Raw genomic sequence first — 144179 nt, forward strand, 5'->3', positions numbered from 1 at the left:
CAATTATAACTCAATGAAACTGTAAAAAATAAGGTACTTCCTTATTTAAAAGTTCAGGAAGATCTCAGACTATATAAAACTTTCTTTCCTTCCATATAAAACAATATGAATTGTATTCTGTTGATTACTGGACATTTTAAATAGTGTGTTTGCCAATTCAAGAAAAATAAAACAAAAATTCGCAACTTTGATTCTCAATGTCTGAGAATATTCCTGATTTTGTGTCATTTCTTATCAATGGTTATATTCCCTGACATGGATAATTAGAATGATCTGTGTATTTAGCTCGTTAACCTGCTTAGATAGAAGTTGTCAAATGTGAAAAAAGAAAAGTTGATATCTCATAACTCATAAATAGAAAATCTTGGTATTGATGCTGCTTCCATAAAAGGAAGCTTTAATCATTTTGATACATAACTGTATTTGAATAAACAATTATCAAACATTTACATTCATTGAGTATTAAGTAAATTCAGAAGAAACATTCATAATGCAAAGCCTCCTACATCACCATAGTAGTCATATTGTAAGCCTGATACTACATAAGGTCATGTCATATCCAGTTTTGAAATAAATGTGTTTCTATTATCTGCATCTTCAACGTGAAAAAAATGGGGCTTTGTCTACATACTAGAGCATAAAATAAGGAATAGGTATTACTTATGTAATTTAACACATCAATGATTATGTTTACTTATTGTTATTATTATTATTATTTATTGCAGGAGGTACTAGAAAAGACACCATGCCACCCTACAGAGGTGAGAATTTATAAAAATCACCCTTCCTATGTCAAAGATTTTGATGTTACCAGTCCTCCTGGCATATCTTTGAGAAACACTTGGAATACTTCAGTGAGCTACTATTGCCAATGGAAATAGATTGGCCCCATTTGGGAAGGGAAAATTAATGAAAGAGAAAGAGTCTGAAGATCTTTCGGTATAGAACTCAGGAGTGCAAACTCCAATTTCTACAATGGTCAGATGGGCAACATAAAAGTGTCACTCTTTCAGGGACAGGAGTATAATACTAAGTAGAAGGCAGAGACTGGAAATCTATAGAGTGCATATCCTATTTAAGAAGATGCAATTGTTTTTGTTTGTTTGTTTTTAAATATGGAGCTAGCCAAATAAAACACATATGAATGGCACTGGATTTTGATCTTTAACAAATAGTCAAAGGGGGAAAAAATGAGAGGGTGCCCATTTTACTTGGAGTGGCTTATAATATTGATCAAAATAACTGAATGTCTCAAAGGTCTGTAGGAGTATTTCTCAACCTCAGCACAATTGAAATTTTGGTCTGGCTAATTATTTGTTGTCTGGAACATTTGTGTGCGTTGCAGGCTATTTAACAGCATCTCTGGCTTCTACAAACTAGATGGCCACAGTAGCCTCTTCCCCTCTGGTGCAAGTCATAATATTTCGATGTGTCTTCAGGCATTGCCAAATGTCCCTTGGAGGGTGAAATTGCCCCCAGTTGAGAACCATGGGTGTCACATACAATTCAGAGTTTATAAATGCTTATGAAGATATTTTCATTAGTAAATAAAGGAGAACAAAGATAAAACATTTACATTAATGTAAATATTTAATAAAATAAATACCCAAACAAACCTAAGATAAAAAGAAAGAAGAAACTAATAAAGAAAAAGATAAAAATACTGATGAAACAAATAGAGTGAATATTGATTCCCCCAGAAAATCTAGAGTTGTTTTTTTATACTTGAAAATTATTGACAAATATAACTTCAAAACTAGAACAAAAAAGCCTAGCAAATACATAAAGAATATGAAATATATAAAAAATAGTGTTAAAAGAAAATATGCATAAATTTATGTCAAAATACTTAAAATTATCAGTGAAAGAAAATTCCTTATAAGAAAATAGATACCAAACTAAGAGAAAGCTAAACATATAAGATTTAAAAATCACTAAAAATAACCTCATAAAAAGAGACTAGGCTACAAAATATTCTAAGTGAATTTTTGAAACTTAAAAAAAAGCTGAGTCATACACCACACAATCTCTTAAAGTAGAGAAGAATATGAAAAATTAATTTATTTTTCAGAGTTCTTAACTATTTGCATTTTAGGAAAACCTCCCTCTCAAAAAAGGAAGAAAATTTATATCTCTATCCCAACCAACAGCCATCATCACTTTTAAAATATTAGAGAAATTCCCAGTGTTACCACTACTAATAATTATTATTTTGTCAGTACAATACTATAAGCAATATAAACCAGAGGTAAAATGACTGAAGAAGGTGAAGATATATACATAGTAGAGTACTTCCATAGCTGGAAAAGTGAGAAACATCTGCTACTAGAGAAATATTGAGGACAGCTTCTAAAATAGGAGAAAAGAAAATAATCCTCCATATCACCATTTTAACACAACATTGTTTTGAGATATGATTAGCCAGCACAATAAGAAAGGATAAAGGGATTAAGATTGGAAAGAAAAACAAGAATCTGATTGTTTTGCAGTTGATATGGTCTATATAGAATCTTAAAATTTCAACAAATTATTAGAAGTAATTTGAATTTAGTAAAATGACTAGATATCCAGAACTAATTTCAATTCTCTTCACTAACAAGTAACTAGAAAGTAGTTTTTAAAAATACAGCATTTGATATAGAAGCCAAAATTATAAAATACCAAGTCATAAATCTAACAAAAATGGGTAAGATTATACAAAGAACATTTTAAAACTTCAGTGAAGAGACGCCTGGGTGGCTCAGCGGTTAAGTGTCTGTCTTCCGCTCAGGGCGTGATTCCTGGAGTCCTGGGATCGCGTCCCACATTGGGTTCCTTGCATGGATATGTCTCTGCCCCTCTCACTGCGTCTCTCATGAATAAATAAATACAATCTTAAAAAAAAATTCAGTGAAATTCATTAAATAAATGGAGAAGTTGCACATATTCATGAAAAGAAAAAATATCTTTCAGAGATCAAATCTCCTCAAATTGATCAATTTTTTTGATGCAACCCCAATCAAATTTCCAATAGACTTCTTCAGGAAATTTGACAAGTTCCTTCAAAATTTTATATGAAAAACAAGGGATTGTTTACCACCAATATTTTCTGAGGGAGAAAAGGTGAGAGAGTTGTCCCCTATCAGATATTAAAACATATGAAAAATATATTCTATAGCTATGTTAGAGCTATAAAACATATTGTAGAGCTATAGCAATTAAGAGAAATTGACCAGTGGAGTAAATATTAAACCAGAATAGCCCATGCATACAAAGAATTTTAATATGTAATAGAAATATATGTCAGATCATTGAGAATAGAGGCTGTTAGTCAAGAAAAATGAAAATAAAAATAGAAGATGCTGGGATCCCTGGGTGGCGCAGCGGTTTGGCGCCTGCCTTTGGCCCAGGGCGTGATCCCGGAGACCCGGGATTGAATCCCACATCGGGCTCCCGGTGCATGGAGTCTGCTTCTCCCTCTGCCTGTGTCTCTGCCTCCCTCTCTCTCTCTCTGTAACTATCATAAATAAATAAAAATTAAAAAAAAAAATAGAAGATGCTTTCAATACTATATTTTAAGAGGTTAAAACTCTTATAAATTGTTAAGAAAAAGGAAGTTCAGTAGAAAAATAGGCAGAAGACATGAGGGACATTTCACAGAAAAGAAAATCTGTATGTCCAGCAAACACATGACAAAACCCTCTACATCACAGCATCAACATCATTAATCAGGGAGGTATAAACACCAATTATGATAGTTGTTGACAATTATTCATATCGTAATAATTAAGAATTCTTAATAATACCAAGAGTTGGAGAGGATGTGACTCAATGTAATCTTGGACTTTGCTCTTGGTAGTGTAAACTGCTATGACAAACTCGGGAAATAATTTGGCATTATCTTATAAAGTTGAATACTTACATACCCCAGATTTTCCTCACTAAGGTACAGACAAAACAGAAACTTTTGCATATATGTACAAGAATGCTTACTGCATCACTTTAGTCATCCAGAAACAATGTAAGGGTTCATCAACAAGCAAATGGATAAAAACATTGAGGTATAGTTACACAAAGAATTGCAGAGAGGATAAATGAAGTGAAATAAAATGCAATGGAACACAGCCACACTTAATATTATGAATGACTCTTGGTATAATTTAAGTGAAAATTCCAGAAGACTACTTACAGACCGATACATTCCTTTTATAAAGTTTAAACCCAGCAAAATCCCACAATATGTTATTCTTTGACATGTACATATGTCAGTGTGTGTGTGGTGGCTGCCTTGCTCTCTCTGGGAAGAGCTGTATCTCTTCAGCAGTGTCTCTCATTTCTTCTGATCAGCAGAGATCACTTTCAGCTCCCCTCGGATGTCACCAGCTTTCAGTGAAGCACCTGTAAGTAGTCAGTGAAGATGCAACAAGAATTGGGGGATGGGGGCAAACCTGTTATGAGGCTAATGCACTGTGGAATTCTAATCTGTCATGCCAGCCCACTTAGAGCCATTAAAAGACCATTAAACTTAAACTGGTTTCTCCTTACTCTTTTCTATGGCCTGTCCTCATTCTCCTGAGCTCCACCAGGGATGACAGCAGCTGTTGGTCTATTGTAATCCATCAAGGGATCTTTGCCTTAGAATTAATTTAACTTTCTTTGTGTTCTTGTTTCTCTGATGTTTTTAAAATAAACTATGATTTTGTAGTCTATCCAGTTTATTTTGCTTATTGTGGTGAGAGTAATGAACTCTTTCAATTCTCTACAACCTCAGCCTTGATGGCACAACATTTTAAAGCTACAAATCATTGAAAACTATCAACTGTTGTCATGTGTTATTCTTATTTTTGTAACTTTGTCATTCATTTTTTATTTTTTTCAATATATATTGATTTATTAATTTATACATCTTTAGAATCATTCCTTGAGGTTTTCTATTATGCTTAGAAAGACCTTTCTTAGTTTGGGATTACTTACAAAAAACATCTTCTCATGTTTTCTAATAGTACTTTAATGCATTTATTTTTAGTGTAAAATCTTTGGTCCATCTGGAGTTTATTTTGGTGTTGGAAATAAAGTAGGAATACAATTTTATTTTTTTTTCCAGATGGCTACTAAGTTGTCCTAACTCCATTTATGGACAAAGAATATGAACAGAGTTTTACATATAAGTAATTTTTAAACATACGAAAAGATATTCAACTACAGTCACAATTTAACAAACTGAAAATAATAACTGTAGTTAAATGTTATTTGGCACTCTACACCTAAATTAAGTGTGCAGATATCTCCCAATCCAACAATATTATTTCTGGGAGATTAGGTTATCACATTTATTTATAAATACTCAACTACATGGATATTCATTGGTACTTTGTAAGAAAATAAGACAAAAAAAGTACAACCATGTAAATGCCCTTTAAGATGAATTGGTATAAAAATTTTTGTACATCCACAGTAAAGACTGTGAAGCATTTACAAAGATATAGATTACACGTTAATGTTAAAGTATGATATTTAAGACATATTATTAAACTTAAATCAAAATGCTTTTATGTATGTACCATACACTATCACTTCACCAAAAAGGAACACATATACACATACACATACACGCAAACATATGAGCACTTGCAAGTTTATATGCATAGACTTCTCAGAAAGGCTTGTCACAAGATTCGGTGTGGAACAAGGTGAGTCTGGAAGTAGGAAGAAATCTCCTCTAGTTATTTGAAAGTAAGGAGTATTTTTCCAAATGTGATTTCAAGAATATTGTTGGGGCACCACCAAATTGAGAAAAGTGACTAGTCAACTTTGTGAATACAAAGGCCCACTTGTAAAGTCTTGTGATACTCACAAGTTCTGCTGGTGGTTTTGTAAACTGAAGCCAAACGAAGAGCAGAACATTGGACTTAAAGCTTAACTTGAAACTGAAATGCATTGTTTACTTAGTACAAATTTGCTGAATGCAAAAAGAGAAAAATTCAGTTTCCAATACTTCTTTCCTCCATCACTGCCATTACAAACAGAACACCCCCACAGGCTCATTTTCTCAGCCACTGATTTTCACACTGGGATTGGTGGAGAGCCAGGCTTTCCTCATACAGGTTTCAGATGCTGCCCTGAGAAGTGTGTGTGTGTCTGGGGGTGGGTAGGGGCCAAGGGTGCTTCCCACTTCCCTCCCCTGCTTAACCAGCACAGTTTCGCTATTGTCTTCTGTTACTAATAGGGATGAGGGGGATTCTAAATAATTTTTCTTTTTAAGAAATAAATCTTAAAAAAAAAAAAAGAAATAAATCTTCAGTCAACTAAAGAAAGGTATCAAAGCATATTCTTCTCTGTTACTGCTTCAATAGACATGATGCAATTAACAATGAAACAGCTTCATAAACTTCATGAACTTAAAACCCTGGAAGTTTAGGGCTAGGAAAGACCATACAGAAAATGTAGTCCTGTCCTCTCATTTCATAAAATAGAAGGACAGTGAAGTCACAGAGATGAAAGGATATGTCCAAGGTCACACTGTAATTACTGGTGGCAGATTCAGGACTAGGGAGCCAGCCTCTCAAATTGGTAAATGATTAACCAGCCTCTCAATATTGACATTTGACAAGGGATTTGGATCAACATTTTGCTGTTGTGGCTGTAAGTTACTCATGTGACCAAGCTCCCCAATTCCTCTCTTTGGTAAATATTTACTTTTCAGTTCAAATTTTTTTAAGATTTCCACCAATCAAATTCTGCCCAAGAAAGACAACTGCTCCCACTGGTTGTCACCTTTGACAGTCATGTATAAACCTAAACCTAGTCAAAGACAAAGCAACTCATCCAAACGGGAAAATGCATCTTTAGAATAGGTCTGAAGGTAAAAGCCTTGTGATCATTGTATCTATCTATGCATTTGTATTATCATTTCATAAGGCAAAACAGAAGGTGGCAAAAGCCTACTGCCATCCCCTAGTTTTTGATGGAACATATTCATCAAAAAAGCATCCAGTCCCCTGAGCTTGCAGCCATATGCTACAGGAAAATGTCACCAGTTAAAGATGTATTCATTTGCTGTTTTGAAAACTCTGTTTGATATTCATGCATTCCAAGTGTTTTGACCTAGATTTCTGTAGAGGCATTAGATCCAGTCTTGTGCAGGCAGCTAGACAGCTGTTGCTTATGTAGTCAAAGGAAGAATCTAAAGTTAAAAAAAGAGAGAGAATGAAAAAATGAAAACATTTATTAATGGGTGCCAACATTTTGCACAGCCAATATGTTTAATACTAGATGAACTAATATAAGCATATGGGGATGCATTTGTTGCAAAGCTTTAAAGAAAAGAACAAAGAAAAAAGTTGGAAGTAGCTAAAGTTCAAGGGGAATGGAATTTGCACTTTCTTCTGTAAATGAAAGCTTGGTGAAATGGCAACATACTTTAATTATAAGCAAGTGGCTAATGTCATAGCATTTAAGATATTTTAAGAGGAGATATATGATGTTTCATGCTCTGTGCACATCTTAGATAAACCTAAATTCTACATATCACAGCATATTCTTGAAATCTTTTTGGATATCAATCTTGTTCTTAGCCAGAGTTGTCTTTTTTTTTTTTTTTTTTGATGCTTATAAGGTCTAGTGAGTTCAGTTGTGAATTCATGTTAAATAATTTAATAATAATGGTAGTAATAAATACGAATACTGATTCATCCTCAGTTCTATATTCTTCCAGCAAGGAGAGCAAAAAGGTTATGTTACTCATCTAAATATTTCCATATCGCATGTCTACAAGTTATACTGAAGTTATTCATCAACATCTTCTCCCCATCTCAGTAGGATAATAGTAGTCAGTTGAGTTATAATGCAGAATCATTTAGTGACACACTCCCAGACTCTGTTCCTCTACCTCTTAGTGACAGTGTTGTCAAATACATATTTATGTAGCAACTAGAAGTGTGAATCCATTTATCTGCCCAACTGCAAATGGCTATTGAAGAGCCAGTAAGAACAGACACTGTGTTAGATTCCAGGACCATAGAGATGAAAGGCAAAGTCTTTGTCTTTTAGCGGGCTAGAGATTAATAGGTAATTACTTCTCAGATGTACAAAATGATTTTGTCCAATCAAGTCCCTAAAAGAGTTTCATTCAGCTGAAGTGTGGATTTATTGGAAGCACAGTGAGAGATCTGGAAAATCAGTACGCCATGCAGAATTACTCTGAGTACCTAGGTTCTAACAGAGGAACACAGCATTTAGACTGACCACAAACCATGTTTTCCTAATCACTATTTATTGCTGGCTTCCCAATTTCCAGTAGGGGAAATGGACTGAAACTCTCCCTTTCACACACAGGTATGTGTTAATTCAGTAAACACTTATGTGAGTGTGTACACTGTAGTAGACATTGGAAAACTAAGATGGTCACCTAAAGTCCTTGCCATTAAGATGCTTGGAGTTCAAAAGTAATGATAAGTACTTACACACCTGATTATAATACAAAGTAATAAACAATGCTTGAGATTTATGCAATGCCATTGAGTTGCAGAGTCGAGAATGATTTACGGCTGGGGAGGTAATTTATGGAATGGGTCATAAAGGATGTTTATAACAACCATTTAGAAACTTGGGAATTGACATTTCAGGCAGGAATAATGAAATGTGTGTGGAGATACAGGCCAGAATATGTTAGGTAAATGCTGGAATTGAGAAACCCGAAAATAATACAACCATGTCTTTGAAGCCTCTGTAGATGTAATAGCTTCCTTACTTCTTCATAGGGGCAATCTTACTTTCCAGAAGAATCTTCTTAGTAACTTAAATAAATACTTTGGTAAACTTATTGGGTAACTGGCAAAATCCTCAGGATATGGATACTTAAGAAAAAACTTGTGCAAATCAGTATCCTAGAATAATGAAAATCAAATGTCTGATTGTGGGGGATGATGAAACAAGAGAATGGAAGGAAGAGAGAGAGAGAGAACCATGAGATAATAAAAAGTGACTGACATTGAGAACTTATTTGAGATTGGGAATGTTCCATATGCCTCATACACAATAATTATAATGAATAATTAATTCATTTTTCACAACAACTCTGAGATGAAAATTACTGTGCTCCCACTTTAAGAAAGAAAACCGAGGCACAGAGAGATTAAGTAATTTGTCCAAGGTCATATAGGAAGTGGGAATGCAAGAATTCTGGCCCCATGGGTGCCTGGGTGGCTCACAGAGCTTAAGTGTCTGACTTTTTCGGCTCAGGTCATGATCTCAGGGTTATGGGATCGAGCCCTGCATCAGGCTCTGTGCACAGCATGGAAACTGCTTGTCTTTCTCCTTCTGTTCCTCTTCCTGTCTCTCTCTCTCATAAATAAATAAATAAATAAATAAATAAATAAATAAATAAATAAATAAAATCTTTTAAAAAAAATTATGAATTCTGGTTCCAGAGTCAGTACTTTTAACGTTTCTGCTCCACTGCCTAAGAAAGCTATGAGGTACATGGTGGACCTCTGCCCAGGTCAAAACTTCAGTAAGTCCTGGTGAAGTAGGTGTTTAGTGGAACAACCTGAGGAGCTAAGGTTATCAGCTAGATTGGCTGAGAGGCAAATAAGTAGAGTCAAACAAGGAAACATAGCAACATGTCCATGGTGGTCTTCATTTGGGATACCCTATACTCATGGGACTGAGAGAAGGAGACAATTTGGACTTTCCATTCTAAACAACTCTATCTCCACTTTGCAAAATACACACTATCAAGCAGAGGTAAAATAGACCATTTTCAAAAGTGGATCCTCCAGATTTTTTAATAATTGGGAAGCCACATAAATCCCTCTGTGAAGTAGTCAATGTTATTTATAAGGTGCAAACTAATCAGTGAATGCATTTCAATTCAACAGACTGATTAGTATATTTGAGATACACAGTATCATAGCTAAGAAGACTCATGGTGCATTGATCAGCCCTGCTGTGTACTGACACATGTTGTATGTACTGTATCTAATGGGACCAGAAAGGGCTCCTGCTATACTAGGCCTCATGGGGATCCACAGGGGAAGTTTTCATCAAATAGAAGCAAAACTGTCATTTGAGCTCTTGCCTGACATAGGTATAAGGACATTTGATGCTGACCCACAGAGATAACATAATGAATGGGTATAACTTCCTTTGAATCTGAAGAAAAGATAAAGAATCTACTTTTTCTTCACCATAACTTGGAGTTCAGCAGTAAGGCAGAGCAGAAACTGAGCCCCAGATTGGGTTGGTTAGCAAAGGACATTGGGAAATGGAATCGTAACCCAGTGATTATCACAGAGTTGATTTGTGGTGAGCCCCTTGCAGATGAGAAGCTAGAATCAGGCAAAGTTCAAGGTTTTAAAATTGGCATATATTGATTACTCTGCCAAAGTGTATTAAAATCCACCAAATAATCGTGACAATCAACTTCCTTCAGTTGGAAGGAGGGGGTTCATATAAAAAAATACACACAAGTAATAAAGTTGAATTTAAAAGACATAAGAATTACATGATTAAAATCATACATAAGACTTGATATAAATTTTGTTTTTATGGTAAGATGCATAAAGGACATCCCCACACCCTCCTTACCTCCCTGCTTCCTAGAGAACAAGGTCGGTTTCCTCTGCTGTTAGAAGAATTAGTAGAAAAGATTTAGATGATCCTGTGAAGAATATTTGCTTTCTGCAAGGACTGAGTATGTAAATACTGAGAGAGGATCTGGGGAAGTAAATGGTAGAAATGATGAGGGAAGAGCTGCTTCTCTAACAGATATTTTAAATTTTATTTTTAATTTTTTAAAAAGACTATTTGAGGAGAGAGAGAGCAAGCATGACAAAGAGGAGGGGTAGAGGGAAAGGGAGAAGCAGATTCCCCGCTGTGCAGGGAGCCTGGCTCTGGCTCAATCCCAGGACCCCAAGATCATTACCTGAGCCTAAGGCAGACACTTAACCAGCTGAGCCATCCAGGTGGCCCTCCATCTGATTTTAAATACTTCCAGAGCTGGTGGCCTTCTTAGTACTTCACCATGTTATGAAGGAGACCTGCTAAGTTTATTATTGCCAGTAAAGGATCAGCTTTTGATTAGAAAATGAAAGGTCCCTGTCCTCCAAATCACAATTTTTCAAGGATATAATTAACAAAGTCCAAATCCTTCTGTAATAAATGTTAAAATCCTTACCTATTACCAATACTATAGATTAAAAGGTTTTCTTCCTTAGTGCGAGTGACTGTGTTAATTTTATTAAAATCCCTCCACCAATTATAATTAGAGTAAAATGAGAATATATTTGTTTTAGCAGGTCAATTATATGTGGTATTATTTTCAGTTCAGCAAGTGTTGATTGATGACTTGCCATCTGCCCACCGTGATTTAGTAGCAGTACCTGTGGTGTGTGTATGTATATGTGCACATGTGTCTGTATGTGTATACACCTGTAACACACACAACACCATATGGATTTTTTAAGGTAAGAATAGAAGAGTATACTTGATTATCATTGGACCAATTTTTAATGAAAACATTCCTTGGTTGTTTTTTCTTCCTTAAGAAGTCAACAGAGTTTTTTGGAGCAATGTATATCCTGAGGTCCCTTGCTTTTGGGTTTCACAGTCTCAATAAATGTGGCCATGAGGAAGCAACATTCAACTAAACTCATGCCACCCCATGTTTTACAAAATATTTTAATGCCATAGATTCATGCTTGTCTCAACACTCATTAGGGACATTCTCAGAATAGACTAGTTTCTACTCTGGCAACAACTACTTAGGCATCCATATGTAGCCTACTGGAAAGTCACAGAGATAAAACCCTGTACACAGTAAGGATGTTTGGAGCCATGCAACAGAGAAGATGAGTTGTCGATGTATATTCACTCTTCACAGTTACATGTGTACACATGGGAGGCAACTTTGCGTAATTAGGATTGCAGATCCGACAGTTTCCCTATGAGCTGCCACATTAGGTTAAGAACTGAGGATTAGGGATCCCTGGGTGGCGCAGTGGTTTGGCGCCTGCCTTTGGCCCAGGGCGCGATCCTGGAGACCCGGGATCGAATCCCACATCAGGCTCCTGGTGCATGGAGCCTGCTTCTCCCTCTGCCTGTGTCTCTGCCTCTCTCTCTCTGTGACTATCATAAATAAATAAATAAATAAAAAAGGAGAATTAAAAAAAAAAAAAAAAAAAAAAAAAAAAAAGAACTGAGGATTACAGAAGACCAAATGTTTCTGTTTCAGCTCCAGAGGATTAATTTATATTTTCCTCTTTTTTAAACTTGGCAAAGGAAGACATATAAATGTGAAAACAGAGAGTAACTAAAGAATTGCAACCAATGCATCTTGGTTAGTCATCATAAAAGTAACAACCTCTATATAGCCTGTTTAAGACATTTGAGAAATGGACCTGGTTGGGTGTTGTTCCATTTCTAACCGGAAGTGATTTCCCAAGGAGCTTTTAGATTGTGACTCTCTTACCCCATGAGCCCAGATTACTGTATCAGAGGGGCTATGGGAAACAGTGAATATATTTTTTCATTAGTATCATCCCTATCTCTAGCCATAAAGCTGCATTTCCTAATGTGCTCCAATTTAAAACTACATGCAGCTAGCTGTATTACAGCCAGTTTGAACAGATGGATTTAAGACAGTCAGAGTCAAATATATTTCTTTTTGGAATTTGGCTGCTTCAGTCACTCATGTTACTGTTACAGAGGGAGTTGCATTACTGAAGCTGTCAGATGTTTACTCTTTTGCAAAGCTTTGTCGTAGGGTTCCCTTATTCCACTTGTAAGTAGAATTATTGAAAGGATGAACCTACAAGAGAATTAAAACATTCTCAGGTATGTATCTTTTTCTCTTGAGTAACTGGTACAGAGGTGTGTCTCTTGGCCAGGCAGGAGGTTGGCATAACCTCAGAGACATTCCAGCAGATCTAATGGGATCAATGGGGAATCCAGAAATAAGAATATGCAGAGTTCTGGAAGGTCTGACAGTTGAGATGGAGGTAAGTCCAGTCAGAGAGGAACTGGGCTACAGAGATAGTAAGTGGAGGGCATGGTCCCTGGACCAGTAAGTAACTGCAATATCAAGACAAGTCTCCAGAAAACTGTAAAGGGTATTAAGATAAAGAATTAAATATGAGGAGAAAAGAAGAGGAAGCCTTTGCTAGAGCTGAGAAGAAAAGGTAAACAGGATTGAGGAATGAGTTAATACCAGATAGAGTCAACTTGGCCGAATGGAAAAAGTTACAGGGACCTAAACTCCAAAAGGACTTATGTTAACTGAATCTGGTGCCAATGAGACTCTTTAACAAATGCTAAATATTTATTCACATAGCATTAGAGCTAATTTACTTGGAATTATTTGCTATCATTATTTGGATGTAATGGTACATCTTATAAAAGCATTAAATTCTGAAATCTATATAAAGGGTGAAAACCATCTCTTATAAGGAACACAGTTCAGAGAGTCTCACAAATCTCCCATAATCAATTTACAGAGGAGTTCTTATGCATATGATGCTTGAGAATACTGGTTAGACTATAGAAAGGAATAAAAGGAAAAGTCTATATGCAATACTAAGATGTTCAAGTCATCCTTCTTATACTAGAAAATACTAGCAAATCTCTCTTGACAATTAGGTGATGCGGGAAGAGTTCCAGTGTGGTGTCTGGCCTGCCTGCAAGATTATGTTATTCATATTTTACTATCAAGTTTCTATGACTTGAACATGTGTACAGAGATTGACATTTTGTTGTACAAGTTAAATAAGAAAATAAAGTAGTGTCTTACAAGGATTCAAAAGACAGAAGTCTACAGGAAACCAAAATACTAGGTTATAGTTCCAATACAATGTAATATATAGTTGTAGCAGTTTCTTTCTTTTAAAAAATAAGGTAGAAATAGTCCAGGAACCTTCAGCTGAATACATTGTGTACATTAGTTAGCTTAATCCTATGTGTAACCCTGAATGTTAGACATTTTTATGTATATTTTAGACATGAAAGAAGCAAAACTCAGAAATATGAAGTAACTTCCAAGTCCATACAAATAAACCCATGATTTTTGAAATGTCCTGTCTGCCTCTGTAGACATTTCACTTAATTTGCAAATGTAATTCGATGTTAATAATTTACATTTTTAGAAGAGCTTCCATAATGACCTCAGAAAATATCCCCCAAACTCTTCTATCCAATTTATGCAGGAAAGGTCAAGTTGGATGAGTAACAACCATACCCTTTTTGGATTTTATCCCCCAACTTGCAAGGTCTAAATCAGCAGAGAAGTCATGAATTGCTGGGGACCCACGAGATCAAATAGTCTAAACATCCATCTGTCTTTCTCAAATAATAATAATGATTAAAAATTAAATGAGGCAAGGTTATTTCTCAAGGACATGACTTACAAACCCTCTTAATTTCATTTAGCTAATTAATGTAAGAAGGAATGAAACTTCCCATTTTTAGCTGCTCACCATGTCAAACTGCTTCCAGACAAAATCATTGAAAACCAAATTCAGTGACCAAAAAAATAATCAATACTGTGGTAAGTGAAATTCTTCTCTTCCTTGTAAAAAACAAACAGGAAATCGGGAACTATTTAGTGATTTTATTTGAATATTGGAGGATTAGATTCAACTTTCTGACTGCTGTTGAGTTCGCAGTGTGTATGGTGTGTGTGTGTGTGTGTGTGTGTGTGTGTGTGTGTGATTTTATTTTGTTTTTTGTTTGCTTGGTTGCTTGTTAAGTTTTTTTGCGTCTACTTTTCAGCTAAGCCCTGCCCATATGGATAAATCTATCTTATTTTCAAGAATATGGTTGTCCAAGTTAGACCCACTGCTGTCTGAATTCATTAATCTAGCAAAGCACATGGCTAACCAATCAGGCTCTGGGGTCTCAGGACCCTCTTTTGTGAGCTTTTCAAGATAAAGGCAGATTTATGAACTCAGCCTCAGTTGGGGAGCAGACATCATGTTACATGTTTCCCATGAACTAGAACAGGGGTATGCTTTTGTGCTGGGTCATCAAGGAAGGTCTCTCCAACCTGTGATCCAAAGGAAATGCTTCACAGCAACTCTGCACTGCATTTTCTCACATTTGATAGACGAACAAGCTGAGGTCCAGAGAGATCAAGCAATTTTCTCAAGGTCTCAGAAGTATGGAGTGAAATAGGTGAAATTCAAATCCAAGTCCATCCAACTTCAAAGCCAATAACCTTGTCACCACATAAAGAAGGTAAGTTTGAACTGATTCTTGGAGAAATAGACATGTAGAGAAGAAGCTCACACATAAACCCAACTTGAGACACTTAGAAAATAGGCCATCTTTTTTTTTTTGTTATTTCTTAATGTGCTGAGGCTGCTTTTCACTCAGAAAAATTTGTCTCATATAAGCCAAGTACAAGAGGGACTATACAGAGAGACCCAAGTCATCAACAGCCAAAGAAAACTGGAAAAGTTGTTCTTCCCTAGCAAATTGGCTCTGCTTCTTCTAATATACACAAAAACAGAATGATAAAAAAGGAAGAATTTAGACAAATATTTATACATATGGTGGGTGAGGACACCTGGCAGAGCAGGTGAATCAGCTACAGAACGATATGCTGCCTGCAGATACAACTATGAAGAGAAGTGACACATTTTACAGTTAAATTTAATGCAAACCAGATCTCCAAATTATCCCCCCAAACTCAATAGAAATGAAGGATCTCTTTGTTTTCTTTTACATCCACAAGATTTTAAAACTAGGTGCTTGTGTGAGCTGACCCTCTATTCTGCACAGACCAACTTATGAGGACAGAATTGAACATCTCTGCATATTACCCAAATTTGGGATGGCACCTACATCATCCCAGAATAAAATCTGGCCTGTGCAAGTATAGTTCTTACCATTAGTGTAATGCACAGACAGGCAACTGTAATGATTATTTAATTGAATATAGATGTTGGCTGAATACCAGTACAAAACACCATGCATTTTAAATCAATTATGTATTAATTCAGCACTCATAATAGACTATTTCCTATAACAAACGTAAAAGGGAAGAATCTCAGCCTTGAGATTTTATAACTTACACAAACACATATTCTACATTTAAATCTTTCATATTTGCTTGGAAAATAAGGGGAGAATTTGACAAAAGTTTTAATTTGGCATCAATGAGCAATTTATTTTTGCATAATGACGGTAATGCTTTTGAGAAAGCAATTTAAGGTTTTGCAGCCTTATTAATTATATAAATAGTCATTTTGCACAAATATTTATCGAGACATCTACTATGTACTAGGCATTATTTTTGATGCTGAGTGTAAAGCAGTGAACAAAAGAAAAAGGAGGGGAGTTGTACTGATAAACATATATGAGAGGGTAAAGATACACAACAAAACAAACAAATAAATGGACACATAAAACTACAGACAATAACCACAGCTATGACGAAGACAAAAAAATAAATTCAAGAAAATAGAAAGTAGAAGTAAGGTAGGGAAATGGTTTTATATAAGATGTTCAGAGAAAACTCTTAAATTACAAATTGTTTATTTAAAAGGGCTCTTTAACTAGTTATGTTAATGTCTACAGATGGAATATTCCAGAAGGAAGAAATGCTAAGGCTGTATTGGCATGTACATGAATGTAGAGTAGGAAAGGCAGTGTCAGGAAAGCAGAATGACCTTGGAGGGCAGTGGTTGAAGGGGAGGACAGAAATTGGGTGTCAACCAAATAAATCACAGAGCCTCTGAGGTCATTGTTATGACCCTCTTTTCCTCCCTGTGATATGGGGTACCCTTTGAGGGTTGTGAGGGTTGTGAATATAGACTGGAATCCCTAGAAAGCAAATGTTCATCATTCAGAACTTGCAGAATCTCCAAATTGATCTTTCTCTCCTAAGAGGCTGATGTTTTAGTCTTAGAAGCAATAAAGTTGAATAAAGCATAACTACTGAACTGATATAGACATTCTTCTTCATTTACATCTTTCTCACCTGAATTTGAATACTCTTATAATTACATGATTGTGTTTTAGTGGATGTGGACTTCTAATGCAGAGTTGGATAGGGAGGAAGGTGTTCAAGAGATTGCAGAACATTCTTGCACACCTTATAGAACTGACTCTCCTCATGTTTTGGTAAGTGTTGAATGCCAGATTGCCCAAGTACTTTATTTACATTATAACATTTAATCTTTCTAACACCTTTTGAAGTAAACATTACACTAATGTGTCCAGATTAGAGGGTGAGGGAACTGAGCCTTAGGGAACTATGTGACTTACCCAAGTTCATGATTAGTAGGAGGTAGTCCTGATGCACGAGTTATGTGTTCTCTCTCCCTGTAATGCTTAGCAAGAGCAATGTTACTTAGGTAAGGAGAAGAGAAGTGGAAAAGAAAATATGAAAGATTAAAAATGAGTAACATGCTGTAGAAAGGAGCTTGGTGATTTCTCAAAAGTTGAACATATAATTACTATATGAACCCACAAATGCACTCTTTAGTATATACCAAAAGGAGCTGAAAGTAGAGATTCAGGGGCTCCTGGTGGCTCAGTCAGTTAATCATCTACCTTCTTCTCAGGTCATGATCCTGGCCGGGGTCCTGGGACCAAGCCAGGGTTGGGATTCCTTGATTAGCAGGGAGTCTCCTTCTTCCTCTCCCTCTCCAACCCTCAGTCTTTCTCTTGCTCACTCTGTCTCTCAAATTAATTAATTAAAAAATAGATATTCAAACAAATACTTGTACATTAATTTTTTATAGGGCACTATTCACAATAGCCAAAAGGTAGAATCAATAAAACAAATTGTGGTATATCCATACAATGAAATATAGCTTCACCATAAAAAGAATGAAGTACTGATACATGTTATAACATACATGAACCTTGGGAACATCATGTTAAGTGAAAGAAGCCAGAGAGACAAAAGGCCACATATAGAGTAATTTGATTTGTAGAAAATTTCTGCAAGAGGGCAATCCATAAAGGCAGGAAGCAGATTGGTGTTTTCCAAGGGCAGAGGAGAAGGAGGAATGGGGTATAACTGTTTATTTGATACAGGGTTTACTTTTAAGGTGATGAAAATATTTTGAAACTTGTAGAGGCGGTGGCAGTTGCACGCCATTGTGAGTGTATTAAATGGCATTGAACTGTTAGTTTTAAAATGATTAATTCTGTTTTGTGGATTCACCATAGTAAATAAAAGGAGTAACAAAGGAAAGAAAGGCAAATAAGGGGCAGCCCGGATGGCTCAGCAGTTTAGCGCCGCCTTCAGCCCAGGGCCTGATCCTAGAAACCCGGGATGGAGTCCCACATGGGGCTCCCTGCATGGAGTCTGCTTCTCCCTCTGCTTGTGTCTCTGTCTGTCTGTCTGTCTCTCTCTCTCTCTGTGTTTATGAATAAATAAATAAAATATTTTTTAAAAAGGCAAATAAATAAAAGGCAGGAAATGAATGGTTCAGAGTTGCTCACAACTTTTCAAAAATGGTGGAATATGATAGAAGCTATATGTAGTGATCCTTTCATTTCCACTGTCACCTGCTCTGGCTTCATGTTTATTGCACAGAATCACCATAAAGCCATATCTGTCCTGAACTATCTTTTCTGTTTTATTTATTTTTAAATATTTTATTTATTTATTTATTTATTTGAGTGTTCTCACAGAGTGAGAACATGCACTAACACGGGGAGGGGCAGAAAAAGGAGCAGGGAGCAGGACCTGGGACTCGATCCCAGGACCCTGAGATCGTGACCTGTGCCCAAGATAGATGTTTAACTGACTGAGCCACCCAGGGACTTTTCTTTTTTATTTTATAACTCAAATGTAGTAAGTTTCATCATTTAAAAGTTCAAATAAGGGATCCCTGGGTGGCGCAGCGGTTTAGCGCCTGCCTTTGGCCCAGGGCGTGATCCTGGAGACCCGGGATCGAATCCCACATCGGGCTCCCGGTGCATGGAGCCTGCTTCTCCCTCTGCCTATGTTTCTGCCTCTCTCTCTCTCTCTCTCTCTGTGACTATCATAAATAAATAAAAATTAAAAAAAGTTTAAAAAAAAATAAAAGTTCAAATAATATAGTAGGGCATAAAATAGTAAAATACAGTATTCTCCCATTTCCCCTCCTCAGTATTAACTGCTGTAACAATTAACCATGATTTTTTTTTCTTTTATCTCATTTAGTGAAAAGTGGTTGCCTGGAGGATCAAAGGTCTTACTTAGGAAAACATCATCATAGTTTAATACTAATGATCCTTCCAAAAACCTACTAAATCATCTGAATCGTACCAAGGATTTATAAAGAATACTTTTTATGAGACATATTTACTCCTTACTAGTTGACCAGTTGTATCTCAGTGAACATTTTTAAAAAACAAACAGAAAAATAAATAAATAAAATTTTTCATAACCAACCATTGACCTAGTTGAATGAAGTGAGGAGTGCAGGTTAAATTAGCTAGGCTGCCATTCCATCGCGCTAAAGATGACAAACCAACTGAAACAGATAGAGGCAATGAAAGTAAATGGGACCAAAGAGCTTGCAAATAAACCTTGCTTCACCTCATCATAGAATACATGGCCTTCCAATATATTGTTGCCTTATTGTGTACGGCTAGTCTTGACCTACTATATCACAAATAAGGACTTACCATTGGAACAACTACTGCTTTTTTAAAAAATAATCTTAAATATAGAAGACTTTTCTGTTCTAAGAAGAAAAGTCAAGTTGTCATAAAGCCAAATATCTCCCATTACTATTACTATTAGCTAAATAAAAAACAAGTGAGATAAATATTCACACACTACTTTAAGTATTACATTGAAGATTTTACAAGCTGTTAAATTTAATATGAAGAGTATTCTTTGCTACATGAGCTCTTATAGTTGTCTAGCTCACAATCTACTAAGATAAAACTTTGGTATATCTCTCCCTACAGACACACACTTTAAAAAAAAATATTCTTGGGGATCCCTGGGTGGCGCTGCGGTTTGGCGCCTGCCTTTGGCCCAGGGCGCGATCCTGGAAACCCGGGATCGAATCCCACATCGGGCTCCTGGTGCATGGAGCCTGCTTCTCCCTCTGCCTATGTCTCTGCCTCTCTCTTTCTCTCTGTGACTATCATAAATAAATAAAAATTAAAAAAAAGAAAAAATAAATAAAAAATAAAAAATAAAAAAAAATATTCTTGAATCTAGCTTTCACTGCAATAGCTGTATTGGCACAACACAGCTAATCATATTATTATTATTAGTTGTTTGTAATGCTTGTTTATTTTTAAGTACATATTTGCTATAAAAGATTTTTCTAGCAATGATTTGCATAGCCAATCTACACTCATTATGAAATGCAACTGCAATTATGATGACACAGATAAGAGTATCATATGGACACATTTATTTTCTTCCTGGGATAAAGCTACTGAGGATTATTTTATGCCATTAATAAAGTGGCACAAATGCCTAAAATTTGTTGTTGTAAAATTTATCTTTGGCTGCACTGAACACTTGGTCAATATCCATGTCTATATATCTTCTGGTAGTCCATGATGCACTATCTGTGAAGAAAACTGTATGACCTTTGTTCCTTAAGAATCCCAAGAAACTGAACATTTATTCTCTCTCGTATATGTTAGAGTGTGAAATTTTTGTATAAATTAGAGAATTTAAGAGGTCAGCTGATTTTTTTTCTTTTTGAGAGAGAGAGAGCACATGAGTGAGGAAGGAGGAGCAAAGGGAGAGGGGGAGAGACAGACTCTTTTTTTAAATTTTAGATTTATTTATTTATTTATTTATTTATTTATGAGAGAGAATGAGCAGAGGGAGGGGCAGAGGGAGAGGGAGATAAATCCTCAAGAAGATTCCCCACTGATCATGGAGCCTGGTGCAAGACTCAATCCCAGGACCCTGAGATCATGACCTGAGCCAAAACCAAAAGTTAGGCACTCAACCACCTGAGCCCCCAGGCACCTTGGGAGACAGAGAATTTTAAGCAGGCTCCATGCCCAGTGTGTAGCCTGACATGGGGCTCAATCTCACAAACCTGAGGTCATGACCTGAGATGCTTAACCAACTGAGCCACCCAGGTACTCTCTCATATATTTTTGATAATGTACTAAAAAGATGAAGTAAAACACTCTCTTAATGACATAAATCTGATATAGTTAAGTGCTTCAGAAAGTTCTGTACTGAAATTTAGTTGATTTGTTAAAAAAATTTTTTCTGCACCCTTGGGAACTACCTCTGAACAGGGAAATAGAGTATATCTCAGAAAACCCAACAAGAATGATAATGTTTGGCAGGTAATTTGCCAACTTAGGCAAGAATGCCTTACATAGAAATTTGAAAAAGTGAATGCCATTATATGAAATCGAAGAATCTAATATTAGCAAAGATAATAAGTAAGACATGAAAAGAACCATAACTGTGGTTCTCAACTGGTCAGAAATTTACCTAGGGAGTTTTTAAGAATCTGCATTATCTAGACAGAATATTTGAGAGTGGGGCTCTGGAAAGTATTGTGGTTTTTTTTTCTTTTAAATATTTTCTGGTTATTATAATGAGAAGCCAGGTTGAGAACCATTGAATTATAGTTAAGGATAAGAACAATCTCAGATGTTTATGTATTGATACTTAGCATATAAGCAATAGCAAAGTAAACAGGTGTTATTGAAAGTTGACAAAATCAGATTTTCCCCGGCAATATTAATATCTTCTTCCATTGTGTTTTCATAGAACTTTGCAAATAACAATAGCAATTGTGTATTTATCTGTCTGTCTTCCAATAGGTGGCAAACTTTCTAGGAGTAAGGAGTGGATCACATCTTCATTATCCCTTTGTCTCCACATCATAAAAGACTGCCCAACACATAAGAATTCTTGATAAAAACCTGTAAATATGGCAACTGATATTTAACCAAATGGCTCTTAAAGTTTTTGGTTCCCTTCTGGAAAATCAATCCAAGGAAGAATGGAGACAAGACAGCACAATGAAAACTATGCAAAAACCACAGGCGAAAGAGAATTCTCTTTAACTTTTCACATATAGAGGATGGCACATGAGGCACATGGAAAGCTGTGGTAGGATAATACAGGAAAAAAAACTTTTTAGAGTCAGCTTCTGCTTCATCCCCACCATTGCTAGAGACAACCAATGCCTGTCCCCCAAACCTGAAAGTATCTTCAAAAGTAAAATCTGACAGCCCATAACGTGGTTAAGAGAGCAACAAAGTAAGAAAGTTCTGGGTTAAATAGCCTTGGAAAGCCTCCCTTACCCTCCCCTACTCTTTCAAAGCCATATAAAATAGATTGACTATAGTATAGGTAGTTTCTACTGTTGGGAAGGGACTGAGAGTAAGACTTCATTTGAGTTGTTCATTGGGGACAGAGGGATTAGCTGCATTTTTCTGTGTAGAGAGCTCTCCATGCTAGGGTTTATTTACTCTAGTGTCTTTGTCCTTGAACTCAAGAGAGCTGACAGTAATTAATATCTCAAGAGTGTTTGAGTTGACTGGATAAAATAAAAGTTGAGTGCAGACAAGTGTGAAAGGGAGAAGCTCCTGGGGTCACAGTCACAGGTAGAACCTCAACCTTTTGTGGATTACCTCTCCAGGGACCCCACCAAGTTTTCATGGTGAACACAAGTAAAAGCTCCTCAAGCTGCCCAGGCAATAAACAGGATGAGAAGTCATAGTGAAAGCCTCCCAGAATTTTCTACCTAAAAAATCCTGGTCTCCATGGATTAGGAATTTTCCAAAGGGCACTTCTGAAACTTTATCCAACTGGGGGAAGAGAGCTCTGTCCTATGCCAGCCCACACGAGCCTTTCTGTCATATCTAAGGAATAATAAATAAATAAGAACGATGGTTAACAGAGGAGAATGCTTTGAGGAAATAGATTAGGGTTGGGGTAGCTAGGGAATGGACAAGAGGCAAAACGTTAAGAAATAGCTATACTCCCAGAGGAGGGACAAAATACCTCTGAAGTCTACACTTCTAAGAAATGAGTCCACTAGGGGTACCTGGGTGGTATAATTGGTTAAGCAGCCAACTCTTGGTTTCAGCTCAGGTCATGAGATCAAGACCAGCATTGGGCTCTGCACACTTAGCCTGGAATCTACTTAAGATCCCCTCTCTCTCTCTCCCTTTCCCCTCCCCCACCTGGGTGTACATCCATGCATACATATTCTCTCTCTAAAGTGAATAAATAAATCATTAACAAAAAGAAAAGAAGTGAGCCCACTAAAAGACTGAGACTTGATAAAAATGTTAACTCCCTCCACTATACCTTATCACCACATTAGTAGACCACCGGTGATAATAGCAGTAGATTATGACAGAAAGTTCTTCAAGACACAGACTGTTTCTGAGAAACATTGTATAGGCAAGCAGAAAGCAAGAGCAGACAAAAACAAAGACACTGAAGGTAGTAGAAGCCTCTGGTGCCTGTAGCTACTACCATTAAATATAATCTACATCCTAGCTAGATTAATATAAATCCTCACCCTAAAAGCTTTTTTTTTCTTTACCGCAGCTCTTGTTACCCCAAATTTCAACAACAGCTGCAAAAAATCACAAAAGGAAAGAAAAAAAAAACAGTCTGAAGAGACAGAGTAATCATCAGAACAAGGCTCAGGTATGACACAGATACTGGCATTGCCTGATAAGGAATTGAAAGTAAGCACAATTAACATATTAAAGGATTTAATGCAAAAAAAAAAGGATTTAATGCAAATTATTAGGCAAAATGTAAGACTAAACTGGTAATGAAAGTAGCGAGATGACAAATCTAAGAAAGAATAAAAAGAAATGCTAGAAACTAAAAAAAAAAAAAAAAGACAAAACACAGCAACAGAAATGGAGATACCTTCAAGAGGCTCATCAATACAATTGACACAGCCACAGAAAGAATCAGCTAACTTGCGATAGGTTGATAGAAACTCCCCAAGTGAGACATAAAAAGAAAATTAAATAATGAAACAAACATTACAGAACATGTAAGAATTATCGAATAATATTAAAAGTATAACATATACACAAAAGAAATGAAACAGTAGGGCAGAAAAAAAAATCTCTAAATAAGCAATAGCCAAGAACTTTAAAAGATAAATGACAAACACCAAACCACAGATCTAAGATGCTCAGAGAATACCAAGAAGGATAACAAAAAATTCACATCTAGACATGTGGTATTAAACTCAGAAAACCAAAGACAAACTGAAAATCTTCAAGGAAGTCAGTGTGCGGGGAAGGAAACCTTACCTACAGAGGAATAAGGATACAAATTAGAGCCAGTGCTCATCAGAACCCATGCCAGCAAGGAAAAAAATGTCAGTAAAATCTATCGAAGGGGGGGGGGGGGGAGAAAAGGAAAGGAAAAACCCTACCAATCTAGAATTCTATACCCAACAAAAGTATACTTCAAAAAAAATAATTAAAGACTTTCTTAGGCAACAAAAACTGAGGGAACTCCTTATCAATAAAGCTGTCCCCTCCAAAAAAAAAAATGTAAAAAAAAAATCCAAAACAAAAAAGAAAGCTTTTTCGGTAGAAAAACCTATTATTCATTTTGTCCTTTTTCTTAACTGATCTAAAAGGTAACTGCTGTTTGAGATGATAGCAGTAACAACATATTTGGGTATTCACATCATATGAAAATGTAAAATAAGTCACAGCAATGTCATATGGGATAGAGGAATTTCAGAGTCCTTCATAAGTTACCTGTACTCCCTGTGGAGTGAAATAGTGTTATTTGAAGGTAGCTTAGATTAATTAAAAGTATATCTTACAACTAGAGGGAAATTCCTTTAAAAATCTGGACACAAAAGATATGTAAAAAAAACAAATGATATGTAAAAGAGAAGATAAACTGGAATAATATAAGCTGCTTAAGTAAAATCAGAATATGCAGGAAAAGACAGAAGCATAGGAGAAAGGAAGACACAAAATTAACAAAGGCAACAGATAGAAAAAGATCATAACAATGGTAAACTTTATCTGACTATATCAATAAGCACTTTAAATTTGAATTGTATAAACACAGCAATTAAAAGAAAAGAGATTGTTCAATTGGATGGGAAAAAAAAATCTGAATAAATGCTATCTACAAGAATTCAACTTTAGGGGCACCTGAGGGGCTCAGTCGTTGAGTGCCTGGGCTCAGGGCATGATCCTGGGGTCCTGGGATTGAGTCCCACATCTTTTAAAAAAATAAAAGAACCCAACTTTAAATATAATGGCACAGATAGGTTAAATGTAAAGGGACAGAAAGAGAAATGTCATGCTAACAGTAATCAAAAGAAAGTAGGAGGAGCTATATTAATTCTAAATAAAGAGGACTCTAACACAAGTATGATGATCAGGAATAAAGGAGGGATATTATGTAATAATAAGGTCATCATTTCTCCAAGAAAAAAGATCTAAAACCAATAATATAAACTTCCTTCTTTTTTTAAAAGATTTTATTTATTCATTCATAAGAGACACAGAGAGAGAGAAGCAGAGACATAGGCAGAGGAGGAAGGCAGGCTCCATGCAGGGAGCCTGATGTGGGACTGGATCCAGGATCTGGGGATCATGCCCTGAGCCAAAGGCAGTTGCTCAACTGCGGAGGCACCCAGGTGTCCCTATAAGCTTCCTTCTTAAGAAATTAGAGAAAGAAGAGCAAACCAAACCTAAAGCAAGAAAAAAGAAAATACTCATTTGGAAATAAATCAAAGAAATAGAAAATAAGAAAACAAAATGGAAATCAACAAAATTCAAAGCTATTTCCTTGAAAGTAGTCATAAATGCATCACTTTCTAGCCAAGCTAACCACACAAAGAGAGAGAAAATATAAATTACTCCATCATCAGAATAAAGAGGGTCATAACTATTGATCCCATGGACATTGGAAAGATAATAAATATGTGGAATATCTTTCCTTATGTTATTGGTATGAATGAAAAATGATATTGTCACTTTGGAAACAAGTTTAGCAGTTTCTTAATCAGTTACACATATATTTACCCTATGATCCATCAACCCCTCTATAGTATTTACCAGAGGGACATGGAAACTTAGGTTCACAAAAACCATGTACACAATGTTTATAGCAGCTTTATCCATAATTGCTAAGACCTAGACATGATTCCATTTGCATAACATTTTGGAAAAGAACAGTTACAGGAAAAATAATACACCAGTGGTTGCTGGAAGATGTGGAGGTAAAGGGTGGAATGTTCACTACCAAGTGGCACAGGGGAATGCTTTTGGTGATAGATGGTTTGGTATCTTCTTGTGTTGATGGTTACTTGACTGTATACATTTATGAAAACTCATGGAACTATGTACCAAAAAGTGATGTTTTCTGTAATTAATTTTTTTAAAGTGAATTTAAAGAAATCCAAGGTCTGTCCGTGTTGTTGCAAAGGGCAAGTTTTCGTTCTTTTTTTCTGTATAAACTTTGGTAAAAACACAAGTTGATGAGCAGAAAGGCAGCTCTGGAAATGTTCTAAATTGCTAGTATAGTGTTTGTATCTATATATCTATAATTCATGTCTATATCTATATCTCCATAAATCTCAGAGAGAGAGAGAGAGAGAGAGAGGATATATGTGGTTGTTTAAATCATGTGGGGAGGGATTTTTGATAAATTCAGTTCTCAAGAAAATTACCTAAAACCAAACTAAATTTAAAAATTACAAAAGAAAAAACCTCGAAGACATTATGCTAAGTGAAATAAATAAGAGAGAAAACAATAAGTACTGTATGATCTCCTGTATATGTGAAATCTGAAACAAACACAACCAGAAATCCCAGGTTCATACAAGGTCATAGATATAGAGAACAGATTGGTAGTTGCCACAGGCTGGGGTGGCAGTGGGTGAAATGGGTGAAGAGGATCAAGAATTATAAACCTCCAGTTATAAGATAATCATGAGATAGAATGCACTGTATGACAACTATAGTTAAAAATAATGTATCGCATATTTAAAAGTTGCTAAGAGAGTAGATCTTAAAAGTTCTCATCACAGAAAAGTCTGTAACTATGTATGATGACAGATGTTAGCCAGAATTATTATAGTGGTCATTTCTCAATATATACAATATATATGTTATACACTATGTTGTATACTTGAAACTATAATATAATGTATATCGATTACACCTCAATAAAAAAAAAAAAAACGAAAACAAATCCAAGACTTTCAGTTGACCAGAAATATGTATGTCTACAGTTTCAACGGAACAGAGCAAAAACAAAGACAAAATAGCAACAGTCAAACAAATTAATCACACATCTTTTGTCTATGTTTTAAAAACTTGAGTATCCAGATTAGCAAATTTAGTAGTAATATTCTAGATTATTTTTTAGCTTAATTTGGTCCCAGTAAATAGTTCATCTAATTCCCAAGGAATGATCTGCACTTGAAAGTAGCTAAGCAATGCTTTCAAAGATGTACAGTTGGTAAGTAGATGAGCCCTGACTCCCCGTTCAGTGTCCTTATTTGTTATTTGTCAGCCACCCCTGATATTGTATCCTTTTTTAATCCTGTGTCTTACATGAATCATCCAGAAAAGGGCAATTTTGATAGTAAGAGATGTTGAAATATTAACACATGTGTAACACAATGAAATTGGTTACCCATGGTCTACAAATAAGTGATATTTTAGGTATGGGTGGATGTCCAAAAACAGTTTTCAGTGATCTGAGGGACATAAAACAAACACACAAACAAAAATTTGGACTTATCTCACATGTTTGAAGGTGTTCAAAGAGAATACATGACAAGTATCAGAGATCTTATGAAAAGTGTAAATAATAATATTGATAACTATCATAATCCCTTCAAATTCCTCACACTCTTGATTTGAATTGGAGTTCTACTGATGAGATGCATGTCCTGAAAAATATTATACCCTTCTTCATATGGATTTTTAAGAACCTCAGTTGGAAGTTTTGCCAGATGACTTTACATTTCCTATCAACCCAGAACTTTATGAGATGTATCTGCCATGTTATAAAAAGGAAACTCTTCACTAGGTGATGAATTAATGTTGGTGACTATGTTTTAACTCTAATACTCTGCAGATCTTAAGAGGTAATTAGAAGTAGATTGCTTCAAAACTAGTGAGTTTGCATTTGGGTTATAAACAGGAAATTATGAATTCTGATTTTTTCCCTCTTTATCTTCCTATTGATATTACTCAGAAAGCATAAAAAGATATACAGAATTCAAAGAATATTGGTTGCCATGTGCCAGTCAATATGTGAGTTCTACTGTTGAGACACAACAGCAATGACACACAGAAATAAAGAGAGGACTCTAATTTTATTTGACCAGTGTATCCTCACCTGAGAGAGGAAATTTCCTAAGTAGAGGTATCATCTCCAACCCCATCATCAAACCACATACACACACACACACACACACACACACACATATCACACATCACACTCATATTGCACAGAAGCAATTTAAAGTGAATTGACTTTCTCTTCTGTATTAGCATTCTGGGTCTGTATTTCTTAACTTCAATGGGCTATTGCAAATATGGGGATGGGTTAGAAAAATTAAAAATGTCATGTCCAATAGTAAAATCAGTGATAGTTATAATGATTACCACACCTTCTCCATCTGTGTTGCTCTCTTTACCTCTGTTTGCTTCTTATCCTTTTATTTATTTTGAAATATATATATAATTTTTTTTTTTTTTGAGAGAGAGAGAGAAAGAGAGAGAGAGCAGGGAGTGGGAGCGGACAGATGGAGAGAAAGAATTTGAAGCAGACTCCATACCCACCACAGAGCCCAACGAGGGGCTGAATGTCACAACCCTGGGATCATGACCTGAGCCGAAATCAAGAGTTGGATGCTTAACCAAATGAGCCACCCAGCCACACTTTGAAATATATTTTAATCTATATTATTCAGCTATCAAGTACCTAAAATATCCACCAGGAATATGAAAGATGTTCCATGAAAAACAACATTTGGCACAGAGTGGTTTCTTTATTACGTTCAGGTTCTTCTGTAACACATAAGAAACAATAATAAAAGATAAACAGCAGCAGTGAGTAGGGAGTGTCCTGCATGTATTCAGAGAAAGGCAAGATTTTTGAGATTCAAAAGATCTGGTGAGGTGGAATTTTAGTTGAACCTTGAAGAACTGGTATACTTGGAGAAGAAGGAAGTCATATTCCAAGCAAAAATAGCCCTGCCACATCTACTTGATATTTTGATGACTCAAAGGCACTTGAAACTCCACATACCTAACACTGAACTTGTTACTATAACTCCCTCAACAAATCTGATTTTTTTCCACATTGTCTATGCTCAGGAATGGTTCCACCCTCCATCTAGTTTCATAAACTGAACATTTGGGGGTCCTCTTTATCACATCTCTTTCCTTTCTATTTCTCATTATGTTCTCATCTTAACTTCCTGAATACATATGGCTCCAAGCTTTCTCTTCCTTCCATTGCCACTTTCAGGGCTCTAACCGAATCAGTTCTCCTCCAGGAGCTGAACTAATACAATAGCTTTCTATCAATAAAGCATCTTGCAAATCTGTTCTGCATATACCAAAATCACCTAATGGGGAGGGGATATATATATATATATATATATATATATATATATTTCAATCCTTTTCTAAATCTTTAAGTGGCATTCATTCATCATGAGATAAAAACTCAAAGGTCTAGGGGCACCTGAGTGCCTCAGTCGGTTAAGCAGCCAACTCTTGATTTTGGCTCAGGTAATGATCTCAGGGTTGTGAGATTGAACCCCCGTTGGGCTCTGTGCTGAGCATGGAGACTGCTTAAGATTTTCTCTCTCCCTCTCCCCTCTGCCAACCTACCACCTCCAGCATGCATATTTTCTCTAGAAAAAAATTCCAAATGTCTAATATGGTCTATAGGGTATCCATAGCATAGCCCTGCCCACATCCCAGCCTCATCTCCAACCACACTGTCCCCCTCAGTCCAGGAGCTGCATCCACACTGACCTCCTTCCATTTTCCCATAAGACGCACCATTCTTGGGCTACCACAGTTGGGGACTTTGCAAAGGCGCTTTCCTCTGCCTAGAATATTCTCCTCTCCTATACTTGCCTGCCCTGATCAGTTCAAATTCTATTTTATACCTGAAAACATCATGTACCTCCTATCATACAACACAGTTACTATACTATTCCTATAGCCATGTCATTATTTAAATCATCTCTCTTCCTCCACTAGATTACAAATTTCATGAAATCACGACCTGTCGGTGTTTTGTTGTTTCATTTAAACACAGTACCGTAAGATTCAATAGAGATTTGTTGAATGAATGATTTTTCAAAGTCATTTATAGAAGATGAGTGTTTTGAAACATTTGAACTCTGCAGCATTCTGACTCCAAGGTAGACGTATTGATCCCTCATCTGTGTTCTTCTTTCCTATAATATAACACTTATCACATCAATTTTTAGTTACTGGTTATTATCTTTTCTGGCAACCCAGTGACTTAGTGCTTTGGATATGAGAGTGTCTTACTCATTTGTGCATCCTCTGTCCCCAAAGAACACTGGCCCTTAGTGAGACCCCAGCACAAGGTAATTGGAGTGACCTCCACAGCCGCCAGAGGCTAGCTCAAACAATGTACAAAACTGGGTTGCCGTTTCTTGGTAACAATACAACTGAGGCCAGCTTTATACAAGACAGGCTCAGTCACTCATTGGAGGGGAATTTAGACCACATTCACCCAACGTGGATAAATCAGAAAACTGAAACTCCAGCCTTATTATTCCAGGTTGATTAATAAATTGTTTCAAATTTATTGGTGCTCACTTTGCTTTGATTTCCGTTTGAACACTTACCCTAGAAATGGCATGTGCTTTTCATAGAAGGGACATAGCCCATTTCAATTGAACAACCCTTCATTAAAACCCGGGGGGAGAGCCTGCGTCCTACAAAGTGTAGGAAATCATTAATAAGGAAGAACTTAATGAAGTTCCTTGTTCCTCTGACCTGTGAATTTTTGCTTTGTTACAAGATTTCCTAGAGAGCCAGCTCCCGGTTGGAGAAGAGCATGGGCTTGAGAAATGTTCTTTATTTCAGGGATCAAAATAAAATCAAAATCAAAACCATGGCAATGCATAGGTGGACCCAAAACAAAACAAAACAAAACAAAACAAAAAAAGTTGCAAGACCTCCTTCCAGAAGTTATTGAGTATTGACTCTGGAGCTAGCCGTCTGGATTGTGATCCCAGCCACCCCAGCCAGTCGTTCCGTGTCCCCTTGGATTCTCTGTGTCTTCCTCTCCTCATCTAGACTAAGAAGGTAAAAATGCCACAGCACACACCGAGCTTGGGATGCAGAGTAAAGAATTAGTACATCCGAAGTGCTTAGAATAGCGTCTGGCGCTTTTTAAAACCAAATGAATGTCAGGGTCAAAATCGTCGTCGTGGGCATCGCCGAAGGACTCCGCGGACCCTCGGGGGCTGCCTCTTAACGGAATTTGGAGGCCCTTCTCTCCGAGGCCGAGAGGACGTTTTTAAAAAGCTCGGTCGTGGCGTGAGAGCGAGCAGCGCCATCAAAGGCTCCGCCGACACAAAGGCGCTGCTCCTGGGACGCGAGCGAAGGCCGGGCCGGGCCGTCCCGCAGCCCCTCCCCGCAGGAGCGCGCGCCGCGAGCTGTTGGCCGGGGAGCGGCTGCAGGAGGTGCGGCGGCCCCGGGGCGCGTGCGGCTGCGCGCTCGGCGAACAATGGGCTGCCCGAGCGAGCCCCGCGCCCGCCCGCCCCCCCCGGCGCCCCGGTTCCGGACTTTCGGCCGCACACATCCCCCCTTTGTTTGCCCGGCCCGGCCGCGCGTGTCGCCGCCGCGGCCACCCCACCAAGCTTTTCCGCCCGCCGCGCCGCGCCCCGGGGCCGCGGGGTCGCGGGGAGGAAGCGCCGGAGGAAGCGGAGGGCGGCGGCGGCGGCGGGCGGCGGGCGGCCGGGGGCGGCGGGCGGGCGGCCGGGGGCCCGCGGAAGTGCGGCCGCCGCCCGCCGCGCTCGGGGAAGGCCTGCGCGCCGCGATAAGGCCCTGCCCGGCCCATTGTCTGCGCGCCGCGGCCGCCGGTGAAAGTTCCCGGCCCCGCGGGATGCGCCGCGCAGCGCCGCCTGCACCTGCACCTGCGCGCCGCGCCCTGCGGGGAGGGGGAGGGGGCGGGGGCGGGGGGCGCGGCCCAGGGGGACCCCGCACCCTGCCGAGGCGAAGCCCCGCGTCCGGGTGTCGCAGGCCCGGTGCGCCCCGGCGCACTTTTATTTTTTATTTTTTATTTTTATTATTTTTATAATAAATTCATTTTTTATTGGTGTTCGATTTGCCAACATACAGCATAACACCCAGTGCTCATCCCGTCAAGTGCCCCCCCCAGTGCCCGTCACCCAGTCACCCCCACCCCCCGCCCTCCTCCCTCCCACCACCCCTAGTTCGTTTCCCAGAGTTAGGAGTCTTTACGTTCCGTCTCCCTTTCTGATACATTCCTACCCCGCGCACTTTTAAAGGATCCTTTAGACTCCTTGCCTGGCCCGCAGTTTGCCAAAAGAAAATGCCCTTGGCCTGGGGCCAGCGTAGGACCTACCAGTTCTCAATTCTGGGAGAGCTGAGGCCACTTCTTGCTCACTAAAAAAAGAAAAAAAAAAAAAAAATGGGGGGGGGGGAGGAAAAAGGAAAAATATAACGCTGAAAGGAAAAGTGTTAATTTCTATAAATTAACGTGTTTAATATACAGACACACATCCGCAAAGGGGCACACATCGATATAAGGTTGTTATTTACAAGATTATTACAGCATTTCCAAAAAAAAATATATATATATATATATATAATCTCATTCTCAATATATAATATATATTCCCAATTATATATATAATATATATGCAATATATATTCTCATTCTCAATATATAATATATATTCTCATATATATATTATATATATATATATATATATATTTTTTTTTTTACTCTCAGAGATTGTGGTTGGAAATGATACAGTTGTATGATGAAATGTTTCTTTCTTCAGTCTGGTGTATAGCTGTGACTGCCAACCTCGCTTGGAGACAACTTGGATTTCAAAAATGTAAATAGGAGACTCTTCATAGAAGGCAGGACGAAGCCCTCCTACTCTGCGCTCTCTCCCCGGCCAAAGAACAGGCAACTTGAACTAGTGGATCTAGGAGCCAGGATGGTGTGATACCCTTGTTTGAAAGCATTTCAAACCCACTTGCTCTACTTGGTAGGCTCTGTCTTTGCCTTCTTGCCAAACCTATGGGGATGTTAATTACAGATGCCACCGCCCAGAATCAGAGAATACCATAGAAAAGAACATGCCAGGGCAGCCCGGGTGGCTCAGCAGTTTAACGCCGCCTTCAGCCCAGGGTGTGATCCTGGAGACCCCGGATCGAGTCCCACATCGGGCCCCCTGCATGAGCCTGCTTCTCCCTCTGCCTGTGTCTCTGCCTCTCTCTCTCTGTCTCTCTGTGTCTCTCATGAATAAATAAATAAAATCTTAAAAAAAAAAAAAGAAAATAACATGCCATCCATTCTTAAACTATTGTATATGAGACTATCGCATTGTTTCTTTCAAACTGCCTGCTTATCTTTGGTTGCATATAATGCTCTAATTGAGCTAGTCAGTACTACACCAAGGGCCTGTTGAAAAACAAAATGTATTTTAATATGCATCATGTATGTATAGCCCACTCTTCCAGCCCTGTTCGTTTCCTTTGAGCTATCTGGCAACTCTTTGTGAATTGTGGGTTATGGATAGTAATGTAAATTCTGTCCTATCCAATAAAGAAAGATTTTCATTGGACAGTACCACCTCCTTTGTGGAAACACCATTTTTGTTTCTTTTTGCGACCCAACTCAACATTCTTTTAGGTATCTGTGAATTGTGTGTATAATATGCCATATACATTTGTGGTCTTTTGACTTTTCCTTTGAACCAGTTATAAAATCTGCCTGGTTCCTTCATATCATAGAAAAATAAATTCTTTCATGTTTTCCTATTTGTATCTGTATGAGGATCACGATCTTAGCTATTTTCAAAAACGACCTTTCATCAAGCCTCCCAATGAAGAGTAACACAACTCAAAAGGAATGCATGAAGGACAAACAGCCAGAATAAATAAATAAATAAATAAATAAATAAATAAATAAATAAATAATAAACAGTGATAGCTAGTTCCCCATTCGATGCAGAAGCTAAATTCATTAACTTGTTCACCTTATATATGGAGCACTTTGTGAGAACCTTTTGCAGTGGGAGGCAAGTGTGAAGCAATTATTATCTCTTTGAATTGCTTTTATTAATCAGTGAAAAAACTGAGCGGACGTAGAAAGGGTGCAAGAATTGAGGCCAAAACATCTGTATTCAAATTGTGGATGCTGCCACTTAAAGCTTGTGGCCCAAGCAAGTTACTTAAACCTTTGGACCTCAGTTTTCTATTCTATAGAAATTTATTTACCACCCCAGGGTTGTTGAAGAAATAAATGAAGTAGTCTTTCGTGACAGTGCTGCTACTGTGTCTGATGCTCTTGAAATGTTGGTTGACTCCATACTGTGTTGCATTCTGCTAGTTATTTTGGGTACAGATACAGGAAGGAGCAACATAGTACAAGATCCTGAAATTGAGGAGCTATCAACATAAGGTAGAAATAAGATTTCAAGGCAGAAGTACTTTTTTAAAGACTTTTATTTTTACATTTTATTTGTTTATTTATTTAGGTATTTAGTTAGTTAGTTAGAGAGGGTGGTGAGGAGGGGCAGAGGGAGAGGGAGAGAGAAAATCTCAAGCACACTCCCTGCTGGGTGCAGAGCCCAAAGCAGGGGCTCAGGAGTTCAATCCCGACCCTGGGATCATGACCTGAGTCAAAATCAAGAATCAGACGCTCAACAGACTGAGCCACCCAAGTGCCCCAGATTCAAAGCTAAAATTCACATTGAGATCCTGTGTTTAGCAGTGGACCTTGAATGAGTAAAATAATCTCTCTGAGCTACCACTTCTTCATCTGAACAGAGATTAAAATGTCTAACTGGGATAGTTGTTGGAAGTGAGACAAGGAGTGCAAAATTTGGGTTGGGACAGTGCCGGGCAGAAAGAACACTCAGTGATAGATACCTCTCAATAAGGCATATCTAAATAATTAAACTCAACATCTCTCTAATTATGACCATAATTCTTGATTTGCAGCAACATATTTCATAAACAAGCCAAACACTGTGATTCCTTCTTTTCAGAGAGACCACTAATGAATCAAAATTTTTCGTTCCAACTTGTGCATATTCTATTCCCTGAAGCGACTGCCAACTGAAGAAGGGAAGTATACTTTGAAAAGTTAAAATAGCAAATCCGTTTCTACACAGAGAAAGGGATGTTTATTTGTCATCTGTAACCAGGACCGCCACTGGAGTATAAGGAAGCAGGAGCTTCAGGAACCAACCAGATCTTTAGGATAAAGGAGGAACTCTTCTCTCTTTCTTCTATTATACTGGCTAGATGCAGAAGACCTCAAAGTCTGAAGGTAGTGAAGATACACAAGACAGAAGGAGCCTGGATCCCTAAATCCTGTTGAGAAGACAGCTGCTCACTGGCCTGAATTCCTGCATGGGACTTGTGTGGGTTTCTTGTGCGAGTTAGCACACCTCTGCTGCCTTAAGTCACCTTCGAGTACACGGCCGTGAGGGTTCACTGCCACAAATTCTAGGCCATGTGTATCCCTAAAACACATCTTCACTTATTTTTTTAAAATATTTTATTTATCCATTCATGAGAGACACACACAGACATACACACACACACACACACACACACACACACACACAGAGGCACAGAGACACAGGCAGAGGGAGAAGCAGGCTCCATGCAGGGAGCCTGATGTGGGACTCAACCCCGGGTCTCCAGGACCACGCCCTGGGCTGAAGGTGGCACTAAACTGCTGAGCCACCCAGGCTGCCCACATCTTCAATTATTTGAGGTAACTTGAGCCAAACATCTCTGAGCCTTATATTTATAGATAGATAGATGAATGGATAGATAGTCCTATCAGTACACACACACACACACACACACACACACATGCAGTTAGAAGAGACTTATAATTTTTGTTTTTTTACATACATTTCAAATTTTCTAACATGAGCATATGTTTTCTGTAAAACAAATATGGGCATGCACCCATACATACAAATACAAACAGTCACTCTATATCTGGCATAATGAATATTTTCCTACTCATTGAGGTCCTAAAATTTCTGATAAATAACATACAATATCTTGATCCTCCTTGATAAAATATTTGCTATATGAAAAGTGAAGCAAATAAGCAATAGAAGAATCCCTGAACTTGCTGAAACAAAATATTTTTTCCTATAAAATAAATAACTAGGATTAGGGTTCTTGTTTTCCCTGGAGGTAGTCATGTCACTGATATGCTGAGAAGCTAATTACTGTTACTTATTATTGAAACCTGACTGGAAATGAGTCTTTTGTTGAGCTAGCATTATTCCTTAATGATCTCAACAGGTCACTTTTACACTGAAATGATTCTAGAATAAACCTGATATTAAAAGATGGGGGCATTGCCAATTGAAACTTCCAAACCCAGGAAAGAGAAAATATTCTCTCCAAGTTAGGTTCTCCAGTAACTAATTAAGTGTGAGGAGGTATCTGGATCTCTCCTATGACTAAAGAATATTTCTAGAAACTTAAAAAGAGAGAAAGAGAAAGAGAAGAAGGGGGGGGGGGCAAAAGAAAAGAGAAAGAAGAGGGAAATTAAAGGAACAAAAAATGCAGAGCTATATTTTCCCTTGACATGCAAGGCCACAGTGTACGGAAATGGGATAAGTGTGTGTCAATTTCTGTTGCAGATACAAGATATAATAGTGTGACAACCCTAATGCAAATAAATGAACATCACAGCCAACTTTGAACGTCCTTTGAAAGTTAGTGGGAAAATGTGGCATTATATAATTTTTTGTGTGTGCAAAGAAAAGCAATAGGCAACATATATTTCAATAAACATATTTGTTGTAGCCAATATTCATTGGCTCTCGATTCTAAATATTCATTCAAACTTCTGGCACAAAGACACGAAACATATGAATTATAGAATCCTGACTGATTATTCTATCTTTATGTTTTGCCTTTGAAATGTGAATTTCTGCCTACCAGAATTAACAAACTCAATCCTAATCACATGCCCCTTAGGGAAGCCCTGTACTTATGGTCTTTTCGGAGGTACTGAATCATCTCTTTTGTAAAACTATGCTCCTGGAACTTTTTGAGACTTCCCAAATATCGACTGGGAAGAAGCATATCTGTATAACATAGAAAGCATAAGGTACTTAATTTTAATGGAAAACTCTTTTTTCTTTCTTTCTTTTCTTTTGACAGAGGCAGATCCTGCTGTGTTTGACAAATATGTTCTAGAAGAAAGCTCAATCTAGATGTTATGTGTAACTTTATCTTATTCCCCTTTGAGCACTACTGTTCTTACAAAATGATCTCTCCACTGCCCAAAGTCATTACATTCTTTCCCTTTCACATTGTCCCTCTGTAAATGTCAGGCATAACTACATTTTTATTTGCAGAGATACCACTGCTATGAATGAGTAAAAATTTTCTGCTCCCCCGCCTCTCTCTCTTTACCCTCTGCGCATTCTACTAATATGATTTGTTGGACAAATTGTTCCATTAATCTGGGGCTGTTTGACAGAGTGAGAAAATAAGTGCCAAAGTGAGAAGATTCACAAGAATCGGAAATCTCCGTGCCTCTTTCTCAAGGTAAATAGTTATTATATCAGGGTGTCAGACTGGTGAAATGGATGTGCTTTCATTCTCAGTTTGTAAATGTCACTTTTCCTCAGCCCATCAGGGTGACAAATGAGGTGTGGGTTACAGTAAGAGTTCATTCTTTGACAAAGTTCTTAACAGTCTATTTCAACAGAAAGCATCCAGCCTTCCTCACTTTTATAATCTAAACCCTGCACCACTGCCAGAAACTTCCCAGGGCTTGTCTTACTGCTGCATCACTGTCCTCAAAGAGAAACATGTCTATAACACAATTTAAAATCTCAAGTGAAAGTAAAAGTAAATAGATTAGAAGCTAGTTTATAAGCCGTAACCCTGATTTCCCAGGGAAATTCCATTAACTGGTTCTCAAGATTTTATGATCCCAGGGAAATTTATTATATTTTGGTTTTCTTTAAATGTTCTTTCACATTTTTTTACATCTAATCTTGAAAGAGATTTTTTACACCTTTTCTTTATGACTTAATTAATGATTATATTATATATAAATAATCCAGGTAAACCCGTTGCTACAACAACAAATGAATGAAGGTCTGAGTGGAAGATAATACTGCATCTGACTTAAATCCTTGCCCATAAAACATGCTCCCTTGATTACCATGAGAATATAATATTTGAACAGGAATGAGATAGGTTGGTTTTATATGTAAAAGAAGCTTAAGATAATACGTGCAAGTATACAGAAAACAACGTCATCAATGGCCACAAATACTATGATGGAAAGATCAATGCTAAAATATGGTGTGTAAATTGATGCCATTGCTCCAGGAATCACATTCATTTTTCTCTTGTGTGCAACTAGACATAGTTTGTTGGTGAGGCTCATCATCACTGTGATCTATCATATGCCAATTTGCCACATCAATACTTCTGCAATTAGCAATGGAACCACAGGTTCGATTATTGATGCATCATGGTCTACCTTGAACCATACCATTTGCCAACTCAGTTTTCATCTCTGTGACATTTAAGGTCCCTGAGCCTTGATCACATCTATAGAATGAATATGATGTAGTGTTTAAAAAGACGATTGTGAGGATCAGTGAAATAATGGAAGCATACCCTATATAAAGTGTATTTATTGGCACATATGTGTTTTTCTTGAGATGTAGATCAGTAGATTTCTAAAATCCAGGAATCCCCAAATGGTAAAGTACCACTGATTTTAAAATTGTTAGATATAGAGGAAAAAAGGGAAAGAATGAAAAGGAAGAGAGGAGAGAAACCTGGCATACTATAAGCCAAGAGAGAAGAAAAATGTATATTGCTCAACAATGTCATCCTCAAAGAGAGACAAGTCCTTGGGGTTGAAGAACCAGGATGTAAAAAAGGAAAGAGAAGATGAAAACTTCCTGCCAGTCCAAAGGCTGCAAGTGAAAATCTTTAAGGTATGACATGATGACTAGAAGATCACTATGAGCAAGCTCTAAGATGGAAGAAAGATAGAAGCAAAGCACCTCAAGAGGCCTTAGCTGAGGAGGGTGATGATTCTGCCATGGATCATCAGGCCTTGGACTCCATGAATGTTACTATGGTGAACAAGAGGTAAGTTCATGGCTACAAAGACACTGAGGATGAAAACACAGAGAAGGTAGCTTTCCTGCTTCTTTTACGTGGGGCATGTAACCAATCTTCTTAACTGTACATACTTTCAAAACTCATCTTTCCTTAATTTAAAAAAATACAGAGAATGGTAGCAGTAACCATAAAAGGAAACTTTACTAAATTCAACCAAAGTGTAATTGAAAACTCTGTATATCAAGATTCCATAAACAGAAAAACAAGCCACAAGCAGGCAGAAGTCGTTGCCAATGCATAAAACCAGAAAGTCTATTCTCTAGAATATGTATTTTGAAAACCTTACAAATCAATAAGTAAGTGGCAGTCAGTCCAAGAAAAAGACTTCAATGGGTACATTCCAAAATAGGAGACGTAAATGGCCAATGAACATAGAAAAAATATATTCAATCTCATTAGCATTCAGGGAAATTAAAAGAAAACTTCAATTGGCGATATTTGAAAACCAACTGAGGCAGTGTGGCCAAGGGTAAGGACTTTATTGTAGGCAAAGAGCAAAAGAAAAGTACTTAATCAAGAATGAAAGCTGAGATAAGACCATAAATGAGATGATAAATAGTGATGCTAGGAGCTCTTATTTATTTGGTTAGACTCGATGCCCAGGGTGGGGTTTGAACTCAGCACCCTGAGATCAAGAGTCCCATGCCTACTGACTGAGCCAGCCAGGTGCCATAAGGAACACTTTAGAATGTAGCTCCCAAAGTCGTTTGGGTCCTGCTGTTAAGGACTAAGCCCTGAATGGTGAGAGTATTTTAGAAACCAGTTAGCGTGCCATAGCTTTGAGAATGAGCCAACCAGGCAAGATAGGCAAGGCATAGATTCCGAATATCAATATGGTAAGTAACATGTGAAGATTTGAGTTCTGTTTCTATACCAATGAGTTTCTTTAAATAATAGGAGAATGATCTCTATCCAACCGACCTATGTGGCTACTTGTACAGTGGTACTTCCAAGTAGTCAATAGACCTCTGGAATAATTCCATGTCAGAGGTCTTCTATCTTGCCCAGTGCTCATAATTATTATCTGGGAAAGCAAAAGAAGTCTAATAAGATAGCTTCCCACTGTGCTAGAGAACTGGGCTGAGTAAGAAACTCCCATCAAAAGGGACAGGTGGAAATTGTGCCTGCAGACTTAATCAACAAGAAGTCAGAGTTTGCTATGGTGAAATAATGTTCATTAGAAAGTTAGTAATAACTGACTTATTTAACCAAGATTTTAAGGCCATCAAAAATTAGTAGTATAAATCTGAGTGACCCTAAATCCTGTTACCTGATTTTGGCTTTGTATATATTTTCCAATTCTTAGGCCATTAAGGAAGTATGTTGATGGATTGAGAGATGTGATTACAATCCCTTTGTATATGTCTTTATATTATTCATATTACATTATTTTATGTTCCCAAAAAAGTTGTAACATTGGCAAGACAGGTGTCACGTTCCTCACTTTACAAATAAGAAAACTGGGACCCAGAGTTTCTAAATCTTTTTTTTTTTTTTTTTTAATTTTTATTTATTATTTATGATAGTAACAGAGAGACAGAGAGAGAGAGAGAGAGAGAGAGAGAGGCAGAGGGAGAAGCAGGCTCCATGCACCAGGAGCCCGATGTGGGACTCGATCCCGGGTCTCCGGGATCGCGCCCTGGGCCAAAGGCAGGCGCCAAACCGCTGCGCCACCCAGGGTTCCCGACCCAGAGTTTCTAAATTATTTATCTAAGATCTCAAGAGCAAGGGAGGAGCCATGATTGTGAAATTCAGACTTTCTGGTGGTGCTAAGTCCAGCTCTTTCAGCGATACCATACTGCTCCTGAGAAATTTTGCTGGAGCAACCGTGAAAGTATGGACGCTACCTAAAAGGAAACTTTTGTTTAGCATGTTCACCTGGAGTCTCTTACTGTGCATAGTCCTTGGTCAAGACAGCAGTCATGGAATGACAAAGTAGGAGAGTGGTGACTTGGAGGTGCTTTTCCATAAAAGACAGGTATGGAGGGTTATGGCTGAGGTGGATGGTGGTACTGACAGAAGAAATTGATAAAAAGGGACTGGGAAGAATAAGTTTGGGCTGGGGTGAGGCTGTCAAAGATAAACCTTATCTCCTTATATTACCTGAGGCCAAGTTCTATCATGGGTCTTTATATCTCTTTTCAAAAATGCATATTCATTAATTTATTTTCACAAAGAAAAGTTAACCTATGCATCCAGGGATGCAATTGTTGAAACTAAGATTCTAATTGAAAGGGTCCCTGTATATAGAGACCCTTTATTGCCATGTTAGATAGTTTTAGATTACTTCTATCTGTGTTCTTAATGTTTTTAGTTGAGAAAAATAACAAGCTGGGAAAATATTTTCTACATATTAAAGATATGTTTAATCTATAAGTGGCTCTTCTAAATCAGAAAAAAAGGGAGAATACACATGAGAAGTATAAAGAATGTGTACACTCAATTCTCAATAAGATGCAAATGATCACAATAAATATATAAAATAATATTCTCCTTCACTAGTGACCAAAGAAATTTATTTATTTTTTTTAATTTATTTTTTATTGGTGTTCAATTTACCAACATACAGAATAACCCCCAGTGCCCGTCACCCATTCACTCCCACCCCCCGCCCTCCTCCCCTTCCACCACCCCTAGTTCGTTTCCCAGAGTTAGCAGTCTTTACATTCTGTCTCCCTTTCTGATATTTCCCACACATTTCTTCTCCCTTCCCTTATATTCCCTTTCACTATTATTTATATTCCCCAAATGAATGAGAGCATATAATGTTTGTCCTTCTCCGATTGACTTACTTCACTCAGCAGAAATTTAAATTAATATGAGATCATTTTCATCTTTCATTTAAAAAATTAATGATATTTCATGGTGTTATGGAAGATATAGGAAAAGAGATGTTATATATTGCTGTGGGAAGGTAATTGGTATGTTTTTCTGGAGGGCAATTTGGTATAATATATATCAAAAACCTTAAAAATGTCCACACTTTTGATTCCTTAATTTCCACTTCGAAGAGGAAAAAGTAAAATCTCAGTGATTACCTCCTTGTATGAAGCCAGAACTATCCTGATTTTGCAACAAGACAATGACATTACCAGACAAAACAATTAGAGATCAATATACCTCATCAATACGTGTTTAAAATCTTTAAGAAAATATTTGCAAATCCAATCCAGCAATATATAAAAAGTACCATCCATATCAATTACAGTTTATTCCAGGGCCATAAGGTTGTCTTATCTTCTGGAATAAATCAGTGTAATTCTCCATTTTATTTATTTATTTATTATTATTTTTTAGAGAGAATGTTCAGAGTGGGGAGGGGAGGGACAAAAGGAGAGGGAGAGAGTATCTTAATAATCTTAAGCAGGCTCCACAGTGGGTGTGGACCCTGATTCAGGGTTCCATCTCACAACCCTGAGATCATGATCTGAGCTGAAATCAAGAGTTGAACACTTAACCAGCTGAACCACCCAGGTGCCCCTAGCTCTCCATTTTATTTCATTTTTTTAAAGATTTCATTTATTTATTCATGAAAGACACACACACAGAGAGAGAGAGAGAGATAGGCAGAAACACAGGCAAGGGGAGAAGCAGGCTCCATGCAGGGAGCCCGACATGGGACTCGATCCCCCATCTCCAGGATCCACCCCTGGGCCAAAGGCTGCTGAGCCACCAGGGCAGCCCTAGCTCTCCATTTTAATAAAATAAATAAAAACATATATTATTTCAGTAGGCATAGGAAAAGACACCTAACCAATTTTGATGCTCATTCATTCATGATAAAGAGCTTCTACATACTAGGGATAGTAAGAAACTTCCTCAACCTAATAAAGCATATACATAATAAATCTATAGGCGTCATCATAACTTATGCTAAAACAGAGAACATTTTCCTTTAAATTGAAAACAAAGCAAGGATGTCGATTCTTATCATTTATGATCAGCAGTTTACTGGAGGTTCTAACCAATGCCATAAGGTAATAAAGAGAAATAAAATACATCTATATTAAAATTAAACTATCTTTTTAAATGGTGACATTATTCCATACTTTTAAATTCTAAATAATTTAAAAGAATGAGAGAAAGGAAAAAAGAGGCAAAGAGGGAGGAAAGAAATCTTCTGTTCTTCAAAAGGCACCAATAAGAACATGTAAAGTCAAGCCTTAGGTCGAGAGAAAATATTTGCATTCTGCATCAAGAATGTTTAAGGTGCTCTTGAAACTCAATGATAAACAATCCAATAAAATGCAGGGCATACAGTTGAACAGATATCAGAAACAAACAAACAAAAAAGAAGAATGGTCAAAAAGCAAAAGGAAAATTCTCAACATCATTAGTCACAAGGAAATTCAAATTTGAAATCACAATGAAGTACCATTATTCATCTTCTAGAATGGTGAAAATTAAAAATATGGTTAGTACCAGGTTTTGATGAGGATGTGAAACAACTGAAATTCTCATTTGCTGGTAGGAGTGTAAATCATACATCCATTCTGGAACACATGTTGATAGTTTCTTACAAAGCTAAATATATGTTTAACATGTTACCCCCTAAATGAAAATATATGCTTACAAAAATCTGGATGAAAATTTTTGCAATAGTTTTATTTATATTATCAATACTAGAAACACTCAAATTATCCATCAACGTTGCAAGGAATGTATAAACTGTTGTTACATTATTATAGAATGGTACACCACCCAGCATTTAAAAAAAAAAAATGAACTACTGATATACACGATAACATGGAAGAATTTAAAAAACACTCATCTGAGCTAAACCTCACATACACATAAAAGATTATGTGTCCTATATGATTGTATATATATATGTTATATGTATACACACACATATATATATGTATACATATATAATGAGAAAAAAACTAATCAATAGTGATAGAAAGGAGATCGGTAGTGCCTGATACTGAAGAAAGGGGTAAATTGACTACAATGGGTTAAAAGGAGATGGAATGATGGAAATGTTTTATTATCTTAACTAGGGACATAATTACCTGGGTGCACATGTTCATCAAAACTAATTAAGCCATACATTTAAAATGGGTGTGAATTTTTGCATATAAAGTATATTTCAAAAAACCTTGACTTTAGGGGTGGGTAGGTGGCACAGTCAATTAGGCTTCTAACTCTTGCTTTTGGCTGGGGTCATGGTCACAGGGTCATGGGATCAAGCCCTACCTTAGGTTCTGCACTCCACTTGGAATTTGCTTGAGATGCTCTCTCCCTCTCCTTCCCCCAGCCTCCCCCCACACACAAATAAATAAAACCCACAAACTTGTCTTTAAAAATAAGATTTAACTTTATGGAATGATAAGACAAATAACCCAATAAAATGGTTGGGTGACTCAGTTGACTGGGTCACTCATTGGCTAAGCATCTGCCTTTGGCTCAGGTCATTATCTCAGGGTTCTGGGATCCAGCCTTGAATCAGGCTCCCTGCTCAATGGGGAGTTTGCTTCTCCTTCTCCCTCTGACATTCTTCCCTGCTTGAAATCTCTCTCTCTCTCTCTCTCAAATAAATAAAGATTCTTAAAAAAATAAGATTCAATGAGTGATTGGATGTGGAGGGTGAGGGAGAAGAGATTTCCTATTTCGGCAACTGATGTTATCATCCATTGAAACAAGAATCCAGAAGAAGCAAATTGGAGAATAAAGGCAAGAGGATGAATATAGTTTGAGAACTGGAGAGTTCAAAGTGCCAGAATATCCAAAAAGAGATGTAGAGTACACAGGAGAATATACGTCTCTGCTGTTCAAAATGTGAGAAAGATATATAAATGTAGGAATCATCTGCATATCATTGATACTGGAACTTGCCATAAAAGGTATGTAGAATACCAAGAGGTTGTTAGGAAGTTTATAATTTTAAGAAGAGTCAGCAAAAAGAGAAAAACAACACTTGAGTTGAATGTCATGTTTCATTTCAGAATCTCCAGTTTCTTGGAGATTGGGTACTTAGCTATAAATAAATAATAAACAGATGGAGTTGAGTCCTGTGACATTTCACATGAGGAGAAATGGTTATTCTGAAAAAGACAGTTAAAGTTGACCTATTCAATGGCAACATGTTATGATTTTGTGAATGATCCATGCATGGTTAACTGGTTTGCAGTGATTATTCCTGCTTGCTGTAAAAAATAATCAAAGATGCCTGTTTATATTTTACAGTTAACTATGGTTTACAAAGGACCTTTGCACAAAGTACTTTATTTTTCTATGTAAGGAAAATAAGGCAGGTATTATTATGCACATTGCAAAGATTAAAAAAATCAAGTTCACAGATTGGAATAAATTGGATTAACAACAGGCCTACCAAAGCTACAAGGTAGGTCTCTTGGCATAGTCTCTCCAGGCCCTGGAAAGAGCAAAGAACCATATCCAAAACGGCAATACACTCGACAGACAGGATTGTGATGGGATAGACCTCTAGAGCCGTAGTCCAAAGGATCCTGAAGACAGAGAAAGGCAAACATCATCTTTCAAAAAGTCAAGGTCTTTTTGTTTAAAATGTTGTTCTGGAATTAGAGGTCAAGAAGATAAAAGGGCAGCCAGGTGTATAACAAAGGATAGTTTGTCTTTTATGCTACAGTGATGGGAGAGATGAAGAAAACAAAGGGAAAGCACACTCAGAATTCATTGTCTGGAGCCCAGAAGTATGTGAGGGTCTGGAGAAGTTGAAGTCCTTGATTGAACTCCACAGCCCTGTGGCATTTGACTGCCATGGTGGAATTAAAGCTGAATGCTTGTTACTTTTCATTTTTCACTTCAGACCCACCTTCCACCTCTTGTAAATCTTTTGGGATTGAGACGCTGGCTCCTGTGTAATAAATCAATGAGGCTCCCTGGTTTTCTGGTTTCCAGCTGGGTTCAGATGATAGGAGGCAGTACTGAACGATTGGAGGAAAGGAGGAGTATGGTTTATGTCTACAATGGAATATTACTCAGCCATTAGAAATGACAAATACCCACCATTTGCTTCAACGTGGATGGAACCGGAGGGTATTATGCTGAGTGAAATAAGTCAATCAGAGAAGGACAAACATTATATGGTCTCATTCATTTGGGGAATATAAATAATAGTGAAAGGGAATAGAAGGGAAGGGAGAAGAAATGTGTGGGAAATATAAGAAAGGGAGACAGAACATAAAGACTCCTAACTCTGGGAAACGAACTAGCGGTAGTGGAAGGGGAAGAGGGCAGGGGTTGGGGGTGACTGGGTGGCAGGCACTGAGGGGGGCACTTGATGGGATGAGCACTGGGTGTTATTCTGTATGTTGGCAAATTGAACACCAATAAAAATAAATTTATTATTAATAAAATAAAATAAAATGATATTCAATCGCAAAAAGAAAAAGAAAAAGAAATCAGAGTATTTATGTTCCTGTCCCCATGACACCACTGCTCCCTGAACAAAAAGCCCTCTTCACACAGCTTCCTTGCCTTTACTCAAGTTCCCTCCTTTCACCCTTCAGACCTATGGATGGCAATGGCTAAATGTTACTAGTTCCAGAACAATTTATTATTCGTTGTAGGTTCACTAAGTTCTATTCATACCTCAGTAAATACCACCTGTGTAAACTCTCCACAAGTTATCCTATCTGAATCTCTGCTGTCCTTTACTGTGACAGTGGTTACCTCTAAATTGGGGAGATTTTGCCCCACTATCAGAGTTAAATTGCTTAAGTAAATGATAACCCCATCTTTTTTATTTTAATTTCAGGAAACAATTTTATTTATATCAATTTTTTTAAACATGTGCACCTAGAATATCTTGTTTGAGACTAAATTTCATTTTGTCAATCATACTCAGTACTAATCAACTTCATTTTACTTCGGTTAATAAAGGACATCTTATTTAAATGCTATACCTATGATAAAGATTAGCTTGCTCCTCTTACTTAAGCAGAGCCTCTGCTCCCATTCACTTGGGACAAATATAATAGGAAAATTATTTTCCCCATCCCATTAAAATGTCAAAGTCTCCCTGGCCAACCAAACAACAAAATGTTGTTCCTGGAAGGAAGAAATAACCCCTTTAGCTGCTAGATTCTTAGTGTCCCATAGTCCCTCTTTCATTGGGTATCAGTTGCCTCTGATGTTTAATTCCCTAAGAATATAGACCCAGGAGGTAACTGTAGTTCAGTTCCCATTATAAGGGGGCTCTGTAATCTATGATCCTCATGTATATCTTTGGAAAGACTAATTACTTATGAGTGACGTAGTTTACCAGAATATGTATTATTTCTGGAAGAGGTTCAACGTTCCTTCCCATTCTTTCCTATAGCAATGATTAGTTCAGGACTCCTGCATGTAATTTCCCCTGTCTGATCATCAACATGGATTAGATAAATAGGAACTCACACCCAACAATGTATGAGTCAAGATTTTAAAGTATCTGCCTTTGAGGAGAGGCAGAGGGCCTCTTCAAAACCCCAAGTCATGTAATAAACACGTATTTTATTTTAGGAGTTCAATGTCCATTTTATATCACTGAGTAATAGTAAAAAATAGTAAAAGGTTATAAAGGGGAAAGGAGAGAAAATGAGTGAAAATATCAGTGAGGATGACTGAACATGAGAGAATGACTCCTAACTCTGAGAAACGAACAAGGGGTAGTGGAAAGGGAAGTGGGCAGGTGGTTGGGGTGACTGGGTGACGGGCACTGAGGGGGAGCACTTGACAGGATGAGCACTGGGTGATATGCTATATGTTGGCAAATTGAACTCCAATTAAAAAATTTTTCATTCTTTAAAAAAAAATCTTCTTTTTTTCCTTAATGTATTATCATTTGTTAGTTTGTTATCTATCCTTTTCACTCAGGTAATTGAGAAACAAACTATTTTTTGATTTTCCAAGCATTGTAATTATAAATATTTTATAATTATAAGTTTTCTAGTTTAGGGTGAAAATGTCATGACACCTTACAGCATCTTGAATAAGCACATGGAAGGTGTCAGGTAAATATTTTCTGTCGTATCAATAATTGAAAAAATAAAAACCACTTCAGAATGGTAGTAGTACATATGTAAGATGAAGTTGTGCTAAATACCCCAGAAGGTTGACATTAAGGCCCATTCTTGTTAGACTATTTACACTTTGAAGTCATGCTTTCTATTAACATACATTGGTTCTATCTGCGGGATCATATTTGCATATGATATTCTGCTTTTTTTCCTCCCTCCTCAAAGCCTGTTGCCCAAAGAGGATGGCCAAATCAGTGAATAAAAGAAGGATATCAAGAACAAAATCTGTCATGCAACAGCACCTCTTTATTTGTAAACACCATGCTTTACACATCATTATCAGTGATTTATGTGCTCACCAAGCATATAGCTTTATTACTATAATGTGAGCAAATTGCCTGTAATTCATGGTCCTGGGAACACATATCTATAATTTGGGTCAAAATATGTCTGCTCACTCTAATTTACAATAAACCCTTAATGTAGTTCCATTCACAGTGGAAATTTCTGAGTTTTCATCTTCACTGTTACTCCTAGAACTACAAAATGAAAATTAACCAGAGAGTAGTTCCCAGTTTTGAGTGAGATGAATACAACTAGGATTGGGCTCCCCTGGGACATATTAAAAAAAAAAAAAGAATCTTTGCCTTTATCTACTATTAGAAGAATATTGTACTCACTGTAGGAAAGGTGTGGAATTTGAAGTCAGTAAGACCTAGGTGTAAATCCTTGCTCAGTTTAGTATTTCCTGAAGGGCTACACTGAGGGCTAGCTTCAGTATTCTCATTGTAGTATTAATAATGCCAACTTTATGATAATCACTTGAATGCATGTCATTTAGTACCTAGCAAAGTACATTTCACATTGTGTTTATAAATTGTGATTTTTTCCTCCTTTTTTGTTTGGACTATCTTTTCAAGGAAAAAAGTAGAAAGCAATTGTCAATTATAGATTACAAAAATGGGTCCAAATGCTTACCTTCTTATGATCTATACCATTGAGATGTGATGCTGTGAATCTCCTCATCAAGAGGTGGAATCTGTTTTCCTACCCCTTGATTTTGCATTGGTTGGTTGACTTTCTTTGGCCAATGGGTATTAGAAAACATGACACAAGTTTAAAAAGAGCTTGCACTTCAGGACTTGTGTTCTTGTACTTAGAACTGTGAGACCACTATGTGAATGACTCCACGCTAGCCTGTTGGAGGATGGGAGGGCATGTGGAAGAGGTGGAGGCACTCCATCCTCCAGTCAATTCAACAACTGATAAGCACCCATCTGCCAGAGCACCATAGCCTTGACCCAGACCAGAGGAAACATCCAACTGACCTACAGAATTATGAGCTAAAGAAAATGATTATTGTAAAAGCTACAAAGTTTTGTGGTGCACAGCAAAATCTAACTAATATACAAATCAGATTTCTTATACTTAAAGTTCTGATATGCAAGAATAGTTTTTCAAATGTATACTGTGTGTGTGTGTGTGTGTGTGTGCTGTAAATTTGGAAGAACCAAAATTATGGTGGTCCTTTTAGGTCTGTCCAACAAAGTTATAAATGTGGTGTTCCCTTAAGACCAAAGGGAAGGAAACTCTGGCTGGTCCTCTGAAAAGAAATAGTCATTGAAGAGAAGAGAGAAGTAAAAAGCAAGGAAAGAAAGAGAAGAGAGAAGTAATGTCTAGCAGTTTTAATTTACAGGAGGAACCAAGCCAAACATTCATGATGTTCAAACAATGTGTAATGCCACCAGCAATGGGCTCTACAATCAGAACAATGGATGTGTGCTACCAACATAATAGGATGCTAACTGATTAAGGCAAAGGCAGTAGACTGTCTCAGTATAAATGTTATACAAATATCCCTACAAACACAGCACCTATGAAAGGGTACAGAAATAAAGAGATATATGGATAATATGAGGTTTTCAGCGACCTACCTGTGCCCAAAGATCTCACTCTCCAGGAATCAAACCTTGAACCTGGTGCTTATGAGGAAGATGTTGAGAAATATGACTGAAGCTGTGACTTTAAAAATCTAGTCATGTTGGCTGTAAAACTTTCTATACATTTCCTGCTTATAGAATGATGAACACAGGACTGATGGGGATTGAGTGAATTTGCTGTTGGAAGACATTAGTGGATTCAACTCTGAGAAGGTGGCACAGAATTAGACTGTGGGATCAAGGAAGAGGGCTATTAGTGAAAATTTTGTAATAGAAAAATTAATATAAAAGGGACATAAAAGGTGTCTATGTGTAGTAGATTATCTCTCAAGGACACAAGGACCTAGGCTGATTTATTAACAACCATGTCACCCTCTACTACATGCAACATGCAGAGATGGGGAGAAAATATCCTGATCACTTTCATCTCTTCTTTAAACTGTCCTAAGTTTAAAGTTTAAGTGTCCTAACTTAATCCTCAGTACTTACAGTCCTTAATGAAGGGAAGGAGCCCCCATTCAAGCAGTGTGTAGTGGCCACCTGAATGCATTTGAATGAACTAGTCTAGCGCTCATTCATCTTTTTAAACCACAGAATATTTTTTTGTTATAATGCATTGGTGGAGCATCATATATATTTATGAGATTTAATTTTTATTTTTCATTTATGTTTCCTTATTGTACCATTCAACATTACTTTGAAGTTTTTGAACATTGCAATAAGAAAAAAATGAGGTATATATTGGACAGGAACAAAGTGATTAGAAATTAATGATATTATATTCACATACCTAAAATTTCCAAGAGGATTAATTGAAAAATTACTAAAACTATTACTCTCAAAAGAGTATTATAGGTAGCCAGATATAAGTTAGCTTTGCTTTTTTATACAACAAATAACCAGTTTTATCATCTTAAAAGCGTATTTAGAATAGCACTCAAAGTTATGAAATACATAGAAAAAACTTAAAAAAGGAATATATAAGGCTCATAAAAAATAACATTTTCCTGAAAGACATAAAATAGGACCTGAATTGTTGACAAGATATTGCCTTCCTGGATGGGATAACTAAAAATTGTAAAGATGTCAATTTTCCCCAAATCATCTTATAAACATAGTGCTACTCACTTCAAAAACCTAGTGTATTTTTTTAAACCTTGACAACTTGATAATAACTTTTAACTGAAAGAATAAATACACTAAGGTAGGCAAGAAAATTGTGAATAAGAATAATGAGAGAGGACTTGCTCTGTCAGGTATCAAAATTTACTGTAAAGCTACAGTAATTAAAGTAGCATGTTGCAGATAAAAAATCAGCAGATAGATCATTAGAAGATTAGAAATTCCCAAGATTTATCCATGCTTGTGTGCATTGTATATTTCATAAAGATTGAATTTCCATCCCGAGAGGGAAAGATGGATTATTCAACAATTGGCTTGGCATTTGGAAATAAAATTAGGAATAACTCACAATCTCTTAAGTAACATCAAACACAAAAATACACCTACTAGATTCGTGTGTAAATTGGAGGAGAAGACCAATAACAAAAGCCTTTGGAGAAGATCTTTTATAATTTAGATACAGAAAAGACTTGTTAAAGCATGATAAGAAGGTAGGAAGCAACAGCAAAAAGTACAGTAGACTTGGGCCAAATAAAAAATGTTTAACTTCTATTTTAAGATCAACGATAAACTAGGAAAACATTTGCAAAGAAAATTACAAACAAGAAGTTGATGCATGATATAGAAAGAATCCCTACCAATCAACTTTTAAAGATCTGTCCAAAAAAAAAAAAGAAAGAAAGAAAGAAAAAGAAAAAGCGGCACAGAGCACGAACAAGCACTCCACAGAGAAAGTAATGCAATTATAAATATAAAATATCCTATTGTTAGCAAAGAAATGAAATTTTTTGAAATCTCATATAAGATTTTCCATCATATTACGAAGCAACTTTCAAAGCATGAGTCTGTAAAAGGCTAAAATAAAACAAAACAAAAACAAACGAAAACCCCAGGTACATCACTCAATCTGTATACCTAAAAATCATTACATGATTTTCCTCTGCTATAATTACTCAATAGCTATTTGCTTTTGAGTAACTCACACACCCACTCAAAAAATGAGTTAATGTACATGTGTAGAGTAATGTAACCATGATAAAAGTCTATTTGTACTTAGACACATACAAGTTATTTTGAAGTTTATAACTTTCAATGAGCCAGTCCCTGAACTGTTTGCAACGAGATAAATACTGAAATTGAGAGAAAGCAGCTAGAAGTATTTATAGCAATTTAGCAGGTTAATTTTATGTCTGTTAAACCTAGTAATAAAAAAATCACAGATTTTATATTTTATTCACTTTTTTAGTAATACATTTTTACAATATTTTATAAAGGTATTGGACCCCTTTCTTTCTGTTTTCTCTTCCTTCTTCCTTTGCCGTACATCTTCCCTTCACATTTTCTCTTTCATGAACTTCCAATCTTTCCATCCCTCCTCTTGCCTTTTGTGAATGCAGGAAATAGCAGGGTGGATGCATATAAGGAAAAGTGAGGGGGGATACAGGTATGCAGGGGCAATAAAAAAGTGGGAGGGGGTAGGGATGCTGCTTGTGAGTGGAGAAAATGGCCAGAATATTTGTGAGCATGGTTTCATTAAACAAGTAAGTACAATGATTAAGCAAAGAAGTAGATATATTGAAGATCATGGAAGCATGTTTTTCATTGACAGAAGATATTTACAACCATAGCAAAGAGGGATAGATAAAGAAACAGTGATACATACATAGAGAGATCATTGTGTGTGTGTGTGTGTGTATGCCTATCCTATGTTTACATATATGTGTGGGGATACATAAAAAATATTTCCTAATACTGTCCACTGTACCGATAACAGTGAACTGACCAGCTCCATCTTTTCAGTCTGAAAAATAACGCTAAAAGATCTTCTTAACTGAAGGAGATTCTCATACTGATCGGCTGAGAACAAGATACCGCTATAGGGTCTCTGGAGCCCTGTGGATACTCATTCACTTTCTGCTTGGAGGCCTTGTATGATTAGGAAATTTGTGGAAGGGAAGGGTAGGGAAATTTACCAAGAAGAGTCTGGAAAGATTCAGAACTAGAGAACCAGAACCTACAGGCAGAAGCAAGAAGAGCAGGAGACAATGACAACACTCAGTAGGCCAAAATTCACTGTATCTGACTTTCTTAAAATACAGCCACTATCAGTAAGAAGGTTGAGGTATGCTCTGGATGACAGATCCATTCCTCACTCATCAGGGCCCACCATTGGGCTGTAGAGAAGAACCTCCTGCATTTGGAGATTTAAGATTTTTGGTTTTAAACTTTTGCTGTGTATCTTACATCCCTCATTTAATGTGTATCTAATCCTTCTCAACTCTCATGCTGGCTGCCAGTACTGTTTCTGCTTGCTCTGTACTAAATGGGTCAACCTTGCATCAACATGGCCTCCGAAGAGAAACAAGATATTGTGTCAGATAGACTCAAGGAAGCAATTTCACAACAGAAGAAAATCATCAGATAGCATTAGGTTAGGATGCTTCAAAGCAGATGAGACAAAAATGAACTGTGGCAGAGAGCAAAGAGCTTCAGAAAGCTTGATTCGATGAGAAGAGTTGAAAATCTTTAAAGATACTTATTCTTCTTACTAGAGTTTACTGTTAGGTTCTATTCCTGGGAAAGGTCTTCTGAAAGTATTCAAGAGTCTTATTTTTCCAGACCTTGCTCAACACCAAAGGTTAGATATCTCTGATATATCCGCAAGATTTTGCCTCTGAACAGGCTTTTGACCAATCTGTGGGTTCTGCTAGCATGGGATTTCTGGATGAGAAATACAATATTCTGCATCCTGAAAAACTTTTTTTTCCTTCTGGACCTCTCACTTCTAGAGAAAGAGAAACAGCCCAGCCAAAACACAGGCCACCAATTGACAAATACTAGATAAAAAATGGTCTATTTTAATGAGTGGCCAAATATGCCACTCCAAAATATGCCAATTTGGCATATGGATTATTTTGAGCCAAAGGCAATTGAGAAAAAGCAGTTACAAGAAAAGATTTGGCTTTTTCCTTCTTTTCCCCAAAAGAGAACATACATTTATAATGGTGTCCCTCCTCTTTGCAACCAGGAAGGATAAAATTTAACCTAGAGACAACTTTAGGCTCTTATCAATGGAGAACATGCTCACTTAAACACCCATAAAATACTCTTGTTTACCTTGGTTTTCGAGGTATCCTCCCCAGTACTGGTCTCCCCATACCTTTTTCTTTTGTCTTTAGTGAGATGATATTCAAGTTGGAGTTCTAAGCTATCTCTGAGAGTTATTAATTTTTCTCTAATTATGTCTCCTGTATACACAAGGTCTATTAATAAACTACTTAATTTTTCTCTTGTTAATCTGCCTTTAATTACGGGGGTCTCAGCTAAGAACTCAGAAGGGTAGAGGGAAAATTATTTTTCCTCTTCTATTCTAATGAACTGTATTTTTGTCTTTAAGTTGGATTTTAAGAAGCCTATTATATTAGGAAATCGTATTTGCAAATTTTCTCTTCACAGAATATTTTAGAACTTATATTTCTGCAAAAAGGAAGTATCCAGTATTCTGTGATTTGTCAAATTTTTGGATGAGGCCTCAAGTCACACAAAAGACTACTCCCTAAAATGTCATTGGTATCTTCATGACATAGGTATGTCTGATGCATTGTTGGGTTTGGTTTGATAGCGATGGATACTTTTTTTTAGTATAGCTTATTTTTATTTTTTTAAGATTTTATTTATTTATTAATGCCAGACATAGAGAGAGAAAGAGAGGGGCAGAGGAAGAAGCAGGCTCCATGCCAGGAGCCCGACACGGGACTCGATCCTGGGACTCCAGGATCACGCCCTGGGCCAAAGGCAGGCGCTAAACCGCTGAGCCACCCAGGGATCCCTAGCTTATTTTTCTTGAATGGATCTTCAACTAACAGAAGTTGAATAAAATTTTCATAGTTAATTGCTATTGTAAAATATAAATTTGGAATAATCTAGTGTACACATTAAATCTACTTTCCAAGTTTGGCATATAGGTTCAAGGTTCAAAGAAAAGAGAGGTCTGAGGAACCTTGACTTTTATCTAACACATGCATATATAATAGTGGAAAAATGCCAAGCCTTTTCAAAGCACTTTATAAACTCTTCTCTATTTGAAGATTCACAATGTTTCACCCAAATTGATTTTCTCATTTTTTTTTCTTGAAAACTTACATAACATTTAATGAAGAAAGGCAATGAGTTGAAAAGACGGCCACAGGTAGAAAAACATGGTTCTTGTTGATATTGCTTTTCTTTGAACTCTGGATAGAAACTTAGCTTGATAAATTAGCTGCTTCACATTTTTTGACCACTAAAGTGTACTGTAATTTCTTTGCATCATATTATATTTGTGTTTTTAGACCCACAACAGATTTGCCTGTATTTTGAATTCAGGCATTCTGACTACTGTCTTCTGAATAAATTATCAATTTAAACCAAAAAAAAAAGGGGGGGAACAAATGTCCATTTTTGAATAACTGCAGAACAATTAGTTCTCCCATGAGATAATGAAATTTGAAACATGTTGATGTAAACTGTAAACAATGTCACCCTTGCCCATAATCCTTTCACAACAGCCTTAGAGGAAGAGAATACAGCATGAAATATCTATGCTCAACAGCTTGGTAGCTAATTTCATCTTTTTTTGTGTGTCTGTGTGTGTGTGTATGTGTGTGTGTGTGTGAAAAGAGAGTGGAAGAAAACAGAAGCATTCACTCATGTCAAATATCCGTGGAAATCTTGACAGGTGGTTGAAGAAGAAAAGTCCCTTCTTTACAATTAACCAAAAATCAGAGATTATGGGAAGATTTACAAAACAGCACATAAAGACAGGCTCTTGAAGATAATCATAACCAATAAATGGCATTTAAAAATCTCTCTAAAGTGTCTGAATAATCTGAAATTGGTAGGCTGGTGAACATGGTATGTTAAAGGAGTCACAGGAGAACTTCCTTCTTTGATGTAGAAGAGATCATCTTGTTGTGTTATTGAATCACACAGGGCAGATATCACAGATTCATACCATTGCACCCAATAAAGTTTTTAATTAAAATTAGTAAACTGAGGATCCCTGGGTGTCTCAGCTGTTTAGCACCTGCCTTTGGCTCAGATCATGATCCTCGAGTCCCGGGATTGAGTCCCGCATCCGGCTCCCTGAATGGAGCTTGCTTCTCCCTCTGCCTTTGTCTCTGCCTCTCTCTCTCTCTCTCTCTGTATCTCTCACTAATAGATAAATAAAATCTTTTAAAAATTGGTAAACTGGAAGCCCTCTGAAACATTATTTTCTATTCCATATAACCTACGAAGATCTAGAAATAAGAAATAAGAGAAGATAGAAGGCCAAGGTTGCCTACCTTCACCCAATGGTCACATTTAATGGTTTCATTCACTTGTTTGCTCAGTACATGATGATTAAGGATCAACTATGTGCAGGTCCTTGTTTTTTGGTAGATGTGAACCTTGGAAAAATAGAATATAAGATAAAAATGATTAAATAGGTCATCATGCAAGCTTCTTAATTACTTGTTGGGTCTCCCTAAAGGAAAGAAAACACGTTGGATTTGGTTATTTTCAGTAACATTGCTTAATGAGAGTAAATGTTCTATTATTTGTCCTCTTGGGGGGAAAAAGAAAATATCCTTTTCACTAATCAAATCATCTAGTTCATAGAGAGATTCCTTTTAAAGAAAATATTGCTTTATTTGGACAATATTTTTATTCAAAAATAGTTCTCATTCAGCACTTCTATCTTAATGAATACTGTAGGTCATTATATATTTTGTAAATATATATATATATATATATATATATATATATATATATATATATATATGAAAAAATATATATATACAGAAAATTGGCCTGGAATCCAAAGCAGTCTGTTGTAGATCTGGCTCTGCTTAACTTGCTCAATGAGCATGACCTTTCTCACAAAGTACATAATTTTTCCTGGGCTTGTCTTTTTTTTTTTTTCTAAAATAACTGCAAAAATTGTAATATCTGTATCTTTAGAATTTTACTACAAGCATGGAAAAGAACTAATACTCTTAGATTATTTGAAATCCTATGTCTTTAAACTGAAATACCCACAGAATATAAATCTTGCCTTCTGTGATGGACTGAATATTTGTGTCCTCCCCAAATCCATATGTTGAAACTCTAATCCTCAATGTGATGGTATTAGGATATGGGGCCTTTGAGAGATAATTATGTCATGAGAGTGGAGCCGTCAAGAATGAGATTAGTTCCCTTATAAAAGAGACCTCATAGAGCTTGCTCTCCAGTTCTACTATGTGAGGACACAGCAAGAGGGCAAGTCTATGAACCAGGGAGTGGTTCTCACCAGACACTGAATCTTCTAGAGCATTAATCTTGGGACTTCTCAGCCTCTGGAACTGTAAGAAATAAATGTTGATTACATAAGCCACCTAGTCTTTGATATTTGTTCTAGCAACCAAACAAACTAAGACAGTCTCTAAATTCATTCATGAGTTTGAGTTTCATCTTTACAGACTTACTTCACATTGCTACACCTTGGACTGCTCCCTCTTGAGCTTATTTTTAAGCTCTGGGGACCCTTCCATATACATTCAAAAACAACATCAATTTAAGAGAGAGAAAAAAAAAAAACTAACTTGAAATTAAACCAAGAAGAACCTCATTTTTTTCTATTCTAGAAATAAAATGGACCTGAGATCTGAATGTACATGTACTTTTAAGTGTTCTCTGACAGAGAAATAAAAAAGATAGTCAGAAACAGAAAACAAAATCCCACAGATCACTGGGGTCATGTCAAACAAACCCTACACTGAAATGCCACCTGCTATCATTGATCTGGAGATGTTTTGTGCCTTGTGAAGAAGAGAAGAAGGCTGCCCTAAATGAGGGCTCTTACCTTCAGCATCTTGAAATCTTTTACCCTTTCATGTATTCAAATATTTAATCAAAATCAAATGCTGCTGCCCCTATTTATACACGTGCTTTATTATACTGTACATTATACCACAACCTGTCTGGTTCTTAATGTGACCTAAAGAGCTAGTCGGCATTTATTACAAATGCGAGGCAGTAAGCTTCTGGCTGAGCAATTAATCACTGACACCAAGGAATTTCTTCTCTTCAGGTGGGGAACCCATCCAAAAACTAAGAAAAATAATCGGGCTAATTAATTCTTATCTGCAAAGAGCAATTAGATAAATGACCTCAAAGAAAGACTTGTCACCCCTAGTGAGACACTCACTTTCTAAATAGAATGTGTCTGAGTCTCTTTTCACTGGGCTGGTGATACTGTGAAATGGAAATGACAGAAATGAAAAGGAGGGAAATGATAGGGGAGCAGGTTAATTAGAATGAAGGTCAATGAGAGAGACAGAGACAGAGACAGAGAGATGTTGAGAGATTTGGCATAATCTCATCACCCCGCTCTCCTTTCTCTGTATGCAAATAGATAACAAAAAAGGACATTTTTAGTATTCCCAAACACGTGGAATTTATGAAACTCGACTGCAGTCTGCTTTATTCTCTGTGACACTTTGCTTTCTACTAGTGAGCTGCATTTCCCCTGCCAGGCTTTCCATGCCATGCTATTGCTCATGGGAGGTACAAAATACTATTAAAAACCAACAATGCTATCTTTTGTTTCTTCCTTTCTAAGCTCTTCTTTGATTATGGTTCTCAGGTCATATCCACACCTGACGACAGAATCAGATAACGGAATGGTTCAGCCTTAAAAACTGGCTACTAAAGCTAATGTTTTTAAAGTCCAAAATGCAACTTTCATGTGATTTTTTATAAATACAGATTTGGCTCTTTCTTTCTTACTCCCATCCTTCCTTCCTTTCTTTCTCCCTCCCTTTCTTCCTTCCCTCCCTCCCTTCCTCCCTCCCTTCCTTCCTTCCTTCTTTCTTTTTTTTTTTCTTCAAGAAAATGAGATTACATACCTCTCAATGGTGGATCAATTTATTCTTTTTTTTCTCTTCCTCCTCTTTGTCTTCTTCTTCTCTTTTCTTTTCCTTTATGCAAATTAATGTGAACCACAAACAACCTTTACAGAGGATCCTTCCACAATCATCATCTGCTACCAGTCATCTTAGAATGTAAGCCCACTAAGGGTTTCAACATTGTGAGGTCTAGCCAATCTGAAGAGTCTAGCTAGAGACATTAGCTCTGAGGGATGCAGGATAACCATAAATACATCTCTAATCCTCACTTTGTCTGTTTCTTGGTTCTACTGTACTCAATGTGGACATATCAGCCCGTTGTCTTTAAGGAACTCTATATAGCTACACTTTTCTATTTTCTTTCCTATAAAGTCATTAAGATCTTCTGTTATAGAAATAGAGTGGATGTGGGATGCCCGGGTGGCTCCGTTAGTTAAGTGTCTGCCTGTGATCTCAGGGTCCTAGGATTGCTCAGCAGAGAGTCTGCTTCTCTCTTTTCTCCTGCCTCCTCACCCCTGCTCATGCTCTGTCTCTGTCTCTCTCAACTAAATAAATAAAATATATATTTAAAAAAGGAAAGAAATAAAGTAGATGTAAAATCAAGGCTAATTTGAGGCTGAGTAGGGCACCATTCATTCACATCATTGGGAAATTATGTCACTGTATACTACTAATGCATTCTCTGTCTCCAAAAACTCCTTCCAAAATAATATCTCCACCACTGGCTCTGGAAAGTGCCTTAAATCATTCCTTTATCCAAGGAAATTTTTTTTCTTTGTTATCTCTTCCATTTTTATGTATAATAAAATTTATTTTATGATATTTTTATATCTACAGAAAAAATATAAAGATGGTATATAGTGTTACCATACATCTCACACTTAGTTTGCCCCAATTATTAACATTTTAATATTCATATGGTATATGTGTTACAATTAATGACCTAATAGTGACATATTATTATTAAAGTCCACACTTAATTCACATTTTCTTAGTTTTTACCCAATGCCCATTTTCTGTTCCAGGATGCCATTTATGATGTTACATTATATATAGTTACAATATATCCTTAGGCTCCTCTTGGTTATGACAGTTTCTCAGACTTTCCATGTTTTTGATGACCTAGATAATTAGAAGATAACAGGCATGTAGCTGCATCCCAGTAATTCTAAATCTAGGGTGGTGATGGCTCAGTGTAGCCAACAGACAGTGATTGAGACACAGGTTTATTGGGGGAACTTGCATATGGGGAGTCCAGGAGCAAACTGGACAAAGAATCTGCTTCTGGGATCTACATAAAGCAATTTTTTATATCATAGCAACTTATCCTAGCAACTATCATTGGCCCTTCCCTTCCTTGTACAGCCAGTGTTTCCAAGGAGATTAAGACTTGTCTCTTGGACATTTCATTACAAAAGAGAAGTTGGCCATTGGCTATTTTTGGACCCCCTGAATGTTGAATAACACATTCTTCTCACATTCTGCTTAATGGGAATATAGAAGTAAAAGATCTATACTTTTGAGATAGTGATTAACAGAGACATTCTCTTTATGCTTGCACAAACTAGCTATCCAGCATGTACCATACAACCGGTCAGCTACTTTTTTTTTTTTAATTTATTTATTCATGAGCCACACAGAGAGAGAGAGAGAGGAAGAGACACAGGCAGAGGGAGAAGTAGGCTCTATGCCGGAGCCCGACATGGGACTTGATCCCGGGACTCCAGGATCATGCCCTGGGCTGAAGGCAGGCGCTAAACCACTGAGCCACCCAGGGATCCCCCAGGTCAGCTACTTTGTAAGGATGCCCCTTAACTGGACCTTGTCTTATTTTTCTTTCATGATTATATGGAGTTTATGGATTTTGGAAAAGAAAACCATAGAGGTAAAGTAGCTTTCTCATCATATAACATCAAGGACACATACTATCCACATGACTAATCACTATTGTTGTTGACCTTGATCACTGGGCTAAAAATAGCACTGGTCAGGTGTCTCCACTGTAAAGTTATTCCCTCATAGTTGCCACATTTCCATACTGTACTCTTTGGAGGGAATACACTATGTGATGACCATACATAAGGGATGAAGAGTTATACTTCCTTGAAGATAGAGCATCTACATAAATTATTTAGAATTCTTTTGCATGGGAGAGCTTCTGTTCCCTCACATTTATTTAATCAAATATTTACTTATATCCATATGGATTTATGATTATTCATTTTATACTTTAGTCTATAATCCAACACTATTTTGTCACTCAAATTATTCCAGCTCTAGTTACTGGGAGCTTTTTCATTTGGTATCATGTCTCTTAGACATATCTATATCATTGCAGATTTTTAATTTTTTGAAGAACTTCCTTACTTTATGGCAGTAAAAGTTGCTCCAGACCCCAAGAATAACTTTAGTTCAAAATTAAAACTAAATGTTAAATTAACATCAAGGCAACACAAACACTGGATTAAATTCAGACTAAAGAATGTGTGTGCACGTGTGTGTGCGTGTGTGTGTGCGTGTGTGTGTGGTTTGAAGTTATACAAGGCTGTTTAACATAATCACTCAGAAAAGAAGGCAGAAAACATTGTTTGAAATCTTCCACCAAATATTAGTGACATAAATAGAAAAAAGTTATGGGAGTTAAGAGGAGAAAGAGAAGAAAAACAGTAAAGTTCAGAAGAAAATGTAGAATTAGAGCCTAAAGGAGGAGTGCCTGAGTGACTCAATTGGTTAAGCATCTGCCTTTGGCTCAGGTCATGATCTCAGGGTCCTGTGATCAGGCCCTGCATCAGGTACCCTGCTCAGTAGGAGGTCTGCTTCTTCCTCTCCTCCTTGCTCATACTCTCACTATTTCTGTCATTCTCTCCAAATAAATAAATACATTAAAAAAAGAAAAGAAAAGATAAAGAGCCTAAAGAAAAAATAGAAGGCACAGGAATTAGGCTTGGTCTGAATTTCAGGTTTTCTCAAATCTACTCCCAGGTACTGCTCTAAATTTGATTTTCCTATGTAATTAATAGGTTATTTTATTCTCCATTTTTATTTCCCAAACAAATCCCTGTCCTTAGAAAAATATGATATCATGATTGCAAGGGAGAGACAATGAATGTGCTGATGTAGAAAAGTGTTATCTTTAGAATATGACAAAAAAAATTTAAATTTCTGGTTCTTCTACTTATTGGCTATGTGATCTAATGTAATTTCCAACATCTCTGAAGTTCAGCTGACTCAAAAGGGACATAAATTCAAATAGACAAATGATAGGCAGGTAGATGATAGATAGGCAGATAGGTCAATAGATTGATTGATAGACGAAGGAGAAATAGAGAATGGGATCCATCTAATAGGTTGCCATAGTAAGTTCTAAACATAAAGACTAACGTATTGGAGGTAGTTATCAGTCAATGTTAGCTCCACTCTACAAATCGAGCTGCCTGGAGTACTGACTTGTCCACAAAAGTATCTGCTTCACCAATTTTGGAGGACACAGAACTCAAAGCATTATGTGTGCAAGTAAATTGTGTTGAAAGCAGATGAGGTCTTTGAAATATTAGATCATGTCCAAAGCTCTTGAGTTTTCATATCATTCTTTGAGTATTTTTACTCCCATAAAGATTACAAGGGAGAAGAGAGAAGAGATATATATTCACAAAAGCCAATGACACTTAAAAACGTCTAAAATTCACTATTTTTAAAGACATCTTCTCTGGCAACAATTCTAATACTGAAGATTAATATTTGACACTTCTATAAAACGGATGCATTTTGTAATTCAACCCACCAATTGACCGTGACATTTTGATGCTAGAAATAAATAATAAATAATTTGAAATAAAGGATTAGATGAGAGCATTGTACAGAAGCCCGAGTATAATTTTAAGAATAATATTCTTTCTAAATGAGGGACACTTAACAATTGCTATATTGGATTTAAAGGAAAATAAGGAAAAATGGAAAGTTTCTCCATATACAATAGCCAATCATGTACACATTATTTAATTTTAAGCAATTAAAACTTAGTAATATCAACAATTTAGTAATTGGTATAATTTCAAAAGTTGAGATGTTGTCTAATAGTATATCATCTTTTAAATCACTAAACTAGACCCCAAAGACCCAGGGTTAGCCTTTTTTTTAATTGACTTTGATTCCACTCACATTAAATATTCAGTAAGTATTTTAGCTTTTATAATCCTTGTGAGACAAGGCTGAGGATAAAAAGTAAAAACGAGTGATATGTGCCTCAATTTCTTTTCCAAGGTTTATTTCAGGCCAAAGACAAAATAAAAGGTTAACTTAGAGGTTATTTCCAGCACTACTCCAATATGTATATATTAGAAAAATAAGTAAAGCCTCCAAATGATGCAATTTATACATTAGCTCAAAGAACTAAACAAGCTTCTGCAAGTGGTAGAAGTCTCTTATCTGGCTTGCTATAACATGGCAATGTGTAGTAAGAGGGTTGCAATGGATGCAATTCGTTTCCATTAAGATAAGTTGCTAACAGAGGACTGCACCTCCACAGGACTCCAATCAGACTATTATATAACTAAAGCTGCTATTCAGTGGGTGGGAAGTGTACCTGCAAATGAGCTTCTTATTAAACTGCAATTCTACTCCATAAAACTCCACTGGAGAATAGTACATGTTGACAGCAAAACATAGGACATACTTAGTGCTAACCCAAGGTCTCTTGATCCCATTAGAGACATTTCTTTTTTTCCCAGTAGATATAGTACCAGTGTATGAGGTGCATTCTCTTGTTTAGCAAAAAAATAAAATGTCTCTTCAAATGTCTCTTAGATGCACAATAGATATTGAAACTTTCTCATACAGACAATTTCTTTCTTGAGCTCAAAAAATAAGCTGGGACATCAGGAGAGAAGGCAATGAAATGTAGATGATGATGATGATGATGATGATAGCTATTATTTTATGTAGTAAGCCATTATAAATATCAGCTTATTTATGTATTCTATTTTTTTAAATTAACCATTGTTAGAATTGCCTCACTTTTATGAGCGCTATTTGGAATACTTAATCAGACATTTCTCTCCTCTTCACTTTTTAGAAACCAGAACTTTATAAGGGATTGAAATCTCATTGAGAGAGATTTTTGGCAATATTGAAGAAAACTAAAATTATTTGATTTTAAATCTTATATAATACATAAAACATGGTTTTGCTATTCTAACACATAGAAGGTGTAAAGTGTATATGCAATATTGCACACACAGAAATAATTAATTTAATCCTTTTAATTGATTTATGAACTGAAAATAAAATAAAGACTATTCAGAAACTAAAATCTAACTTAAGTCCAAAGAAGTAAAGTTCGGTCTGGCCTAAAACAGAGTGTGTGCAAAACCAGGTAAATTTGAATTAAAGATTACAGGGATTTATTGGGTCTGGGAAACAAAAGACAGATCCTAGAGTCCAACCAAGGAGAAGCATCTAATAGGAAACCCACATATAAAGCTGGCACTCTAGTGTCCTACATTTCAGTACTAGACTAAATAAAAAATAAAATTGCAATAAAGATATCTCACTAAGTCGTTAGCATGGAAACTTGCTTGCATTTCTTTCTCCTGAAAGCAGGGAAATAATTCTAAAATTTGACAGCAGCAACCAAAATAAAAAACTAGATGAATTAAATGATCTTTTGATATTTTTTTATTTGCTCTTTCTCTGAGTACACTAGACCTAATTCCAAAAACACCACTCATTTGTGCTTATTAGATCAAATACCATGTGTCTTATGGAGAAAATCTTCAACTGATATTGGCAGACCCTACCATGAACCTCCCATTAGATCTCAAATAGATTCCTCAAAATCTCTCCTCAGAATTAGTCAATACCTTATAAATAAAAAGGAAGTGACGGAATTAAGCTAATAATAGAAGACTATAATGCCCAAAGCCTCATTTTCCCTTGTACCAATCCTGCAACATTCCTATTTTACCTGTGAAGGAGTCAAATGCTTATGGATGGAGGCATGTTGAGGACTTCTGATCCATAAATAATATTGTCATTCTTTGTCATTCTGTTGTCCCCAACTCTCACATGTTATTAGCTTCCATCCCTACTAAGAGCAATTTTTTTTCCATGATTGATTTATGTAGTGGTTTCTTTAGCATGCCAGTGTTTAAGGCTGGTCAATACCTCTTTACCTTTACTTGGGAAGGACAGGAATACACCTGGAATGTAATGCCCCAGAGATTAACTGAAACCCCTTTTTTATTTCTCACAAAATTTTAAGGCTGACCTAGCTGATATCTTGTTCCTATAGGCTCCACTTTATTTTTTTTTAGGCTCCACTTTAATAAAATATATGGGTGACTTACCTCTCCATTCCCTTTCCCAAGCCTCCTCCCAAGAAGATACCATCAATTTGCCACTACTCCCAGCCAAAAAGGGATGTAAAGTCTCTAAGGAAAAATTACAATTTGTTCAATCTCAAGTTCAATATTCAGGACAGATCCAGATAGACTCTGTGGCATCCTGAACTTCCCAAAGTCCAAAACCAAACATCAACTGTGAAGTTTTCTCAGATTGGCACACTGTTGCCATAGTGAGATTCCAAAGTTTTTCTTATGGCTCAACTTTTAAATGATCTGTTAAAAACTACTAGACTTAACTCTATCATCTGGAACTATTTAGATGATGTGACTTTTCAAATATTAGAGGAAAGCTTAATCCTCCCCCTGGGACACCCCAATTATCAACTCTCTTTCTTCCTTTTTAAACATGAACAAAAAGGGAATGCCCTTAGAATATTCACCTGAAAGCATAAAGATCACCAATCCATAGGCTGTAATAGCCAACAACTAGATTCTGTGGCCCAGGAATACAGACCATGCTTCAGAGCTATCCCTGCTGCTTCCTTTCTTATAAGGGCCACTGAAGAAATAGTCATGGAATCTGTTTGACCATCTTTGTGCCATATGGCTGTCAAAGCTCTTCTTAACTCTTATCATACTCAGTATCATTCAGCAAGCTGTTCTGCTTCCTATGAAATTGTCCTGTTAACTGCCCCTATATCATTCTTGCTTACTGTAATAACCTTAACCTTGTTACTCTTCCTCACTCTTGTACCTACAACCCCCTTTATAACTGCTTAATACTGACAGATCACCTCTGACCCCCTGTGATGACTTACAGAAAACTCCTTTGGATAATGCTGACTTTTCATGGTTCACTGATGGTTCTTATTTGAAAGATGAAAATGGTAAATATTGCCTGGATTTGCAACATCAAGTCCTTTTAAAGTAATTGAAGTGGCACCTTTGCCTTTGGCTACCTCAGCCCAACAAGCTAAACTATTTGCACTCACATGGGACTGTATCCTAACCAAGGGCAAAACTGCCAACATTTACACTGACAGCATATATGTCTTTGGAGTGGCTCATGATTTGGGAATGTTATGGAAACAAGATGGCTTCCTTACTTCCAGCAGAGATAAAATTAAAAATGGCCCTGACATTCAAGAATTATTGGATGCCATATTCTTACCTGCTGCTTTGGCTATTATTAAAGGCCTAGGGCATTCTAAGCTTGACTCTCTAGAAGCTAAAGGAAATTACCTCACTGATATTTCTGCAAAAACTGCTGTCCTCAAAGGGTTCAAAAGTCAAATTTCTGTCATGGTCCAAAGGAACTCACCTCCACATGATAATTCAGAGAAATTGACTAGAGACACTCAACATTCAGCACCAGAAAAGGAAAGACAACATCAACACTCAAATGGGTGTTCATAAGATGAGATATCTCTCTTTGACCATGTTGGAAAAGCCCTTATCAAGTGTTACTGGCCAATCCTTGTGCCACCAAACTCCAAGGTGTTGATTTCTGGATCCACGTGTCTTATCTAATCAAAGTTCCTGACTGGACCTGGACACCAACTGGTGATCTCAAATTCATATTTCCAAGGAATTGATGCAGAGAACCACTGAAGCAGACAGCTTTCCCAAAATGACAGGCTTGGGTTGTATATTCTTTTCTTTCTGCTGTTTCTCACCTCGTTTTCTCATTCTCTATCCTGGAGAGGAAAGGCTCTTGTTCAAATTTCCCAAACCCTTGCACAACGAGGGAACCTTTCAGACTGTTGGATATGTTCTTAAAAACTGTGACCCTTTAGCCTTCCCCATAGCAAGCTTTTCCTTCATCTTCAATGCAACTGTTAATTATTCCTGAACCTCTATAGATATTTCTTTACGGAGTCAAACTTTTACAATCAGAGGTCCCTGTGTCTCTCTTTGACCTCTCCTCTGTCATAACTCTCACTGCAACTAATCATACCTATTCCATCTATGTGGTTCCCCATTCTCACCACTACCTTAGGTCTATTTGCTGTAGCAAAATACTTCCCCTCTGTTCTGCTTTCAAGAAAAAAGTCCACACAACAGGATGGCTTCTCCCCAATAGTTTCCCAAACACCACTGACCCTTGGCTTGAAAGGGTTAATCAAATAATCTCAACTAATGGCACTATTAATAATCAAACTCTGATAAGAGTCTTATGTGCACCACTTAGTTTTATCTTTGTCTGTGGTGAATGAGCCTTAGTGAGTCTATGAGTGTTTAGACAGCTGGCAGTGGATTGGAGGCCAATGCTTACTAGGATTTCTAACTGTCTCTTTGGACATTCAAACTAAATCTGAGGTTTTCCATTGGTCCTGTCATTGATCTTCCCCATTACTCCTCATCATCACTTAAACAGGAACTTTCAGGAGGTATATGTGGCTCTGGATTTGCCTCCATCAGAAAGGCCCTTATCCCTTTTGTGGGAATTCATTTTAATGAAGAAATGAATAGGAATCTCTTTCTAGAACTGGGAAACTTGATGATCCCACCACTGAGTGTCTAGCAGTCCAACAATGTCATGGGACTTGTTGGCCTAAGTAATTTTAGGCAATCACATAGCCCTCTATTACCAATTTGCTGAACAAGGAGGCATTTGTGTGATAGCAAATGCCATCTGTTGCATATGGATAAATTCCTCCAGAGAAATAGAAACCTGATTACATAAAATTAGAAACAAAGCACATTGGCTACAAACTCCACCTGATGATCAATGGTCTGTTGATCTCTTTAGCTGGTTGTCTTCAAGTTTGGGCTCCTGGTTTAGAACAATTTACAAACTAGGGTCATATGTCTTATCCTTATTTTGTATATCCTTTTTATTTTTTCAAGATTTATTTATTTATTTTAGAAAGAGAGAGAGAGAGCACAAGTAGAGGGAAGAGCATGGGGAAAGGGAGAGAAAGAATCCTTAAGCAGACTTCCTGCAGAGTGCTGAGGAGCCCAATACAGGGCTTTATCACAGGATCCCAAGACCAAGACCTGAGCCAAAATCAAGTCTGTCACTTAACTGACTGAGCCACCAGCTGTCCCTGTATAATCATTTTTAAGATGTGTACCTATTACCTCTTAAACTTTTGTAGAAAAGATATACCCAATAGGGTAATACAGGCTCAAGATTTTAAGATGATTTCCAATGTTTACACTCTTTTTTTTCAAGATTTATTTATTTATTTATTTATTTATTTATTTATTTATTTATTTAAGAGAGAGTGAGTGGGAAAGAAAGGGAGAGAGAATCTGAAGCAGACTCCACACTGAGCACAGAGCCCCATGTAGAGCTTGATCCCACAGCTACTATATCATGACCTGAGCTGGAAACCACGAGTTGGTCACTTAAGAGACTGAGCCACCCAGGTAATCCCTCCAATGTTTACAATCTTGATAAAATACAGAGTTTAGATGGGAAACGTCTGAAATTACCCCCCTTCTGCCCTTCCTTTATACTCAAATGTGGCCTCCACAGTTTCTAATCTGTGCACTTCCCTCCAATATGGGATGTGACACCCAAGCCTGGCACTGAGGGACAAAAATGCTTCTAAAAAGAAACAGATGAGCCAACTCCTGATCAAAGAAAGACCCTGATCAGAACAGGGAAGTGTGAAAATGAGTTGAGGAAACCTTAATGAGTGGAAAAATCGTAAGTGAGGGCTCTCATGCATCTACCACTTGTTGAAGCTTACACAATCCAGCAGAAGGGAGAAGAGTCTTCCTTGTAACTCAGCTACAACAAGCTGGAGGCACCTGACAACAGCATGCTGCCCTCACCTGTAGCTGATGAGAGGCTGCCACCACTTCAAACTCTCATTTTCTTCCAATGCGCTTTTGTTCAAAGCAATCCCTCCCCACTTCCTTCTTTCCCCTGTAAAAGTATGCTCTCCTCCTTTATTTTCCAGACTTTTCTATAATTCACCATCATTTGCTTGTCCCAGATTACAATTTCTCTGTTATTCCCACATAAACTACATATTACATATATTACATATAATTTGTGGAGTTAAAAGACAAGATTAAAAATATTACTGGTTCAAAATAGAACTTGAAAGTGATCTAAGTTAAACTATTTAAACATTTTTTACTTGTTTGTGAAAACGTTAAATATATTGATGAATTTATACTTTGATGATTTGTATATGGATTGTAAAACTTCTAAGACAATCAATTACAAATATATATTGATATGTATTTTTTTTGTCTGATAGTGAAAAAAACTGAATCAAGACAAAAGAGGGCAAAAAATGACAGGACAGGATAAGAAATAGACTCAAAATATGAAAGTAGAAATAGAAATAATAGAAAATAAATAATATTTAGAAATAAATCCAAATATATTAGCAATCAGAAAATTTGCAAATGGATTTAATGCTTTATTTAAAATGCAAACACTGCCGAAGTGTTTTTTAATACAAACTTCATGCTGTTAATAAAGGAAATATTTAAACATCAGAATATGGAAAGGATAGAAGTAAAATAATAAAAACCAAGCAGGTATATAATATATATATAATAACTATATATATTATATATGTAACTATTATGTAACTTGGTATATAACTATACCAATAAAATTCAATATTCAGAATAGCATTTACTTCTGAAGGGAATGCAAAAGGATGCAATTAAGTAGAGGCAATTAAAAGGCTCCAAGGGTAATGACAATGTTCTAATGTTTGATTTCTTGCACTGTTCTAATGTTTGATTTCTTGCAAGATATCATTATATCTTATATCATGTACCTATTTTTTTAAGTAGGAGCCCACATGGAGCCCCATGGGGCTCAGACTCACAACCCTGAGATCCAGACCTGAGATCAATAGTCAGAGGTTCAACCAACTGAGCCACTCAGGGACTCCTGTCATGAACCTATTTTGAAAAAAAACGTTCAATGTTTTTAAAAAATTAATTGTCCTAATTCTTAGCACCAAAGTGTAGGCCAATCGATATATTAAATCAAAACAGATCTTGTATAATGAGCCTATGATGTAATTATTACCAAGTCACATGATTAGTTCCTTGCATAATTCAGTTCCTTGTATAAGTAATGGAAACTTTTCCCACAGACTTTTTATTTTAGAAAACTCCAAGCATCGAGAAAAGTTGAAAGAATAATAGAGCAAGCATGTTTAACTGCCACATAAATAACATTTGTTGATAATCTTTCTCTTGCTTCCTCTCTCATCTCACTTTAGGTTTTTATAATAGTATATTAAGTTTAATATTTTTTAATCCATTATCATCTCAAATTGGGCCAGTTGAAGCCATTCCAAAGCTAGCTTTTGGGTTCTTTTAGCCTGCGACCATTAGTATTTGAGCCCAGTGGGACAAATTTTGACTGTTAATTTTTCATTGACAGAAAGCATACATCTTTGATGTTATTATCAGTGTTTGCTCATTTATTGTTATCCTTCTGAAATTGTCTTCAGATTCAGTAGATACAAATCAAGCCTCAATGTATCTATCCCAAATAGTTTTTTTTTTTTTCTGGAGAAATTTGTTTATAAATAAAATCTGTGTGTGTTTGTTTTAACGAATTTGAACTCAAACTTGACTTTTTAATCTTCCTGAGTGTGTGAACTGTGTCTTCCTCTCTTCTTCCTCCTCTTGAATCGGGCAAATATAGATGTTTAATTAATATTTGTTGCATTGCATTAAATACCAGGCAGCTGTGTGTGATGTGTGTGTGTGAGCGCACATGAACTAAATTGAAATAACCTGGAAGGAGACCGGGCCGCAGTCTGTAAGTTAACAGAAACCACATTTCATCTTTATCTCTCTACTTAAAAGCTGATTGGCCTCTGTTTTTCAAGGTTATCACCCTTGCCTGAGAACTGAAGAGGTTTGAAATGCTCCTCATAAATGCGGTTGTTGACTTTCAAGCCAGAACCTTCTCCCTGGCCCCCCGCTCCCATTATCCACCTCTCCCAGAAACCAGTGGGCTTTTGAGTGACTTCTGCTTCGGTGGCTGAAGTGATTGGAGCTGACTGGAACACTACAGGCAGTCCTCAGAGCCACACGCTCGGCCTAACTTATGTAAACACTGTCCTGTTGACAGAATTCTCCTACCCCATCTGCAGCTGCAAGGGAATCCATTATTTTTCTGGTCCCTGGGGAGAGAAAAGGTCTCAGGCATCATTACTCCTAGGCAAATGTAACTGACTCTACTGCATACCCTAATTTGCTTGCCATAATTATAGGTCACTCACCCGCTTTGTTATTTCCAACACCCCCCACCACCACCACCCCTGTTTTTTTGTTCTTATCAATAATAAATGGAGCCCGTGAATCACACCGCTGTAATATTTAGGTATTATTAAAATGCTAATAATAATAAGGTAGCGTCAGCAACACCCTGGTTTTATCAGCTGATCAGATGCTCTATTAGGCAGCCAGTGAGGAGTTGGAGCAAATTGGTTATGTTAATGTCCTGTAGTACTTGGAAAAGATGAGGCATTGGCAATTAATTTTTTCCAAGCTGCAGGCCGACAGGCGAATTTATATTCCTCCCTCTCCATGGGATCAAGCTAAGAGAAGGTGAGGTAGAAAAGTGAGCTTCAAGTAGCTTTCCAGGATCTAATTGAACGGTGCTAAATAAAGCCTGGAGAGGAGAGGGGAGAGGGGAAAAAGTGCACCTAACAATGGGCCGAGGATGCTCTTCTCCATTCATTCCGCTGACAGGGCTTTTGCAACTTAAACCTGTTTTATTAATTATGTTTGACATTTCCTTAATTAGTTTCATTTACATCCCATCAGCCCCTACTAGACAATTGCTCCATACATCATTTTACTAGAGGAGCGTGATGCCTACAGAATTATAACAACAACAGACAATTTTATGTAACTTACAGAAAATTAGTGGACAGCCCTTTTCATTTTAAGTGGTTTTATAGAAAAGGGAGAAATTCATTCCATCTTTTTTTCTCTTCTGAATTTCTAAAATACCTAATCTGTTTACTCTGACGTTAAAGATAATTCAAATTGTATACTGATCTACTCAAGTTCATTGTCCAGATGTGGGATTCACAACATCTTAAGAAAATTACTCTTTAGGAAAAAAAAAAAAAAGAATAAATGAAGTAGGGTTAGAAACATACCAGGGATGGCCTTATACCTAGCAACCTAATGTTGCCTGCTCTCACCAGCCAAGTGTACTCAGGTGCTCCTTACCTAAGAACTCAGCCAGTACTCATACAGCAACCCAGCCTCACCAAGCCCTTAGATACTAGGTTGGACACAATTAAGTTGATTGGATCAATGAATTAATGAATGAATAAATTAGGAGCCCCAGATCCTGATTTTATCTGCCCAAATTCTGTGTCAGTGAGTTATCTAACACTCTGGCTTTGGTATGAGAGTTATCAAAGGATCCAACATAAATGACAGACATTCACATAAGATATTATTTTTTTGGCATTATTGTTGTTCAGGTCTGTGCTTCTTATAGAGGTGTTTGCAGGGCTCCTGATGCCTGTTACTGTGGGTTCGTGCTTTAAAAGTCTGACTTCTAACAGTCCTGAGTGGTTCAGTTGGTTAACTGGCTCTGGGTCCTGGGATGAAGCCCCCCGTAGGGCTCTGTGCTCAGCAGAGAGTCTGAGGATTCTCTCCCTCTGTCTCTCCCCTCTGCTGTTCACACACTCACACTGGGGCTCCCACTCTATCTCTAAAATAAATAAATAAATAAATAAATAAATAAATAAATAAATAAATAAATCTAAAAGTCTGACTGTTAGTCCACAGATCTTTTTTTTCAGAGACCCCCAAGCCTTTTTCTCAGGTTCCCAACCTGAGGTCCTGATTTCAAGAGGTCTTATAAAATGGCACCTCCCCTGTCCACTGACCTGACTTTCTTCGGTTTAATTCTGGCCTTATTACCTTTCCTTAGCCTATCTCTGCTGCCATCTTGGAGTGTGACCATATGGAACCAGCCTGGGAACTATTCTACCCAGGTTCTGGAGTGATGGTTTGCATAAAATACATATTCAGAGTCAATATGAAATGAATAGCCTCTGGCAAATTGTATTTTGCCAAACAACTAGGGGCTATGAGTCTTGGTTATTTTTACCACCATTTAACCAAAACCATCCTGAATAGTGTCTTCCTTATTACTCCTACTACTGACCTAGCTCACATTGCCTTTCATTCCTCAAAGTTACTGCTACTTCTATTGAAATCATAGTCCAGAGTCATGACCCTTATTGGCTTGATAATGTTTTGCTGAGCAATGGTCAGTCAAGGTAAATGCATGGAGCTGGTCTTCTTGATGCATGCTGCATGTTTTAGGCTGAGCTTCAGAGACCTGTGTTGGCACTGCTTTCAAGTAATAGCCACAGCATGGACCTCCGTTAATTGGTAGCTTCTACTTAGGTTAATCCAAAACACTTTAATGAGTTTCAAAGAACCATCATCATCACATAATTCATTATTAACTGTATTAGAGATTACATTTAATGAATCTCCCCTTTCTGTAAACACCACCTCTCCAGATCTATCCTTTATTCATTCTTTTCTGTCATACAGAAATTGGTGATTCTCCTCTTTTCTAAAACTATCTGTGGCATGGAATTGCCTACTCACACTTTCTTTCCGAAGCATCTTTTTTTTCTTTTGCCCCCAGATTTTTGTCATTAATCACAGCCACTTTTCCCTTTTTACTGAGGAAAAAAGAAAGGAGAAGAAAATTGCAGTTTTCCCCTATGAGTTCTTCTCATTGCCATTTCACTTTTCTTGTTTTCAGTGGTAGAATTCTTAAGTCATCTGGACCTCTACACCCTGTTTTTCTCTCTGACCTATCACAGACTCCCTCTGCAATGTCTCTCAAATATCTCACCATTGACATAGGATTACGGAAAGTCATTATTTCCATCATAATCATCCTAGTCCTGCAATCCCAATTCTTAAGCCTAGTTTTTTTGGGGGGAACTTTCATGGAAAACTCACCTTTCTTTGTTGAAACTCAAGTTTTTCCTCCTTCCTTTCTACCAATCCATTAAAAAAAAATAATCCCTATTCTGCACAAGAAATAATGCTTGTGGATTCACACAGGGGAAAAATTCTGTTCCTCCAAGAATTTGAATCAGGAAAGGAAAATATAAACATGAGGAGAGTGAAAAAGGTCTCTAAGCAACAAACATTCCTTCCTTCTGAACCAGCCAGCCTTCCAATGCTCTATTCCTATATTAGGGCTGGTTTTACTCTCCAACTTACCCAGCTTTTCCTGCTTTTCCTGCAGGAAAAGAAAAGCAGCTTTTCCTGCTTTTCCATTGCTCTTTCTTTCTCTCCAGCTACTCCTTTATCCACTAAATTCCTAATTACTGATTATTTTATTGTCATTTGCTAAAACTCCGAATCCCTCAATCCACGAATTGAGACTTCATGCTTAGCGCTCAGTTCAGTATCCTCCCAGTGTGTTCTTGTCCAGCTCACTCAGGGGCCTCTCCTCACCCAAATTCTCACTCCTTCCTCAGCACTTCTGACTTCTGCTTCTGCCCTGACCTTGGACTGTTCTTGTGCTGTTGTTTTTGAGTGAATATTTTTTTCTCCTCATGTATCATTCAACCTTTTACCTATTTGTGCCATATTTCTCCAATAAGATTGTAAGTCCTTATGTTTCCATGTATTTATTTTTCTCATAGCATGGAAATGTTGCTCATTAAATGCTGATGAAGCACAGAACAGCATGCTATGCTTGTCTGTGCCAAAACAAATTAATCTGGAGTATCATCATATGATGCTCAGGAAATAGGTGATGAGTGAGGATTAATACCTTCAGAAAAAAGAAATTTAAAAATCAGTAGACTCTGATAAGATCTATACTGTTATAAAGAATTATTTCTAAAACTATCAGGATACCATTTACCACATTTTGTCTAAGTAGGTACTCAAGAGGGAAGTATAATTCTGTTCATATATTGCCACTTAGAGAATAATAACATCAATAGTGTGTTTATCCAGGTATCAAACATCACACTAGGTACTACACACGCATTGTTTCAAATGTACACAGTACAAAGTGACCTTTATTATGAATGCTTTACAGGTAGAAAACGCTGAGACTTAGAAAACAAAAACTTTCGGAATGCCTGGGTGGCTCAGTGATTGAACATCTGCCTTCAGCTCAGGGCATAATCCTGCGGTTCCAGGATCAAGTCCCACATGGGGCTCCCTGCATGGAGCCTGCTTCTCCCTCTGCCGGTGTCTCTGCCTCTCTCTGTGTGTCTCTCATGAATAAATAAATAAATAAAAGGAAACAAAACTTTCATGAGTTCAACAAGCCACCTTAAACACTCGTGCTGAGCTGAGATTTGAATGTGTATCAGCTTAACTGGAGGCTAATGTTCTTTCTAGTTTGATATGGGTTATTCATCATATTAGAAACCTACACCAATTATATTAACATATAGTCATGTTGCTCAGATTGGTGCAGATGGAGAACTAGATCAAGTACTGCTTTGATTTTGACTTACCTCAAGAAGTATAATAATAATAGCCAATATTTATTGAATACTTACTACATGCCAGGCCTGTTCTGGGAGCTTTACTGTGGTTAAATCTTCTAATCATGTCTACTTCATAAGATAGGCACTATGATTCTTGCTTCATAGAATAAGAAATCAAAGCACAGAGAGTTTTGATTCCTGCTCAATGTCCTATAATCAAGAAGTTGCAGAACCATGATCTCACTCATACAAGATGACTCCAAGGCATTTAACAGCCATGTCAGTTCAAAAACTGTATTAATCCATTGGAAGCCTTTTTAGGTAAGCCCTTACACAACAAATTGACTGTTTTGGACTTTTTTTTAACACTCATACCTGCTGACACCTCTGAGTGGTAAGAAGTGTATCATGCTAAAACACCCTCATATCATTTCTTTCACCAGACTAGCACTACTCTTCTCCTATTATGGAGGAAAGCATGAGACAAAAAAAGAGAAGAAACGATCTTCTCTATCCCTGAAACAGGAGCTCTTGAATTGGTCCTTGTATAACACGACCTGAACTTTGCAGTGTGCACATACCAATCTTACCAATTTCTATTTTCTTCGGCCAAATGCCCTATGTGTTCCAAATATCAGGCCATAAAAGTCATTTTCTGTTCTATTGCTACTATTTCAATAATTCTATTTTACATTTTTATGGAGCTTCAGAGAGAGTACTTTTGAAAAAGCTGCTTGCATCCAGGGAGGTAGGACAAAGGCCAATTAGGAGACCACATGGGATGTGAAAAATACAACCAAGGTCATGATACCCAGGACCATTAAGTCCTCTTCATAGGGGTCATGGCAATAGATTTAAATAGTCTATTTCTAAACTCGATAATTATATTCTGCTCTTTTTCTTTCCTCTTGAATTCTTAGTGATGTAAATTCATCACACAAAGTCCAAAATTATCACCTATTGTCTAGTCTATAGTACTTGGAAGTAGCTTTATTTTAGTATGTGAATGAAACGAGATCTGATATCTATCTTCTGATGCTTCAGGAATCTGGCTGAAAATAGCACCAAGTATGAATTTAGCAATAAGCTACATGGTTATGTCCACCTAAAACTGCACCTAAAACTGTTTACCTAAAAGCTGCATCTGTAGCTGGTGATCATATCAGTCTGGGTCAGTACACATCACATCCTCCCATTTTGTCTCATTTGTACAATACATTCTTGGGTCTTTCTTTGATGATGAATCTTTCAGTGTTGACTCCAATGAAGAGGAACTACTGAACACTTACTATGCCTAGACAGTGCTGTTAGAGGAGTGAAGAAGGCCGGTGGTAAGGCCCTTGATGCCAGAGAGTTGACATCCTACTGGTAGAGCAGGTAACATCCAGAAGAATAACATGAGACAGTGAAAAGATACGATATAAGTTCTTTCCCTTCCTAAGGGAAGCCAAAGAACTTTAGTCAGGGTGATCAGGAGGACAGAGTAGATGCAAAGAGGCAAGGTGTGCCAAGATACGGGTTGAGAGGAGTCATTCAAGGCAGAAGAAAAGGCACATACAGAGCCCTTCAGCGAAAAGGAGTTTGATGTATTCAAGGCAAAGAAGGCAGCATGGCTGGACCTGAGTGAGCAGGAAGAGAAGCACAAGACATCCGAGGTGGACTTTTGGACATCATTCTGAGCTTGATGGGAAGCCACAGAGGATACATCTATTTTACTTCACAACAATTAAAAAATCAGCATCAAAAGAACATGAATTTAAATTAGAAAATAATTTCCATGATAATGAAAGTTTAATGCAATTTTAATTTTGTTTTGTTTAGGTTTCAAATCTTGTGAATAGCTGATGGGAAAGGACTGGGTTGAGATGTGGAGGGGCTTATGGTGAGCTTAGTAAAAATAGTTTTCCAGTGGATTTTTCTCCTCCCTACACCAAATCATTGTTAGTTGTGCCCCCCAAGGATTTGTGAAGAGACTAATAAAATAAAATGAATTTTTAAATGTATTTTACGTTTTAAGTAAAAGATTAGTAGTCACACCCTTTATTTTTCTTTCATACCCAAGAAGTCACTTTTAATTGTTCAGAAGAAGCTCAGAAAAATGAAAAGATGTTTACGTTTCCTTGGAGCCTCTGACAACTCTGGGTTTCGGGCTATGAGTTCATATGTTTGTTTTTTGTTTTGTTTTTCAGGGTTTTTTTTGTTTGTTTGTTTGTTTGTTTTCTTTCTCTCTCTCTTCTAAGCAAAGTCCTTGAAGTCACTGATGGTCTACACGGCCTGTTACTCTCAAAATGTAAGACTCATTTTCTAATAGGATTCAGCTAAAAACCAAAAGAGACAGAGCTTCCAAGACAATTAACTGCCTGTATCATTCTTCTATAAAACAGTGTGCTAGTTTATGAAGGACTTCAAGAGATCTGAAATATCATCAAATGATGAAAAATCAAAATATTTTACTGTCATATGCTGTCACATACTGTCAGAAAGCCTTGTGCTGTGGCCACAGTCGAGTTGAATCCGATTAAAAGATCAGCAAACAAGGCAGGTTTAGGGGTATTTGACCTCATCAGGGCTGTGCCTGCAAGTACCTGTCAGCGTTTCAGTTGTCCTATGCTGTGACACTATTGCTTATGCAGCTTGCCAATGGACATGCCTGATGACATCCTGGAGAGGAAACAACAGATTCATGTGTTCAGTTTTCTATTTTCAAATACTATTCAGTGCTGCTAAGATGGAGCTTAAATTTAATTCCAATTACCAGTTCCACAAACAATGAATTATTCAAGATAAACTGCCCAGTTTTACTGAAGCATGTGTGTAATATGCATATATTTGCTTCTGTCTACACATATGTGGACAGAGATGGAGAAATTAAATTAGCCTATCTTCCGTTTATTAGAATTCCATAATGCTATGTATTTCAAAGAAGCTAATCAATATTTGCTGAGTTGGAGTTGCATAACTCACGAAAACTCCACAGTCCCAAATATCCGTGTATCCACTTAAAAATTAGAGATAAGCCAAATGAGGGACCATGTATTTTTATATTATAAGCAAGAAAAAGAAGCTGTGTATAATATATGTATTTGTGTATCTGTGTGTCTATGTATTTTTCAGGAATGAGGTGGAGGGAATAGGATCGTTGAGACAGGTCTTTTATTTCTTGAAACAATTCTGATATTGCATTGCGTGAGTAGTCATATCATAGAGTTGTTGTCATTGTGTTAATAAAAATAAAATTTTAGCCATCTTAGAGAAGAAATAAAGCCCTTCTTTCCATTGTGATTTTTATGGTGAAACTATATACTTCACTTTCAGCAATTCTGCCCCAAGAATTTTCGTATATTTGCCTGAGGCAAACTAATTTGTTTTTATCTTCACTTAAATTTTTCACATTTCACAGGGAAAGAAAAAAATCGTGCATAGCTAGAGCACAACAGTTTCCCCATCTGTGAGAAATTGCTCTGAAAACATGCATGTAAGTCTAAAAACAATTTCTATTTTTTAAAGCCCTTAATTTTTAATCTTTTTTACCAAATTATAAAAATAGAGAAAATGCACAAATCATTAGGGTAAAGTTGGATTAATGTTTGTAGTCAACACACTTGTAGAAACACTACACTGATGAAGATCCAGAATATTGCCCCATCAGAGTCCCTATCATCCCCTCTTCCTAATCAGTAGCCTCACATCTATGGCTATCAGGTAGTGTTCCTACTTCAAACTATGTGTGTATATATATATATATACACACATATATAATATGTATATATTACATATATAATATATAATTATATATAATACATATATATGTATATGTATATATTATATATAGGATCCCACAGTCTGTCCTTTCTTTGTGTTTGGTTTCTTTCATTCAGTATTATGTTTGTGAAATATATCCATGCAGCTGTATTTAGCATAGGTTCATTCTTGTTGCTGTATAGTATTCCATTGATTGGTTAGACCACCATTTATTTAAATGATCTATAGTTGATGGAATGTTTTAAAAAATTTACTTGTAAATAGTAATGTTTTAATCATACTTGCCCATTTTTTTAGTGCACATTAGTACTTGTTAGGAATATACCTAGAGTGGAATCCCTGTGACACAGAGCATAAATACGTTCAACTTAATAGGTTGTGTTTAATAGGTTACTGAAATGCTCTCATAAATTTGCACTCCCAGTTCATAAGCATGCCTGTTATTCCACATCCTTGCCAGCACCTGGCATGATCAACCTTTTTAATTTAACCATTTCAATGGATGTCCATTGGTATCTCAATATGGTTCTTTTTATACTTAGTATTTGTTTTTTTAAAAATTTTATTTATTTATACTTACTATTTGACTGATGTGTTGTGACTCCTTGGTTTTGTTTATGGACACTTCTCTAGGCTTCTTTGTCAAGTGTCTACTTAAATATTTTTCCATTTTCCTGTTGCATTGTGTGTTGTAGTTTATTTTTTTTTTCAATAGTCTTCTATTTGTTTAGTGTGTCTTCTGTCCTGCTTAAGGAATCCTTGCCTACTTCAAGATTTGATGATATTCCACCATGTTATCTTCTAGAAACTTCATTATTTTAGTTTTTACCTTTAGATCTTCAGTTTATCAAGAATTGTGAAATACGGGTTAGGTTCGTTTTTCTCTAAGAATAGCCATTTGAGCCAGCACTATTTGTTAAAAAGGCCATCTTGCCTCCCATTATATTGCAGTGTTAGACTTGGTATAACTCAAGTCAGCATATATGTATTGATCTCCTTTTGGTTCTTTATTTTGTTTCATTAGTTATTTGTCCATCCTCAGGAAAATACATTTTCTTTATAAGCTATTGGAAGTCTATAATACTGTAATGTTAAATAGTGTTAATATCTCAACTTAATCCATTTTTTGATTGCCATTGCAATTCTCCACCTTATCATATATATTTGTGGAAGAAAAAAAAACTTCTCAATTTTCAAAAGAGTCTTCTTGAATCTATAGATCAGTTTGGGAAAAATTGACATTATTATAGTATAGAGATTTCCATCTATTAGCTTGATATATAACTCCAATGTTAGTGCTTTTTTAATGTCTTTTGATTTTGGTAAAACATTTTAGAAATTTTACATATCTTTTGTTACATTTATTCCTGGGTATTTGATTTTTTTATGTTGTTATTGTAAATAATATTTTTAAATTTCATTTTCAAATTATTTTTGCTAAGAAAGAAATACAATTAATTTTTGCATATTGACTCATTTACTAATGACATTGCTGATTTGACTTAGTAGTTTTATTTTGTATACATATTATGGGTTTTCTATATACATTATACACATGTCTTTTGTTATAAATCTTTGTACCTTCTATCCTTGCCTATTGCACTGGTTGTACTTTCCAGTACTGAAAAAAAACAGTGTTGAATACAAATATCCATAATAGACATAACTTTTGCAACCTTAGGACCTCAGGGGAACTGCTTTCAATGTTTCACTATAAAGTATGAAATTTGCTATAGATTTCTATGGACACTCTTTTTCAAATAGACCAAGTTTTCTTATAACCCTAGGCCTTATGTCTAATTAACATTTTTAATTATGAATGTGTTGGGGCCAGGCGGGAAGGGAAACTCCTCAAGATGGCGGATACGCCAAAATGGCTGAGGTTCCTGTCACCACCTCCACTTGGGACGACAGCTTGAGCAGACCTTTACACCTCTCCTTTGGACTTCCCCAACCGAACCCAATGCCCTTCAAACCCCAGAGGAGGAAGTCACCTTTGACTGGTCGAATTGCAATCCTTCCTTTGCATAGTGAGGGTCACTCTGACTGGTTGGATTGCAATCCTTCCTTTGCATATGAGCCAACCAATAGGAAACCGTTCTGCCTTACAACGTTATGTAAACCCCCTACCACCTTGTCTTGGCGCGACTTCTTCGACTCACTTTCTTTCCCCCGTGAGTCGTGGAACCTCGCCCGAGGGTGCCTGCAATAAAATCTGTTCTTGGACCCTCCCTTGCCTTGGCGGTCTCATTTCCATCTAGTTACTAAAAATACAGAATGGGTATTGAGTTTTTTCAAATGCAGAATTAAATCAAATATGAGATGTTCATATTACCATTTTATTTATATTACTGTGGAGAATTCCATTGATTGACACCTTACTTAAAGTAACTTGCATTTTTGCAATAAAACCAACATGCTGTGATATATCATCTTTTTTATGTATGGATGGGTTTAATTTGATAATATTTCATTTAGAATTTTGCATCTATTTTTAGGTAGGTAATGCATCTGTCATTTTTCTTTCTTGTAATGCCTGTGTCATGTTTGGTTACCAAAACTATGCTGCCCTAATAAAACAAATTTAGAAATTCTCCTTTTTTTTCTTTTATCTTTAAGAATTTTTATAAGAATTATGCTATTTATACCTCTCTAGAGAATTCACTAGAAAAAGCACCTGGCCCTGGATTATTCTTTTTGAAAGATCTTTAATTATAATTTTAATTTAGATAAAGATATAGGACCATTGAAATTTTCTATTTTGTTTTTGTGTTAGTTTAAGGCAGTTGTGTTTTCTAGCAATTTATATATTTTATCTAAATTCCCAAATAAACTGACATGTAGTTGGATGGAATATTGTTTTATTATCTTAATTATGTCTGTAAGATCTGTAGTGTTTTCCATTTCATCTTTTCTGAAATTGGTAAATGGTATTCTGTCTCTTTCATTTTTAATGTCTTTCTAATGGTTCTTTGTTTTTTGAAATATTTTCAAAGAACTAGCATTTGACTTAGAGATACTGTTTTCTTTTACAAATTTTATTATGTTTTTTTCCTTTACTTGTTTGGGCATAATTTACTAGCATTTGACTTAGAGATACTGTTTTCTTTTAAAAATTTTATTATTTTTTTTTTTCTTTTACTTGTTTGGGTATAATTTCCTTTACTTGTTTGGGTTTGATTTCTGAATTTTTAAGATACATACTTAAATCATTGATTTTTAGCCTTAGGTTTTTTGAAAACACACACACACACCACACACACACACACAGGCCCTGGATGGTGCTTTTTTTATTAGAGACTTTAATATTTTTCCCTTTTAGTCAGAGAGGATAAGTACTTCATCATTGATCACTTTAGTTAAAATAGACTGGATTGGGTTGATATTAGGTTGGAATTTTGTTAATATTTAGTCTACTTTTGATTCATTTCTGTTCCTAGGTCATGATCTTCCAGAGATTGGCAATCTCTGTTCTCATATTTATGGCTAGATGTCCTTCATCATTTTTGGGGTATCCATTGCAATTATTGTTCAGATATTGCTTCTTCCCCACTTTTTTTCTCTTTTCCTTATGGAAATTTTAATTATAAATAGTTTGCAACTTTTGCAATATCAAGTTATCTCTTAAACTTAGGCCCTAATTCCTATCCCTTTCCATTCTTTTTTCTCTCTAGGGCTCAGTATGGACATGTTCTACAAATGTGAATACTTATTCTCTTTTTATAGGTATCCAATCTGCTGTTAAACCCATCTAAGTTCTTACATTCAGAAAATCCATATTTCTTAAGTCCAAAATTTCCATTTATTTTTTAAATAGATTTTTAATTTTTCAGTTTCTCAGTTTATTATCCATCTTGCTGAGCACATTATTTTCAGTTATTTTACAGTCTATAATTGCTATTCTGATATGTGTATCATTTATATCTATTCATATTGTCAGTTTTTATTCTTGGTTCTATTTCTTGGTATGCCGGGTAAATAATTTTTTAAAGATTTTATTTATTTATTTATTTATTTATTTATTTATTTATTTGAGACAGAGACAGAGACAGAGACAGAAAGAGGCAGAGACACAGGCAGAGGGAGAAACAGGCTCCATGCAGGGAGCCTGACATGGGACTCGATTCCGGGTCTCCAGGATCACGCCCTGGGCTGCAGGCGGCGCTAAACTGCTGAGCCACCTAGGCTGCCCTGGTAAATATTTATTACATTCTAGTCCTCTACACACAAAACTTAAGAAATTATCGATTTTTTTTCTATTTTTCTATTGATAGTTCATTCTATTTCCTAGAAGGCATATCAGAGGAGCATGTCATATTCTAATAAGCTGTGTTAAGTCAAGTTTGAAGACTTCGTAAGACTTGACCCACTCCTGGTAAATTGCTACTGCATAGTCCTCAGATGCTTTGATTAAGAGCCTGAAACTGTTTTTCAGAGACTTGCTGGGTCCTGAACTTCATTTTTTATCTCCTTAGTACTGTGAAAGTTCTAGGCAGATTTTTAAACACTTGTTGCAGAGATTCTTAGCATCTTGCCTTGCATAATTTTAGAATTTGAAATTTTTCATGGGGAAAATTGACACAAAATTTAAACTCACTTCACTGTTTCTCACTTTCTTCTGAAATAACAGGCCCTTAAGTCCTGGCTGCCCTGGCAAGCACAAATTTGACTTTTTGTCTTCAACTCTGTGAGATTGTTGCAAGTTCTACTGGTTCACTTTAGCAGTGGCCTACTACTTGACCTCTCAACTGCTTTTGCATGGCTTACAAGTCAACAAATGCCCTGAGCAAAAATTATGTTGTATAACATTGGGCTCATTATAATGCATTTCTCCAAATCTCAGCTTAGCTGGTTTGGAACTCTTTGATTCCTTAAACACAATATTTTTAGTATTTTATATAGATGTACTAGTTGTTATTAATGGGAGTTATGGTCTGCCTCAAGCTACAGCACCATAGCTAGAAGCAGAAACTGTCAAAGATTTCACTTTTAAATTATGAAATATTTCATTTTAAAATTTTACCAACTTTCTCCCCACCAAAAATACTTTTGAACTGTGATGTCTTTGTTTCTTAAATTATGCAAGAAACAGATATCTAATGGAACATAACATATCAGTGAGGATACAAAAGTGAATAATAGGAATTTTGCACATATACAAAAATTTTTAAAAATCTTAGGTAAACACATACCAGTATTTTGAGTTCTGAGCTGACCACTTTTCACAGATTTAATAAAACTGCACACATATTATACTATTACCAAGATAATTCAATAAACAAAAAGTAAAGTCATGAAAAATAAGTAGAATTTCCCTTTGGGTTTTGGAAGACCTCTCATTACATATAATGTCATGACATACTGACTGGCTGACTACATGATGGATTGTCATTTATGACAGAATGACTTCAATTAGGTTGATAGAGGGATGACATGTTCTATAGTTGGTATCATACTTAGTCTTTCCATTTTTTTCTAATAGCAACTGTGACTTTAAAGGGTCACAGTCTTGGTTACTTAATGAGAATTTATTTCTTTTACTTATTTTGAGAGTCAAAACAAATATTCATTAAACATATTTCCAAATGGAGCGTTGGGAAATCCTTTTCATAAAGAGGATTTTTCTGCAGCCTGGATGCCTTAAGCATCATATTTGCCTAACAGCTTCCATTTTCCACACACACACACACACACACACACGCACATGTACTTTCACTTCTTCTCGCTCTTCCTCTTCTTTTCCCTCTCCTGAGTGAGTTAAGGTGAAAGAATGATTGAATTTCTTTTTAAAAAAAATATAGCTGAATAGTATGTTGGTACTCAAAATCTTTCCTACTTAATTTCTAATAATAAAACTTGCCTTTGATTAAGCCTACCCTAGACTGACAGTTTCCTTATCTCGAAGTCCATTATAACCTTCTTGAATTCTGTTTTGGCTTTATATTGCAGACAGCGTCCTTGGAGCTATCTTTCTCTTATGATTTGTTTTCCCCACATGAGTTAACTTAGGTCAGGCTCCCTAGACTCAGAGCCTGAGGTAGGGATTTAGATGCACATAATTGGCTGAGGGAATACTCTTTAGATAAAAGAAAAAACTACAAAGTAGAGAATGAAGCAAGATGGAGAAAGGCAAAGAACTAAGCAAGAACATGGTCTTGAATAATGTCTTGCCTTGGTTTAATTCCCTGGGTTCTCTGGAATATAAACTCCACTATAGAGTTGTATCCCTTAAGGCAAGAAGGCTGGGCTTTTGTGTCTATTACCACTCAGTCACTGTCTTTGGGACACTCTGGAGAGGGTTGTAAAACTTCCCAAGGAGGCCGCTCCAGTCAACTGAGAGAAATTCTGTGGAGAGGCAGATAACTATGGGCCTTTGGTAGCCAACAGTCATGGCAGGTGGCAGGACACCCAGAGTCTAACCTGTGAACCTATAAAAATATAAATTACACTGAGGGGGGCACTTGACGGGATGAGCACTGGGTGTTATTCTGTATGTTGGCAAATTGAACACCAATAAAAAATAAATTTATTATTAAAAATATATATATAAATTAAACTATGTCCGTCCTCTGCCTAAAGCCTTCCTATTTAGAATAAAACAAAATTCTTACACGGTTTCTCCCCACAATGCCTTATGTGATCTGGCTCCCATCTACCTCTCAAATGTCATCTAGTACCATTTTTCCTTCATTTATTTTCTTAGCAAAAAATCTTCATTGAGGATGTGCTTTGTACATGCACTTTTCTGGCATGAGGAATGCAGCTGTGAACAAAGCAAAATTCCCACAGTCAGAAAGCTGCTTCTCCAGTCTTTTCACTCACCTCATTTGAGCATACCTCCTTTTTTTTTTTTTTCTCAAAAAACATGATAAATTGAAAATCAACTCCCTGGTTTGTCATAGTAGACTCACTCCTATTCTCATCTCAATGATTATCTCCTCAAAGAAGACGTCCCATTGACCTGTTCTAATCCAGCAACCCCACCTGCCTTACTCCACTCTGGATGCTATTGCAAGATACCACAGGCTGGGTGGCTTAAAAAACAGACATTTATTTCTCAAAATTCTGGAGGCTGGGAAGTTCTAAGATTGAGGTTTAGACTCTCGAATTCAATTCTAACAAGAACATTCTTCCTGATTTGCAGACCATCATCTTCTTCCTGGGTTCTCACATGGCCTTGCTTGGCTTCCTATTTTTTCCTGTTCTAAGGACACTAATCTCATCATGAAGGTACCACTCTCGTGACTTCATCTAAACCCAAGTACCTTTCAAAGACCTGACTTCAAGTACCATTACTCTGGAGATTAAGGCTTCAAATGAATTTTGGAGGGACACAAATATTTAGTTCATAACACCACTTTGGTTTTTTTTATTTGTTTTGTTTGTTTGTTTTAGATACTTTGTATTAGTTGATTACCGTTGTCATGAGAATCTCAGTGTATAATTTTTATTTAATTATAGTTTTACTTATTAATGACTGTCTCCATGCTGCTCCATGTTAGCTCTGAAAGAACAAGCACCTTGGCTCTCTTTCCCTAGAATAATCTGTAGCTACTGGGAAATTTCTAGGTGCTTAGAAAAGCATTTCTAGGTGATTGAGAAATGTTTGAAAATAAGCATCTAAGTTAAAGAATGTAGTCTAATGTGTAGTTTGGATGTGTTTGTTTTTTTTTCCCTTTTTATTTTGATAAGCTTAAATTTTGATGTGTCAATATTAATGGTACAAGCATGCATCTCTAATCATTTTATATCCTTCAAGGCATTGCACACACAATTGACCATAATAGGTACAAATTTTTATTAATAGCATTCACTTTCCTTAGTTGGGTAGTCCACATTTCAGCTACTAGTAACAGAAGTCCAGAAGTGTTTTGATATACTATGATGCAAACCTCAAGTAGAAGGAGTGAGTCATATAAACCTTATTCAAGACAGCTTCTGTTTGTCAAAATTAAAAAGGAGAAGTTTTCTAGCTTGGGTACGCAAAGGGTCCCAAGAAAAATAATGCCTGGAATGAGTTGCCAATGCTACTCCAAGGGATGAGCACACAATTAGGATATTTTGTGGCCATTTATAAAGAAGTGTGTTTCCATTATGGCAGGTTGGGGCAGAATCAGCTGCTCACAAGTTAGAGGGTCATGTGTTAGGGACAAGGACTCTGGATGCATAGACTCTTTGATCGACACAGGTTGAGGAGGAGGAAGACTCATAGGGCAGGTAGATACTGGGAAGCAAGGCATGGTTTTATCATCCTATATCTTGCTGGCTCCCTCTACCTCCAAAGCAGCTTCTTTTGGAAAGGAGCATTTCCTTGATATATGTATGAACATACCATTAAGGATGAAATGCTACTTATCCTTACCAATAGATAAGTTCTTAATGATATGAAAATAATTCCAGATACTGCATCTTATAGTTGTTTAATACAGAGGGTACATACAGCCTATGTTCAGTGTCCCAGGGTGGGGTTGGGGGGGAGGAAGGGTTCCAGAGGAAGGAAGCTGGGGGTAGTGAGAAATCATGGAAAGAGAGAGAGAAGAGAAAACCCTGCTGAGTTTAATCTGAACAGTGTATCCATCACCCAAAATGATACAAATCAGCCATTACTGGATCATGCAAAAGCAACTCTCCTACCTGCGATCCCTTCTTTGCTTTCTAAACCTCTTTGCAGCTCAGCCTAATGAATTGTCAGAACTGTCAGACAGCTCTAAGGAATGACAAATGTCTATGATTTGCTGCTGCTGCTGCTATTTTGCTAGAAACACCTGATGTATGTAGTCTTGCATTCTTCAGTTTCGAATTAGAGACTTGGAAAACAAAATCAACCTTGATAAATATAGCAATTTTTCCCCTGTTCTGTAAGCTGAACTGAATGGATATTTTTAAAGATAAAGAACTCTCTTTTGTTCTTATAATATGTGCATGGCACAGGGTAAATCTCAAACAAAGAGCTAATACCCTAGTGTTGGTGGTGGTGGTGGGGAGGGGGTAATCGCCAATTCATGAGTTAGAGTTCAGTTTATATTACTATTGTCAAGATTAATCATATGTCCCTTTTAAGTAAGTTGTGTTGCCTTGATTAATGCTATTAGGGACCATTAGAAATTGAAAACCTTGGATTTCCATAGCAGACATCCAGGTTCAGCCATCATTTCATAGACCATTGGTGATATTTTCTAATAAAAGAAATAGGATCGATTTCCAAAGGTTATTTGATATTTTAAGAAATATCCTTACCAATAGATAAGTTCTTAATGATATGAAAATAATTCCAGATACTGCATCTTATAGTTGTTTAATACAGAGCAGCTGAGGCTTCAATAGGATGAAATATATAAATAAATAAATAAATAAATAAATAAATAAATAAATTTAAGATCTTCTTCAAATAATTAGAAATTTAGTGCAAATTTCAACATGTTGGAATAAGTAAAATATCCTACTCGTGGACATTCTTCTCTAGATTCTCCATTACATGTTTATGAATATGTACATATTCTAATGATATGGCTTTAAAGCTGAAACTTCTAAATAGCTTTCTTTCTTCTAGTATCTAAACATTCTTTTTCCCCATACAATGAATTCACATTAGCTGTAACAAGCAGAAAGGTTTACAAAGGTTTATAATGCTTTTAAAGATCACCATATCCTTCAACAAATATCTCTTTTAGCTTATCAGTCCCACCAGGGCCCTCAGCCAAACTCATCCCAATTATAAAAATATTATGATTCTATCTAGTAAAATTGGTTCTTGTCTTTCTGTATCAAAACAAGAGGAGTTATGTCAATTCCTTGATGAACATGCTTCCATCTATAGTCCTCTCTTTTTGGTCATCTTCTGTTTTTGTTTTTTGTTTTTTAGAGATTTTATTTATTTATTCATGAGAGACACACAGAGACATAGGCAGAGGAGAAGCAGGCTCCCTTTGGGGTACTCTATCCTCAGGGCCCTGGGATCACAACCTGAGCCAAAGGCAGATGCTTAGCCACTGAGCCACCCACGTGCCCCTCTTTTTGGTCATCTTTCACAGAGCCAACAATTACTACTGCTGAGGGGGCTTTGAGGTCATACTTTGAATGATTATCAAATGTAGTGAGAATATCTACCTTCAGTGCTATGTGTCCTTATACAAAGACTGGTTATCTGAGCAGGGGTCGACAAGTCAGTGAGTGGACACATGCCCCCATAGTGCAAAATAGAAACTCGAAAACCATATAGATGGTTAGGGTCATACTAGTTTGTCTGTATTACTCAGTAGTGAGGAGATAACAGAAAAAAAGTGTGTGTGGAAAATAGAACACAGGCTTTTCATTCAGAAATATTAGCATTTTCTTCCCTTCACTGTGGGATTTTGGGGAGGTTCATCATCTATGAAATGAGAGACCTCAATGTTGTTGCCAAGAATGATTAAAAAAACATGCATATTGCATGTGGCATATCATAGGTCCTTGAGAACCAGTTGGTATGGATAAGTAAATATTTATATCTTGGCCTTATATGGCAACAATAACAGACTCTCCTTATCAGATGCTTTTGTTTCTGAAAAGTATACTTTTTTGGGTCTTTTAAAAATCTAACTTCTTACTTCAATATCCTATATCTCTAGAAGCCATTCGGATTCACATGTTGCTGACAATTCTTTAGTTGAAAACTTTTGCACTTGAATTAACAAGTAATCTAAGAATTTCTTCTCTTGCCCTGAAGACTCTCAAACCCTTTAGTTATGAAGAAAGGAGCACAATTGTATTTCTCTACATAATAACATAAAAGGAAAAAGTAGAAAAGGAAAAATAAAAAGATAAATGCCCAGAGAAATAAAAAGGCCAAATGATTAAACTTGGTAACAGTATAAAACTTTATGCTTTCACGAATTATTTAGACTGTATAAAGCACTTCATATTTGTAAAATGCTTTATAATGGCTAACCAGATAGTTTTTCTCAATAACCCTTTGAAATATGCTAGTAGTATGACCTCCATCTCACAAGAGAGGATGCTGTGGTACAAGGAGATTAAGTGATCTATTTAGGGGAAAATGCTTTTGAGCTTCCATGGAGGGCATAGAGGAAATACTGAGCTTGGTTCTTTCCCCAGGGCCCAGTTCACTCCCTGAAAGTAAGTTAAGTGCTAGAATGCTGTATAGACATGGTGGTGGAGGATTAAACTTTTTAAGTCAACAGCTAGACTTGTCAAAGCAAATAACCGCAATAACTCCATGATTCTTCGCCTCTTTTCCCCCACTTTTCCTGTCTGGGTCTTTCAGTTAATGGGAGAGCACCAATGAGGTCAAATGGTTACAGGTACTTCCTTATCTCAGACACACATCAACACATGACCTCATTCACAATGGGAAGCAGGGCTCTGGGATACATCCATAGCATCACAGTTGGAAAAAAAACATGTCAAATAAATTTCTTTTTTTTTTTTGTATTATTTTCATAGATGAAAGAAAGCCTGATTCCTGAATTTGAGGTATTTTAGGTCTCATTTTTTAGGCTGATAATAGTGTTCTTTTTATTTTCTATAAAATTTTCAACTATTCATTCAAACTGTGGAGAACCGTAGGGGAATTAACCTTTTATTTCATATCCATTTTAACTCTAACCTCTCTCTAACCTTGCTACAGAGTTCCTTCCTCTCCTTAGGTTGATGATTAAAATAATGGATAACTAAGCTGAAAAGAGGAGAAAAATGTTGATGGGATTAGAAAACTTGGCTTTAAAAAAATTAGCTTTACTCTCTGCTGCAGCAAGAATAAAAGAGCAAAGCTCAGAATTTGGGCAGTGGATTTGGAAGTATTGAACAAGAAGGAACCAAATGGATTTGTTCTTCTAGGGCACAGAATATGAGACAGGCCATGTTTTAAATGCTGGGCCAGGGCCAGGCCACTTCATAATACAGCTGCATTATACAGGAATGAGAAAGATAGAACTGAACGCAAACAGAATGATAGAGGGACTTGGAGAGCAGAGATTCTCAGGAGGGATGGGCAAATGGTGTGGATAAAATAAGAACCAAACTGAACTCTCACCCCAGCTGAAGCAAAATCAAACTCTTTTAAGAAAAAAAAAATCTGAACGTTATATCATTTCTTTTCTCATCACATTATGTTTTATTTTTGCCCCCTTTGACATCTAGAAAATCCTAGCAATATGAGAAGATGAGAGGATGAAGGAATGGCAAGACCTCTTCTGGTGTTATTTCCAGACAAGAAAAAAGAAACCCAGTGCTGCAAGAAATATCACCAAAGCCCAAATATATATGCATAGACGATAGAGATATGGGTATGTATATATGGGATATATGGATGGGTAGAGAGACTGTAGATATAGCTATATTTATGCAAATTCCAGCAGCCAGGAGGTTAAATGCACTCAATCACACCCATGCTCAAACTCTCATCTTCCCATCTTCTGAGCTCTCAATCATCTCTACACACAAACTTTGGCAGATAATACACTCCAGCACCTCACTCTCCTATCTGTGGTGCCAGAGCCCTTGGTTTATGAGACTATCCTAAAGTAATATGTGTCAGAGGGCTGGTGAATAGGCACTGCTTTTGATCTATAGCCATTGAAGAGCCCAGCTACCACATGTCAGCTAACAATGGGCTTTCCCCTCCTTTATCATGGCATGGCTGGGGTGGTACAACCGTGTGTGTGTGTGTGTGTGTGTGTGTGTGTGTGTGGTGATTAGGCACTGACATTTCAGAAGTGGTGGCCTCTGCCCAGGCAGTTCCTGTCCCTAGTCCTACTAGCTAGCCCAAACTATGAAACTTCAGAAGCTCCAACTTCCCCCTTGAGACTGGCAGCCACAACCCAAGAACTTCAGGTGTGGAACAGGCAAAGCTGTAGGGAGGCATGTTTGACCCTCAAACTCATCTTTCTGCACTTGCCCCACAAGCAAACACCACTACAGATGCTGTCAAAGACACAATTCCAAGAAGCCTGGTAGTCATGCCATGTTACAGTCTATTTGTGGCTGCTGCCACTCAGCTCTCCCCTGATTAAAATCTAAAGTTTGAGATGAGACGAGAAGGAGGGCTGAAGGAACATCAGTTCCTGTAAGCCCCTCATCTCTTCAGCTGTGAATATGAAAATAATCCCCCCACCATCATAACTCCAAGAACTGCGATATGTGAAGGACTTCCCATATTGTATCTTCATAAGAACCACCTACAGATGAAGACACTGATGTCAGAGGAAAGAGTGCTCGAGCTGTTGATTATCCTTGAAAAGGGACAGCTGGGAAATGCACACTTAGACACATCACTGCTCCCCAAGCTTCATCTGACACCATTGCACAATGATGGGAAAAGAAGAGCTTCATGCAGCCATTTTAACATTATTGCTAAAATTGGTAAATAGCAGCATGCTGAGGAAGAGCCAGTGCTCTGGAATTTAAATTCAAATAGCCCTATCATTAGGGAGTTTTTTGGGTTTTGAAAAGATGCATTTGAAGTCTATTTTAAAATCAGCACAACAAGAGCTCTGATTTTCTTCTACATGCTTCTTTTATTTGGTCATCATTATAATCATCCAGGCGATGATCGTTTTCACTGGGGACTCCCACAGATGAACTGGAAGCAAACACTGGTGGAAGGTATTGGATTGCCCAGCACCTGGAGGCATCAGCCTGTAATCACCTCATACACCTGGGTTTGGTTCCTGTCAATTTGCAACGAGAAAAAAAAATCACAATATTCTTGTCATATTGCCAGAGGAAGTGGGTGACCTTAAGCAATGCAGAAAGTTTGAGCATCTTATCTCGATTGCAAAATGAGGCTGGGGACGTGGAACATGGTGACTTGAGAACATATATTTGAAAGCACACTATCATCATAACATCATTGTAATTACATTCTTCTATATTCATTGATTCTTATTGCTGCTCGTCAAAACTTGTGTCCCCACCCAAATGTGTATATTGAAATCCTAGGGCATCCCCGGTGGCTCAGCGGTTTAGCGCCTGTCTTCAGCCTGGGGCATGATCCTGGAGACCCAGGATTGAGTCCCACATCGGGTTCCCTGCATGGAGCCTGCTTCTCCCTCTGCCTCTGTCTCTGCTTTTCTCTCTCTCTCTCTCTCTCTCTCTCTCTCTCATGAATAAATAAATAAAATCTTAAAAAAAAAAAAAAAAGAAAGAAATCCTAACTCCCAGTACCTCAGAATCTGACCTTATTTGGAGATTGGATCTTCACAGAGATAATCAAGTTAAAACGACATCATTCAGACAGATCCTAATCCAAAATGACTGACATCTTTACAAAAAAGGAAATTTGGACGTTAGAGATATACCTACAAGGAAAATGATGGGAAGAGACACCAATCATCGATGGCGTCTCCCAAGATGATGGGAGAAGCCAATCATCTCCAAGCCAAGAGAAAGACCTAGAACAGATTCTCCCCCAATGGCCTCTGAAGAAATAAACCCTACGGACACTTCCATGTTGGACTCCTAGCTTCCAGGACTTGAGATAATACATTTCTATTAGCTCACCTAGTCTGTAGTACTATATTATGGCAGTCCTAATAAACTGATAGCCAATTATTAGCATTCCACTTGTGTACCAAGGACCTTACATTAAATGATATTTAATCTTACCAAATAACTCTATAAGCTTTTTATTCTCCACATGAGGAACTGAGAATTGCCCATTAAATAGCTTGTTCAAATCACCATCTGGTGAGCATTCTGGCTGGGGTGCCACCTTGGACCTGCCTGACTTCAGAGTTTGTGTGCAGCTATAGGTGACAAGAAAAACAGTATTTTAGGCTATACATTCACATTCTTAGGGCTTGGGTTATGCCCATAAGACTATAAATGTGTATTATCTGTATGTGTATATATAAATGAGTGTGTAAGAATATTGGCACAGGAACAAGTTTGCCAGTAGTCTTCCTGTATCCTTTGGGGTTATAATTCATAATCCGTGGAGATCAACAGATCCATTAGATCTACAACACTGAGGACAATGTGGGAGGACTTATTGGAAGAAGTGCAGTGAGGATGATTGTTATTCCATTGGATCTGCTTCTCCAAAGGCTTTTGGGCCACTTGTAAAATCCTAGACAGGGACCTTAGGAGCAATCAGAATTGCTTCCCAGTAATCACTGACTCCTTGTATTGCATTAGCAGGTAGATCATAGCCAAGTCTGCTGGGATTGAACCATAAGACACCCCCTTAAGTGGCCTGAACTTCGCGCTATATCATCACTTGCTATTGTCACAGAAATAATCATGCAGATTCGGCAGCAGAGGAGCGTCTCTGGTAGAACAGAGTTCATGCATGACATATGATGTATCTGTTCAAAGGGACAGATACATCTTTCTTACTGCCGCCACGCAGCAGCTCTCATCCGCCGGCCCTCCCGTGCAAATCACCTCAAATAAATGTGAGTACTGCGGTGCTCACAGTAATTCCTTCATTTTTAAACACATAATGGAAATGTATAACTAGTCCTCATAAAAATTTATATCTCAATCCTTCCCTTTAATTTATAACAGGCCCTCTAGGCGGTTATTATTCAAACATTAATAAAATGCCTATGGATCACCACAAGCGAGCGTTTCTAAGTTCCCTTCTCTTCATATTTGTACATATATAAAACTAGACTAGCATTAACGCCACTTCTGGTTCTACCAACAATTATGCCTTTAATAAGAGAGGGCCTTGTGATGTATTATCTTAATCATGTTAGGAATCCAGGCTCCTATCATGAAACCAAAGTTGAATTTTTCATGCCCTTTGCAACAATTGTTACTCTTACTGCCCTATATGTTTGGATTCTGCAGTTTATGCAAATACTCCCTTTCTATAAATTTTAGATTTATCTCCATTTGTCATTGTATGTATTCTAATATAAGGTGATTGTTATTTTTCCCCTAAAATATGATTAAAACCCATTTCAATTATTTATACCAGGCAGGGAAATAAAATAAAAGTAGATGGGATTTTCTTCTACGGCAGGGTTAATTATGTGACTTTTAAAATGTTAATAAATTTAACACAGGTCCAAACCTCTCCTGAATTTTTAAAAATAGTTGTCTTGAAAAAGGACTTCATTGAACTAAGAAAAGAGAAGTAATGAGCATGCAGCTCTTATTTTCATTACACAGTTGAAATGTTTGATTCAGAATGTTTGGGAGGAGAGCGTTTTTTTCACTCTCGTGATAATGCGGTTCAGTTTCTGTGTTTGCCCAGAAGCCTTACAACCTTGTAGCATGTGTTTTCCTGAATTAAAGAATAAATAAATAAATAGCTGACCTGTGTTTCTCCTCTAAACTTGAGTGATGCATTTCAAACTGTGCTTGATGCTTTCCAGCAAAGTGGTTTTGCACAAGGCCGAGTCAGCCCCCTAGAACAACACGGCTGTGGCTGGAAGTCTTGCTCTAACATCTTATTTTTATAACAGATCTTTTTCTGATATTAGCAGCGGGTCTTCATCAATGCTCAACAACCACTGGGTTGGAGAGATAACCTTTCATACCGTGAGAAATCCAAAGTGTCTGTGTGATATGTGTTCATAAGAGAAGTTTATTTTGTAATAAGTTACATCTCTTCTCATCCATCTCTCTCTGCAGCCATTTAAGAGTACCAGGGGGGAAAAATAGATGAGAGGTTTCCAGTGAACCAGGAAAAATCTTTAATAAGGCCCGTGAGTTCAATATATTAGCCAATTTCCCACAGATTTTATCATGACTTTTGATTTTTCACCTGTGATCCCCTTTCAATAGATTTACAGCAACCAAGCTAAAAAAATCATAGGTTGATTCTGGTTAAATGTTAGTCGTTATTGCTAATGAGATCCTGTACCTTTAAAAAGCTAACTCTGCTTTAGTTCCTTTATATCCTGCTACACTAATGGTCTTTCCACTAATTGGTTCTGTGTAAATGAAACAAGCTGAAAAACACTGTGGCACCAATAAATATTAATAAGTTATTGTTTGTTTTCTTTACCTTGCTTATGAATTCATACAAAGACAGTGCTAAGACATTAACTCCAGTCTATTAATTGCCACCTGATAATTGCCACCTGATACTTTTCTCCTGGATAATTAGGTACCCATTAGTTCTAATCAAGTAGTTACTTAATTATTGCAGTAATTAGTCTAATGGACTAGCAAATTGAAGCTTTATCACTTTTGGATAGTTAATGTTCCTGACAGAGTACTTCACAAGTGTCAGGGTTCCGGATTCAGCAACCTGTCATCCAAGAACCCCCTCCTCCACTCCCACCCTCATCCCATTATCACTGCATCCACTTTCCCTTGGCATTGTTGTGGAGCCTTCCATGAGGCAACCTAAACCCCAATGCCCCACCCCGCCCCACCCCGGCCGGGGCCCTTCCTGGTGAAGCCCTATGGCAATGTGCTGCTACATCTTCCCAGGGCAAATGCATGTTGATTGGTCCAGAGTTTGGGCCACTGTGAACCAGCAGCCCATACTCAGAGACCATTCCAGGGAGATGCAGAGAGTCTGCAGACCAAGTATACAGATGAAAGGAAGACTTGTTAAAAAAAAAAAAAAAAAAGAAAGGAAGACTTGTTTAGGAACACTAGGGATCTAATTAATAATGATATGTCATATCTTCCCCCATTGAACCAAGAGATGATGCATAACAACCAGAGCAATGCAAAAGCTTAACAATCTGTTTATATAGGAACTGAATAAGCCATGAGTCCAAATAAAATTCACATTTTGATGGACTGTAAGAGGCCCTGAAAAATGATAAAATTGCTTTTCAGGACAATCTTGTGTCCTCTGTTACAGAATTTTCACAGACATTGAATTTACTGATTACCTTCTTCCCCGTAAAGTGCAGTCTTACGTTGCTCAGACTTCTAGAAAATTCCTTCACAGAGTATGCCTCTTCATTTCTGATCATGGCTTATCTTCTCCAATGTCCTCTCCAAGAAAGTCACTAGGCTCTATTCAGGGTCCTCTTTCTTCATTGGCCAACATTTCCCCCTTTTATTGTTTACATTACTATCTCTGCAAATGTCTATATTTTGGTGGGCCCCTAGAGCTGTGTCCTGGGATTGTCTTCTCCATAGGTGATCACAACTCTGTCAATAACCTACAGATGTGATCCTATCATTTTCTTGCTTAAAATCTTTCAAAGGTTTTCATTACAGTCAGAATATACTCTGGACTCCTGACCCAGGAGGGCCTACTCCCCCTCCAGTTCTCTGTGTATTTCATGCTTCCTCTCTTGGGTCATGTCAAACACTTGGATTTTTATAGTCTTGGATCATACCCGTCATTTCTGCCTCAGGACCTTTTCACTGTTTTCCCTATATTTGGAAAGCTTTTCTCAGCTCTTCTCATGCCTGGTCCTTTGTTACTTTGGCCTCAACTCTGGAGTCACCTCAAAGAAGTCTTCCTTGAATATTCTATCTAGAAACACCTCCCCAAGTAAATCTCTCTTTCAAAGCTCTGATTATTTCCTTTATAGCACTTTATAACACACCAAATGCTATCTTCCCCACTCACATTTAACAACATAAAAACAGAGACCTTGCCTGTCTCGTTTGTTACTGTTATGCTCAGACACTTGAGCAGATTTGGTACAGAGAAGGCACCAAATACTTCATTCTAAATTCATCAGTAAATTAAAGATCAGAACTACTCTTCAAGCCTAAGACATGTAGATCAAATATATTTCCCTGGAATTTCTCCCTGCTGAGAATGACCTTGTGGTCTTGTTAAATTCTGGTGACAGATGAAACTTTTGAATATCATTAATTGGTACCCAATCACATCCTCTGTATTTCACTGTGTAAAGTACTGTAGAATGTATACCAGTTGATTAAAAGAGAGGGTGCCATAGTTAGAAGTGTGGACTCAGATGGCCCTGCTTTCACACCACAGCTTTCCAAGTCATGTGGCCTCAGGCTTCGCTTTCTTAATTTTTAAGGAGGAAATAATAACACCTAAAAGGAGAGAGCCTTATGTGAACATTCTTTGAGATAATGAATACAGATATGGTTAAGCGTGTGACAGCAAACACTCCCTGAAGATAGTTATCATCACTTTGAAAATATGGCCCTGTGTTGCAGAGGCTCCCACCATTTTAGCAAGCTCCTCTTTCATGACCTAAAATATCACATACAAAGGTGATTTCAGTGGATTAGGGGCTCACCAGAATTGCTTCTCTTCATCTGCCTTTGGACTTGTTTTGCTCATAAATGCACTAGAGATTTGTTTCTGTAGGTTACTCACTGCGAGGTCTCCACTGGCATCTGATATCCCTTTGTGTGAAAAATTGCATCATAAGGCAAAAGTCACAGAAATGTAAAGGAAGCAGATTATGTTAGCTATTTCCTCTTCCTTTTGCTCTGCCCCACTGCCTAATTGAAAGCCTAATGAACATAGTGCTAGGAAGACAGACATGATCCAACTGCAGGCTTCCTAAGAAGTGATGAGACCCCAGAGGATGTCCTGAGGCATTATCCCATGAAAGGTGCTGCTAACCATGTCACCATACTAAAACTGGACTTTATCTCATACATTGATTTGATTCGGATTCTTTTCAGTCCTCAAGTCAGTATCTGAATTGATCACTGAGCCTTTGACAAGTGTCATCTGCCATATATATTGCAATTTATGACATTTAAGGGCCTATTGACCTAGAAATTCTGCTCCCATGTGGGAAACAAGATACCAAGTCATTTGAAAATGTGGTGCAATTGACAAATGCTCATATTAACTCAACTATATACCAAGAGGCAAAAGATTAAGTGTTCTGAAATCTATTTAATGACTCTATTTAGATTTTACCACATCTTTATTCTTTCACTCAGCAAGTATATGTTTATTTAATGCCAAGTGAATATCAGAAAATACAACTATATTCCCTTACTGCTGTGGAAGTGTTTCAATTTTAGAAATCATAAGAATTTTAAGAAGGGAGTATTGGATGTATTAGATACTTTTTTTAAAAAGCAGATAAATATTTAATACATTTTGTAATTATTTTAATGAAAAAAACATATTTTTAATACCAGTATTTGTCAAGATATGTTAAGAATTGCATAATATACAGGCACCTGGGTGGCTTAGTCAGTTAAGTGTCTGATTCTTGATTTTGACTCATGTCATGATCTCAGAGTCCTAAGATGGAGCCCTGTGTTTGGCTCTGTGCTCAGTGGGGAGTCTGCTGAGTATTCTTTCTCTCCGTCTCCCACTGCCCCTCCCCACCCTCACGATCTCTCTTTCTCTCTCTAAAATAAGTAAATAAATCTTTTTAAAAAAGAATTGCATAAAGTAACAATAACATGTAGACCCGGTTTGCTGGAGGAAATATGTCAATCTAATCATGAAACATAAATGATGCTACAGATTCAACCTCAAAATATATGGTTGAACCCATACTTGGCCTAATCTCAGTTTTATAATCTGTGAAATGGAAACATGAATATCTATCTGCCATGCTTACTTCACAAAGATGCTATGAGGGTCAACTGAGTAAATGTAGAGAAAAAATTATTCGGAAAATTAAAAATTTGCTTCATAGGAAAGCAAGAGATCATGAAGAAGATAGCCTATATTTTATTTTTTTCAAAAGAGAAATCGTCCAATCTCATTTGTCTTTGATTCTGAAAAACTCAACATGCTATCTTTCCTGCATATTTTTATTTTTATTTTTTTATTTTATTTTTTTTTTTTAAGATTTTATTTATTTATGATAGTCACAGAGAGAGAGAGAGAGAGGCAGAGACACAGGCAGAGGGAGAAGCAGGCTCCATGCAGGGAACCCGATGTGGGATTCGATCCCGGGTCTCCAAGATCGCGCCCTGGGCCAAAGGCAGGCGCCAAACCGCTGCGCCACCCAGGGATCCCTCCTGCATATTTTTAGATGTGAGAGGTTAGGAGACCCAAGGCCATAGCTTCTTCAAACCCAGCTCTTAGTGCATGGCCTCTTGGCTGACACAGGAAGGCTGACTCCAGGACTACAGATCTGGCCCAGCAAAAGAATGGAATTTCAGTGAAGAGAGTGCCTGGACAAACTGATGGTTTGTTTTTTATCTTTGCTTCTAGTTTGATGGAGCTCCATCAGTGCTTCCCCACCATGACCATTCCTGAATGATGATGATAACAAAAAGATTACCATTAGTTGAATTGCTGCCATGTGGCAGACACATACTATGCATCTTCAAAGTAGACAACACAGTTGAGTGGTTAGAGTTCAAGGAATGTCGAATGGTTTCTCCAGGATCGCAAGGTGGTGATTTGTAGGGCTAGAATTCAGAGTCTACCCAAACAGTGAACTCTTCTGTTAGTATCTGCCCAGAGCCTAAAAAACCTAGTACACTGCTGAATTTTCTAGACCTTTTTCTTTGAGGGAGAAAAAAAATCAAGACTTCTACATTTTTCACCTCCCACATAGTTCCTAGCTAGCTGAATGCTTACCATGTAGTGAACAAATATCTAAAACATGTTGGCTGCCCTTAAGTGATTGACTACTTCTAGCCACACCTACTTTGTGTCATGTAATTTGAGAACAATCTCATTTGTGATATGAAGTATCTCTGCTTACACTCTATGTTCACTCAAACTTCAGCCTGCTCAGTTGAGACAGCCCACACCACCAAATTAAAAGCCTGTATGAAAGTACCAGTTTCTCACAATGTCCATTTGAACTCTAACTGTCATCACTTCACCAATAGGTGCATGAGAAGTTGATTGTTCACTGGCTTCCAGCCTTGTGCTAAGTTGTTTTAATGGCATCATTTTTTAATGACTGTGGGGTATTCCTTTTTTCCCCTAAGGATGAGCACCACTTGTGTATGATGAGTATAGGCTTTGGAATATGGAAATGATGGTAGTTACTCATCCATGGATGTCTCTGGCAGGTACCACTGCTGGGTTCATCCTGTAATGTTCACCATCTTTTGCCCTCATCCTTATAACCGAAGGCATATGCTAGTCTTTGAGGTGCATGTATTGACTGTGGATGGTGAATAACAGAAATTGGAAGAAGACTGTAGCACTGGTCTCATTATTATGCTCCAATCAAGTGAATTTAAATAGACACAAGATAGGCTCTCATGAAATAGTAAACTATCTCTCTTTTTGAGCCACTGTAGTATAGTCAAGGACTTTGTTAACTGAAGTATTAATTGACATGCAATGTTATAATAATTTCAGTTGTACAACATAGTGTTTCACAAATCTATGTGTTATCCAATGTTTACCATTATGTTAAGGGTATGCTACACTAAGCATGGTTAGCATCGATCACCATACAGTTATTACAATATTATTGACTGTATTCCCAATGTTGTGCTTTTCATCTCTGTGACATCAGTAAATCATAACTGAAAGTTTGTACCTCCTAATTTCCATCACCGATTTTGCCCATCCCCTCACCTACCTCCCCTCTGGCAACCACCAGATGTCCTCTGTATTTACAAGTCTGCTTCTATTTTTATTTGACTGTTCATTTGTTTTGTTTTTTTTAGATGCCACATGTAGGTGAAATCATGCAGTATTTACCTTTTCCTGTCCGACTTATTTCACTTAGCCCAATACCTTCTGAGTCCACCTGTGCTGTCACAAAGGGCATGGTTTTTGGACTGTGGTTCCACCATATACTATTGGATGAGATATTCATTCTCCGTGTGGCTTAGTTACCTCATCTTCAAAATGTCTTTTTCATGGGTTCTGAGGCTTACAAAAGATAAATGGGCAGAGAAAAGTATCTTGTTAATCATAATGCAGTCTGCAAATGTTAGATATTATTGTCCCTGTGAGAGTCAGCTTTTTAGTTATCAGAAGAATCTTTCTATCATTTGACTTCCTACTCTACCAGCTAGCATACTGGAGGCTGGCTTAGCTGGGTCAGGAGACCATCTGCATTTCTTCCCTGCGTTTGGTAATTCAAAGTAGGTCACTCATATAAGGCTTTATTGGGAGTATTCATACACAGAAATTGTCAAGTGCTACAAATCAAGACTTCTCTGCATCCCACCAAGGGTTTGTTGAGAAACATTTACCAGCATGCTTCTGATCCCTTCCCTAATTTCTAATCCCTCCCACCTTCTATATCCATGGAAGCCACAAATTCCCAGGATGTTGGATTTGTAAACCCTAGAGGGGAGAGACCTTTTTGGTGTGAAGTTTTGTTCACTGTCTAGCACAGAGCCTGACACATACTAACTGTTCAATAAAAATGTATTGAATGACGGGCTCCTGGGTGACTCAGTAGGTGAAGCATCTGACTCTTGATTTCTGCTCAGGTAATGATCTCAGAGTCATGAGCTTGAATTGAACCCATGTTGGGCTCCATACTGAGTGTGGAGCCTGCTTAAGATTCTCTTTCTATCTCTCTCTCTCTCTGTGTCCCTCCCCTGCTCATGCTCTTCTTTCTCAAAATAAATGAATAAATAGAATTTTCTTTAAAAAGAGTCAAAAGCATCATTTTTAAAATGTGTTGAATGAATGGGTGAATTGATGAATGAATCGCTTGAAGGACACAGGGCAAAGATATATTGGGGTGTGAATATTGACTCTAACTCATAAAAACTTTATCCTTCCAATTAACCTCCCTAAATTAGGTTTCTACATCTGTAGAATGGGTAAGTTGATGTGTACGTCACATAAGATCGATGTGAAGATTTATTAAGGTGGCATGAACAGCACATGTTGGGCAATGAATAAATGTGAGATGTTTTCCTCTTTCCCAAAGCTGATGGGTAATTCTATTCCATCTCCTATTCATCCTCCTGCTTGACTACACCCCACCACCTCCCACTGTGTTTATATACATATTTATGTTTACACACAAACATATGTTTAACAACTAGCTGCGTGACTATCATTTCACACCAGGATGCCGAGCTCAGCCAACACATTCAGATGCTAACACCTGTGACAGAGGCAGAAAGAATGAGTTCCATAAACCAACGTTTAACTTTTGAAATTGGAGTGGGTAATTCAGAAGGGTAATTCATGAATTCCCTAGTTGTTTCTTCTTCCCTTTCTAGCTCAAACCTGGTGGGGATCCTGTATTAATTTTTGCTTTACCTGTTACAGTAGCTGTAAAGTTTAAGTGGGACAATGTATATGAAACACTCTGCATACACCAATTATTGCCACTCTGAGAACAGGAAAGTTCTAGGAATGAATCCTAGAACCACAGAGCTGGCAGGCAGCTGAGATTATAATTTAGTCCAACCCCATTCATTCTTAGATGAGCAACTTTAGGCAAAAATAAAGTGACTCTTCTTAGGTTACTCAGTTTAATTCGTGGCAAAAATTAATCTAGCATCTACTGACTCCAAACCCAGCACCTTTCGTTGTGCTAGTGCACACCCACATCCTTGAGCTGACGATGATTAAAAGGGCAACCACTGGGAGCAACATGCAACCTGAGGCACACACATGATGATTAAAAGAACAAGAAGAGGAGGCTAGCATATATTGAGAAAAGATTCATATATTCTGAGTCAAATTAGTTCATTTCTGTCACATCATTTCAAATGCATTGTTTTATCACCAGGAAAATACAATTGCAGTTAGTGGAAAGGAAAACAAATGCTTCTTAGAGAGCTTTATAAAATGGCCAAGAAAAAAAAAAAGTCTTTAATGGCCTAAAAGAGGAAGAAAAATAAGTAATAACTGGGGCCTGCATTACTTTGGATGCAACGAATGGTGTTGGAGAAAAGGGAACAAAGCAGGACTCACAAGGCAACAGAGCAAACAGAAGCCCTGCACGTGTTGAACACAACAGTCTCTAGCCATGTTCAAGCACCATCTTCTCCCATCCTGAAATTCTCCAGCTCAGATGTAATCAATTTGAGCTTGTAATGATCCAGCCGCTTAAGATCTTCATAATAGTCTAGCCCACTGCTGTTCAACTGCCTGTAACTTCTGGAAAGGAAGATGTCCTAGGAAAGCACACGGTGGGAGGGAGTGTGTGGCAAGAGACTCTCAGAGATAGGAGAAAAGATGCAGGCAGAAGCATTTAGACCTCCTCAATATTTCAGATAACAGGTGACTTTGTCAGCTTCTCCCAGGGGTGACACTCGAAAGATTTAGGAACTAGTAAGGTACAGCCTCCAAATAATCTGAACTGATGCTGGCTAAGATTTAGAGCAGAGTTCTGCTGTGTCCCCAGGGGTGGCGCCAGGGCTGCCAGGGTGGGTAGAAGTGGGTAGGGATTCCCAGGGTTCAAAGCAGCAACTATTTGCCAGTAGTGGGGGGCAGGCGTAGTGCTGGAAGGAGGGAAGTTTTGGAACCACAGAAGCAATTCTCATGCCTACCCACTGAGTTATTTGTGTGCCCTTCATACTTTTCTCCTTCTTCCTTTGCCCTACCTGTCCATTCTTTCATGGTTGCTAAAAAGACATCCTGACAGGGCAGAGTTCAAAGCTCTAGGAGAAGAATTCTCAGAGAGCAGAGGGTGAGGCCATGCACATGAGCAAGTCCTGTCTGAGGTTGATTCCCATTATTTCTGAGGTGACACCATCAGGCCATGGCTGTCCAGGGATGAGGCAGCTCAGATAGGAACTGTGGAGAGCTGAAAAGCACATTCCTCCCAGAGACCCTAGCTTCACCTCAGCCCCAGGCTCACGGACATGCAGGTTCAGGTTGCCTTCAAGTCAGAAACTGAAGAGTTACTAGTTTTGAACCCTATGCAGGCCAATGCTGGAAGGATGCATTTGCAACTTCATGCTTGCCAAAAACCTGCATGGGAGTACAAAGTCTGACGTCCTCCCAGGATGAGCCGAGATTGGATTTTCTCCAGGTGGATTATTCTTTCTCTCTATGCAAGGACCAACAATCCATGTGGACTTCGAAGTTCATGGGTAATCTGGCCTCCCTGGGGAGGACCCCTCCACTCTCAATGGTAAAGGCAAATTGATGGCCTTGACAGCAGGAGCCGGGCTTGCACTGCCCTGGCCCCTTCTCTAGACCAATTTAAGAAGCAGCTGCCTTTGAGAAAGGCCCCTTGTCCATTCTTCCCTGCTTGCGGTAGCTAGACGCTTCTCAGCTGCCTACGTGGTGGAGCTTGATGTACCCAACATCTTGCAGATATAAAATGGAAAATGGGCTTCTACTCAGAACAGCAGCAGCTGTTTAACACCATCAGAAAACGAAATCATCATACTTTAAAACCATATCTAGCAGTTTAAAAGAGCTGCGAAGACAAAATGAAGTGGACACAAGAGTATGGTTTTGCAATTGCCTTTACCAAACTCTCTACTTCATGGAAGCACAACTTCAAAACATGAAAGTTCTGAAGTCTTGGGTTTTTTTTGTTGTTGTTGTTGTTGTTGCTGTTGTTTGTTTTTTGGTGGTTTTTTGTTTTTGTTTTTGTTTTTTTGAGTGGACGAGGATTGTCTCTCTATGTGTTCTTAAAAAGAAAGCATTGATCTATCCCATTCCTCCTTTTTAGGAGCCAGCATCCCTGACTTAAATCCTAGGGATGATACACTTTTACCTTGACCCCATAGCCACAAAGGTGGCTGGGCCATTCCTTTGACAGTCGTTCTCTACTCTGTCGAAACTGGTGCCAGGCAAGATGCTCAGTTTTATTCCCTCATGAGTTATACAGCTTTAACCTGAGATATCTCCTATTATTAATATTCTAAGGTCATTTTTCCTCTTTTGAGTCAGCAACTGGTAATTTCAGAAAATCTACCAGACAAATGACTAGTACTAAAGATTGTTATTCCACATAGCAAATTGTTTTAGAGGTCTTCCTGTGACTTGTTTTGGTTTTTGTGATGTTTTTGTTTTGCTTTGTTTTAGATCTAAGACATACCTGGAAGGTACACTTGTAAAGGATCCTCCCCAAATTCCAATAATTAGAGAATCACCTGTTTCCCAGAGATGTCTAGTCTGATGCTGAAGAAATTTCGGTGGGTGTATTATAAAATGTTTAAATATTGTAATTAGGCTCTTTTTTTCTTTATATATCAAATGAAATAATTGCATTTTGCTGGATTTTTTTTTATCTCCAACTGTTTTGTTTTTAAATTGTTTTGTTCTTTCTTTTTCTTTTTCCTTCACTCTGTGTTTTGTTTTGTTTTGTTTTTCAGAACTAGGTAATGAGTGCCCCTGTATAAGTTGCCTGGTTTTTTATTCCAAGATACCTTATCATAGATTGTTTGGCCTATTAATCATAGTTAAGGCGAGGACCAGCTTATTTGCCAATTTTTATTTTGGTTAATTAAAAGTAAGTGTATCAAGATCAAAATCTGGAAATGCTAGAAAGCTGGGAAGCGGGGATCCCTGGGTGGCGCAGCGGTTTGGAGCCTGCCTTTGGCCCAGGGCGTGATCCTGGAGACCCGGGATCGAGTCCCACATCAGGCTCCCGGTGCATGGAGCCTGCTTCTCCCTCTGCCTGTGTCTCTGTCTCTGTCTCTCTCTCGCTCTCTCTCTCTCTCCGTGACTATCATAAATAAAAAATAAAAAAATAAAAAAAAAGAAAGCTGGGAAGGGTGCATAGGAAGAAGAACATGCTGGAAATGCTGGAGGTGGGGAAGACTGGTGTGATTTAGGACCCCTAGAAATGAGAGGGTTCGACAAGGATATTCAGGAAGCAGGCTGAGCATGTTGCTGTTCTAGAAGCCTGTCTCTCAAGGGAATAGTAAGAACTGAGTATGTAATGGAAATCGGAAATGATCCTCTCTTCTTTGCATGATTCTGCCAAGAGAGGGAAGAGCACATGAGAATAAAGCTTAGGAAACCAAGCCAGAAGGCCAAGGCTGACCCACGTGAAGTCAGTAAGACCAGCAGTGGGCCTGGGATCCCAGTGGTTTCAGAAAGGCTGTCTGCAAGAGGGGCCCTGGATGTCCTCTGAAGGCATTTGGGACAAGCCCATCAGCTGAGGAGGTCAGCGCCTGCCTTGACCCACACCAGCGGGTAGCCAGTCAATCATCCTGTCCAATATAAAGCCTCATTTTCTTTAAAAGGACGTTTGTGTGCTTTGTTCCAGGCAAGGAACTCAAGTGACCCCAGACTAACTGCAAGCCGTCCCCTGACCCAAATCAAAGGAGCCCTCCAACACCTGCCATTCATCAGGTTCCTTTCAGCAGAGTAGCATGAAAGAGAAATAATTTTACTCGCGCCTAAAATGTAGTTCTTTGGGAAAGCAGATGTTGAACAGCAGCCCAGCAACCTGGTACAACAGTTTAGGACAGGAAGTCGAGAAAAAAAAAAATAGATTCAACAGGAATTGCAGAGGGAATTGAGAAAGGCAGAGCATAATTACCTGCATTGGAATAGAGCCTAAGCACTGACGCTAACATCATTACTCTTACATTAAGAGGAGAGGATTTTACCCTAAATACAATCAGAGCTTTGCCCTTAGATACCAGCAATCCTATGGAGGGCAATGGAGGCAGGGAGCCTTTCGAGAAGGTGAGAAGATAGAAAGAGGAAATCAGACAGACAGACATAAGGGCACCTTTCTATATCAATACTCTTGGCCTCACTGTCTGCTTCTCTAATCCACTTACTTTTTGGCAGGCACCGTATCACATTAAAAATGCATCCTGTGATTCTAATATATTATCTCTGCATTTGCGCTAGATGGCAAGGTGGTGCTGATAGACACTCAAAGGACAGGCTTACGTATTTCTTAGAGTGGCAATCACTTTTCAGCAACGATTTGGTATACAATCGTGATAATATTTCAGCTCATATAGTATTGATGATTGCTTTTAATTGGGAGAGATCTGTACTGGGGTGTGAATGAGGGTGGGTCAAGCACCTGGGTCCAGTTCCTAACTGGTGGTGCTGGGCAGGTCACTTAAACACTCTATTACTTCATCTGTAAAATGGGCAATGATAGAACTAAACTTGGTGCGTGCATTCAGCAGTGCAACAGTTGTAAAGCAGTATGTGATAACTGTTAGCTCATACTATCATTATTCATTACACTCCAAAATAAAAATCAAATTCAATGTAAACGACAAAGCCTATTTCAACTTCCCAAATGCCCCTAAAGCCAACAGGCATGGGATGAGAGCTCTCTAAAACCACGTCCCCAATAAGACCATAAAACTTCCCAAACCAAGACGAGTTACATTGTCCATATCAACTGACAGCCAGGTCCATTTTTTAGATTTGCTATGTCATGCATGCAGGGCTGGTTAAAAGGCTTTTTAAACAAGAGCCCAGTGAAACCACAGAAGAGAAAAAGACAGAAAGGGGGAAAAAAATTCCTCCCAGGCAAGTGACAGAATTCAGAACCCAAGCATGCAGTGATGCCCTAAACCCAAAGTCTTTACAAGCTAAGTGGTCGATGTAGCTGCCTAAGATCATCCCCCAATATGGCCCTGAGAGAACTAATAAAGGACCTGGCACTAAGGGGAGAGAGAGGAAAGCGCTCGGCTGAAAGATTGACTGATCTTGCTACAGATCAGATGGATGGTTCTAAATGACCTGTAAAGACATTCCCGGAGCCCTGGGCCACAGCATTAAGAGCCCAGACACCACTAGCACTTCTGAAGTAGTTATTAGTGACTGAAGTCACAGTTGTCAACTGTGACTTCAGTTTCAAGTAATGGTTTAACAGCATCAACTCGAGGAAAGGTTATATCTCGGTGTGTCTGCCGTACTGCTGACACTCAAAGGAAATAATTGGTAGATTTAGAGCAGAGAGAGACGCCAGTGGGTAGAACAGGAGGGGCGGTCAAAACTTCGGGTAGAACTTGAGTGTGATTGCGTGAATCAGAACCAGGAATCTTTGGTGAGCTGCCGTGCATGCAAGCAGGGACCTCATCCACCTGCTTGAGGATGCCTCCTGCTGTCTCCAATCCCTTCTTCTGGACAGCAGCCAAAGAGGTCTCGAGTTCCTCCCTCCCTTGATCAACCCACCAAGCCACGAGAACTTTCCACGTGCCTAAGCTAGCTAGTTGGAATGCATTGCGATTTTAGAAGGACCGAATCAAACAATGAGAGAAGTGTGCTTTCCCAGTACCTTTGGGGTGTGCAAGGTCTGTGAATAGGACGCTTAGACCTTTCTGTTCTTCCTGCTGCTTGGCAGCTCGACATAAACCATCAATAACATGCATGGCTCCCACCCCACCACCTGACTGTCATCATGTTCAATCACCAGGATTTGATTTCGGGGAGGTGTTGAAGGTTCATGTTGGCAGGAGGGAGACTGGTGATGCATTGCAGGCAAGGGGAGAAAAATCTATTTGTGTGGGTGTGGGTGTGCACTTGGGTGCAAGTGTGCACATGCGAGCATGCATGTGTGCATGTTTATCCCCAGGTGCAGACTTTGCCTTCAGGGAAGTCATACAGGTAAGTGATAAGTTCGTTGTCAAACTTACCCAGATTTTGATCCCAAGCACCTCTGACTTTAACCATGTTAATATCACAGAGATTTTTTTTCTCCAGAAGACATTTCTGATGTTTTTATTAAAAGGTAACAACCGACCTAATTTCAAATCTCAGCAGGAATACTGCCACAATTTGCATATTGTAGGATTTCTATTGTTGTTATTTGGCTTTCTCGTCTTCCTTGTATTTGTCCTTCCTTCTTTTTCCCCTTGAATGATATTCCATCTGCTTTTCTCGCTCCTGTATGTGTCTATCAGTAGGAAGATGCAGAGTAAGACACGTTTAAATGACACCATTCATAACATAGGAACTTAAAGCACATAATGGGTTGACCTGGAAGGCCTGGAGAACTGCCCTAACTTCCCACAGAATGGCTCAACCTTTGGGCCGGATGAAAGCAGTTGTATTCTAAATACAAGCAATATGGCAGGTTGGAAGGATGCTCTCCTAAATCACTCCTAGTTGCCATTGATTGAAAATATTTAGATGGGGATCTGACAGGCCAAGTTGTGTGTATTCCCTGACTCCGGTGAAGAGTGTCTGGGGAATCATTGTAATTCACCACTGAGACGGACAGACTCAGGCACTTATTTTTTCTGGGAAACCACCAAGATAAGGTTAAAGGCATAAAATAAAAAAAATAAAAGAAGAAGAAACAATAAAACAAGTGAAAAATGAAAAGAAAAATCAGCCAAAGTTTGGCCTGCCCTGCAATTTGGCTCCTCTCCAGTGAAAGATAACCCATGGCTGACAAGGGCATTCCCTGAGCCCAGCTGACTTAACCAGGTTTACCGTGTGGACCATTGTTATGTAGAACAGGCTCCTGCTGTATTGAGCCAACAGAACTGCTTCTTCCCTCTAATGGCAGGGAATTCACCTGGGAGGTGTTAAATCTTCAGTCTTTTCCTAAAGGGACTTCATGTTCCCCATAATTAATTCCTTCACTGGATGTCTATATAACGCCATACTCTAGTGGTCATTACGAACTGGTGTGATGGCTCCTGGAGACAGCTCCAGGGCTTCTGGCTTGGTGTTTGGGGAGGCCCATGGAGACTTGCTCATCGTGGCTGTAAGGAGAATGTGACGTGAGTTCCAGCAGCACACGTGCACACACACGCAGGGAGACTTGCTCAAAACTGCTGAGATAGCTTTTATTTTGGCATAGGAAATGCTTGTCAGACACATCAGCTGATAGCATCCACAGAGCTGGAAGAAGGAAAATGAACTGCATTACAACGAACTCAGAGTCCCAAGTGAAAGCTGCACACTGACATTTATATTAGCTTAGTTTGACATGACCTAGCTGTTCGGATTGGATGAAGAGGAGCTGTCTTCCCCGTTCGCCCGCCCCATCCCATAAAGTGAGTCTTGCCGGGTCTGCAGGGGTAAAAGATCATGCAGAATGTTGCAATTTCCTGCTGGCTGTTCCCTCGGAATGCAGAAACCCTTGATAACTCAAAAGCATTAGTTTTCTATGGAATTGCTAAATGTAAGAGAAAGTTACCCATGCATCAAAAGCATGGAGAAGCATTCTAACTAAAACAGTGGTCCTCAAACTTCATGAATGCAGAGGAACAGGTAGGGGGCTAGTTCAAAAAGCAGATTCCTGAGCCTACACTCCACATAAGCCAAGTCATCTGGCCCGAAATAGGGCTTGGCTCTCTGCACATCTGATAAGCAAATTCTCACACCATTACAGCTATGATTATGGGTATTGATAGGGTATTACCGACATCAACATTTATTTGTTATTTGATCCATTATTCAATAATATCATTAGGTTAATAATCATATAGCTATACGTATATTTTAGTCATTGACTACTTTTACCACAAAGTGAACTTGTACTATGAATCAGGCTTTGATGTGGTCCAATGGCTCAGGAAAAATTGACTCATGAAGCAGAGCAGACTTGGGCTCAGCATGTGTCAGGTCACTTGGCAGATAGTTCACAGACTTGAGAATTTTTGCCAGAGAGTCAAACATCTCTGAGTTTCAAAGGGGACTCAGAGAAGTAAAGTCAGTTTAGGAAGAAGCTGTGATTAAACTTTTGCTCTTCTGACTTTCCTTCCTGATGCGAGTTTCAGGCTAGTGAAATAATCACTCTACCTATTGTCATTACAGATCTTTAGCAAGGATTATCTAACATATTCCTCAAGCTCAGTCTATGAAGCAGGCAGTGTATTTTTCTTTAGTCATTTTGGCAACAGAGAATTTGAAGTTGAAGGACTTGGTAACTTGACCTGTGGTCACTTTCCTGGGGGAGCAGCATTCAAAGTCAAGGTCTTCAGCTCTAGAACCTACGGTCTTAATCATCATGTGGTACATTCATCTCTTCATTTATTTTATGAGGAGGCACTGAAGGTCCATGATCTCCCAGGCCTTTAGAAGATGGGAACACAGTGATGTTCATGACACGGTCCCTGTCTCTGAAGCCTAAAGGCTAGCAGGATACCATCCCGGGTAATAGAACATGGTCCAGCTAGTGCCATAATGGAAGAAGAACATTGATTTGCTTCTTCTGGTGCAGTTAGAGAAGGCTTCCAGAGGACAAGAACTTGGACTGAGTGGTGACAAGATGGGGACAGAGGAATGTGAACCAAGGGATGGAAAAAGCATGTGCAAAGGCCCGGAAGTGAGATCACATTTGGAGAAGGGGTCAGACAAATACACTTTAAGACTAGGCACTTAGCTTCCACCAGCCAAGTCAATGAAATTGCTATCTACAACTCATTTAATCACTGAAGCTTAAACCATTCATACCAGCTAAGTAACATCAACCTAGAGGATTTGCTTAGCTTTGTGGTACAGTGAGGAGGAGGATGTCCTCCAGAGAAATGGTATGATATGGCTGGAAGAATGTTGGCTTTCAAGTCACGGAAATCTCTACTCAGTTCTCTCCAGCCCCTACATACTAGCTAATGAGGTAGGATTGAGAAAGTCTTTAACCTTTTCTGATCTGCAGTTACCCCAGCCATCCAAAAGAATGATAAAACCTACCCGCAGGGTTCTTGGGGATTAGTAATAATGTGTTTAAAACTCTGACACATAACACAAGAGCAAAAGCAAAGCCAAATTACACACTGGGAAAAAGCATTTGAAACACATTTGGCAAAGCAATAACTTCATTAATATAGAAAATATTCCTACAGAACCATAAGGAAAAAATACATGAAACCTGTAGAAGAATGGAAAAAGGTGTAGTCAGAGTTCACAGAAAAGGAAACACAAAAGGTTCTTAAATACCCAGTATTTCAGAAGGAAATATGCTTGATCTCACTCACGTTAAAATAAGTACAAATTAAAACTGCAATGAGTTACTATGTTCTACCGTTTAGATTATCAAAGTCAAAAGAGTCAAAGTTAAAACCACTCCATGTTGGAGAGGGGGCAGGCGGAGGGATAGTTTTAGCAATATTTGTTAAAAATTTAAACTTGCAGCCTCCATGACCCAACAATTCCACTTTTGGCAATCCATCATACAGATGTTGTGACACTTGTGTGCAAAGAAGTATGTATGAGAATGTTCACTGCAGCAGATTGTGATAGAGCAAATTATTGGAAACAACTTAAATGCCTATCAAAATGGATCTAGTTCAATAAGTCGCAGTAGAGGGAAGCAGTGTAATATAAAGCAGCTGCTAAAATGAATGAGGCAGCTCATTCATGAATTGTCGCAGGACGATCTCCAAGTAGACAATCATCAGTATGAAATGCTGTATTTATTTCTGTATGCCCAGATATGCATGGGATATCTCTGGAATACCACACCATAAACTGACGGCACTGCTTCCCTCTGGAGAGGGTTTGAGAGTGGTGGGAGACTTCATGTTTTGAATTCTGTACTTAAATACATAAATATTTAAAGGAGCAGAAAATGTAAAAATATAAGAGATGAAATATAAAGAACTAACACATGATTGTCTGTGATGCACACAGCCTAATCTTGGATGTATTATTCAGAAAGGAAGAACGAACTTGAACATCCATACCCTCTCCCTGTGTCCTTGGTGACAGATGTCCCTTTTCATGCTTTGGGACAGCCTATCATCGATAAAGAGGTGCCATAAGCAACACTGGACCAGAACGAAATGGGCAGGTTAGTTCATCACTTGTGCTGTTGAACTGAGTTTAAAGCTGTGTTTGTTCAGTATAGCAGCAGAGGAAACAAAGGAGATTAAATATTTTGTTCTAACTGCAAAGTCCAGCTCCATCCACCAGCTCACTAGCTATGTGATCTTCAGTTACTTACTTAACCTCTGAGACTTAATGCATTGATAAACTAAAGGAAAATATTCCCTTTGCTTATGATGAGAGCATTAGATGAGATGGTGCAGTTACAGTACAGCAGTAGACATACAACTGTTTGATTTTGCTGCTACACTCAAGAAGAAAAGGTCTTTAATTTAGTTTAATTTATTCATTTTAAAGAGGGGGGGCAGGGGCAGAGGAAGAAGGAGACAGAGAATCTCAAGCAGACCCCCAGCTGAGTGTGGCCCTTGACAGGAGGCTCGATCTCACAACTCTGAAACCATGACCTGAGCTGAAACTAAAAGTCAGATACTTAACTGTGCCACCCAGGCAACCCTAATTTTATTTTTTAAAGTTCTTTTTTTCTCCAAATTTTTATTTAAATTCCAGTAGTTAACATTGTGTAATATTAGTCTCAGGTGTAGAATTTAGTGATTCATCACTAACACACAAGACCCAGTGCTCATCACAAGTGCCCTCCTTTAACCATCCCCACCCACCTCCCCTCTAGCAAACTTCAGTCTGTTCTGTATAATTAAGAGTCTGATTTTTGCTTTGCCTCTCTTTTTGTCCGCCCTTTGTTCATTTATTTTTAATTAATTTATTTTTTATCTCTACTCCCAATGTGGGGCTTGAACTTACAACCCTGAGATCAAGAGTCTGATGCTCCACCAACTGAGCCAGCCAGCTGCCCCCCAAAAGGACTTTGTTATTTACTTTTTTATGCTTTCTATTTACCATGGTTAATGTTTAGATATTGCCAAGCTGCCCTGGTAATTTAGATTATTTAAAAAAAAAAAAAACATAAATTTTTGTTCTTGGGCTCCACCTCAAACTTAAGCACTAACTTTCAACACATTTTTTGAAAAGTGGGTCATTTTGTCTGCTTCAGTTATTTTTTTTAATCAGCAAAACAGTAATAATAATTGCATCATCTCCTAGAGTTGTAAATCTCAAGTGCATGTGAGAAGTGTATTCACACATAGCAACTTAAAGTTAAAGGCTTTTTAATAAATAAGCGAAAGTAATTAATTTACATCATATGAAATGCTCATTCTTATGATGAGTAACAGGCTGGGTAGACAGTGTAGGGAAGGCCAAGCCATACATACTCCCTCATCTCCATCCCTTCAGTAAACCCTCTTGCAGCAAACAGGTTACTCTTGTGAAGTCTTCTTTAGAAACCAATATAAATTCATACTTTAATGGGTAATTGGCAAGTAATTATGAGAGAGAGACGACAGAGATGTCTTGTGAGAATATGAACAAAGGTTGAAAGAGGTAATGATTGGCTCTGGAGATAATCAGAAGCAGTGAAAAGATAGGAAAAAAAGGAACAAAATCACAATTACTGTGTAGGATTTATAGATCGAACATTTACAAAGAACACTGGGGACTGGGAGTCCAGGACCCTCCTGCTTCAAGGTAATCAGGCTAGTGTAGGGAACTTGAACAAAGGTGACATTGGTCCAACTAAGCAGAACAGGGGCTCACATTCTTCACAGCTACAAAGGGGTCACTGAAGCCAAGAGTCTGGTTGGTCTCAGATCACTGAGCAGAGCGTTATGGAACTAAGTAAAATCCTTTGTTAGCTCTAATTTCTTAGCTGACCAAACTAGACCCTGTACTTAGTCTATAGGCATATAATTTTTCTGCGTAATGCAATTAGTTATCGGCTAAATGTCCACATGTTTGTCACTCTGGGCTCAAAAACACTGAGCTGAGCGTGTTTTCACTAATACTTTGCCATTAAGAGTAACTATGTTACATGGACTTTTTTTTTTAGAATAATGCCAATTTCACATGCAGTATTATTTTGGCCCCATGAACCATCAAGGTAACTGGGGAATTCCCAAACTCATGTACATTCTGATTAGATTAGTCATTCCAGAAGGCATTACAGTAAAAAGTATACGTATGTTACAAAAGATTCTCATGAAAGAATTAATGTTTGAAAACATATCTAGTTACTCAAAAGACCACCAACATTTGCACTTGAAATGTAAGTGTTAATGGATATGCCATGTCCTCTGGTGCTATTCACTTAGGAGTGGAATTATTTGGACCATCTGCCAATATAGAAATTCACATGACAGGCTACAAGGCAAAGACAGTTGAGTACAATTTAAAGAGAAAGTTAAGTTTTCCAAGTTGCTTCTGTAAAGTCATTGTGCCTGCCAATCAAACCATTAGAAGTGTTCCAGTCCATTTAATTATTATGTTTTATTTTAATGTCAAAGAGAGTACAAGGAGCAGGGAAAGGAACACATGTGACTCTTTGGGAAAAATATGCATTAGGAAAGAAAATGCTATTTGGGGAATATAAATAATAGTGAAAGGGAATAGAGGGGAAGGGAGAAGAAATGGGTAGGAAATATGAGAAAGGGAGACAGAACATGGAAGACTCCTAATTCTGGGAAACAAACTAGGGGTGGTGGAAGGGGAGGAGTGAGGGGGTTGGGGGTGACTGGGTGGCAGGCACTGAGGGGAGCACTTGACAGGATGAGCACTGGGTGTTATTCTATATGTTGGCAAACTGAACACCAATAAAAAATAAATTTATTATTACAAAAAAAAAAGGAAAGGAAATGCTCATGGACCTATATTCTTAGTTCAGAAAATAATATTCTCCAGACTTTAGCTCAGATGAAAGTGCCTCAAGTTCACAAGTTATGGCAGCAGATGTGGAGGCCAGAGCAGCAGGCTGAGAATGTCAACATGGCCTGGAAAGACTGTGAAGCCCAGGATAAGCAGCAGGCCCTTTTGGATGACAGCTTAATGTGAAACAAGAAACTAGCTTCTATCCTACTCCCACCGCATGGGTGTCAACATCAGAAAATGCTCCATCACACAGCTAGTAGAAGCACTGCCTGATGGACACAGAGCCTGACCTTGCTTCCCCAGGAGACAATCCCTCCAGGTCGTGGGTGAGGGATACTGGCAAGGGTCACGGAGGGGGGCGTGCAAGTACAGCTGCTTGCTCAAAATCCATCCTCTAATCAACAGGACTCAGCCTCAAGGGGTTGTCATGCCAGCCCTTTCTCCCGTACTCACTGAACAGGCAAAAAGACAGGAAAATACTCTTTTATAGAGACCTAATGCTGCACAGAAAAGAGAGCACTGAAACAACATTAAAGCAAGCATCCAACTTGGGTGGGTGGGCCAAACTAGCTGGTTGTGTTCAGCCACGCCTGAGTCCTTTATTGCAGAAACTAAAAAAAAAAAAAAGCTCTACTTAAAAGTGGTGCAAAGAAAAGGGAAGATAGATGATGGATGAATGGATGGATGGATGGATGGATGGATGGATAAATGGAGAGTGGGTGGATGGGTGGAGTGAGGTATGGATGGAGGGAGGGAAGGAAGGATGGATGTATGGATAGATGGATGTATAAATAAAGGGGTGGGTGGATGGATGCACGGATGCATGAACAGATTGAAAAAAGATAGATAAATATTTGGTCTACAATTACACTTGTATAATTATATCCGTACCTGTAACTTTCTCTCTTCTTGCAGATGTAGCCATGCTTGAGGTACACTGACTCAAGCAGTGAGCACATAGACCCCACTTTTACATAATCAGGGATATTTAAGTTCCCCAGTTGATTCTTTCAGAATGAAATCCTGCCTTGTGGCCTTCTGTGATATGAAGAATTCTGCAGAGCCCTGAAGGTACACATCAGAGTCCGTGGTTTATTGGGTAGCTGGAAGCTGCTTAGATTCAGGGCAAGGAGAATGACATGTCCTGCCTCTGGAAAAGGGGTCATCACTCCCCTGCACTGTGCCTTTAGCAGGCACTTCAATGTCAAGGGTATTAAGGCTCATTATTTTCTTTGCTTCCTCTGGTCCAATCTCTTCTTCGACATTGCCCATACTGGCCTCTTTCCTCCACATTCCACCTCTTCCTCTCATTAGGTTTATCTTCAGTGACTACTAGCTGGCCTGGAAGTAGAGATGTCAAGCTGAGCTTACAAAGCTAGCAGTTCATGAGCCCTTCCAGCTGGAAAGAAGTAAGACCTGGTGGTGGTCCTTCCATGTGGAAAAAAGAGATAGGTTTCTCATACGTTTGTCCAACTCAATTACACCCACGGAGGTAAATTATTTCTGACACTTACTACATTTGTCCTGATTTGTAACCCATCAAGAAAAACAAAAGAAGAGGAAAAAAAGAAAGAAAGAAAGAAATAAGAATGAATAGGTCACAGTCACAAGATATTCTACTTGTTTGCAAAGGACTTAAAAAATTAGAAGTTGAATTAATGAATCCATTTATTGAGTTAATTGACATTTAGGTTAGAGAAAAAAATTATCTGTACATCTGTTCTCTAACAATAACAACAACAGCATGAATGGTTTAATGTTTGAGGAGGCTATGAACATATTTCTACATATTTGGATTTCATAAGTTTCTGTTAGAAAAAAATAGTAGGTGAAACTTACAAGCAAAAGTAGTCCTAATATTAACTAATATCATTGAGTGATTTAAGTGTCCCTAACTGCTTTACATGGATTATCTTTAAACCTTACAATCACTTTAGGAGCTAGGAATTATGACTTTAACTTCATCATATAAAAAGGAAACTGAGGCACAGAGAGATTCATGGGCATATGCACAATCTCATGGGGGCTAAAAATCAACCCCGGAAATTAGGCTCCAGTGCCTATTCCGCTTAAATCTCACACTATTCTGTGCCCCATCATGTTTACTGATAACTGATCTAGGTAAATTCTCATTTGAAGCCTCCATTGGTTTTGCAGACTATTAAAAGACAAGTCTAAATGGAAGCACACATTTTGTTCATTTTTATGGTTCATTTTATCCAGGCTGTAGGTAAGAGGCATGGACACCATTTTACAAATAAAAAAACTTTCATGACAAACCAGACAGACTATTATGCAGTCAAGACAGGGGCATTCTGGGGGCACCTGGGTGGCTAAGTGGTTGAGTGTCTGCCTTTGGCTCAGATCATAATCCCAGGGTCCTGGGTTCGAGTCCCGCATCAGGTTCCCCAGGGAGCTGCTTCTCCCTCGCCTATATCTCTGCTTCTCTCTCTGTGTCTCTCATGGATAAATAAATTTTTAAAATCTTAAATAAAATAAAAGGGCATTCTGGATTAGGGATCAATCACATTCTAGGAAGTTTCAATCGTTGGGCGGTAAAAACGTCTCTGGCTCTACAAGTGAACAGGAAAGAGAAATATTCCAGAATGACTCTAAGTAGATCAATACATCTGCTTTCACTCTGAGACATGGTTCTCTCACTGCCCTGCTTTTTCCTGACACTGTAAACCTGCCTGCATGTCACAGAGAGACAATGAATCGAAAAGTTAAATGGCCTACAACCTGCTGACAGTAATGCAAAATTAGTTAAGAAGGAAAAAGTAAAATAAAACAGCACTATTTCATTTACTATATACAAAACAAGTTACCTACATCAATGTCACTGGTTACCAAAACCAATGTGAGTGAACTATATCCTCTTCCATTGAAATGTTCCAGAATAGATGTGTTCTATGTTGAAGCCCATTTAGGAAATACCACCTTCTTGGAATCCATTGTGAATTACTTTTCCAAGTTCAAACAGCTTGTTTAACATCCACTTAATGATTATTAAAATAGCATTAAATAACTATTAAAGGCTCTGAGGAGTCCTGCTGTAAAGAAACTTCCTAACTTTCCTGAAAGTAGTGTTTCCCAAAATTATTTGTCTTTTGTAGTTTATGTCCATAGACATCACATCCACTCTGGGAAAGTCTTCACTTGGGTTTGGGCAACATTGAGGTAAAAGAGTATGTATTTGCTATTTCCCCTTCCATAGCTGTTTACTGTGAGAAACCCATCAAGCTCATAAAAGACTCCTGTCTTTATAGAAGAACCCATGGAAAAGCATGGTTTGTATTGCTGCTCATTTATCTTCAGATCAGCCTGGGCCACTTATTCAATATACAGACCACCATATCCCAACCTCAATATTTGAGGATCTCAGGGATTTATCAAATTCTGGACACTCTTCCTTTGATCCTACAATACTCTCTGCCTCTCTTTCCAGAAATGTCTTTTCCCAGATCCTGGTCTTTTGGCTTGATTTGCCATCCTTAATACACGTTCCCCCTTGAACTTAGCTTTATTCATGATGCTTTTGTTTTGGACCTAGAATTTGTGCTTACCATCAGAACTAGCCATGTCAGGTCACACCAGGTAATTTCCTGGATGGCTTAGTCAGTTAAACATCCAACTCTTGGTTTCAGCTCAGGTCATGATCTCAGGGTCGTGATATTGAGCCCCCATTAGGCTCTGTGCATAGCTCAGAAATTGCCTGAGATTCTCTCTGCCATTCTCTTCTGACAACTTCTCTCTCTTTCTCTCTCTCAAATCAATAAATAAAATCTCCTGAAAACAAAACAGAACAAAACAAAACAAAAAAAACAATTCAGATCCAAAACTCAATCACAGCATGGCTTTCGCAACCCGTTTCCCCTAAAGATTGCTCTTCTTGAAGGAGAATCAGAAATCACTGCCCCAATCTGGAAACAAAATCCTGGCACTGATCATCTACAGATCTGGAGCCTACTCTGGATGCATAGATAGATGGCATTATCTATAACACTCAGCATGACATAGTTTCTCTAGTCCTTACTTTATTGGTCTATAAGATGGTGACTTTCTTACAGCACAGAGGGGGACAACAAATTGCTACACAAAAACATAGTCTTTCAATTTTTAATTTGTTCTTGTCCTTTTCTTCTGTATCAGGTTGTTCAAAATATTTGTATGGCTCTCAATAGTTTACAAAATGTTGTTAACACACCTGTTTTCATTTAATTCTAATAACTAGGTGAGGTAGGGAGTATGATGGTGATTCTGATGAGACAGCTGTGCTTCCAAGAAACAGTTACTCAAAGTTGCCCAGCTGGTAAGAAAGATGGTGATCTGTGACATCATGGAGTGAAGCCAGGGGCAGAAGAGCCACCCTTGTGGTCTCTTGACCTGCAAGTGTCTTCTTCTTTGACATCAGGCCACTGGGAACCAAGACTGGTGACCTAGTCACCTGGCCTGCATATCATGCCCTACTTACAATTTCCCAAGAATGCATTCTCTCTAAAGAACAGAAAGTTGACCACATGATTGACTGTTTCTACCTTCAAGTCAAAAGTAAATCTCAAACAAATGCCCCCTCTAGACTTTCACACCTAAAGTTACATTACCTCTAGATAACCATATGGTTGAGGGGTAGCAGGTAGCTAAGTCATTGTTAATGAATGCCTTGTTCTGTGAGGTAGAGATAAAAACCAAAATGTTCATCCAACCATATATCCACCCATTCATCCAATCATTGATTTCTTCACTACAAATTGAAAACTACCCTGTGCCAGATGTCCTTCCAAGAACTGGTGATACAGAGAGAATCAAAACAGAAAGTTTCCTCTTCCACCACTGGGGAGCCAGATAATACATCAATAATCACAAATTAGATTATTTTTGATATTAAGAAGTCTAAGAAGCAAATTTGACAATAATGGGGAAGAGTTTCTGTTGAAGGTCAAAGGAACAACAAGCATCATTGATGAGGATGATTATGGAAGTCCTCTCTGGGGAGGACCATGCAAAAGATACAGCCTAGGACCTTCAAAACAAAAGAGTAGGCCAGTAGCAAAGATAAGCTGGACCTTTTATTAGTTTGTCTGGGCTCAAGCCCATCGATTTGGATTCCTACAATTCTGGGTCATACATGATTCTTTAGTTTCTTCTGGAAAAACTCCATGCAAATTTGTTTGAAATCAACATTTATTAGATGCCAAGGGGCTGAGGAAAATGGAGTTTTGGAAGAGAGTGAAAAAATTAAGGCTGACCTTGTATCAATTAGAAGTCTTCCACTTTGATTGTTAAAAGGAAACAAGCAAAAGGAAATGAAAAATTATCTTCATGAGAAGGGGTCAGATGTGGTCTGCTCACCAAGCAAAGCCAAGGTCAGTGGTGGCTGTCTTTTGGCACCATTAACCACACTCTAGTTTATGCGGTTTGAATTCTGACTGCTGAGAAGTTTTAAGCTATTCAGTGAACGTCTTCTGTCATGTTCATTTTCAAAAGGATATAATTTCCTATCCAAACTGTAACATACCAACTTTCAAAGGAAGCTGCTGTGGGTAGGTGGTGATGGCACTGTGTTTCCTAACTGGTGATTAGCAAATTTATTGCATGATAAACCATTTTCAGTGCAGTTTTGAAAAATAAAAACATGCTTCTTCCTGAGTAATTAGTTGCTCTTTACCGCCAACAAACTGTAATTTTTATTCCTTTTATACAAGCCCATTTATTAGGAGAGAGAGCTAGCACGCATTTGTGCTTTTGTGTTTATACTGCAAAGAAGACATGGCATCGAAAACCCTGCTATGAGAATTCTGAATGCCGTTATATTTTAAAATCCACATTAATTATAGATCCACTTATTCTTAGAAAAGACAGGAATTGCAGCAGGGTGGTGGTCCGGGCGGGGGCTGGGGTGGGGAGGGACTCATGTATAAATTGCCTCCCAAGGACCCCACTGAAATTTCCATAACATTCACCACATGACACTGATGTGTGAAAATTGACATGAAGATTTGAAAATTGGGACCGAGGGAGCCCAAGCATAAAATAACTTCAATTTTGCGCTCTCTCTGTCTCTCAGAGGAATAGCACGTAGGACTGACCAACACAACACAAACAAGCGAAGGGGAAAAAAAAAATCCAGGGAGAAGGATAGGAGTTATTAAGGAGAAAACACACTTCTCACTCACAGAGAGAAAGGATGATCAATGGATTTAGTCACAGAGAAATTCAAGCAGAAAATTGCTGCTGTTTTTTATCTGAACGGCAGAAAGTTTAACCAAACCAGAATTCTCAAATCTGCAGAAGGCATCTACAGCTACCTGTGGACAAAGGGATGAGACTTGGGTCTCTGATCCAGACAAAAATGCTTAAGTCCTCTTACTCTTTAGTTATCTAACGAGTAGATTTTTGTTAGAGGAGACTTGCACCTGAAATGGCCTATGCCAAGGTTACCATCCACTGCAGCCCCAAAGAGCTTCAGTGTGTGTGAATCTGCTTGGTTCCAATGCCTGCCCTTGAATGAAAATAATACCCCTGAATAGTATCCAAAATGAATGTGAAAATGGTATGCAGTCCATGGACAGTCTACCTGCTAGGAGTGACAAATGTAAAATCATTACTGACAAAATGGAAAGTACCAGCAATTCTTCGCCTGGCAAAAATATTTAAAGAATGGCTCAAATCACACTATTTTGGCAAGTGCACTTTTGGGGCTTGAGGAAAACAGAATGGGAAGAACAAAACACAACAAAACCCTTCATCATTCACTCAAGTCTTTGGCTGTCCTGGGTTACTTTTAATAAAAGAAAAGAAAGAAAAGAAAAGAAAAGAAAAGAAAAGAAAAGAAAAGAAAAGAAAAGAAAAGAAAAGAAAAGAAAAGAAAGAAAAGGAAAGGAAAGGAAAGGAAAGGAAAGGAAAGGAAAGGAAAGGAAAGAAAAGAAAAGAAAAGAAAAGAAAAGAAAAGAAAAGAAAAGAAAAGAAAAGAAAAGAAAAGAAAAGAAAAGAAAAGAAAAGAAAAAAGATGGAGAATGCAATTGCTTGAACGCTATAGTTTTAAGTAAGAAGTAGCTGCCCACACTTGGAGAATAACTTCACAGAATGTCACTTTCAACATCAAGATTTTAAGACCATTTGGAATGAGCAGAATGTTCTATGTGAACATCTATCTTCTATTCCTCTGAGACAGAAGAAGTAAACAGTTTAACTTTCTTCTAGAAGAAGGTTAAGATTTTGAACAGTATAATAGAGTGTAAATGCAGATTTGGAGGGAAAAAAAAATAGAACTCTAATGAAAGCCCTCAGCCCTTGGTAAGTTTTATAATTTTAGGCAAGTGAATTGATCTCTCTAAAGCTCAGTTTCTTCAACTGTAAAAATAAGAAAAAAGGGAAAACATCTCCTTCAAAGTCGCTGGATGGAATAAATTAGATAAGGTATAGAAGATTTGCATCCTATAGTAAGAATGTAATAGATGTCAGCTGATGGTATGTTATTTTAATATAACTTTAACCATCACTCCCAATGCTTTATGCAGCCAAGCCATTAGAAACCCTTAAATCCATGTATTTTAGAATTTTCATGATTTTCCACATCCTTATTCATCTGTTTGATCTTTGTGTTGATTACCCCAATACTAGCTGCTCTAACAAACAAATCCTGAAACTTTAGTGATGTAACATATAAAAAAACGTTATTATTACTCTTGTGAAAGTCCAGCACAGGTCTTCTTGGTTGGGACACAATCTCCTTCCCGGTAACGCAGGGAATCAGACACCTCTCACGTGATTCTACCTTCCTCTTGGGCCTTAAAAGCCTCTATGTACAGTTGGCATTTGGGGGATGAGTATGGACAGTCATGAAAGCTTTTTTTCCAAACACATCCTTCTATTTAGATTCCATCCATCAGTGAGAAGCCATGTGGCCCCAGTGAACCAAAGAGAAGATTGGAAACTGTCCTGGGAGTCCATGCCCATGAGCAGGGAAACAGTCTCTGTCTAAATCCTCCCCCTTGATAAGTTCAAGATCTACCCAGAGTAAACTTGATTTCCCTATTTTATATGTAAGAGTAGAAGTGAGAATGGCTTCTGAAAACTCCTAAAAGACTTGGACCCCATCCGCATCGCAGCACATTGATTTTGCTTCTTGATCCCTCAGGGTCGCAGCCAGTACCAAGACGGCTTGAAAGATAAACGACAGTCTATGTCTTTAGAAGTGTTTCCTTTGCACTCTTCCCTCCCACCCTCAAGCTATCTGGGTCACTTCAGCCAGGGAGGAAAAGGACGTGACATTTTTAAGGAGCTTCTGTCTTACGAATCCCTCTAGCACTTGTATTCAACTAGATCATAGAGGAAGCTTCATCGCTAGTAGAGGACAAAGTTCTACTCACAACAAAGAACTGGGAACATTGCTGAGGTAGTGAGCCCTCCTTTATTAACGTTCTTGTCCAGGAAAGCAGCTGCTTTCATTTTTCTGAATATTAGGATCCACAAAGGAATGATACTTAGAAGTTCAGGCCCAGCTTGTTCTGTTCCCTTCCCCCCAGAACTGTCCGGATAAAATGGACAGAGCACTGTGAGTTTTCGAGAAGCTTGAAGATCCACCAGGTGTCATTTTAAAGATCCACCAGGTGTCATTTTATTTTATTTTATTTTATTTTAAAGATTTTTTATTTATTCATTCATGAGAGACACAGAGAGAGAGAGAGGCAGAGAGATAGGCAGAGGGAGAAGCAGGCTCCATGCAGGGAGCCTGACGTGGGACTCAATCCTGGGTCTCCAGAATCATGCCCTGGGCTGAAGGCAGCGCTAAACCGCTGAGCCACCCGGGCTGCCCCACCAGGTGTCATTTTAAAATGTACTAGGAAACTGCAAGCCTTTGGCCAGAAATGCCCAATTTCTCATCTCACATGGCTTTAGGACCAACAAAAAAAATGGGTGGAGAATTCTCACCAGATTGTGAACCAGACCTGTTCCCCTTTTTCACCTGGAACTAGTCTGAATCAACATTCAGAGGGTGCAAGACAAAAGGTAATAGAAGTTTACCGCTGAAGAGTCTAAATTCTTTTGCCCAAAAGACAGTTATTTTATTTCACCTCAAACAACTTCAGGATATTGCCCCAGGGCTATGGGAGTATTTTGTTATCATCTGTGTAAAATATTATATTCCCTGGTGGACATGGGGAGATTGTATTACTGCCCACTGATTCTCCGAGTTGACACGGCGAGCCGTGCTCTGTGACCTCAACACTCAGAGCTGCATCCAAATGTGGAGCTTTTCTGATGGAGAAACAAGGAAAAGCTCAGAGACTGGAAGAGGCCATGGAAAGCCAAGATACTAGAGAGTCTGTGAGCTCTGAGGGGCAGGGATGGGCACATCGTGTGTCTACTTGCTTGAGGGCTGTTACAGTCTGAAACACACAGTCTGATGGGCTGCTTGGCATAGGTAGCTGATAAAAACCCTCATAATTCATGCCATTTACCAATCAGTGCTCATAGGAATTGAATCAGGTGAAATATGACTTGGTCTCAACTGAGTTCTTCTGTACTCTTACATACGGATAAATCTCTCTTTGCTGGTAAAAATCAGCTGGCATGAAGACAGAGAAAGATCTGGCACATATATATATTTTTTTCAATCACCATTAGAGTTGGGATACATCTCAGAGGCACAAAAACTTCCAGAGAGGGATAGAATACTAGGATAGTTATGGTATCAAATTTCACCAGAATAACTCTCCTCTGGGTTCATTTATTATTACTTTTTTTACTTTGTGCTGCATTAGGTCTGTGACTTTCCCTAAGATGATGATCTACAAGACTGGCTGTTTGCATGCTCTGGATCTCATTTATTAGGAAGTGAAGTATGTAATGGTGAAAAATAGCTCAACGGGTTTCCTCTTTCTCTGGGGTATCTCCGCTGCAGCACGGCTGGCTGCACACACAGTCAGTGCCATGGAAATAAATGGAAGGGAGACAAGGCTTGGGATGCAGAGTGTGAGAGACCCTCCTCCACACCTGCTGGAACCCCTCAGACAACCTTCTTTAATCCTCCTTTCTGCATATGGCTTTGGCTTGAGAAGGCTCTGGGGGTCACTAGCATGGTACCTGCAAAGGCACATGTGAGCTTCATGCTCAGTCATTTATTTTCTCGAAGGAGTGTGTGTGTGTGTGTGTGTGTGTGTGTGTGTGAAGTCGCAGCTCACAGGGCTGATGGGGCCAAGGCAGACTTCTCCGCCTCCCAGTCTGCAAGATGCCTGTCTCAAATCACCTTGAGGACTTGCCGGCATGAGTGGAAAATCTCTGAGAGCAGAAAAAAAAAGGTGTTTGCATTTTGTTTTTTTTGTTTTGTTTTGTTTTAGATTTTATTTATTCATGAGAGATAGAGAGAGAGAGGCAGAGACACAGGCAGAAGGAGAAGCAGGCTCCCTGCAGGGAGCCCAACGTGGGACTCGATCCCCGCTCCGGACTCCAGGATCATGCTCTGCGCCAAAGGCAGGCGCTAAACTGCTGAGGCACCCAGGAATCCCCTGAAAAACAGGTTTTAAAGACTCAGTGGGAAAAAGGACTTGGAGTCTAATCTTTTAAGAAATCTTTACAAAATGCATTAATCATTTATACTTCTGCATTTGTACCTATGTGAGAAACAGTGCTTTTCATTAACATTACGCCTCAAAAGTCTTGTCCTATTTGAACATTGGTGTTCTAAAATACTTAGGTAGTGCAATGACTCTTCAAAGTCTTGCGGTAAGTCTGGAGCAGAACTCCTGCAGGACTGTGTCTAGATCCTGTTCTCTGCGAGGCAGAAAACTTGGCCTTTCCAGCCATATCATTGCTATTGATCTGCATTAATGTACTTTCACTACCTGTCTACTTTTCTCCTCGGCACTAGGAAAGAAATATTTTCCAGGAAGAACAAAATGTGTTGTGATACGGGTAACTAGCATGCTGTGATGCAATTTTGTTATGTTGGAGACACATGCACAGAGGGAAAGGATTTGAGTGATCGAGGGGCTAAGACTTTTATGCTCCTCACTGGTGAGCTGTTCTATATACTTTGACTCACGTGGCTTCACAATGCCTCTGAGAGGCAGTGGGGATGTTACAGTGTCCATATCACCAAGGGGGAAACAGAAGCTCAGGAAAAGTGACCACTTTGCTGAAAGTCCCACAGCTCACCAAGGGAAAGCCAGAATTTCCACCCAAGCTGTGATGTCACAGTTCCTGGCTGGCTCACAAATAGATGCCCCTGTCCAAGAGCAGAGACAGGAAGACTGGCCTGAAAATAAAGGCACTGAAGACTCATCCACAAACAATTATTTATTAAGGATCTGTAATATTCAGGGATACTTCTCTGTGAGGGGCCTGGACTGAATACCTATATTCACCTGTTTTTCATTTTTTAAAAGATTTTATTTATTTGAGAGAGAGGGAAAGAGAGAGAGAAAGAGAATGAGCAGAGGTCCAACGTAGGACTCGATCCCAGGACCCTGGGATCATGACCTGAGCCAAAGGCAGACGATTAACCAACCAAGCCACCTAGGTGCTCCATTTTTCATTTTTAAAAGCCAGTGGAAGCCCACTTGGGTCAGGTATTCCACTCCCTTGTATTGTGGTTGAGGAGATTGAGGGCCCCAGAAATGAAGTGACTTTTTCAGGGTGATATAAATAAATTGGGATTAATATCTAAGCCTTCTAGATGCTTTGATGTTCTTGCTTCTGAGGCATTTTATTTTTATTTTTTATAGATTTTATTTATTTAATCATGAGAGACATAAAGAGATGCAGAGACACAGGCAGAGGGAGAAGCAGGCTCCCTGTGGGGAGCCGGATGTGGGACACGATCCCAGGACCCCTGGATCATGACCTGAGCAGAAGACAGATGCTCAACCACTGAGCCTCCCAGGTGTCCTGGTTCTGAGGCATTTTAGCACGGATTTTACCACCTCTTTGGTTGCTAAGACTGACTCCACTTCCCTAGGAGTTTGGGGAATCATTGGCCTTTCTACCTCACTATTCACACAACTCCTTGGTGATGATCATGGTGTCTCTGAGGAAGACTCCTTGGTGAGTGAAGGCTATGGGACATGCTGAGCTCCAGGGAAAGTTCCTCCAGAAGTTCAAGTCTTTCATTGGAAATGTTGGTCATATTATTCATCTGAGTCCAATGCAATTCTGTTCTTGGTTAATTTATTAGGTATTCTTCACTGGGTGACTTCTGCCTCATAACACACCCGTCTTCAAATTGCTGCCCAGTTAGATAAATAATGATACCCCAGGATAAAAAATGGTCAGACTTTCCATGGCATTCCCAGATAGAGAGTACTTCCATCATTTGGATCTGTCATCTTTCTCCTTGGTCAGGGTGTACTGCCAGGAGAAGTTCTGAGAGTTGTCTGTGCATCTCTTACAGGAAATTTACCTCTGAATGCCTTAGCCATTCTGTAGTAACACTCCATTCTGTAAATTTTTCCTCTGACATCTCACCAAATTCCTGTTTAAACCACACAGAACCTTCTCTGTCCTTGAGCGTCAAGTTCAGAGGTTCTCAATATTGGATGCACATGAGAATCCCCTGGGAAGATTTTGAAATTTCCCACGCTCCCGACAGTTCTCTGGACACGAGTGGGTTTTAAAGCAGCCAAGCCAAAACCCATGGTGAAGCCAAGGTTGAGAACCATCATCCCTGTCATATCCCATCATCATTTGTGGAAGAAAAGGAAAGGAAAATGGGCATTATTTTTTGGATATACTGTACGAAGAATTTTACATATGTTGTTAAGAATGCACCACACTTCTGTGTTGTAAGCTTTGTCATTCCTCTCTTTTAAAGATTTATTTATTTATTTATTTATTTATTTATTTATTTATTTATTTGAGAGAGGTGAGAGAGAGGCAGAGGGAGAGAGAGGATCCAAGCAGACTCCTCACTTCATATGGAGACTGACTCAGGGCTCGGTCCCAGGACCCTGAGATCATGACCTGAACCGAAATCAAGAGTCAGATGCTTAACTGGCTGAGCTACCCAGGGACTCCTATCTTTCTTTTTCAATGGAGGGGATTTAGGCTCACAAAGGTTAAGTCCTACACCCTAGGTCACACAACATGTGGGAGAAGGGGGATTTGAACATACTCAATTCTCCAGATCTCACACTTTGTTTTCCTTACATAAGACATCTAGTGTGGTGCCTGGCACACAGTGGAAAAACTTCTTTCTGATCTCAAATCTATCCTAAATAATTCTGGCTGATAAACCTTCTACTGGTTTAACTCAAATCATTATAACTTCTGAAGAAAAAACTTTGAAGATTTTTCTTTTCCTACAGTATCAGATTTGAACTTCTCTAGTTGATTTTCAAAAACCCACTTTATCATTTTGCCTCACTTGAGAATTTAATCTCACACCAAATTATATCTTGCTCTGCAAAACTATTTAATATCCCATGGAAATGCCCTAATTTTTCTTTGCATCTCTTATTCTGTCTCCTTCTTATATTCTAAAGATTATGTAATTCAACAATTAGAAATTATTTTAGAAGAATTACTAGTGAATCAGGAAAATGCCTATATATATAATATGAAGTGAAAAGGTAGCACCAAAAATGTATATAAACCTTGATCCTAATTATGTAATATAAACAGATATAAATTATGCCATGATCCTAATTATATTATATAAACATATGTTTATACATATGTATACATACATTACATATGTTATTTTATTTGCATATGTAAGCATACATTTTTAATTAGAAGCACTCATGCCAAATAATTATAGTGATTACTTCTCGGTTACAGTTAAATTTTTGTTTGCTTCTTTTTTTTTTAATATTTTCCAAGTTTCCTTCAGAGTCCTCACAAAATAACTTACGTCTTACTGTACTATAAAATTCAATAAATCTGGACTACCTTCCAGACACAAAGAAAAAGAGACTCAAAGAACTTCACTACAATGGTCTCCAAAAGTACCCTAAGAGAAATGGAAGAAAAAAGTTGAATTTAGGCTAGCAAATTCTGAAACTGATTTATGGCAACAAAAAATACTTTAAAATTTACTTTTAACCTCAGAGACGTTACAGCAAAAATAACTCTAGTCTTGCAATCCAAACCAGTGATCGTACCTCAAATTCGCTAATCTTGGCAACTGAAAACAAAATTATAGGGTAGGAGCAACCACACAGAGTAACCCTTATTTATAATTACTTTAAGTGTGGGACAAAGGAAAAACATCCATGCCAGCTTTCTAAGAACTCATTCTCAGCCAAGAGCACCTGGGGCTAAATTGTGGCTGTTTTACAGCATCCTGCTGAAGGAAAGACAGGGACAGAGCAGAAAAATCTACCCTAGGAAACATGCTGGACACAATTATGGGTCTGTCTCATGGAAATATTCCCTCCTTCCCCAGCTATGTCCAAAAGCAACCTTCATGCTTTCCAATAGACTCATGTTGGGGAAGGAATGAGGGCTCCACTATCAAGCAGACTCTGACTTTATTCCCTACAAGGCCATTTGCTAATTCTGTGACTTTGAGAAGTTCCCTTAACCTCTCTCAGCCTCAGCTTCCCCTTTTGTACATTGTAGGAGACATAAACCATCTCACGGATTTTTTGGAAGATGAAATCAGTGAAGTTATTTTACTTTGCTCCCGTGTGGGACAGGAACGATGGCTGTCATTCCTCTGAAAGTTTTAAGTTCAAAATACTGAGTGAGCCATGCTAATTTGGCTGTTGAATGTGAAAGGAGTCCAAAGGTTTAACTAATACTCCTACCCAGACAGTATTACCTCTGGGGAATATTATCTAAAATACTCATGAAGGTGCCCACAACCTTTCTCTGCCTCATCATTCTAAGGACATTTAAGAAGCAGTGAGACAGAATTCATATAAGTGCCTTGTTGTATTAGGACAAGGAGGGAACTTCATATTTCCCACTGAATACCAACTCGTATCACAATTTTGTTTGATTCTCTCCAACAACTCGATGGAACAGATGTAATATTTGCATTTGTACAGATAAGGAAATTGAGACTCTGACAAATTATGTACCTTGTTCAAATTTATACATCTTATAAGTTTAAGAATGAGGATTTATATCTGGATCTTTTTCATTTTAACTCTAAATTTTATCCAAGTATCTTAAGGGTTTCTATAGGAGTCACAGTGCAAAGTTTCCCTAGGGCAGTATTCGTGAGTTCTGGCTACCATAACAAAATACCATAGACTGGGTGACTTCAAAAACAGAAATGTATTCGTTCACTCTTCTAGAATCTGGGAAATCTATGATCAAGGTACCGACTGATTCAATTTCTGGTGAGAGTTCTTTTCCTGGATTACAGATGGTTGCCTACTCACTGTGTCTTCACATGACTCAGAGAGAGAGAGAGACCTCTCTGGTGTTTCTCCTCCTAAGGACACCAGTCCTATCATATCATATCACCAAGCTCCACCCTTCTCACTTCATTTAACCTTAATTACTTATTACTTCATTATAAGCCCTATATCCAGTTACATTGGAAGTTGGGACTTTATCGTAAGAATTTGGGAGAACACAATCAGTCTTTGGCAAGTATCTTGCATAAATTTGTATGTAAGATATTTGCTTTTTTGGTTTTTAAAGATTTATTTGAGGGAGAGAGAGAGAGAGAGAGAATACATGTGAGCTGGAGGAGGGACAGAGGAAGAAGGAGAGAGAGAGAATCCTTTGGCGGACTCCTCACTGAACACAGAGCCCAACTTGGGGCTCAATCCTAGGACTGTGAAGATCGTGACCTGAGCTGAAAGAGTCAGACACTTAACCTACTGAGTTACCCAGGTGCCTCTGTTATATATTTGTTTTGAGACTATCCTCTGCTCTACCTCAGATACTCTCCTTCCTTTTCCCAAAGCAGTGAGTTTTAAAATTCTACAGATAATCTTTTCATATCGTTTGTCACATTATTATATATCCTTAGATCAGACCTTCATCAACTCCTCCTTTAAATATTATGAAAATTGCTAATAAATCCGAGCTGCCAGTCTTCATCTTCTCAAATCCATCCATCAGACAACCATGGCCCAGGTCAGTCTCTCTCAGTCCATGTCTGAAAATCATTCACTTGCTTAACATATATGCCCCAAATCCATTTGACTGGCACTCATTGCCTCCCACTGTCAGGTCCCAGGTTCCCTTTCCAAATTCCATCTCGTCTTTATAAAGCTATTTTTCTTCCCATTAATATAATTTAAACCAGGTGTCCTACTAACTATTTGTTTGCTTTTTCACTTACTCATTTACTGAATAAGTATTTATTAAGTGTTACTAATGTGCTAAAGAGTGTGCTACACTTTGAACATCCAGCAGTGAATAATGCAGATGTTTCTCCCCACATGGAGCACATTTGACCAGGAGAGAGAGACATTAAGTGAGCTCAAAGGAATTGCTTCAAAAACAAAAACAAAAAAACAAACAAAAAACAAAGGAATTGCTTCCATGCATACCAAAGACCCATTATTCTCCACACGCATACCTTCATTAAAATTGCCCCATAAGAAGATGTTTGGAAAATATATATCTGAAAATAAAGATCTTGTTTCTAGAACATATAAAACTGAACTATAAAGAAACAATCCAGTTTAAATAAATGAAGAAAAGATCCAACAGATGCTTCAACAGAGACTATATACAGGTTGCAAATAAGCCCATGAAAGAACACCAACATCATCATATTAGGAAAATGAAAGTTAAAAACACAGTAAGTTACTATTATACATGCAACAAAATGGCTAAAATAAAAGACTGCCAATATAAAGTGTTGTGGAGGATGTGCAACAGCTGGAACTCCCACACATTGCTGGTGGGAATGCAAAATGATATAGCCACTTTTGAAACAGTTTGTGTGTTTCTCAAAGGGTTAAATGAGCACTTACCACATGACCTAGCAATATCAGTCCTAGACATTTACTGTAGTAATGAAAACATATGACCATATAAAGATGAACTGAGGTGCCTTGGTGGCTCAGTCAGGTAAGTGTCCAGCCCTTAATTTCAACTCAGGTCATGATCTCAGGGTCCTGGGATTGAGCCCCATGAGGGGTTCCATGCTTTGAGGAGTCTGCTTGAGGATCTTTCCATCTCCCTCTGCCCCTCTCCCATTCTCTCTCAAAATAAAAATAAATAAATCTTTTAAAAAATAAAATAAAAATGTACATCAACTTATGCATAGTAGCCTAAAAGTAGAAGGCACCCAAATATCCATCATCTGTTAATTGTATCAACAAATTGTGTGCCCGTACAGCAAAAGTCACCAATAAAAAGATCCCAACTACTGATAATCACAATATGAATGAATGTTAAAAGCATTTTGCTAACTGAAAAAAAAAAATGAAAGTCCACCTGTGATTACATTTATTTCAAATCCTAGAAAAGGTAAAGCTGTAGTGATAGAAAGTGAAAATCAAGAGCCAGAGGATGAGAGAAGTATTAACTTCCAATAGGCACATGGGAACATTTGGGGGTAAGAAAGCTATCCCATAAAATGTTTGTGATGATAATTATACAACTGTATATATTTATCAAGTCTTACCAATTCTTTCTTATGTTATTAATTAAAATTTTAAGAAGTAAATCTCATTTCAAAGAAAGCATACGAGGAAATTAGGGATAGGGGATACTCCTTATATTTACCTAAAGAATACATACATTAATCTATGTTAAGCTTAACCTCTCCTTAATCAGTTCTCCAGATGACTGAACGATGGTCATCCCTCTTTACTAACACCTACCTGACTTTCTTAAAATATTGTGAGTGCATTTGCCCTTATGTCAGTGAGTTAATGAGCCCCCATGCTGGAATGGCAGGCTCTAGCCACTTCCCTACCCATACATCAATATATGTATGTGCACCTTGCACAGAATAGGGTACCATCAATGCATGCTACATTGAGATGGCTGTGTTCTGCAATTGTTCACCTTTCACCCTCAAACCAAATCTTTACTCTTATGTAACTCTCTAGCTTAAAGAATCACTACATTTAAGTTACTGAGGTGCTAGCTTTTTCTTTTGCGGCGGGGGGGTGGGGGGGCGTTCTTCTAAACAGGAGTTTGGGCTAAATGACCTCCTAGGAAAGATAAACTCTACACAACAAATAAAGCAGAGTCAAGCAAAAATGAGGGGAGGAGAAGAGTCACCTGAAGTCTGTGAGCTTTATGCCTTGTGATTCTATGCAGAGAACATGAGAGAGAAGTAATGTGTGTGCCTACGTACCAAACACTAAAATACTGATTAATAGATTTTGATTTTGATACATATATCAAGAGGTTTTATCAGGAGAAGGCATCCCATTGTGAAGACACACTGCATCTTGTTTTTTTTTTTTTTTATGATAGTCACACAGAGAGAGAGAGAGAGAGGCAGAGACACGGGCAGAGGGAGAAGCAGGCTCCATGCACCAGGAGCCCGATGTGGGTGGGATTCGATCCCGGCTCTCCAGGATCGCGCCCTGGGCCAAAGGCAGGCGCTAAACCGCTGTGCCACCCAGGGATCCCCCACACTGCATCTTTTTTAAAATGATACTGATGCATCTCCATACAGAAAATACAAAGGTTTAATGTAAACCTATTCATTTAATAGGGGCTCCTTAAGGACTAAATCTTATTTGTCATCACATCCTCAGAGTCTGTCATGACATATAGAAGCCACTTAAAGATATTTGTCAAATGGATGAGTAATTGAGTGAATGCATATGTCAACTGACTCACATGACCTACCCATGAAAAATAAAACTCAACATTGTGCATACACACCCCTTGTTACTGAGATGCAATAAGCTTTACCTTTTCTTTTTAAAAAAATGCTGATATCTATTCATCTGTATATGTAATGTAGAGATTGCAAAGGTAGAAAGACAGAGTTAGCAAGAAGGCACAAGAAGGAGGAAGAGGATGAGGTACAGTATTTATTTAGATGACAACGGAGGAACATTTTATTAAACTAAAAAAAAAAAAACCCACATCTGTATGCCTATTTGATTTTGATACTAGAATCATATCCAGTTCCCTCTCTTTAAAATCTGACACAGGCCAAGATCATGCTAATACAAACTTAGCTATGAACTATGAGCACACATCATGAGTGGAGATCTGTACTAAGGATTCAGTCTTCACAACAGCCCTATGAAGAAGAGTTCATTTGGCTTCTCTTTCGTTCTCGAGTTTCTTTTCCCCCAAATAACTAAATGTTCTCTATTAGTGGAATCAAAACAATGATTTGTCTTCAGGGCAAAGTCATATTAACAATTCAAAGCAACCTTCGATTCTAGCAAAGATTCATATTACTATTCTTTCCACAAATCCTTTAATTGTACCTATAGCAATAGACTAGTTATTAATGCTCTCTGGGTATTGAAGGCTTCCATATCCTTTTCTGTGTTCTTAATCAGAATAGATGGTAAGCCCCCCATGATGCACAGCTCCAGGGGGTCACCATTTAAATCTTAGTTTATATGGATGATGCAAGAAGTGACATCATATTCAACCTGGACAGCATTCAACATGGTGGCCCTGGGTAACAGATAGGAATTCTCAAAGGTGTCTTCTTTTTAAATCTGCATGGCTTTTTTGCTCCATTTCCTCATTTGATAGTATAATAACAATGATACATCAATTTTAATGAGTGAACATTATGCACCAGGTACTTCTCTTGCATTTGAATTCTAGGCCCTAACATACAGATTTCAAGTAATCGGGCATGAAAGTTAATATGGTTCCTGTAATTCTTCCTGACATTCATTTTTTCTTTATGCATTTTCTCGGATTGCTTGAGTTATTCCCCCAGGCTGCATTGGAGGAGTTGCTAGGAACAGCCTCCTTTCTCTGTGTTGCACTCTGTAGGAAAAAAAAAAAATCTCATCCCAAAGTGAGTGATGATGATGAGGCTTCCAGGACGTTAGAGGCTGTTCTGCTAGAAGAGGTCATCAAGAGCCAAAACCAATAAAGCAGAGGAAAAAGTTTTGTATCTATGAACCAAGCTCTCAACAACGTGTGAAATCGTCAGGTCAAACAAGGACTTTGCTCAGCTGAAAAAGATTCACCTCCAGATACCTGCAAAAGTTTCTCACTGACTTCTCCTTGACAGAACTCCCAGTCTTTGCCATGCCCTGCCTCTCTTGTTTATTTTGCATATATTTCAACTCAAGTTATGAATATGACTAAGAAAAATCTCCTCCCTGCTCTCTTAGGCATTCATCTGAAGTCAGGTGTTCTTTTGTCCCCTTCATGCTAAATTTAGTTGATTAGTCAATTCATGTAACATTTATAAGGAGTGGAACCACCGCTTCTAGGTAGATTTTTCTTTTGTTCCTGTACAACTCTAGAGTTCAAGGCTGTGGACATTGTCGAAATGCTTGACCTAGAAAAATAGTCAAGGCAACACACTATCCTGCTGCTTGGATTGGGGTGATAAATTGCACTAAACAGTCTTGTTTTGCTTCTAGGACTTAGTGTTTTAGAAACTGGCTTCCTTCCCTCGCCACTGGCATTTGAAATTAAAAAGAGGATGATACAGCTCAAGGCATATTAGTACTTCTTACATGTATCTCCTGAACTACTTTATATAATCAAAGGCATGGAAATTCTTTTCTCTGCCAAAAACTTATAAAGCTTTTTTTTTTTTCAAACAAATTAAACAGAGCCATACAATAACTGGAATTACAACTTAGAAATTCTGTTCTACCCAATCATCACTTTGTATGGATTTTCTCTTTTTTTCTTTTCTTTCTTTCTTTCTTTCTTTCTTTCTTTCTTTCTTTCTTTCTTTCTTTCTTCTTTCTTTCTTTCTTTCTTTCTTTCTTTCTTCTTTCTTTCTTTTTGTATCTAGTTTTTCTCAAATGCTAAATCTAATTCTGGAACAAAGCTCAAACCAAGATCACTACTATTCTAAATATCTACCATTCACACACAGTCAATGGCTTTTTACTACAGGATTATTGTCTCAAATTAGCTACCCAGGGGCCAAACCCTCCTCACTGGCCAAACCCAGCCTGAAAAGATATTGCCATTTGCCCACACAGCTTTTTTTTTTTTTTTCATAAAGTGCCATATAAATGTAGAAAATGCATATATATTTTGGATATCTGCCTTTTCTTTTTTCAAAAAAAAAAAAAGAAAACCTAGTTATACTTGGATGACATTCTTGCATTCTATATTTACTTATTCAACACATTTTTCTTCAGCACATGTCATTTTGCAGGTATACTACTTAGGTGTTAGGCATAACTCAGTGAGGGAAACAATTGCAAACCAAAAGTTTCTGTCTTCATTGCACTTCTTTTCTAGTGGGTATTTACTTAAAAAAAAAAAAAAAACAAAACCAAAAAAACAAAACAAAGCAAAAAAACAGTTTCCTATGTAGATGGGTCACTTTTTCTCCCATTACTCTTAGCCTCTTTACTTCTGTTTTCTTGGCATTTCCCTCACAAATGTATGCTACTTTTGTACATTCCTATCTTCTGGCCTCTACAGTTTTAAACTTCCATCTAAAGAGACCTAGGCTAGCTGTCTCCTTGCAGAAGAAAAATTTTAAAAAATAAAATAAAGAGACCTAGGCACTATGAGTTTCTACATTGAAGGTCACAGCAATAGAGTAGAAGGCAGGCTGGCATAAAGGACACAGATTTTGGAGCTGGACAGCACAGGTTCAAACCTTGGCTCCAATTCTTAGATATTCTGTAATCCTGGCACACTGTTAATGCTTGTGCCTCAGTTTCCCCATCTGTTTCATGGGGATGGTAATAGTTTCTAAGTCATACAGAGGGTTAATGTTTGAATGTGTTTAGAAAAGAATCCAGTAGGGGAGTGTTATATGAAGACTTCCAAAATATAGTGAAATATTTCTTTTTTGGGGGGGGGGGTATGGTCAAGAGAAGCAGATACAAAATGCAAAGTTGAACTTCTCACTGCAGAATTATTTACTGAATAAGTAACCTTCCATAGAATTCTGAGATCTACCCTCTGATTAAAATATTTCATCACCATGAAATGCCCAGAATGCTTTTAAATGTCTTTTAAACATGTAATGCATGTCTTCTCACCAATAAATTCAGAATATTTCAGAACTATTCTTTATGACTAACTAGAGAATTTTGCCATTATTTATAAAATTACTAACTGCATGACCCAATTTCCACTCAGGATGTAAGGGCAGCATTAACTTGAGAACACACTGATGCACTCCAGCTGGTATAGACCACATGGAATGAGGCCATTTGCTTTAATAAACAAACAAAACAAAATAAAAAAAAAAACACCTTCCTTTTCTCTTAAATATATCCTTTCCTCTCCATTTCTTACAGGGTCTAAATCCTCATCATTTAAGATTCAACTCAACTAAGAAGCAACAACTATGTCGGATATTCTGCTAGGGTCGTAAATACATCCTCTTAGTTAAGCATCATGGGAACTTGATTACAATTACTATTTTCTTCCTTTCCTGATAAGAACACAGAAGTTCAAGGCAGTGAAGTGACTGGCCCAAGTCCTCGCAGCCTCTTGTCACTGTGTCAGCCTCAGAAGCCTGGCCCCCTAACCTTGGATCCAATGCCCCTCAGGGTTGCTTTGGACAGTGGCCCTCTGTAGGTGGTGCTCAGACCAGTTGAATCAGCACCACCTGGAACCTTATAGAAATGTGGACCTTCACACCTCACCCTAGATCCAGTGACTCAGCAGCTCTGTGGATGGGCAAAGGGTGTTGAGTTTTAACAAGCCCCTTGGGTGGTTCATATGCCCACTCAAGTTTGAGAACACTGGACTTTGGCTCATCTCAGCTGACCTGAGAGGGTAAGATTCTTTCTCCTACCCTCTACCTGTCTGAGCTTTGCCAGGATCTCCTTTCATGAATATCATTTCCATTACATCCCTTCCTTCTCAGAAACCTGGAGTCAGTCTTCATTCTTGCTTTGTGAAAGCCAGATTCCTGTCCATTCAGGGTTCCTGTGACATTAGACATCTACTCTAAGCCTGACATTACTCTGCCCTTCAGGCCAGTCAAATCAGGCTGCCCACTTTCCCATAAAATGGCCACAGGCTCACCACATTTGTGCCTTTGATTATGTTGCTCTTCCTTATCCTTAATTTCCTTCCCAAACCAGCTCAGAGTTCACCTCTTCCATTCATGTCTCATTAGGTGCCACCATCAAGAATTCCTAGTAATGAACTCAGGTCCAGCCTATCTCTCCAACCTTAATTCCTACCACTTCCCCTCACTGTTCTGCTCAAGCCACACTGGCCTTCCTAGACACCTAACTTTTTGCTGCTGTGAGCTCTTGCAGTTACTACCTCCCCCCTACTTGGAATAGCCTTTCTGCAAATTCTTATGTATCTGGCTCCTTCTCATCATTCAGACCTCAACTCATATGTCACCTCCTAGGAGAGGATGGTATTTCTGGCCTCCCACTCCATATGCCCTAAGTCTCTCTCTCTCTCTCTCTCTGTCTCTCTCTCTTTTAATATTTTATTTATTTATTTATTTATTTAGAGAGAGAGAGAGTGACCAAGATAGCACAAGTGGGGAGGAGAGGGAGAAGCAGGCTCCCTGCTGAGCAGGGAGCCCAATATGGGGCTCAATCCCAGGACCCTGAGATCATGACTTGGGCTGAAGGCAAATACCGTAACTGAGTGAGCCACTTAGGTGCTGCCCTCCAAGTCACTCTCTTAATGCCCTATTTTATTTTCTTCGTGGCACTTACCATCACCTGCACTCATCTTATACATGTACTTACACCATTGCTCTATGTCTTCCCACAACTGGAAGTAAACACTCTAAAGGCAGATTCCATAATTGTTTCATTCTTCATTCACATCCCATTGCCTAGAATAGTGCCTGACATGTAGCAGGTGCTAATAAGTAACAATATGTGGATGTGTGGATGATTGAATTATTATCCTTTATTATCTGCATCGCACTGTATGGCCATTACTTCAAGACTATCTTACAAGGAAAGCTGTTTGTATTTTCAATGTTCATCTTAGTTCCTTCCGCCTTTTTGAATAGCGATGCTTGCCTTCTAAGTTCTCTAGTCTTACGGGACACAGCAGAAGGCTGAAATAAACAGACCATGTTGGTGTTTGTATCACCCTTCTTCAAATGGTCCCACTAAACTCCATTGCATATAATTGGTATTGTATTTGTCTGATAATTATATGTTAAATGATATTTGAAGTTATATAGAAGAGTTATGCATTGAAACAAGCCTGATTGTGAATCCCTACAGAATATAATACTTTTTGTAAAGTGACAAATGAACTCAACATTTAACTTTTGAAAGATAATCCAGCTATCTAATGCTGAGTGTATACAAATTTCATTTGTCAATTGAATATCAATGTAAACTAATTTTGATGCCTACTTCTTTAGTACCCACTATCAAACTAGGCAAATTCCATGTATTATCATGAACCTATCTAATCCTCATAGAATCCAATGAGGTTAGCTTTGTTATCACCTCTTTTAGAGGGAAAGAACCCAGGATCGTGTAGGTGGGAATTTACTTGAGGCTGTACCAGCTCACAGCTAATAATGCTGAAGTTGAGATTGGGATCCCAGATTTATCTTATAATTCCATTTCATCACTTTGCAGTACATCTTCCAATATATTTGTCCCTGTGACAATATAGAAATATTTTAATTAAATCCAAAGAACTGACAAAAGAACATTTGAGAAAATAAAATCTAAAATCCAACCCTGTACTTTAGAAGCATTACATATATGTTTAGTGGGGCACCTGGGTGGCTCAGTCAGGTAAGCATTTGACTCTTGGTTTTGACTCAGGTCATGATCTTAGTTCCTGAGACTGAATCCTGCATCAGGTTCCATGCTCAGTGCAGAGTCTGCTTGTCCTTCTCCCTCTGCTCTTCCCCCAGTAAATCAATAATACCTAATAAATAAAAATATATATATATATATATATATATATATATATATATATATATATATATATGCTAGTTCTAAAATAACAGTGGCCATAACATCAGTATATTTCTTAAAGTAGGATCCATGCTAGGCTCATCTCAAATCTGGGCCAAAATTAAGAGTAGGACGCTTAACCAACTGAGCCACCCAGGTGCCTCCATGATATCAATAATTAAACAAATAAGTTATTTGGAATCCCTTCATTTTTGTCAGTTCTACCAATTTCTACCTCTACCTAAGTTCATATTTTCCATACCAAGAAGCCAATCCTATTTGAAAAAAATTGCAAAAACAATGATCCCATTGCCCAAATCTTTGCAAAATGTACAAAAGCTTACATTTATTTACTGCTGTCAAAGTTTTTTACATATACTAACTTATCAATTCCTCAGACTTTACCTTAAGGATGATGAAAATGTCTCTTGATAGATAAGACCATGGAGAGGAAGTACAGCCAAGGGTAAGACCTCAGGATCTGCCTAAGATTGTGGCAATGCCAGACCACGGAGTCCAGTTCTATTGCCTCTTATCAAACACTCTTTGTAGATCAAAACAAAACAAAACAAACAAATAAACAAAAAAAAACGATCCTACTGACAGGTGCTTGGTGGAACTTCTGAGACACCAACAATGATATGAGGCCATTTGGAGTCATAGGGCCAGATTATGCCTTCTGACTAAAGCAAGACACTGTGTATCTTCCTCCTACACCCCTCTGTTCTCTCTCTGCCACCTGGCTCAGGTTCTGATGGTTGGCTTTTGTTTTTTGGCTACATCTCTAGACATTTGCACCTCTCATCTTGTGACGGGAATACCCAGTATTTGGCAGTGACCTAACCTACTCCCCCTTGGATCAGGGCTTGAATCCTAAAGCTATTTCTCTGACACAGACCCACCGGCCTTCCCAGTTGCCTCCTTCCCTCTTGCTTGGCAATGCTCATCACACTGCATATCTCCCTGTCCAGAATGCCTCATGCCAGCCTTTGCCCATTGTTGAATTCGAGGGTAACATTCTTTCATGCCACTCATGCTAATGGTTATAGAAGAAGCCACCTCTCTGAACAATAACAAGTCATACAAGGAACATGACAGTCATTCCAGCAGTTATGGCTGCTGGAAACTCGGTGAAAAATTTAAAATACCAGTCATCAGAGAATCATAAGAAAGAAACATCATATATTAAACTTTTTAAACTTAAAATGTATCTATAATTTGTCAACCTTTGGATAGAGGGTCAAGGCCTTCTTTCTGCACACGGGCCTGCCCATCAGAGTTCCGCATCGTCATTTTGCATAAATCACACTTATTAAGCAGCTTCCATGATTTTTCAGTGTCTACAAAGAGGAGCCAGAACTTAAAAACTTGCAGAGCAATCTCAGAAGAGAATCCATCTAAATTTTAATGATCTTTCCCAATCTTATACATTTGTCTAACTCACACCTAATTTAACAGCAATTACTTTTTAGCAAATAGCCTTCATCAAATCTTTCCAAGGCATTCAACTTCGTTCTCATAGACACAACATCTTGCTGTCTTCTAACAGTAATATTTCACCAGTTTACATAATGTTTAATGAAACTAAGCAATTACAGTAACAGATGCAACTAGTTTAAATAGAAATGGGGACAAATACACCTGGTTTTTGGGAAGCATCCAGCTCAAAGGCAATAAGCACAAGTCTGTGGGTGTCCTACTGAGCAACCTACCCACCCCTGGTGGGGAGCACTCCACCCACCATGGAAACCAGAGGGGATGGTCACCAGTAAGTATGGCAAGTCATAAATGTGGAGGCTGGTTACTAGAGGCAGGTGGCTATGGGCAGATTTATCTTTTTCTGTCACAGAATCAGGAACTGTCAAAGAGAGTAAAAAGTCTTCCAACAGTGTATGTAATTCAGATTTCCATCGACAAGTTTCTTAGCAAAATCCATGGCAAGGTTTTTTTTTTGTTTTTGTTTTTGTTTTGTTTTGGTTTTTTTTGATTTTTGTTTGTTTTGTTTTTGTTTTTTTCTTTTGGAGGCAGGGGGCTCATGAGCTACAAATCACCCCATTTCATACTTGGACAGTTGTCATAATTACATTCTCTTAAATAGTGAATCAAGACTCTCACAGTTGTGTCTCACAGTTCAACCTCCTTAATTGGAGAAGTTACCAGACCCCTCCTGCTTTTGTTATTTCTTTTCTAGACACATTCTACTTTGGGGTTATTAATTTTCCCCTTAAAGGACCTCACTCAG

The 144179-nt window shown here is 38.0% G+C and overlaps 2 long non-coding RNA genes across 7 annotated transcripts; one reads left to right on the top strand and one right to left on the bottom strand.

Moving 5' to 3' along the window:
* Positions 1 to 6263: 6263 nt before the first annotated feature.
* LOC144297143 (uncharacterized) lies at positions 6264 to 31598 on the bottom strand. Of its 4 annotated transcripts, XR_013364233.1 has the most exons (4): positions 30789 to 31598; positions 17242 to 17306; positions 15017 to 15187; positions 6264 to 7162 (listed from the first exon to the last, which is right to left on the bottom strand). It is a non-coding gene; the product is annotated as an uncharacterized LOC144297143 (long non-coding RNA). The 4 variants fall into 4 exon arrangements; XR_013364234.1 differs by lacking the exon at positions 15017 to 15187 and having other exon boundaries at positions 17242 to 17298; positions 30940 to 31598; XR_013364230.1 differs by lacking the exon at positions 15017 to 15187 and having other exon boundaries at positions 30940 to 31598.
* A 9543-nt stretch (positions 31599 to 41141) lies between these two features.
* Positions 41142 to 106730, top strand: LOC144290619 (uncharacterized). 3 transcript variants are annotated; one of them, XR_013358200.1, is made up of 4 exons: positions 41142 to 41326; positions 79497 to 79571; positions 91997 to 92142; positions 94994 to 95420. It is a non-coding gene; the product is annotated as an uncharacterized LOC144290619 (long non-coding RNA). The 3 variants fall into 3 exon arrangements; XR_013358211.1 differs by lacking the exons at positions 79497 to 79571; positions 94994 to 95420 and adding an exon at positions 106620 to 106730; XR_013358189.1 differs by lacking the exon at positions 79497 to 79571.
* The last annotated feature ends 37449 nt before the right edge of the window (positions 106731 to 144179 follow it).

Source organism: Canis aureus, chromosome 2 (assembly GCF_053574225.1).
Source record: "Canis aureus isolate CA01 chromosome 2, VMU_Caureus_v.1.0, whole genome shotgun sequence".
NCBI lineage: Eukaryota > Metazoa > Chordata > Mammalia > Carnivora > Canidae > Canis > Canis aureus.